At 40.6% G+C, this 144,179-nt stretch overlaps 2 protein-coding genes across 3 annotated transcripts; both read left to right on the plus strand.

Moving 5' to 3' along the window:
• Nucleotides 1-7,430: 7,430 nt before the first annotated feature.
• PLCXD3 (phosphatidylinositol specific phospholipase C X domain containing 3) lies at nucleotides 7,431-81,120 on the plus strand. Its single transcript, XM_058826996.1, has 3 exons — nucleotides 7,431-7,603; nucleotides 54,186-54,894; nucleotides 80,925-81,120. Exons 1-3 carry the CDS (start codon nucleotides 7,501-7,503, stop codon nucleotides 81,079-81,081), a joined length of 969 nt encoding a protein of 322 aa, XP_058682979.1. The 5' UTR covers nucleotides 7,431-7,500; the 3' UTR covers nucleotides 81,082-81,120.
• A 32,144-nt stretch (nucleotides 81,121-113,264) lies between these two features.
• C6 (complement C6) lies at nucleotides 113,265-138,733 on the plus strand. 2 transcript variants are annotated; one of them, XM_058827790.1, is made up of 19 exons: nucleotides 113,265-113,394; nucleotides 113,656-113,709; nucleotides 114,976-115,133; nucleotides 115,956-116,112; nucleotides 118,363-118,507; nucleotides 119,131-119,272; nucleotides 120,112-120,250; nucleotides 122,224-122,424; nucleotides 125,975-126,215; nucleotides 126,897-127,019; nucleotides 128,021-128,187; nucleotides 129,081-129,306; nucleotides 130,483-130,654; nucleotides 131,645-131,756; nucleotides 132,240-132,372; nucleotides 133,362-133,553; nucleotides 134,087-134,177; nucleotides 135,644-135,885; nucleotides 137,811-138,733. In XM_058827790.1, the coding sequence occupies exons 3-19, from the start codon at nucleotides 114,976-114,978 to the stop codon at nucleotides 137,990-137,992; spliced, it is 2,823 nt and encodes a 940-aa protein (XP_058683773.1). In that variant the 5' UTR covers nucleotides 113,265-113,394; nucleotides 113,656-113,709; the 3' UTR covers nucleotides 137,993-138,733. The 2 variants fall into 2 exon arrangements, with proteins under 2 accessions (XP_058683773.1, XP_058683774.1); XM_058827791.1 differs by having other exon boundaries at nucleotides 113,339-113,394; nucleotides 113,620-113,709.
• Nucleotides 138,734-144,179: the final 5,446 nt, after the last annotated feature.

Raw genomic sequence — 144,179 nt, forward strand, 5'->3', positions numbered from 1 at the left:
GCTGCTGAAGAAGGCTGGCCAGAGCAAGACTGTACCTTCTGTCCTTTGCATTAGTTTATGGTGCCTGTTGGTTAGCTGAGGAAAAGCCTCTGATCCTATTTAATCCCTCAGCCTATTTAATCCAAATTTTTCCCCAAGAAAATTGGGAAAATACTTTATGGCCTAGAGGCTAAAATGATCAAGTTTATATTGCAAGGAATAATGAATTTTAGTCTTAAGGGGATTGTACTCGTATTAGGAATTCCTGATATTTTTTATTCACTCTGTCATATGGATCATTACAAACTTAATTATCTTGATAATCCTGAGCTGTGCTGCATTTAATGAAACTGTTTTTAACAAGTAGCAAGCCACAATGAACAGCAATTAGGGCCCAGTCCTGAAGGTAGAAAATTCTTTCAGAAACTGATTTCTGATTTCCAATCTCTAGCTAGAAATATTTACAAAATTTCTGAATGATTCACTAGGTACAGTGCAGTCGTGAAATTAACATCTTAGGTGTGTGATTTAATTTGCCACGAAGGCCAAGGGTGAGGCAGCAATTCAAAGCAGTGAGATGTGGAGATGAGTCAAGAAAAAACAGAAGTTAGATAGCAGCAGAACCGAAACTGTCTAAAGGAAAAACAAGACCAGCTCCTCCATTCCATTGTCCTAGAGAATGGACATCCAGGAGCAGACATAAATCCCAGAACCTCATTTCTAAACTCTTGGTGATACCACCACCTTTGGACATCAACTTTCTCCGTGCTTTTGTGGGATTCCTTTTCTTTCTTTGTTACCACCCACACTTTCCATTCTCTTATTCTATCTCCTATTCTCTCACACACTATTTTCTTGTGCTAGAAGAATAAAAACCCATGGTTTCAGGTAAGAAGTTTTACGTTGTTGCACCTTGAGTAATGACCATGTAGTGTTCTATCACATCACAAAGTGGAGTGGGGAAGAGCAGACCAAGCAAAAGCTTTCTTCACACACATAATTGTCACCTCTCTTTCTCTGGTGTTTGTGCCAACAGCTTCCTGCCTGTTCCCCTAGAGTAGTCTGATGGCACCACCCTTTTGTTTGGGGTTGAGACACCTGCCTTGCACCCTGTACTACCCAACCTGCAAATGCCAGGCTGAAACAACAGCACTGCTCACCAGTCATGGGGTGCGTGTAATTAAAAAGGAACATGACCTCTCAGCTGCTCAGCAGGCACCCGTTGCAGCTTGTGAAATGTGGCTGGCATACTGATTTGAGTCATATGTTAAAATCTCACTTGTCCTGCTGACTATTTTCAACACCTTTTGGGAGTGCTTCATTACCATGCAAACAGCAAGAGCTTGTTTGGAAAGCCTCATCCGGGATGCAGACATGCATCTTTCATGAAATATGACTCCAGTTGCCAAGAGTAGAACTGACCACTGTTGGAAAGTCTTCTGTGTCATCTGTCATCTACTTAAAAACAGAAAATTATTTTCATCTCCAGTGGCTTAGGATATAACCACAGTAGGTGCATCAGCTATTAACCGCCTGATATTAGCTTTACATCCAGAGGATCCAAATTCAGTAAAGTATTTTCATCATCTCACTGATTTTGGACTATTCTCCAACAGGCACAGAAATAAAAATACTTAATTATTGCCTAATACTCATTGCTTAAGCAGTCATTGTACATTTATTTGCTCTCACTGTTTTCCCGTTTAATGCAGTTCTCATTTCTTTTAGAAAGTTTTAAAAAACACTTACTACAGATCTACTACTACTACTACTACTACAACAAACTACTGTTTGACAGATGTTTACTCTTTGAAAGTAATCATACAGCAAAGAGATGGGAACTATGTAATAGTACACATCCACTGCTAGTCAAATCCAGGATCGGTTACAAAATGCCAATTTAAATATCTTGATGGTAAAGAAACAGTTGTAAAATCTGAGTGTTGCTTTTTATAGCAATTAATTTCCATACCTCAAAAAATTAAAAAGTATTTTAATATGTATTTAGAAACACTATTTTCTTCTTTTCTCTCTTTTCTAAATACCACACACAGTAGTTCTGAACTGAATTGTAAATGGTTTACACATACAAGCAGATTGCATCTTCAGTTTTTGGTGGTCCACAGTAAAATCCTGCAAGCACTATCCATTTCTGATTATCTCGTCCATTAAATTTCTGCTACTTTCACTGATTTTTCTGTGTATAGACTTGTTTTTATTTACCACTATGTGATAACACAATATGTATTCAATGAAAATAACCTTTTTATTTTATTTGGTTTGGTCTTGCATTTTTAACAGTTTTTATCGTGCCTTGAACATTCCTAATTTGTCTGTGCTAGTTGCAACCCCAAAGGAGATCAGATATCATCCTAAAAATCTTCTGGAATGTTTTGTCTATCATTACATTTTAGTGAAGATTTTGGTTAGACTGTTCAAAATTTACTATTCATGCAAAAGCTGTGTTTTCTGCCAAAACTAAGTAGAGTCACGGGAGTATCTGACTGCCTTGAAAACTTCTCATTCCTCCTTCACAGGGCTGGAAAACATAGCAGGGAAGAGGTTGCTTTGGGTCTTTCAAGCATTTTTTTTTTAACTAAAGGTAGACATTTTCGTATTGATAAAGTCATTTGTGACCATTTGAACACTGTTGGGAGGCTACAAGGATTATGATCAGCAGTGATGCTTCCTTCTGCATTGCCTGTGGTAAGCCCACCACTATATAATCTCATTTAGCTTTTGTTTTCAATAAAGCAGCAGTTTTCTAGCTAGAGAATGAGCTCCTCACATTCAAATGCTTGAATCAAGCTTTATCTGCAAGTTCTTAACCATGTCAAATGTGGGGTGTTCAAGTCTCAGAAACATTTATTCGTGACAAAATGTTCATGAGCTTCTACAGAAACCCTTTAAACATTGTCCAGTTGGTCTAGAAATAAAAAGCAATCTCTTTCTCACCTTTCCCTGTAGCAAATTTGCAGACTTTGCTGTGATCTGATAGCACTGGCTATGAGAAAATAGGGTTTTTCATGTTCTGCTGCTCCTGTTCTGGATAATGCCATTAGAGTCTTCAAAATGCCAACAAAACCAAACCTCTTTGTTTTTAACCAGGTAGAGAACATAGCCACTCTTGTGCGTTGATGCAGCCATCCTAGGTAAGACACAGCAGGATTCTGCTTGAGAAAGTTAAAAAAGAAAAAGACAAAACAAACCTTCTTCCAGAAACTTGAAAAATACTCTTCAGAAAGTAGCTAAGGTGAAACAGATTTCCATCTGAGGACTGCATACAAATACTCTAATTTGCCTTTTATCCTTTTTATTTGAAGCTTCCAGAATTTGGTTAACTATAACAAATGGTCAGGTTAATTGATACATGCTCTTTAATGATTTCATTTTCTTCATATTTTTGTAATGTCTTTGCTTTGGTTATAAAGTATGCAAGTAAAAACATGTGTTGTACCTTTATATTAACCCATCATCTTCCCAGTCACTATAATTTACCCCAAGAGAATTGGGATAACATTAGCATCATCCTGACATTTGTCAGCTGCTCAGAACAAATACTGTTTCTTCTCAGATTCATCACTGGCACAAGTAAGGATGCTCAGGCTTTCTTAGTAGAGAATAACAAATCAGAGTACAGAATAAACCACATTTTCTTCTGTTTTGAAGAAACAGATTTATTCTTTCACATAAATTGAAGAAAATACTGTTTTCTTGTTTCTACTAGGTTTCTGACTACGGAGGAATTTTGTAATCTGTTTTGACAGGACAAATACTACTAAAAAGAGATTGCTTAATGAATGCAGGGTGAGCTTGTCAAAGTATCCAGACAAAGTATAAAATGACAACAAAATACCTGTCATGACTTCTGTTTACCCATATGGCTATTGAATAAATTATCTCATTCAGTCAATCTGAGATTTTGTGTACTTGTCCTACTTGTTATACCTGTTAGCCATGAGAAGTAGCAAAATTGAGAATATCATGGATCCACTGTGTTCCCAAATAACAAGAATATAATTAGGAACTCAGCTGCAAACAACTGGAAGGGCTTTACTGCCCAAATGTTACTGACAGAGTCACTGAAAGCCATGAGAGATGCAAACATGGGATGGCAGCCAGGATTTGTTCTGAAAAATTTCTATTAATAGAAAGAGGTAGTAAGAAGGAGGAAGAAACCAACCTCAGAAGCAGAATCTACTGAAAAAGTTCAAATATTTAAACAATACTAATTCTTCACTTCCAAGACTCATTTTGAATTAATTAACAATAAATTTAAAGTAAATAAATATTTTTTTTTTATATAATAGGATAGTCACAAAAATACAATGCCCCATTAAGTAAATATTTGGTTTACCTTTCAGAGTGGAATGTACTTTATGTGATTTACAGAAAAAGATACTTTTAGTCCTTTGTTATTTCATATGATTAAAATAGATGCCAAGGACATATGAAAAAGCAAACTATGTGATTGTTAAAATTAAAAAGTGTAACAGTGAATGTATACTGTTAAAATGCTATTTTTTTGGGGAGAATAAAAACAACAGAAAGTTTCCTTTAACAGTGTAATTCTGAATGCTGAAGCAACATTCCTATTGGCTACATTACTCTATTTTGCCATGCCATGGAAGCAGAGTGTGTCTATTCATCCACACTGAAGACTGGAGAGAACACAATACATTCTGAACAGATAGCACAATTTCAATTTTACATCTCTTCATAGCATCTTCAGTGAGCTCAGCATAGCTGTGAATAAAAGAGCAAAGATGGCATTTTTTGTATCTTGTCACTGCTTTTAATTTTCATTTTACCAGGTGTTTTTAAGATTTTTAATTATTTCATTCCTGGAATCTGCTTTCTTGAACAGGTCAGACTTGCTACGTTCAAGAATTTCAGTAATACGGCCAAAAATGTGATTTTTGTTTTTTTACTGTTTTTAAATAGGAACAAAAGTTTGTGTGGATACTCTGCCTTTGATTTACAGGCTGTCATTTTTTATAAATCAGTGAAAATTAGTAAAATGACACATTCAAACTAAACCACAATAAGTTGCTCTTTAATAACGATAAATGGTTTGCCTCTTTTTTTTATTAAACACATCCCAAGCAGATACAAAGACAAATGCTTAAGTCTCATACTACTGAAAAGAAAAAAAATACCTTTTTATTTGAAGTCAAAGCTTCCAGGTCAATGTTTCTTAGTTTGCTCTATAAATGTTTTTGACTTTCTGTCCCATAAAAGTCTCCTTTCCTATCCCACTTCCCTTCAAATCATTTAAGCCTGTGATTCCCAAGTTCATAGAGACTAAATGACAGATTCTAAGCCTGCTATCAGTTACATTGCACTAAAAACAGAAGCAGACCTGTTCAAGCATGATTAGTGTGAGACATGTTAGAGTGGGCCAGTTTTCATGAAGCAGAGTATCCATGGTTTTAAAATCCAGACTATGAAGAACCTTACTTTGGGCATTAAAAAAAAAAAAAAAGAAGATACAAAAGTCTGAATTACTTGCAGAAGCGAATGCCAGCAAGTTTCTAGTTAGCACAGAGATGGATATGTACAGTCTTCAGCAGAGTAAAAAGCACTATTGAAAGGTAGTTTTTTAGATCATTATACATATTAATACATTTTAAAGTGGTGAGTTTGCTGGTATTTGTTTTATTTTGTTCTGAGCTGTCCTCAAAGCTTCAGAGACCATAAGAGATCAACAACAGCACTAAAAAATTGTTTAATCTTTCTAAAAGATGTATACTTCAGTTTTCTCTCAGAGAAGGTAGGCCACATAATGAAACAGTTCAGCAGCAATTTTCCAGGTGACTAGTGGAATCCATGAATGACTTTGCCCCTTAAATAAAAAACTTTATTTTATTTAATCATGTTGATAGAAATATTGAGTGTTCCTTACTGGAATGCTCTTTAGAAGTCTTGAAATTTTTACTAAAATTTCTTCCTGTTCTTTGAAGATGATGCTATGTAATATCTTCCATCTTTACGTGAGTAACATCTTCCATGTTTTTAGGGGGGTTTTTGTCTTCATATCCAAAATGTGGATTTGTCTTTCTTTTCATGCTTGCTAATACCAGTGATTTTGGAAGGGCCAGATTAGCATCTTCATACACAAGATGCAATACTGCAAAAACTTAACCGGCCTTGGTGGCTGTTTGCTTTCTCCTTACCCTTTTCCACATACTGTCCAAATCAGACTCAATATATCCCCCAAGGTCAATGATATGATCACATTTCCCCAGTCAAATCCCACCTCAAGAGCTATTTCTAAAACGAAAAGTGAGTCAGAAACATTTCCTTTATTTAAATACCTCAGAAATACTCACTTTCCAAGAAATTCTGGCCGAAGGAAGTTTCTCATTCTCTTGGAAACTTTACTCAGAACGAGAAGGGAGGGCTATTATTAGTTGTTCCCTGAAGTTTTCTTTTCAAACCCAGCTGTTATAGAAGAGTTTGAGTAAGAACACGAGTTACAGGATCACAGCTGACATCATAAGAATTCAAGGTGAACTGATAAAGTGAACCTGTCTCAATCATGACTCTCTCCAGGCACTGTTTTTGACAGCCCCACCATATGAACTTCTACACATGTATAAACAACTTTCACAAAAATGAGTAATGCTGAAGGTGAAAAGACCAGGTTTGCTCTAACAGTTCAAAATGGCTCACAGAGTTTTATCAGCTTCATTCATTCATCCGTCTGGAGGTAGCCATGCAAATGCTTCCCCACTGACAATGCTAATGTTTCTGCAAAGGCTGGAGATGATAATGTTAGATACTACTTTGGATCATCCTCAAAGAAGAATAAAAAATTATTGCCAAAAAATTAAATCTCCACGGCATGTTCAACTAAGGTGCACAGGGGGTTTTTTTGTGGGTTTTTTTTTGTTTGTTTGTTTGTTTGTTTTTTTATGTGAACAACCCATTGCAAAAAGAGACATTCGTGTCAGGGGCAGATGAAGCCGCCCGGGAGCCGGCTGCGAGGGATGTCGGGTCCCGGCGCGGGGCACTGAGCCGAAGCACCGCCAAGGTCGTGGAGGTTCTGCTGAGGCCCACGACCACCAGCCGCCAGCCGGGGCCCGGAGCGCCATCCCAGGCACAGGCGCCCGGCCGGCGGCAGCCCCGCGCTCCGTGAGGGCTCAGCTGCCGGCCCCCGGCCCGGGCCGCGGCGCTGGGGCCGGGGGTGCCCGGGGCGGGGGCTGTACGGACCCGCCAGGGCCGGGCCGTGACGCCGCTCCCTCGCCAGCCCCCGCGGTACTTGGGGCGGGACCGCCCGCCGAGTGCCGAGCCCGGCGGTGCCGTCCGGTCACGCCGCGCTCGGTGCCGGCCCCGAGGGCTCTCCCGCCGCGCCGCGGGGAGGCGGCGGGGGCCCGGCGGGGCGGGGGGAGGCGGTGCCAGGCGGGCGGGGCCGGGGCTCGGCGGGGCTGTGGCAGTGGCAGCGGCGGTGGCGGTAGCCGTGGTCGGGACTGGGCGAGTTGGAGCGAGCGGCGGCGGCGGTACAGCTGCGGCGGCAGCATGGCTTCGTCACAGGGAAAGAACGAGCTGCTCTTCGCCGACTGGATGGCAGCGCTGCCCGGCAGTCTCCACAGCACCCCGCTCACCAACCTGGCCATCCCCGGTGGGTGCTCCCGGCTCCCCGCTCCGCGGCCGCCCTGCGCCGGGAAGGCGAAGCGCTCGGCGCGGTTCAGTACTCCACGCCGCTGGGGAGGCTCCGCGCACCGGCCGCGCTGCCGCGGGGCTCCGCGATAGATCCCTTACCGCGCTGCCGCGGGGCTCCGTGCCCGTCCCTTACCGCGCTGCCTTGCACTGCCGGTGGGAAGTGGGTGGGGGCGAGCGGGCCAGGTGCGGGCAGAGGCACCGGCGGGACGCGGCTCCGGCGGCCCCGCGCTGTGAGCGGCTGTGGGGCGGCGGGTGCGGAGTGCTCTGCCTGGTGTCGAGGAGGGATGGGAGCGTGTTCCTGTACCGCCGGACTGGGGTAACAGCCCGAGCAGTCAACCTCGCCTTGGACCTAAATGCCACATACTGCCCCTTTCCCCGTAAACTTGTGCGGCGAGGTCGGTCGGAGGGGGACGGACGCAGGGCTGCGGCTGCGGGAGGGGAGGCAGGCTGCGGCAGTGTGCGGCTTCATGTCATGTCGCTGTCAGAAAACGCTCGATCTCAACAAAATTTTAAATAAGATGAGATGGCAGGTGATGGTGTTCAGACTACGAACTCTTTCCGTCTTCTCAGTATGTTTTCGTTTGTAAGATATTAGCTGTGGTTGTAGACTTAGGCAAAATACGTGTTATAATGCAAACCAGTAATTGATTCAGATGATCTCTGGTTTGAGGGAGCACCTCAAAGGTTTTGCAAGACCACTTTTCCAGGATCTTTTATTTCTAGAGTGTCTAAATGGAATGAGGTTTCAGAGATGCTGAAGCTCTAATGTCTTTTAAGCAACTTAGGAGAAATGTTCACTTCTTGCAAGTTTCATGTAGTAGCCACTCATGTTACACCAGTTTTTATAGTGCTAAAGATACTTTAGGACAATGTAATAGCAGCTGATATTTGCGAGAATGTGTTTTCTATAGTTTCATTTAGACACAAGTGTGCCCTTCTAAAATTAAGTGTCTCTTAGTTTCTGACGGTTTACACAAGCTATATCTAGCATTTTACTTGGTACGCTGGGTGTTGCTGTTGGTTGAATATATCCTGTATAAGATTGTGTCCCTCCAAGGCGTAGGAACCCAGCATCAGCAATTGTTACATCAAGTTCAGTTGGAGCTGCAAACATTTTTCAGTGTAATAACTTTTCATAAACCCACAAACTGGAACGCTCTTATGGATTATTGGCATGATGAGAAATTACTCTCTTTTGGATGCATGGCGGTTTTTCATGTAAAATGTATTGTTTCAGAGACTTTTTTTCTGGCTTGAGGAGATATGATGAAACTTAACTTGCTTTCAGATGCAAAAAATTGCCTTTGTTATTCGTCACCATTAAGTGGCTTCCTCTACCAAAAGAAGCATCATGAGGCTGTTCCTGGTACATTCATCTCACCAAGATCTCTCTGCTACTTTCTCACAGCCTCTTTCTAAAAACTCCACAGTTTTTCTGCAGTGGACATTTCTCAGAGCTTTGTCAGTAATAATACAAGCTTTCACACCTTGTTAACATGTTTAAATTAAAAACAAACAAAGCAAACAAACTTACTGTGGGCTGTGCCAGTTAATCCCAGTATAGCACTTAGCAGTGGGCAAGGCTCTAAGTGCAGAGACTGATCCCTTACATTGGCAGAACAATTTTGTTCGTGTAACAGCAATGCACACAGACTGCTCTTTGTGAAATTAGCAGAAAAGCTTACATGATTTGAGTGGCATAGTGTTAAGACCCTTGAAATTTGTCCTTCTGTTAGTGTAAATTGACACAGACCTCTTATATGCCTGTCTCACTTTTGAAATGCCAGGTTTGGCAAATAGAGTCTTATGGGGAGGGTGGCAATGTAGTTCATGTGAATTTGTCAGCAAGGGAGCATGGCACACAAACTATAGGTGTCAGTGCAGTTTAAATACTGTCTTTTAATGGTAGATTTTTTATTATATTAAACATGCAATGTGGACATGCACAACATTAAGTACAAGAGCTATCATGGGATTGGTTTCATCCTTTAAGAAGAAATAACCTTTAAGACATTCATAATATTTGTATGAAAGTTTTCTCCCATATATCTACAGCTGAGCATTAATAATGTGTGCATAATAGCTATTAGCATATAACTAGTGTTGAAGTAGTTAATGCAAGGAATGTGCATAATCCAAACCTTCATGTGTCAAATCTTTATAGTTTTAACCTGTGAATTTTTCACTGTTTTTGAAGTTTGTGTTTAAGTACTAAAGTATTCATAGCATTTTATTTACATTGCCTGTTTTTTTCTCCTTACCAGAAGAAGTTAACAGTACATTTTTTATTCTTTTTTTCCAGCAGGATTTAAACTTCCCTTGCGCAGTAGGAATACTGATTTTGACCTTAATTCAGCTGGATGAAATTCAGTTCTGGAGCCAGAGTCCAACAGTCAGTCCAATGCTAATGTTGAAGAAAACAAAATATTAGCTTAAAAATGTTAGAATGAATTTTCCATTACAAAGGGTGTTCCACTGTGTTAGGGGGGAAATGTTTTAGAAATCATCAGTACATTTCTCATTGTCCAGAAGGAATGCTTGGAACTGAGGTGATACACTCTGTTGTCTCTACACAGACATGCTTGTATCATTTTAGCGGTTGCAAAGAGAAGCACAAACCCCATAATACTCTGTCATGACTGTGTTTAAACAATATGTTGAAGGAATGTTCTGTTCATAATATGTTTAAAAGCATTGCTCACACCCTTCTATTGTTCAGTTGCTAAGCTTATGCAGGTACAAGTTTGCACTATTTACGACCCCTTATACTTTTGTAAATAACAAATTTGTGCTGGGTTTTGATAGTATTTCAGTAAGTTCTTCTACTCATTTCATTCTCTACAGTTTGAGCTAGGTCCTTCTGTTTTCCCAACTGCAGGAACCCTCTAGATGAGACAGAAATCTCTAATATAGCATTATATAGCAGTTTTGCCCATCAGAAACTTTTCTATTTGAGTTTCTTCCAAGTATGAAGATGATGCATTTTCTATGAGGTTTTCTTCTTTCTTGAGCTGACTATGTCTTTGTTCTTTTATGCTGCAAGTGGCAGATTTTCCTCAAGTGATAATGGTAGCAAGCAACAGTATGCACTCTTTGGAAATAAAATAATCTGTTTGTTTCCAGAAAATGCCACACATACTTAATCTTCTATTGCTATAACTATTAGAATAATGAAAGGGTATATTATTTGGACTTTGGGGCAAGATGTACATCCGTCTTCTACTACTTGCAAACTGCTTCTTGTGTTACAGGATCTGCCTGGCTAAACTCTCAACTCTTTTGGCAAAGAGGAAGGTGGAGGACTGTGGATTTTGGTCTTTGGGGGAGGATATCTTTCATTAGTTGGAAAAATGTGGCTTTGTCAGTGTCTATGCCTCTTTGACCAGGATAAGAAATAGGTTTTTGTAGGCATTGCATGTTTGTAGGACTGAATTTTTTGTGCTCCTAAGCTGAGGCGGAAAGGTGAGGTATGGAGAACCTGTATATTCTGCTGTGTCAATGCACATTGCTTAATCTGATCATATCAATTACATGCAGTGCAGTAAATAGACATCAGTAGGCAGCATTTCCTTATGAATTGTTCCACTTACTGATCAGTAAACTTTCTTACTGACAGTCTTTAAATATATGTCTAGTTTAATATCAGAGTCTTTGAACAAATAATTTGAGTTATTATTGTTGCCTTTTCCCCTGATGCTAATATTCCAACTCTGAGAAGTCCATAAGAATAATTTATGATGGAAAAGAGTATTTTCTTCCATAAGTAACTCATCTCTCCAACAAAACTGATACTAGCCTAAGATCTGCCATATGAGCAGTCTTGATGCATGCTAGGGGCATGTCTGTATAGTGTGGGTAAAGTCTTCTGAATGAATTTAAGACCTAGAATATCTCTCGAGTGTATAACTTTCCAGAGCTGTGATTCTTCAGGCTTTTGTTTCACAGGAGAGTTTCTGATTTCCATGTGCAGATGAAACCTCTGACCTCGGCATGTGTTCTTGTTGCTCAAAGATGCAAAGTAAGCAATACAATTATCTTGAAAAATATTTGTCCATGACCTCATTGGCTTCTGTGGTTTTTCAGATGGGAATTTTTTTTTTTTTTTTGTATTTTGACTGTAGTTAAAGTTCTTTGTCCGTCAGCTGGAAAGCAGTAGCTAGACACAGCAGAGCTACCTTGTCTCACCTCAAATAAGAAGCAGTTGTCAGGTGGAATTTTTTAATACCACCCATCTTTATAAAAAGACTCAGAGACTTCAAATTTCTATTTCCCACTATCATCATACTTTGAAAAGAAAGAGCAAGACCTCATAGGGAGTTATTTTACAAAGAGGAGGATGTGTGTTAGTGTTAAATGTCAAAGATGTATTATGATATTTGAAGATGGTATGGGGAGACTTGGGAAAAGCTACTTAATGCAACTGGAATATTTTAGCCTCTTTTGTGAATGATAGCACTGCTGCGTTGACATAACAGCTCTGTTTCAAGTATTTTAACTTCCCTTGTAATAGCTTGAAAATATTCAAGTGATATTTTGTTTCTTGGATAGATGTTCCTCATTTTCAGCCCCATGGGGAAATTCTTTCATCTTAAAAAAGGCTAGAAGTTCTTCCTTGCTGGTTATGTAGACACACAGCATTTTCACTTTTTAAATGTTATTAAGAAACAGTTTAATTTTGAATAGCTGATGGTTTGGATTTGTCTTAAGAGTGAAGGGTGATTGTCTTTGGGAAGCAGGAACTGTTTCACCCTTGTTTGTCTGCTCATGGTCAGCAGAATACCTCTGCTTCACTTGCCTGGGTCCAATTCTGTACAAAATCAGCTTTGCCTAGAACTGTAAACTGATGATGCAGGTAGACTTATAAATAAAACTGTAATGCAAGTTGCCCATTAGCATTTGACACCCATATGTACCTAGGAGAATTCTTGATTTTCCTGCTGTTCTTTGCACTCCGTTTTCAGTGTTTTTTTACCAGAAATAAGTGCCTTATGCTTTCTTTTCTTATCAGAAAATGAGCAAATATCCTTATAACTTTCCTTTAGGATAGCTCTTTTCTAATTTGTTGATAGTCTTTTTGCATCAATCACTTTTATCCACAAAACAGTTTCTCACTGTCCTTGCACATGCTAATGTGTAATTTCCAGCCCTTTCAAAAATATTTCTATGTGACACAGTTTCCTGTGGCATTCACCATTAATTTCTCCTGCTGTGACATATTTCTACCACACACAAAATAAAGCTGTTTGGTTACTCACACTGCCGTAAAAATCAAACAGTTCAAACCCTTCGGTTACTTGCCCATCTGCTACCAGAGGTAATTCGAAACTGCTTTTGCTTGGTTTCCCAACAGGGGCTGTTTATTAACTCAGCAGTCTCTGTCCACTGTGTCTCCTGCAGCTCAGTTCCAGCAGAACTGGCTTCTCCAACCTGCCTCGCATCCTGCCACCGTGGCAGGTGTGGCAGAGGGAACAGCTTTGTTACCATCTGGAATTACTTCTGTCTTTCCAACTCAATGAACGGAGGGGGTTTTTTATTTCTTATCTGAAAATTTCTTGACTGTTCTTTGTATCCAAACTGCCCTTACCTTCTGACAGTCATTAACTTTGGTGTGTGTTTTATGTTTGGTAATTTCCTATGGTTCTTACTATACTGTAGCTTGAACTCCAGTCTTTTGTGCAAAATGGGTCTTGCTGTGAAGATGCTCAGCTGTGAGACACACTCAACTCTGTAAGTAGTTTAAAATGCAAGTCTTAGGTATACGAAGTTATGCAGACTGTAACTTTAAACTCCCTAAGAGTGCTGGGCAATCTCTTCTACTGTTATGTGTAGAAATAATAATTAAAATGCTCACTACTCTTTTAGAAATTAAGTGTATGTTATTTATAAATACTATTCAGATTTAGTAGACTGATTTGTGTTTAACCATTCTACTCTTCAAAGAGAAGCCAGTTCCAGGGAGAATAACTTTCTTGCTCAAAGTAGGTTCAAATTATAGGTGTTAATTTGTGAACAGATCTCCTTATGCAATCCCTACCGTATAGCCCTTGGGACACTTCCCATATAATTGGGAAGAAATGTGGTTCAAAATCTGAAGGTTTGGATTTTAATCTAAATTTTTGCAAAGTGGAATGGTTTTTCATTTGACCTACTGTAGCAAACCTTGGTTTAATCTTTTTCCATTATTTTGAACAGCTATATAGTGTCAGCTAATAACTATACATAAAGGCTGAAATATATTCTTTCATTTTAGAAAGTCCAGGTTTCTGTTTTTTTGTCTATTTTAATACCATCTCAGCTTTCACCATAATCTAATTTAAAACAAATTACTAAAACAGTTTTCAGATGCTTTACCATCTTTTAAAATGATGTCTCTGTTCATTTTAAATAAAGTTAATCTTTGGTTCATCCAGTCTCTTAACTGCTTTGCTCATATACCTCATGCTTAAATATATACTGTTTCAACTGTGAAAATAAAAGTTTGCAAAATACTGAAAGAAGATAGAGGATGGAAAGAGAAATGGATTTCCCTTGTTGTGGTTCCAGGCTTTCCTGCCTTTTGTGTATGTCACTTAGGATGTTTCAGATGATTGGAGATACATGACATGTGCTGCTGCCATCAAGGCAAAAACCCATCCATGAAGTTTACTGCATTATGAATTTTGCTCGTAATTTATAAAAGCCAGAATAAAGGACACTGAACTAATGTAGCCTTTAATAAATTCTGTAGCTATTTTTTTAAACAAAACAAACTCCAGTGAGATGAATAGTGTACTTCATGCTTTACCTCATTGTCATGCTGTCATCCATAGTGGTTTTGTGTTTGAATATAATTTTTTTTAATCCTATTAAACATTTGGCTTTTATTTATACATTGACAGCCATGCAGCTTGGTTTTATAATTATGAAAGGTTGCTAAACTGGGATTTAAGTGAGAGCAAGAAAAATGTAGAAGAGTTACATGTAGTGCTGTGCAATCAAATTAATGCTTTAGATCTTCAAAGGTTATTAGTTTGTTAGTTTTGCTAAAATCCTTCTGTTAGAGCTTGGACCTTCAAAATACATGCTTCAAAAATACATGTTTCAGGCTAGTCTGGGTATTAGCACCAAAACCAAATGGCATGTTTGTACCTCTCCTGAACCAGCATGTGACTGGAATTGTCTTCTGGTGTTTGACTCAGATGCCTGCCATTACAAGGTGGAAGAGAAATGGAAACACATTTTCATTAACATAACATTTATTGACACATTTTCATTAACTGTGAAGTTGCTGATTGGTCTTAAGACAGCTGTTAGAAATCCCAAAACTCCTGATAGAAATTTCTGCCATGTTTTCTGATTTGTAGGGTGGGTCTAGTAATCTCAGAGAGACCACTGATACTAAGGCTGGCCTTGCTCTTAGGATGAGAGCTGCGTTAGGTAGTCTGCTCAGTGGGTTGTAGAACATTTCACTGATCCCCTGTGCTTTGCAAGGAAGGGTGTTTGTTTTACACTGCAAAGCTCACAAATGTTTTTGGTGGAGTGCTGCTTTCCATCCATCGTGCATGCTACCCAGAAGTTGCTTTGTCAGTGGGGAAGTTTGAACAGGTGCTCATTCTAGGTGCCAGCACAGGAATCCCAGATTTGCTGCTTTGGGATTAGTCTTCTTTACTTCTGTTGAAACCCTCATATTTTGCAAGAATGTTCTAAATTGTGTAGATCATGTTCACAAATACTGTATCAGAAGCCATGCAAGCTGAGGTAATGGTGTCTCTTGTATTTCATGTGTGAGGATGTGTGTTCCCATCATGTGATGCAAAAATGTGAGACACTTGTATGGGTTCCCTCAGATTTGAAGTGCCTGCATCTCCAAAGGGGCTCATCTGTGGGCAGATCAGGAGATCACTTTGAAGCTGCTGCAGTAGGCACCTGCCAGTTGCTTTTTCCATTGCTGGAAAGCAGTGAAGATTGTGTTGGCACTCTGCATGGCACCATGGGAGGAGTAATTAGTTCACTGGAGTAAACAGGCTGGATGAAGCTGGTTTTGAACAGAAATTCCCCGCTTAACCTAAGCCACAAAAAAGGGGGAGGAGGATATTGATTGGAAGAGACAAAGATCTAGTTTGGACACTGAGTAGTATATGCTATCTTTGTCTGCATTAATCTGCATCCTCACTGCACTAAAAAAAGCACTTTTAGGGGGTTGCATCAGTATTTTTTTGGTATAGAAAACCTGTATGTTTACATTCAGGACACTCAGATGATATGAATCCAAACCTGGAATTATCTGTTTTGGGCCATGTTTATGTGTTAGTTTGTTCAGTTTGCTCTGTTTTTAATGGCTTAACTTTTCCCCACCTTGTATAGTTCTCTCACCATTTCCATGGTTGAGGTGAAACTGCCAGTGGTATGGAAATACTCAGTTTTGATGAACTGTGATCGGCAGCACATTGCTCAGTTGGAGTTCTGCCTTCCTCTGCTTCTGCAAAATTGACAACCATTCTTCTTTCAAGTAGGAGAGATCACCTCAAAACAGGTGCTGTCCAGGGTGGGAACGGGGAGCACATGTCTAGACATGCTTCAAGGCTTATCTAGGAGTGCAGGCTCTTGCTGTGAGAGGGAGCTGGACTCATGCCGTTAGCCAAGTGTTATTTAGTGCATGTGCTGAGTGAGTGGTTTGAGAAACATTTTATAAGTTGACAATACATAAGGAGAAAACAAGCCAGCTTCAGTAATTTTTGGATGTAGCTGTATTATAGGGGAAACAAGCCAAGGGATACTGTGAAGGATGTGAACAGCACATGTACAAATGAATGCTGTTGCTTCTGGTGTGCATGAGGTGGGTTTCCTCTAGAAATCACAGTGTGTAATATGGAGAAAACTGGAATTTCTAAGACCAGTTTTAATGAACTGGCTAGCAATGCTTCAGACTCTCCTTGCTGAAAACAGGGTATGAACCAAAAAAAAACATCATTGGCTTTGAGAGCTTAGAATGGTGTGGTGGTGGTGGTACCACAAAGAAATTGTTGGCTTTTGTGCCATTATATATTTGGCTGTCACATCCTCCTGCCGTGCAGGAGTGAGAACAAGTCACTGTAAGGTTGGATGATCTGGTCCATGTTGGGATTTCAGTTCCTAGCTGCTTATTGGTATGCTTTGTACACCACAGAATTCTTACTGTTTCCTTTGAGTCTACATCCTTCACAAAACCAAGAGTAACCTCTGCTATCAGAAAGTGACTTCAGTTTTGCAAGAGAGCCCTGTTTGTATCTGGATAAATAAACAGAATGAGGATTAAATTGAAACAGGGTTAAACTGGGTGAAGGTGAAGGTCTAGGGCCAGGGGGACAGGGGGAGAAGTGCTGTGCTGAAGGGAGATCAAAGGTGCAGTTAGTTTAGTTCCTTGACTCTGGTGTCATCTCTGATCTGTGTCATGGAAAAGGCTCAAGGACAAGGTGAGAATAAAGGAATATTCCTCCTTACACATGTTCCTTTACTCTTCTGGCCTGTGTAGTTTTCAGAACTGGATTTTACCTTTATTCAGCATGGCTCTCCCATATGTGCTAAGAGAGATAAATTTTCTTAATCTACAAGCTATCGATCCTGGGCTGTGAATTACCTTGAATTTTTCTACAGAGGATGATGATGGTGTTTTGTTGTCATTTTTAGATTTTATTAATTGGTTTCATATTTCAAAAGGTATTCCGAAGTGCTGATAAATTAAATTCCTTGAAAGCAGCTTCTCTAAGCCAAGTAAGAGATAATACCTTTTCATTTTGGAATTGCTATTGTCTACAGGAGCATGCTGTTCTTGCAACGCAGAAGACGAGAAGCAAAATGCAATCCCTTTTACATCTCAGTTTCCATCAGATGTTACTTCAGCTCTGTCTTAAGTGTGGAATACAGGCCAGAAATAGGGGATTTGTAAATCCGATAGAGATATAGAGAAGTATTCTAATAGGAAATGATATTTGAAAGTGGGGATAGGATAACATGCCAGCTTTTCTGCCTGCTAGATTAAAACAGTGCTTACAAGTTACTATGTAAGACAAAATAATGTGTTTTAAAAATTCACACCATTTTACAGGCAAACCAGGAAGGATCCAGGAGGAGAGAAGGGAACTAACTATGCTTAAAGTGAATTTTTTTTCTTAAGTTCAACTCAGTTCATGGTTTGGGTGCTTTTTTTTCTCTTTGGGTGAGTTTCCAGCAGTTTATTGGATAACAAGATTCACTCACTGAGAGGAGAAATTTTAATGTGAATATAACGGGTTTTCCACTACCTCATAACAAGTGTAAATGCAGATCTGTATGAAATGTCACTAAATCAGAGCAGTAACTGTATTTTTACTTTGTGCACTGTGTAGGGTGGAACTGAGTCTGTCTCAGTTAGCTCTTGATGAATAAATTGCTCTGTACATCTGAAGAAAGCAATGCTGACTAGATGATGAACTTAAATATGGCCCTCTAAAATACCCAATGCAATGCATTTGTCAGAAAGAAAAGTACTGGCTTAATGTTGCTTATAGTTTTAAAGTGAACCATTATTAAATAGCTACATTAAAGAAAAAAATACATATCTTCAGAGTGAAAAAAAATCACAAGATTTATGGTTCAGCTTTATCCAAAAATTCTATTGTCTTTGCTTATTGCCTAAATATAAACCAGAGAACAACAAGGGAAAAGCAGGTTTGGGGATTTTACCTACTGCATTACAAAGTCAGCTGACACATACACTGTGATGACTAATGGTGCTAGATCCGACCCTTATGTACATAAGAGAATAGAATATAGTCTAATTGATTACTTTGGGGCTGAAATACCACTAAGTAATACTTTGGATTTTATCTGTATTGTAATGGTGTTTGGGGTAGCAGGCCTTTCACAGACTTGCTCCTTTTTACTGTAGAAAATACAGTGTATTAACATTTATTTGTAATAATATCCTTTAATACTTAGACCAAAGTATTCAAAAACAAGCTAGCTCATTTTCAAAGTTTTAATGTATCTTTTAAGATGTTGATGCAATTGAAGTCAGGAGAACTCTTGGAACAAGATATGTAAAGGTTGAAATTTCTGGATTTTGTTCTCCCAATGCAGATGTAGTGATTTTTTTTCCTGGAATTACTGTGGAATTGAGATAGGTGTTGAAGCAGAAAATACTCTTCAAGGAAGAGCTTTAAAATATGGGTTATTTGAGGCTGCATACAGTTGTTTCATAATAGCAGTATTGCTCTGTCTTCTGAAGCTTGTAACACCAAGGCTCATCATACCTCTTTTGAACAGCTTCTTCCAAAAGACCAATCCTCTTCCTTTGGTCTCTGATCTAGGCTGGATTTTCATGTTGCATGACTGTGTGGTGGCTTAAAAGCAGATAGTTTAAATTATGCTGGGGAGAACAGAAGTGCAGCTGTCAAAAACACCGCATGGATTTCTGTATTGCATTGAAGGTAAGGATTTATGGAGTTTTGATACCTGGACTAGGCACTGAGAAGAGTAGTGGAGCTGGAGATCTCTGAGACATCACAGTGCAAATGATCAGACATGGTGACTTCTACATCGTTCCTGCCAAGTAGATACAGCCCTATACGAGCTTGTAAAAACACTGGTGACTGGTGGTGAAGCTGGTCTAGGACAGGACTTCTGACTTCTGGCTTTTGCTGATGCTTGAGCCAAGGACATAGGCTTAAATCTTGTCTGAAAGAAATGGCCAGAGCATGGAAAGTGTGGGCATGTTTTAACCATCTCCATAGCCTCCATATTAAACACTAATTATAAAGGATTCATTTTCTTTATTATGACAGGATGTTTTTCCACGTTTTGTTGACAGGAAAACTAAATTACTTGATTAAAATTGGGGATGCTGAGGCAGGAATAGAAAATTAACCTGTGTCTTATAGATCTTAGTTAAGTGACTTGACCTTTAAACCATGCGTTTTCCTAAGCATAGAGGAGAAAGAGGGTATGCACAGCTTCTCGTGACAGCAGACATGTCAGGTTTTTATGTCTTGTATGTGACATTTGTGTGCTTTGCACTATGTCATACCAGCAAGAGAAGGAAACATTTTACACAGGAAAGCAAAACTTGTATCAAATGTTATGGCATACAGAACACTGCATTGCATCACCCACCTCTGAAGTGATCTCTGAAAAGAAGGACCAGCCAGAGGTGAGACCAAGCTGTGAGTAGTTTGGCAGATCTCCATGGATTAGAGGGTGAGCTGCAGGAGATAAAGTTTTTGGCCTCACTTGAAAATGAAATAAAGGGTTACAGAAGCTCCAGCTAAATGGGAAGTTTGCGAGCTCTGCAGAGCAGGGGAGGCCAGTTAGCAGCTTATTCTGAATCACATTGGGGGTTGCATGTGCTGTCTTGGAGTTATATGCAAACACTGCCTCGACACTGTACTGGGTGTTCTCTAGTGGCATCTGGCAGCACTTCTCCCCCTTTCAGTCTGGGAACCACAGACAGCTGGTTTAATCTGCATCCTTCAGTCACCTGTGCAAAGAACCGAAGTGTGGGATTGATTCCTGATGTGAAGTTTATTAAGCAAGTTGCATATTGCTGTAATCTTTAATGTATTTGAGTGGGGAGAGAGGCAAGGTGTGAGCACTTGGAAGCCTCATAAACATTGCCTCAAAGCATGAAGGCACCAGTAGTTTCATCCATGCTCCCAAGATGATGCAAGAGAGAGAATAAAGTGAAAATAAATAAATAAATATTCTAGAAGCTGGAGGGATGCAGATGAGCCGTTTGGGTTACTACCCTAAATCTCTGCCTGGAGATTAGGTGTGAGCACTGCCAGATTTAGCCCAACCTCTTTGGAAAGCATTGCTTCAGAAAGCATCTAGAGCATAGCCCAGGAGTCTTTTGTTGGCTGATTTTGCTTTGAAGACTTCAGAAAAAGTTAAGGAAAATGTATGCTCAGAAAGAGGGGACACAGGTATTAATTACACTGCTGTTGGGGAAAATAAGTGAAATTTACAGTAAAAAAGCACACATTTTACTGCTAAGTAATGGGATATACCTCGGCATTTCACCAGCTGCTAAGTTTTTTATGGGCTTTGAAAAGACTATTTTACTTCTGCTGTTCTTGTGTGTGTTCTGAAAATGTGCATTGCTACAATACCCTTATCTTGTAAATTTTGTACTCAGGACCCCTGTTTGGAGAGAGCTGCCTATATACCATTGCAGCCCAGGTCTTACTTTAAAAAAATGTCAGTGTGAGAGGATTTGCTGTGAAGTTTTTGTAAAGCAAGCGATAGACCATGCAGGTAAATGGTTTCTGCAAGCTCACAGCAGAATGGAGATGTGTTCTGACAATTTGGTGCTGCGATCAAGCAATGTTGTAGTATTGAAATACTTCATGAGTTCCAAGCTTGGATGTTTAAAGTGAAAACTGTTGACAAAATTTTTTTATAGCTTTAAATTTTTTATAGCTTTAATTTCAATTGGAATATCGAATTACTGAAGCCCTAAAAGGTTGTTTGCCAGTAGGCCTATGCCTGCTGTTACACACTTCCTGCTGCTCTTGGCAGTGAATTCACGATGACTTCAGAAAAATAACTTCAAGGAATTTCTTTGGGGATGAAGAGTGAGGCTGATTAATGACTGTCAAAGCAACAGGTTAAAACTTCTTTACAGTTGTCCTGTTGTGTATGATACTTCCTAAAAATCCAAAATAAATATTGATAGCAGTGTTTGCATCCAGTCAATCTGAATGGCTTGCTGGTCAAGGCAGCACTGAACTGGTAAAACTAAGTACTGAACAGGGAGCTTCTTCATTGCTGCCATGTTTGGGTCCTATTTCATTTAATGTTTTTTCACTAACAACCTAGCTGAGAACAAGTTCATTATTGAAATATACAAGTAATACCAATGTAGAGAAGCACATGAAAACACTGGCCTGTATTGCCTCACAGAGAAATGGACTTGATTTGGATGAAAATAAACTGAAAGACAGGGTTTTTTTTTTAGAAGAGGGATTTGAAACATTAAATTCAGGAAGAGACTTGGAAGGTAGCAGAGGCTGGGATTATGAGAGGTGAGGAAGCTGGGAAGAAATCACCACTGCTGTCCTTAGCCACATGCTCAGAACCGTGATGGTTAATGAAGAGGAGGTGGGTCTGGCTGCAAATGAGATGCAATATTCACAGAATAAGTTGAGTTGGAGAGGACTCACAAGGCCCTGCACAGGACCATGCCTAAGAATCACACTCAGTGCTGGATAACGTGGATGGATTCCAGGAGCACCGGTCATCTGTCCCAGCAGATGCACCTGTCTGCTGCAGGTTGGCAGCATGTCCGTAAGGTTAATCATGAGGGAACTCTCCACAATACACTTCCAGAAACTTCAAGAGATGAAAAGTGTTCATCCATGCCTTGTTGATTTATCTTGAAGTGACATTACTTTCTGGCAGAAAGCATTTAGAAGAAGTAGTTCAGAGAGTAGCAATTAAAATGCGTTTATATTTCTCCATCAGGGACAAGTTTGGAAGCGTATTGTAAATTTAGAGAGCTTGCTGCTAATCCAGACTATGGGTGATTTACCACAACTGTTGCTGTATAAAACTTGATGCTGTGAATTCCTTGGTAAATGGTTTTCCCATGCCATATGGAAGGGGGGAGGCACTGGAATACAGAATTTTTTTACACGACTTGACTTGCTCCCTGAGCTTTTCTCTGCAGGGGGCGTCTTAAGCTCTGTCAAAATGCAGTACTCTTTCATAGTGCAGTTTTGTGATGAGTAGCTCTGTCTGGTGAAGAGCCAACATCTGTGACTTTGGAGCCTGTGTCTAGGTTGTTGTGTGTGTGGCAGAGTCTGAACCAATGAAATTACAGCCTGATGATTATGCAGAAATCACTACTTATCAAGCAGCAAATTTTGGAGTCTTTTTCTCTTACCAGTGAGGTCTTTTAAATGAACCAGCCTTCTGACAGGACTGTTTATACTATAAGAAACTTCTCCTTAACTGGAGGATGACAACCTTATTGTCATATAAGTTGGGCCTTAATTAGTCATTGGTGTAACTCAGGTGAGAAGTAAATTTACATTTTAGTTATCTGCTGGTGTCAAAGCACATTCTATCCTAGAGAAAATGTAAAGCAGGGAAGACACAAGGAAATATATTAACAATTAAAAGTAATACTACTTTTCAATATACAGTGATACTTCGAGGTTAGCTGTCCCTGACCCATGAGACAGACCTGACCACAGCTGCTAGCTATTGTCTGTAGCTCACTTACCATCAGATTTCAGCTACACTGACTCAACTATTATTTTTGGGTACTGCCTACACTGTTGTTGTTCTCTGGCAGCATTTCATCCTTAACCTCTGCAAGATCCAGAGAGAAAATCTGATCTCTCCATGTGTTGTTCTGGGGTGCTAGTCACATCTTGTGCTGTAGAAATGCTTCCATAACATGAAGACAAACGAAAGGTCTGGTGATACGGAATAAACTACTACAGTTTCTCCCTCTCTGAAACTTGTAATATGCACTGAAAAAGAATTCCTGTTACTTTCAATTTGCAGTTTCTGAATATGTATGTTAAAATGCTGGGATTTCTGCTGGGGGTCCACGTGATACCAAATTACCATGTTTTTTAGGCAGTGATGTTGACTTTCTGAGATGTCCCTGTGTCTGCAAGGGAAAGAAGGAACCAAGGCAAAACCCCACAATCACAACAACATTTGTTACTCTGTTGATTCTGTTTGAACAGCCCTTCCACCCCTAATGCAATCCTCTTTTTACCCTCATAAAGGCATTATGCCTTTCAAAGTGTGTTTGAGGTTCAGGTATGTGACAGTGTCATTCTGTATAAAAGTATGTTTTCGTCTGTGCTGTGCTCCATAATCACAGTTCTCTGGTTGCCTAGGAGGAGGCTATTGCTCTTTAGTATATCAAAGTTGAATTGCAAAGCCTCAAGAAGAGCAAATGATGAGGAATTCCTTATCCCAGCTAAAGGAAGGGGAGGAAGCTGGTGATACCAGGAGAAGACGCTGAGATCTTTTCCCTGCCTTTGCATTTCAGTCTCTGTATCCTTGGGTGTCAGCTGAAGATGATGTCCTGTAAGTTATTCCATGAACTGTCCTTTTAAAGCTTTTAATGACACATTTTATTCCAATACTAGAAATTATGAAATCCTGAAGACACCATTTGCTACATCAAGACCATGAAGAAAGTTGGTGTTAGAGACCCTGTGAGAGTCATATTTTTGATGGAGCTGTCTCTTCCTACAGGGTATGAAAATGTTTCTGAGTCTGATTAAAGAATATGAGCAATGATTTTTCAGAATGGCTTTCTGGTAGGATTATAACTGTAACAGCATACTCTGGGGGTAGTTGAGAAGTGAAATATAAATGTCATTTTTCTCCGTATATATTCAGCTTGAAATTAAACTGCATGTTTTTACTGATGAGACTGCTACAACAACTGATGGATTGAGAAGAGAAATCTGTTAAAAGTGAGATCAGAGTTCTTTCCAGAAAAAGCACTTCATCTTAGTGTGAGGTTTCAGAGTTGTTGTAGAGTCTATTGAATTGAATTATTCCATGGCTTCAACTCATTTCTTCCATGCAAGGCAACAGCTCAGCATCAATAACCACTACCTATTGTGGCCTTAGAGCTAAAGAGACCTTGATCTGAAATGCCCTTACTCTTGTTGTCCATTTTCCAATAAATGCTGTATTATGAGGAAGATAACTTGGAAAGTAACAAATGCATTTCTTCATCTGCAGTTGATGAAAGTTAGCAAAAAAGGAATACTCCATTTGGAATGGACTGTAGGGATCCTCTCATTCAAAAATGAAAAATTTTACTTCAGTCATTGAAAGTGTATTATTTCAGTGATTGGAAACTGTATCAAACCCAAAGTATTTACTTCAAACCGAGATGCTGTGTTTAAAGTAAGATGTAAATAGCAGTACTGCTACCTCTGCATTGTCTTGTTCTCAAGAAGTGACCTTATGCAGATTTACAGGGAAGAGCAAGAGCAAGAACAGATCTGGTAGCTACTTTGTATGCTCTTGCAGTTACATCAGCTACTAAAACTCACATAAACTTTGCTTTTGTTTCACTGAAACACTTCTAAGTCTTTTTGTGCTGCTGAATGGAGAGATGCATGCTTTTTCAAGGCCGTGAGAAATGTTCATCTAGTTCTGCTCAGAAAGTCTCTCAGGTCAGCCTCTTTAATCTGTGAGTTTTTCAATATCTTGAGGGTTTTCTAACTTGGCTCTGGGTCATATTATGAATAGTGGATTTCTTGTAAAGGATTAATTTGCAGGTGGCTGAATGCCCCTGTACAGAATGCCTTACTTTACTCAAACTACACATATTAATGAAAGCTTCCCTTTCTGTGATGTCTGAAATACAGATTTTTATTTTTTTTTAAATTTCTTTTTTTAACTACTTATGTTACATATTTCAGTTTTTAGTGATATGATCAGAAACAGAAATTGTGGGATGGAAACTCCTGGCAAAGAGCCAAGACGAGCTGGAAATAATCAAGAATTAAAGTAAATTTCAGCCTCCAGTGTTTTAAAGCCACTTCTCTTGCGGAGCTAGCTGTTGCAATCTATGTTTGTGGAACAGCCTATTCTAATATAACTTTGTAGTGAATCTATAGATATTGTCTGTTAATCCCCTTGGGTTTTTCTGTTCTGTAAACCAACCATGTAAAATTACTTTCTTCTAAAATACTACCTTTCAGGCAGTCTTGAACAATAGAATGTGTAAGTGTAGATTGACAGTTCAACACACATAAAAAATTAATGTTATTTCTTAGAGACTTAAATAATATAGGAAATATTTTATGAAATGGACTACCTGTTAATTTAGGTCTAACAAAAATAAGAGTTTTTCGGTTACCTGCATGACCTGGAAAGTATGGTAGTCTCACCACTTTGCAAAGACTCTGTCAGAAACCAAACCATTACCACTACATTTTATTAAATAAATAAAATTTTAAGAAATTCTTCAAGAGACAGAGGCTACTTCTGACAAGGTTATGAAAGGATATTTCACTGCAATGCCAATTTTGCTGTCTGCTTCAGGAAGAGTATCACCTGGATGACTAAATGATTACTTCACCTGTACATGCTTGAAGCACTGAGTCATTCTTTGGTTTTTAGGAGCAGAAGTTTGCGTTTTGGGAGTCAGAAGCAGGCGGTGATATCTGAAAATATTCACTTAGACATTATATAGAGAATATGTGAGCTGGGACAGTATTGCTCTTCAGACTGAACAAGGAAGAGTAGTTGTGGCACAGTTAATCAAGGACATTTAATCATGGCTTCCACAATTTCTTATAACTAGGGTTTTTTTTTCTTACTTTATTTCTTCCTTTTATAGTTATTTGACTTATTTGCTTTGCATAACAGATAGTGTAATCACATTAACTTGCAAAATTTTTGTTTTCCTAACTCTTAACTGTCTTTTCACATTAGTTGTGATATTTTTCACCTTCAGTATTTCAAAAATCAAACTTTTAATTTACAGCATTGGAATTAAGTATTTTATCTTCTAATCCTTTTTTGGAAGAAAAAGTTATGTCTGGAAATGGTTTTTCTTGGATTTTTCCATTGCTGCATTCCCTGCAGTAGAGTAAGATGTCAAATATGGACTGTTTAGAATGAATTTATAAACATAGACTGCAGCGGGTTAGACAGAACAAGGTATAGCAATAAGAAAACACATTGTTTTCAGCAGAAATACTTTGTACTCAGTTTTTTTTTGTCTGAAATATAATCCTTTCATCATCAGAATTGCTTAGGTAGACTTTGTTCTTAAGATGATAGAAGTTTAAATTCTAAATGCTTGCTCATATGCTCAAAACAGGAAAAGTCAGAATGTGAATAGGGTGCAGTGTGGCTGTGACCCTGGTTCAGTAGCTTACAAACATTTGTGAGATGGTAAATTAAAATTACAAAAAGGTCCTTCTTGAATGCATGACCAAGTGAACTTCCCTGAACACTTGCATAACCTTTCTTACATAAAGCAATTATGTGTGGGAAAACAGTTTGTGGGAGTTTACTCACCACTACTCATAAGAGAATAAATTGATGAATCTGACTGATAAATAGGCTGCAAAGTTCAGACAGTACTATTAGTCCCAGCCAAATTCACTGTTTGAAAGCGAACTGTTGACTAAGATACACAGTATGAATACTGAATCTTATGCTTGGAGCGTGAACAGCTGAGCTTTAACATAATGAATATAAACATACAAGCCATATAAAGACAGGGAATCTTTTTGGTAAGCGATCAGCAGAAGAGTAAAATTAATGAAAACGTTTTTAATTCCTTATGACTGGCACTGACCTCAGAAGAAAGAAAAGCTGTGTGTATTTGCGGGCTTTCACATACTTAATATCAAGTGAAGGTTAATAGAATGCAGATATTTTGCTGTGATACTTGACATATCTAACAAGTGCTCTTTGGGATTTTGGTTGGCTTGCTCAGACATGGACATATGATTTTACTTTCATGGGAATTGGTAAAAGTTCAAATTTTAATTTCTAAATGCATCTGGAATTCATGAAACCATGCTCTCAAGAAGTCAGAATTACATCACTGCTGAGGTCCATGTACATGTTGCCCTCAGCTGACCCATTTGAACCTTAAGTAAATACCCCTGTGGACAAGAAGTTTTTTGTTTTCAAGACAATTTAGAACTGACCCCATTCAGTGACCATGCTCAGGGTGCTTCCCTCTTCCCTAATGCAGGGCAGATTACTGTCTGTCTCAGTCTGGATCTCTTGCTGATTTTACCATGTGTTCTTTAATTCTTGGAAAGGAGAGTAAGTGGGATTAGGATGTAACAAATGATTGCAAGGATCCATCCTAGCCTTTTGAAGGTGTCTGTACATGTTGCAGAGGTGCTCTTTAGGCTCACATTCAAAGGAGTCTTGCAAACTTTCTAATTCATATATATATATATACATGTATGTAGGAAGATTTTTTTTAATTTGTGTGTGTGTATACATATATATATATATATTTACATACATATGTGTGTGGTGTATATGTCATTCATTCATTCATGGCTTTATCCAACTGTTTAGTTAGGCTTTCACCTCTAGTGATCTGCTCAGTTAATTATCCTCTCTGTACAGCTGTTCAAGGTAAAGAGGTTAAAACACAGTACTCCTTTTCTTCTCAGGGTTCATCACTATTTAATTGATACATTGGAGCTGGAAATATTCAGTGTTCTTACCCTTGTGTCAGACACTAGCTGTGCCACTGATCTGAGAGGTGGTTATTGAAAGTACCAGAAAGATTAACCTTTTCTTTATCAATTACTGTAACCAGTTGAACATGGAGCTTTGTAGCTAACTTATCTCCTTGAATCTCAGTGAAAGGACTAATATCAGTCATACCTGGGCTTCAAGATGACTCACTCACTTTTACTACAAAGAGATGCTTCAGCCACTGGGGTTTCTTTATTGAATTATAGAAGTTAGATCTTTGAAACACATTGTTAAAAATGGATTCACAGGACCAACCTGCCCCTCTGCCCTCTGTGCAAACTTGAGTGTTCTACTTGAGGGGTTGAAAATCAAAGATCTGCACTAGACTTGGGCATTCCTTTCACGTGCTGAAAGGAATAGTTATGCATTGTTTCAAATCTTGTTGAACTGCTTAGAACTGTAGAGACACGGAATAGTTTCATTTGGAAGGGGCCTTGGAAGTTGATATCATCCAAACCCCCTGCAAGAAGCAGGGCTGTCTTCATAAGCAAACACTTGTCAGAGATGAGCATGGTCTTACTTCGAGTCAGGTTAGACCATCACTCAGTGTAGGAGAGTTGAGGAGGGTTACTCTTCCTGTGCAGGGTACAGCAGGCCGAACTAATATTAACATGAACAGGGATTTGAAATTTCTCTCAATTTTAGGCTGCCACCAGTAGTTTTCTTTCTCTTCCTTTGCAGTTTTTTGTCTGTTCATCACTTCTCCTTGTAGAATGTAAGATGTCTAGGGCAGACACTGCCTGTGGCTTAGCAAATTAAGTTCTACACACGGGTAATTTTAGTAAAATTTTAAATTCTTTATATAACCCAAATAAACAACAAAACAAATCAAAACCACAAAACCCCCACATAACAAACTGAAAAACCCCACTCCAAAACCAAACAGGATAACAAAGCCACACTTGGTGTTGGACTGGCTGCTGGGCTTTTTTGCATTGGGTGAGAGAGTGGAGATCACAAGAACTGAAAAACTATTCCTGGGCAAAATTCTGATTATTTTGAAATCTACCTTTTTGAAGACAAGAGAAACTTTTCCTCCCCAGGAAAGCAGATTTCCCCTTTAACTTATAAAGAGCAAGATTTCACATGATGTAAAGTAATCTTTTGGTTAGTAGGTATAATAGTTTGGATGTATGTTAATCATTGCATTGAGTCCAATACGAATGTGTGTATTTGCATCTGTGCACATATATTTTTCTCTAGTTTTTTTCCTTCAAGTGACAACTCCCTGGTGAAAGTTCATAAGGAATGAACTTGCAAACTTTATTTTGCAAGATGCACAAAGAATATGGAACAAATCAAGTGACAGATGAACAAGTTAGAAAAGGAGGACCTGTTTAGAAAGCTTTTATGTCTTTGTAGGAAATCCTGAAAAGCTCAACTGTCCTTTTTCAGGGTAAACATTGTCACCGTATTCTGCAGTTCTCTATTCCTCTGTTTTCTGTGTGTGTGGCATTTGGACACATGGGTGCCGTTCACCAGGTAGGGAAGGAGCAGTTGAGCAGCAAGAACTCATGTGGAACCTCTCAGAGAACCTGTGTAAGTTGTGTCTGCTCAGGTACGTTTTAGTGATTCCTTTACTGTTTGCCAGAGAAAACCAGCATATTTGTCGAGGCAAATTATTTACTAAGTATTGCATATCTTGACCTCTTTACCACTTGTAAATGCTAGAGAAGTTAATTTAAATTGCCAGATCACATAGTATCTGGAGAAGATTCATTTAAAAGGTACCTGATAGTTATTTCCTTTCTCTCAGTTTATTTTTTCTCCCCCAACACCTGTACATGAACTGTCTGATTTGGCTGGAGAAATCTGGTAGGGGTAAAAATCTAGATACGGGAATTGTATTTTTATGGAGGGTGGGGGTGGGGTGGGCTTTAATTCCCCAGAAGTCCTTTGTGTGAGAGGTACACCCATTTTCCTGCAGCAGGTGGGTACCAGACACTTACAGCACGCCATGCTTTGAATTTACATGTTTGCAAGATTACGCTTCAGGTCAGTAACCCTGTCAGAGACATGTTCCTTGTGAGTGACTTGGAGTTCGTGCTTTATCTCTTGTGATGTAAGATTTAGGGCCACAGATCAATTTAGGGCTGTTTCTCTGCCCTTCAAGTAGCTAAAGCCTCCTTAGTAGAGAAAATGTAGCCTGGGAAGGTACTATCTGTGTGGTCAGCAGGACAGGGTGAGCTCCTTCAGGACCTCTGACCAACATCAGAAGGAACCTTTTATGGAATGCACAGATTTTATCTGTAGAGTAACTTGTGTCATCTGAAGCAACATAACTTTTAGCTATGAAACAGGCCATATCTCTGGAGGCTTTAGGCAAATTCTATGCCCTTCTAATTTCTTCAGTTAAATGCTTGTTATCCTCTCCAGCTTTGCTGTGATTATTTTGTAAGGACGCGTGCTAAGGACATTCTCTACTGAATGGAACCTAATAGGGCATTGAAATATTGATGAGTAAAAGGTTAATATTTAATTCCCCATCAATCTGAACTGCTAGAAATTCAGTATGCTTCTGTCCAAGAGACTTGCTGACATTATATGGTTTAATGCATCTGCAAGTTAAATGAGCATGGAGCTACAGGATTTTATTTTGCCAAAGGCCAAGGTGCTTTGTGTAATAGAAGAAAATCATAGAATCATTTCAATTTGAAAAGACATCTATAATTATCAAGTCAACCATTAACCTAAAACTACCAGATTCACCACTAAGCCATGTCCCTTAATGCCATGTCTGCCCATCTTTAAAATACCTCCAGGGATGGTGACTCCACTACTTCCCTGAGTAACTGGTTCCAATGCTTGCAATCCCTTCAGTGAAGAAATCCTTCCTAATATCCTATCTAAACCTACCCTGGCACAATTTGAGGCCATTTCTCCTTTTTGTTTGATTTGTTACTTGGAAGAAGAGGCTGACCCCCACTTGGCTACACCCTCCTTTCAGGGAGTTGTAGAGAGCAATGAAATCCTCCCTGAGCCTTCTCCACGCTAAACCACTTCACTACCTAAGCCACATCTAACAAGACCTATGCTCCACAGCCTTTACTTTTTTGCCCTTCTCTGGGCATGCTCCAGGACCTCAAAGTCTTTCTTACCATGTGCTACTATTTGTAGTTGTGCCAATGTCCCAAATTCTGCTCTTGCATACTCTGATTTACCACACAGTATTGCACCCATTGAGCTAAGCCAGCCACAAGGTCTTCAAGAGCTCGTACCAGAGATCATATATTGATATATTATTATTGAGAACATCTGAAAAATAATATAATGTAAGGACAGATATAAATGTGTTGTAGTTGCCTATTTCTTCTTTGTGCTGGATCAATGGCTTCCAGTCTTGAATACTTGCATTTCTGGTAGTTTCTTGGGAGACCTGAGCCAGCTAAAGTGATGGTTGTCTCACTTCTGTCCTCATTTGTGATTTGGTTGTTTGATGGTTTTGCTTCATTAAAATGCATTAATTTTTATTATGTTTGTATTTTGAAATACATGAAGATGGTCACAAATCCTGATTTTTATTAGTGAGATAGAACTTAAGAAAATATAGTGGAAAAGAAATGCTAATTCCTGCTTTTCATGGTCAGGTGTTGTCTCATTGAAATGGATGAAACACAGCTAGCATATTGGAGCCTCTTCATGCTCCAAGATAAAGTAACACTACAAGAAAAAAGGATAAAGAACTTCAGAAGGTAAGGAAAGGTTTCCTACTGCCCCAGGAAAATATATTATTCAGTGACCTCCTGTGTGCCTGACTGAGCCAAAATCCATCAGTCAGTGCTCAGGTTGCATTTCTGTTTGAGAGTGCTTGGATTGCATTTGCTTTGACCACACACTCTCAGTAGGTTTGGCCACAAGGAGAAGTTGCTAATGGTAGATCACCAAAATATCTGCTTCACTGGTGCCTGTCCAAAAGATCAGTTCCATTTATGCATTTGCCATCAAAGCATTTATGTGAGGCATCTCTGGCATTATAAGTTTACCTTATAAACCTTCACTGCCAGAAGACACAAACTTGGACAGTTTCAGTTTTGCCTCCTTAATGGTTTTTTTGTGTGTTTTTTTTTTTTCCTGGGAAACTGGGGAGATGATTGCTGGTATATGCACAGTAATAAAGCTTGTCAGACACAGACAGTCAGAATTCTTCTGAATTCACATTTAATTTATTCACAGCACAGCACGCAGCAGAGCTGATGGCAAGTCAATGTGCTGCACTTTAATGAGATAACTGTTTGCCTCCCAGGTTTTGAGGTTTATGGTAGTTTTATTTGTCAACCTGGCCAAAGCCATAAGGAATCACAGCTCTATACTAAAATATTTTATTTGCTTAGCTGATGCTTTTGCCAGAGGAGAAATCAGTGCAGTAATTAAATAGCACTGCTTTTATTTTAGAACAGGAATGGGTTGTTTTTTGGGTTTTTTTGAGTTTACAATATGTCCTTGTCAGAGTTCTGGCTCACAAATACTACCTAGATAAAAATATTCTCTTCAAAATTTTCCAGTTTTGGTGGAATTAAATTTCCACCTGTCTTTGAATTGATCCCCTCGTTTCATTTCCTTTAGAGGTATCTATTTCTGGGGAGGAGGAGCAGGATGGGAAGTGTATCTGTAGTATCAAATGCAAATGCAGAAACTTCAGTCTGACAGAGAGCTGCAAAGTCTGCCATTAAACAACAGATGATATGGCTACACTCAGGTTTTAAAATATAGTTCATTCCAGTTGGGTTCCTGTGTTACACCTCAGTCTTTTAGCGGTGTCAGATCCTCTTGTTAACTAATTATTGCATATGTGATGAAAAGAGGATGAATCCTAGTCAAAAAAACTGAGGTTATGATGTATCATTAATGAAACCATTTCTGTGGCACAGAGGGAATAAGCAGGGGTTGGGAGGCACCTGGGTGCATCAGCCTGCAGGTGGCTGTGGGCTGCCAGTCCCTCGTGGAGTGGATGGGGAAGAGCGCAGTGTGTGGACAGTGTCCTGCAGTCTGAGCTGCATCCATCAGTGTCAGTGCCCTCTGGCAGGCTTGCATTAATTTATCTAAAGCCAGTTAAAATGTCATTTTAAGTTTTGCTTGTACTTGTACTCTTTGGTGGGCTCAGAGTACAACAGTGTTGACAACAATGTTGTTGGATTTAATGATCTTAGAAGCCTTTTCCAACATAAATGATCCTGTGATTCTATATAGGAACATTGTTTCTGTACACAAAAGAGTGCTAGGAAAAGGGTCTTTGAGACAGAGCTAGCATCTTCTGGGTGTATTAACCTTTAATGTCTAAAACCTGTCAAAGTGAAGGTCAGATTGACCTTTCAATTCATCGTTGTACCTTTGCATTATGTTTTCTGCAAAGCTAAAGCTACCTTTTGCAGGAGGAATGCAGACAGATTAAGGAACAGAATAATCATCTGTTCATTTTGTGCACCCTTTGTGATACAAACCATTGTCTCTTTGGCTTTAAACACATAAATAAATAATTATTGGGAAATAACTGGTTTATGGAAAAATGCTGTTACAGGCTTCGCTTGAATGAATGTGCCTGATGTTGGTTATAATTTCCTCTTGTTTCTTTGCTGGTAACAGAAGGTTGAGAAAATTGAGAGGGATATGGAGGGAATGTATAGGAGTGGATATGCCATCAAGCATAATCAGTTTTGGGAAAAAGGAAAATCAAATTTTGTCCAGCCCTTTACTGAGACACTTCAGAAAAATACATGCAAGGTCTATATTTGGAAATACCAAACTGTGTTTGGCATTCAAGTCAGGTAATATAATCTATAGAAATCACAAGATCGAGCCGACCTTCTGTGTGTTTCTTCAAGCAAATTAAGAAAATGTTAATTTCCAGTGCTGTGCAGGTGGGAAGATGCACATAGACAGAATATCAGCACATTTGCCAATGTGTAATGCTTTTTATTTATAGATGTATTTCTTTTCTGTTGGACCATGAGCTGCCTGTTAGGCTGTGTCTCTCCTCAGATGTCGATAGCATATCAGAGCAAGAAGTCAGTCATGTGAACAGGGAGGGCTGGTGAAGGTGACTGGGAGAGAGGGGCTCTACCTCCCAAAAAGTGCCACCTCCGTACCTTGACAGTTCACACATCTTCTATCATTTCTTTCCCATTGGGAAAATTGAGCCTTTGATATCAGATCAGTCTTAGTTCAGAGGTTATGTACTTGGTAGAGGGAAAATTTAAACTTCCAGCACACACTGCTGGATGTTGTTACCTGTATTGTTCAGAGCTGGCTGTTGATTTTATTGACCAGGCATTAAAGAGATCAGCTTAATGAAGATCTTACGGTTAACAAAAAATATTAAAGGTTTATGAGGTATGGGTTTTTATTACTCTCCTTCTATTAAAGAGTTTTTTTAAGGACTTAACTTTAAGTTTGTGTCCAAGGATGTTGATTCTGACATTGTTATTTCTTGACACATTCATAAGGTTTCCAGGTTAATTTTTTGCTGGCAGTGGGTGTTTTCATCTTAAGGAGATTTTTTTCCCTTCTTTTGTCTGTTACCAGATTATTTTGGCAGTGTAATAGGGTTTGCTGTGTAGTGCTTGGTTTTGTTGCATGAATGTTTAAGTGTTTGGGGGCACTTCTCTTGTTTCTGTTATTTCCTGTGGAGTTGAGTTGGCTGAGTAAAACAGATGATTTCTCAGTGCTTGAAGTTCTCTGCTTAGTTGTATACAGTAGTTAAAATGAGTAATACTTAGAGTTTTAGGGGTATAGGTCTTCTGGGCATGGTGTGGAAATTCGAGAACTAAGTGGTAATGTGACTTCATTTTTCTTCATTTTGGACAATCTCTATTCAGACACCAAATTCAGTATCTTCCCATATTGCAGTAGTTTCCTTATGACTGTGATGGTCCCAGGCACATAGGAAAGATAATAACTTTTGACGACCAGCAGCTATAATTGGAAAAAAATGGATAAACTTTTAGATATAGAAAGCTTTCTCCAGGCCTGAAATGGAAGCAGCAGACTTCAAGCTATATACGAAAATTCAACCTGACACTAATACTAGTGCTGTTTAAGAATATAAGCAGTCTGAATAGCTCTGTCTGTGAAACCTGAAAGTATTACTGTCTGCATATCGAGTGTATTCCAGCCTGGGTTGTGCTGACTGTATTCCAAAAAAATGCTTTCCCTCAGTACACCAAGGACTGACCGGCTGGGCATTGTTCTCATGTCATGGTGGGAGAAATGCCAAGTTGGCTTGTGTAATTTTAGTTTGTCAGACAGAAAGTATTATGGGTGGTATGCTGTTTCTCCCAATAGGATTCTCCCTGTCTTTCTCGTAGCTTACAGAGAACACTTGGGGGTCGTGATAAGTGTATCTGGGCTATGTGAAGCCATGTGTATTTGTCCCAACACCACTCACGTACAGCAAACATGCAGAAGAAGGGCGTGTTTCCCTACAGGTGTTTCTGCAGGACCTGTGGCAGCAACTCTGGTCTTGTAGGCTCTTCCTCCTTTTGTCCTTGTGCACACCTCTCTGCCCACAACACCAAACACAGGGTGCTCACGCCTGATTTCAGAGCCCAGCTTGCCTCTGCCCATCTGGTGAGTCCTGGTACTGTGGAGAGTTGGTTCTTGCCTGCATCCCTTCAGTAATGGCCTCTACTCTTGAATCTGAGTTAGCATTTCCCACAAAACACCATTATCTTTTATGCTTCTGTGTATTACTGTGGTGGAGAAACACTGTTTCAGACTGGGAGTCTTATTCCAGTCTGTCATGGTCTAACCCCAAGCAGCCACTCAGTACCACTCAGCTGCTTTCTCATTGCCCCACTAGTAGAATCAGGGAGAAAACCAAAGAGTAAAAGCTGGAAAACTCAGAGATAAAGACAGTTTATAAGAGGAAGAAAAATCCATATATACAAACAAAGCAACACAGAGAATACATCTACCACTTCCCATGGACAGTCAGGTGTTCAGGCAACTCCAGTAAAGCAGGGCTCTATCACATGGAATGGTTACTTGGGAAGACAAATGCCATCACTTCAAATATCCCCCCCCCGACTTCTTCTTTCCCACTACCATATATCCTGAGCATGATGTCATATGGTCTGGAATATCTCTTTAGTCAGGTGGGGTCACCTGTCCTGGCTGTGTCTCCCCCCCAGCCTCTCATGATGGGTCCTTGCTAGTGTGGCACTATGAAAAGTGGAAAAGCAGAAAAGACCTTGGGTCTGCGTAAACCCTGTTCAGCAATAACAAAAACATCCCTGTATTATGTCTCTGTAGAAGTTTCTCCAACTCCTACCTAAACCAAAGCAGACAGGGTCCTTGTTGAGGACTTCTTCAAGCTGCCTTGTACAGATGTAACTGCTATAATTGGACCTCTGTGAGACAGAAAAGAGGTAAGACTTTCTATTCATTACCTGTCTGCCACAGAAGGTTTTTCAGGGTTACAGTTTTAGATTTTAAACTTCTACATTCAATGTAGATGGACTTTAAATTCTTTGAAAGTACAACTCAGAGCCTTTCAGGACCCTAATTTGCCCATTAGTAACAAAGGGATAGTATTTCCCTCCCCTTAGAGACTAATTCATTAATAGCAGAGATATGTATGCTGGGATACATCTTACCTAATTATAACTGACTGAACTGAATTGTTTTTTCCTCATTTGAAGAGGGAGAAAAAGAATCACCTTCACTAATGAAGTATTCTAACTTACATTAGTCACAGATATGGGAACAAGGTAAATAGACACCAGAGGTCTTCCTCTTTCACCTCAGAAGGAATTTAGATAACCAGTACCAGTTTAGACAAGAGGCTTCATTTTTAAGTGGTTGCAACTTGATGAGATAGTTGGTGTGATAAGCATGGGCCAGCTAAGTGAATGTGCTTCTGTGTGATGAAATACCCAATGAATTGCTGCTCCTGCACACAGAACTTCTTCAGCTGGGGGCAGTTTTAGTGCTATAATTTTGTAGCAATTTCCCAGTTTCTAATTTTTAATGGTGAGGATTCAAATCCACTCTGAAAGTCTCTAGATCTAAATATCACCATACCATTGCAGGGGCAAAGTCATAAAAGCATATCTTTCCTTTGGCTTGGTTTCAAACAGGGTGACATAATTTTTATCAAACTGCCTCTATTATTGCTTTAATTCAGCAAATAGAGATTGCTAAGTAAGGTGCCTTTTCTAGCCAAAATGTCAATCAGAACTGTATGCTCCACAGAGTACTGTACAAATTAACATTTAAACATCGCTAGCGTAGTAATTATTTTGAGCATCTTTTTTTATGACACTCAGAAGAAAAGGGATGACTTTTTGGTAGGTTTCCAGACTCTAATTTTCTCCCTATATAAGTATGCTCTACCAACATGTCTTTCCCCTCTGGCTGTGCAGTGTTTCTCTGCTGTTGATACCCAGCTGGGAGCTCCCTGTCTTAGTTATTGAGCTGCCACAATAGAGGCAGGAAGGATCCAAATAGCCTTTGTATATGTGGTTTGAATGTTCAGGGGATTTGATGAATAGACAAACATATGATCTGAATGCTAGGGAGATGATTTGATGGCAAACAAAAGGTCACATACCAGCAAAACTGTTAAATGGTGCCATGAGGGTGGGAACTGCTGTTCTGCTCACTGTTCATTTTCCTCCTACACTGAGGGCCAGATTCTGCCTCCATTGCAGCTGCCCTTGCTGCACAGGATGGGGGAGTCTTTTGGATGATGTGCCTGTGTGCAGCCACTAAAAGGAGCATGCAGCAGGCGTGGATTTCAGCACAGGTTGCCTCCTGTCCCTCCTTATGGGCTGTTGATGTGCAGCATCATACACAAACCCATGTCTGGCATTCATACTTGGCTTGTCATCCTTGAATATGTCATTAACTGTCCAGAGTTTGTGTCTCTCCTCTTGGTTGGTGAAAATCAGTCAGTGCCATGAAATTTGGCTTTTTGTATGCAAATAATTGAACTGTTGTTTCTGGAGTTCTTCAAAGGACGCAGACTTGTGGAAGAAGGAATCAAATAGTGTTTAATGTGGATTTGTACCTTGTCACAGATGGATATGCAAGATGAAATAAGGCAGAAGGTGGAATGTATCTTCTGCTTTTCTGGGTAGCTAAGCACATGGAGCAAGAAGTTCCTGTGCTTCAAGTGCACTTCAGCAAATATAGAAGGCATTGTATTGTCAGTCTCTTCTCAGACAATTGAGTTTGCAATTTGAAAGCCTTTCTTCTCAAGGTTTTGTGCTGATTATTCTTTTGGCTTGCACTTACCTGCACCATGTTTGTTTTTTGTTATTAGTGCTTCAGGAAGATTACATTTCACCTAGCAGATCCAGCAGATGAATAGAACTCTGCATTTGAAAACCAAGCTCAAACAAATCTGCCTGGAACAATACTTGGAAATCAACTGTGAATGTTGAAGAACTATATGAGACCTGAAACTCAGTAAAACCAACAGCTATGTCACTGTTATAAAGGGTTGAAATCTTTATTTTCAATTTTTAAAATTGCGTTTCCTCAGTGGCAGTATTATTGCATGTTGTTAAACACCACCAGGCTTAAAACAGTCTCATTTGGTAGAGCCTAGATATCACTGACTTACAGCAATAGACAGAATCCCACAAGTCAGGGTCTCAAAGGTCCTTGGGAGCAGAAAGATAGAATGATACACTCAAGAGTTGTTTTCAAAAGAACTCATGATTAGTTTCTCTGGAAATCTATTTGAGAAAATTGCTTGTCCCTATAGCAAAGGAGTGATTTTTTTTTATTTTTTTTTTTTTCATTTTTTCTTGACTGTTTCCAGGGAACAGAGATTTTAATGCCTTTAGCTAGTAGTATGTACATGATTTTCAGAAAACCAGAGTACTTACGTGGAAGACAGGTATGTCATAATTCATGATGGGAAAAGATACCTTTTTTTGCATTAGTGAATGCTCTAAGAATAAGGTGACTGCATGTTGATAAAGATGCACAACTTCATAAAAAACTTGTCAGAATTTTTCTATATTGTAATTTGTGAATTAGAGCTAATTAAAGTATGTCAGTAACCTAACATAAAAAAAATGGCTGATTGCCAATTGTAGGAAAGGTTTTGTACCTTCCTACAAATTTTATTTCTGATTAATATATTTAGATTTAGAAACATGCACTCTGGTAAGAGATGTTTCTTTTTTGTTTACATATCAGTGATAATGTTAATAACAAAAGATTTACAGACTAGATGTTTTCATAGGTGAGAAACAATTTGCCATGCAATTATTTTTTTACTTCCTTTTCAAAACACTAAACATTTTAACTGTATGCAAGGGTGAATGGTTTACTGTCATGAGCACAACACAAAACTGAACTTCTGCAAAAAGGCCTCCTCTGTTGTATATGGGATCTCTCTGATAGCTCACGATGCTTCCACACAGAAGGGGTAGACAATGTTCTTGCAACACCATCTAGAGCACCGGATGCCTGTAAGGGCAGAGCACAAGCTCAGCAGCTCCGTGGTGGCTGGTTTTGGCTGGATGAACTGGCTGAGGGGTCCTGGATGCCCGTGGTGTGCAGGTTTTCAGGGTGAAGAGTGGCAGTGCAGCTGCGCTGTTGTGGACAACGCAGATATTCTTATGGTCCGTGATTGGCATTAATGCGAATGTTGTGAAGACATTGACTGTCTATTTGCACCACTAAACACTGCCCCAACCAAAAAGTCCAGCAATATCTGGTTCCTGTGTCACACTTCTTATTAGGACACCTTTAATGGGGGACAGTGTATTATTAGCTCAGTGTTGTGGAACTGACTATTGAGTGATGAAGAGTTTTTCACCAAAGCTATGTCCTGAATTTGTCTTTCACACCTCCCTCTGGATCACAGCTGTGGGTTGGAGGGATGGAGGGTCCTGGGAAATTTGGTTTCACATGCCCCACAGCTTCAGTGATGTCCTAGGAGGAGGACTGTCCTGTATCCAACAGAGAGGTTAAAGTTGTGGAAAAACTTTTTAAACAGGCTTACATGAAGATCTATGTCTCTTGCCAGTTGGTCCTCTTTAAGGTAACTGCAAGTGGCTTGCTGTATTGTTATCTTACCCAGTAGAGCTGAACTTAAAATGAGTAAACAGGACTTTATTTTTCAAAATATCTCAGTTACTCAATATTTTTCAAACTGCTGAATTAATGTTTATAACTGGAGGAAAGGTAGAGAAGAAAAAAAAAGCCACCAATCATGGTGGAAGTTCAACTGTCTCCTTGTAAAACAGCACTAGCAGCATTGTGGAACAGCTGCCATCATTTTTGGCTATCAGGTGCAACTGTTGAACACAGAGGCTATCTGTCAGTGTCATTTTACTGAAGAATTACTTACTGATTTAAAGAAAAGGGTCTCCTTCCATGCAGACCACTCACATCCTCATGAAACACATGGGTCAGAAATTAGCAAGTCCTTGCAAGTACCTTGAAAATATTCAGGGTGTCATCGACCTAAAAAGTGGAGAGGAAGAGGATATTAAGGCAGTTTGATCTGTGATATTCCTGACCAAGTAAGAAAGGGAATCTCTATCCAGAAAAAAAGGGTGACACATAGGTTGTATGAGAATTCATAGGAAGCATGGAAGAATATATGCTGGCATCATCACCATACTGTAAAAATCAGCTTTACTAATACCTTCAGCTTTACCAGTAGCAGCTGTGGAATTACTGCAGATAACAATACTTTGACTTCTATGCTGTGTGTCACACTGAAGCCAAACCACTGTCAGTCTAGGTCTCTGCAGTCATTGCCATTATATCCAGGGAAGACATGACTTCTTTTTCTGAGCATATGCAAGACTGAAAACATTTAATTTTCTGATTATTTGAAATGTTCTTCCAATACATTTACTAATTTTAAGTTTTACTGAATTAAAGTTAGCTTTTGAAGCCTTGAAAACAATTGAAATTAGTTGGAGGATAACAATAGTATGCAATTACACATTAGAAAAATACTATGAAATGATGGATTTTACTTAGTGTTAGTATGAAACAGCTAAACTAATAATTGCTTTTGAAGACACAAGCATATCCAGTGTAAATTAGATGTATCCTGAGTCTGGAAAAAGGACAGATCATCTGTCTGTTTTTCAGTTAATCAATAGTACCACCTGTGCTTTTTCATTGACTTCTTAATACTGAAGTCTAACACTAACAGCCAGATCTGCACCAGTCTAAATTGGCCTAATGGGTCATTAGAGCTATACTGATAAATGCCAATTGGGGATCTGGTGTGGACTGTAGGCTGGAAACCTAGGAAATGAAATAGCATCAATACTGTTTTATAACTGGTTTCATTAATTTCTTGCAGCCGTCTGTATTGTGTAGTGTCTTATTTGATTGCTGTGTTGAATCAAGCAGGGATAATGTTAGCAGCAAATAATGCAGGAAGAACTGATTGAAATTGGATTGCTAGGCCTTAGAAGGTGTTTGACAGGAATCTAGGCTGATTGATCATGTGAACCTTTAAACTGCCTCTTTAGTGATGGTAGAAGAGATGTGTAGAAGACAGTTATTGAGAGTTCGAGGTCTCTCTATTCTGTGTGTCTTTACTTGTCTTCATCGTGTTTGCAAAATGAAATTAAAAGTGTCTTTATGTTACTGGGCTGGTGAGGATATAGACTGGGCGATGAGGCAGATAGATATTTTGCAATCCTAGCTAAGACTCTTCTGACAGTTGCACTTGTAATTCTTTCCTGTATCACTGTGTGGTGGTTTGTTTAATTTGCTTGGTTGGGCTTTATTTCATCTACAGGCTAAAAAGCATCTAGGTACGTCCTGTTTCCTGTCTGTTGATTGAGACTGATTGATACCTCTGGTGTTTTGCTGTGTTTTCTGTTCTTTTTGATATATTTTCATGGCTAAAAACACAGCTCACTTTTGCTTATATTTCCATTTGGCAACGACAAATAAATAGTTTTATTTGAAGTTTTTCTCTGGGTTCTTCTTTTCCAGCTGGGTGCACCTCTCTGCTGCTTCTCTTTATAAAGCCTCTTGGCTCATTGTCTTCCAGTTTTGGTGCCACCTCACAGCAGGAGGCTGTTTTTCTGGCATTGATCCTGTGTTTTACAGTTTTTGCAGTTGCTTTTCTTCATTTGGTGTGTAGAAAGTCACATTTTTATCATGCTCCTGGAAAGGACAGCCTACAGTGGCTAAACATGACTGGAGAGTCTTCTGTGATAATCTGAGCAGAAAAGCAAGACCGGGCTGAAAGGTGTGAGGGCAGCACTGTGTGAGGAGGATGTGCTGTGGACTCTGGGTGCCAGCAAGCTCAGAATGCATCATTGCTGATGGCTCATAGGCCTTGCAGCTGATATCTTAGGAAAACCATGACTTGAATGCTCAAAAATCTTTGAATGAGACTATTTTCCTTGTTATGCAGTTGGATGTAAAAGATAAATACCAATTGTGTGGGGGAGGCCTCCTAGAAAGGTTTTTTCTCTGTTGTTCCTTTCTGAGGCAGTCATATTGTAAAGCAGTGGTGTACATAAGGAAGCAGAAGCTGTGCTGTTATTTGCAGGCCTCTGGGCTTAAGAAGGCCAGTGACACCATGGTGTGGTAACTTGGCAGAGGGGTTATACTTATGGCCACCTGAAAGAGCCCATGTGCTTCCTTGTGCTGGTACTGCTCCACTTTCCCATTCCTTTGCCCAGTCCTGAGTTACAGCAAAGTAAACTGACTCCATGGGAACCCTTAGGCTGGAGGGGTGCTCCATTTGAGCATGTGTTACTGGTGAATTCCAAAAAGTTCAGCCTTCAACTACTAAGGGATGTTTTTCTAGAGTTTGGCAGGAAAAAAAATGCTTTGGCAGAAATGACATAGTGTTTTCCATTTGTATCACAGGGTCCTAGGGAAATTGCTTCAGTGTTTTCCTCTAGAGCCCATGAAGTTGAACATTACAATGTCTTTGCTTATAGTTGAGGAGACCTTGGATGAGAGACTTCTTGTAGAGCACCTGGTCTCAGAGATCGAGCCTTGCATTCAGCAGATTGGCTGAGGGAGTTATTTTGTTTCTAGCTCTTTGTCAAATCTGCCAAGCAGTGCACAAAAGTAGAAAAATGTGAACATTTGAGGCAACCAAATGATAAAGAAGGGTGCCTAGCAAGGGCAGTGGTCAAAAGATAAAAAATCTAACAAGCTTCCCTGTTACTCCTCTCACTTTGCAATATTTTTTGTCCTGTGGTTATCTCTCAGGCATGGTGTGGTCAGCTAAGTCTACATGCACAGCTTTTTAAAGTGATATTTTAAAAGTGTTTCTTTGTGAAAGCCTTTGCAAACTGACTCAGGAAAGGGTATAATATTTTGCAGCTTTTCCCCCAAGCATTACATGAACTGCTCAGATTTGCATCAGTTTTTCAAACTCAGTGACCGAGAAAAAGAAAACAAAGCTAGCCTGGATTTCTTGTGTGCTAATATAAAACTTTATCCATATTATTTTTAGACTGTCCCATTCCAGAGTCCTGGTAAACTGACTGCCAGTGCTCTCATACAGTTCAGGAAGAGTCCTTTTTCTCTGCATTGCAGGTGTTCTTGCAGCACAGTTTGATATTGGTAAAACTGAAGAATCTTGCCTTGAAATTTCTTGTGATGATCCATCTCAGATGGCAGTGGTTGTCTTGTAGAGATCTTAAAAGGAATAGGAAGCCTGATTTAAGGGATCATTCTTCCCACTGGCTTTACAATGCAGTTTCATTTTATCCAGACACATACCTCTTGGATGTCCTTTTCTTTGCCTCAAAATTATGGGTAAAGATGCAGAAGCTATATATGCTGTGCAAGTAGTTTCTGTCAGCTTCAAGATCTCTAGAACTGTTTAGAAGGGATGCTTAGATTTAGTAGAAAATACTGCACCTTTTTCATTTTGTTGGGTTTTTTTAAATTACTATTACTGGTTTTTAAATGGAAAGGAGAGCTCAAATAAGAACTATACTGAGGCTAGTAGATGTGTCAATGCAGTCATGAGTTAGGAAAAAGCTGTACTGTGTATATCAGAGAAAAAAAAAAATCCAAGAAGTGGGTATAGGCAAGAGGTGAGGGAAAGGAAAAATCAAGTATCCAGAATCTTCTGTGTTGCCAAAAAGATACAATAGGTGGCAATAGACATACCAGTGTAATCAGAGGCAATTATTTTAAGGGAAATTTCTCATGCTTAAGAGTATCAGAGAATGTTTTTTCATGAAAGTAAGCCAAATAAAAGCTCAAGAAGGAGAAGTTGTCTAATTTGATGCTATTTTAGAGTGTGAACATTGAATTACCTGTGCTCTCTTTGTGCATGGAGAGGAAGAAATATGAGCACTCTCTTTTTTAGGAGCCTTCTCTGGTGTATGCTGTCCTTCAAGGCTTTTATGTCAATGATAGCATTTGGATTATGAACCAGAATTATGGTTGGAAGGTGCTCACTGTTGCCAGATGCCTTTTCGCAGGCTCAGCAAAGCTGCCTGGGATCATCACAATCTCTCACTAGTCCCAAAGCTATTGGCTCACAATTTTAGTGCTTCTGATCGCCCCAGGAGGTATGACTTGGATGCTAATGACACACTGAGACAGATTGAGCTGGTGCTGGAACAAAATACGCCCCAAACTATTCCTGGCACAATAATCTTATGCTTAGAATCAGATATACCTCTTGCTATTTTTTTCTCCCTTTTTCCTTCCTTCACATTCTTGTCTGCTAGTCCCTAAATTAAGATGAAAAAGAGCTATTACGGTACTTCTGAGAGTAGTATTTAACTAAAATGCAAGATCTGATAGAGATCTCTCATGCATCTGAACACAGAGCAGTGAGCTTGCAGAGCAAAAAGATGCAATACTAGATTTGTTTGCAATATTCAGAGAAAAGCAAAGACTTGAAAGATTTTTCATTTGTGCAGTTTGGGTAATAGACAGTAGATGCAGCTCTGCCCCAGTGAATTTACTTCCAAGTGATTTGGTAGGTAATTTGTCCTCAAATTTTACTTGGGCATAAAATACAAGGTTATATGTAATGCTAATTTATGTGATCTAGAATATTCTATACAATCTTCATATATGCAAACACATAAACAAGAAGACCATGGCAGTCTGCATATTACAGCACTTGACCCGCACCATGCCAGCTGTGGCGGTGTGTCTAGTCTGCTGCTGAACTTACAAATTCTGATGAACTTAAACCATATGCTTTAGGTGCTTGGTCAGTCCTGATGAAATGATTGTTTTTAAAAAGTGTTAGAATTTTTTTTTTACTCTTGCTCTGCCAAAAATTAGAAGCTGATTTACTGATTTTTGTAAGTTTGGGTTGAAGTTCTTCCATGAATCCCGCTGGTTTTTAGCCTGATAGGTGAAGGGACCCTTCTTCTATTACAGAATTTGTGTTATGTGTTATGTGTCTGCTCACAAAATACTGTGAAATCATGTTTTCAGTTTCACTTGACTGAACAAATAAAAATAACTTTTTTAGTGGCTTGTTGTGGGCAGGTTTTTAAAGTTTCAAACCTTTTACACTGCTTTAAATTGTCAGTGCAGTGCACAAATGTTGAACAGGGTTTTTTATTAATGTGGTATATGCACAGGCAGTACCACTGCCTTCCTTCTTCACCTTTTCTACTGTGTAGAGATGAGAGGTTTAGACCACGTTTGGAAAAAAACAGTGGAGAAGACAGACCAGCTGAATCTCTCAGTCCTCAGCATGATCCTTTCCACTTTTACATCTATAATGCAAAAATGTTTTGCACAATTCTGTTTGCCTTTGAGTGCCTGCAGGAGTTCTGGTGGCCTGGCTCGCTCTGGAGGAGCAGTGAGGAATGGCTCTGGGCATGGAGAGCAGTGCTGCTGCCCTGAGCCTGCCCTGCTGCTCCTGCAGCACTGGGCAAGGGCTCTGTTGCGCTGGACAAACAGGAGAAGGAGCCTTCTCCACCCTGTGCTGTGACCTGGCCCTGCTGCCCTTTTGCTGGTTTCCAGCAGTGTTAATCTTACATTTTCCTGGGTAAAATCTGCCTTGTTTAGAGCCTGCATTTGATTAACTTGTTATTCACTTTAAAAAAGGTGAGCTTTTAGAATATGTAATCCAGGATTCTTAGAAAACCCCTGCCGTCCATGTACTGCTACACCATGCTGCCTTCTGAGCGCTGGCTGCATGAAGCTTCCAAGGAAATCTGTCAGGAGGTGGCTTGCCTGGGAAGAAGTGGGAGGCCAGCTGCACTTGACAGTGTCTCAGAAAAAGTTACTTCACCTCATCCTACACAAACAATTACAGGATAGTAAAGAAGTTGCTAAGTAAGAGGGAAAAGTCTCAGGAGGGCAGCATGTGTTAAACTTCTGTTAAAGAACAGTTTCTTTAACAAAACTGAGCTTGTGATGGCCATGGTTGTGAATGTGCTCTGTTGCACTGTTTGGAGAGCTAGAAATATAATCACAGCTTGTTTTTTCTTATTTCTTTACTTTTCAACACAGTATTGAGAATTTGAAAAGTGGAATTAACTGATAACAGTGCTCTAAAAGGAACAGGAGCTGGTCTTCGTGTTGGCAGGAGAGAACTTCGAGAAACTGCATGTGGGTACTTTTCTGTACACCAAAAGTATTAGTAGGAATTGAATAATAAGTAACCTAATTAGATTTGTAGCCAAGCTTGCCTATCATACTGTGATTATTACTACCTACCCAGGGCCTTAGTACCAAGCAGATCCTTCCCCACCTCCCAACCTGTTTTATTCTTCAGGAGTTCTTTATGGGATAGAAGCAGTGCTTAGGCAAGGCACTATCTTAGCTCAATCCAGCGACCAGAAACACTTCCCAGTGCAGGCACTGCCATATTCCATAAGCTGTTTCTTAACAGCTTCGAGAAGTACCGTCTTTGGCTGAGTCAGGAGCACTTCCTCGTGGTCATGGAGTACTGGCAGTATCAGCACTGGTGGGTTCCCTGTGGAAACAATTATAGCCATGTTCAAAAGTACAAACCAAAATGATTCTCAAGATATTTCACAGGTAATCAGGACACATAAGAGGAACAAGAGCAAGTAATTGTTTAAAGTCCTCTGGTGTTGCATGAAAATTTTATTTTTTTTATAGGGAAGACAAAGCAAAGTCATCTAGGTCTGAAAGTTGGTCCTTAGATATGGAATGCCATTTCTGGACTGACGGCCTACCAGTTCTGCTTTCTTCCTGGCTAAGAAGCTGCTTCAGCAAGGTGTTTTGGAGAAGTCTTCAATGATGTGTTGTAAACTCTGCATCATTTTTTTTCTACTTCACTCAGGAGAAGGGAGGATTGGACCAGATGATCTCCAGAGGTCTCTTCCAAACTCAGCCATTCTGTGAACCTCTGAAAAGAAACTCTCTGTTCTGTATTTCACTGAACAAGAAGCAGATGCTTTGTGCTGGGTTTTGAATGTTTTGCACATGCAGTTCTAGGCTGTGTCCTAGATTGGTCCAGTAGCTGGTGAGTCTGTTGAAGTTGTGCTCGGACATTTGATGTGGACTGAGGGGCTCCAGCTGAGATGTTTTGGCTGAGAAATGCTGAGTTCCACCTGTGGCAGAAGTAGCATTAGAAACCTAGGCAGAGGTTGGAAGAAAGTGGTTCTGCTCACCCTTGCAAGCAAACCATGTTAAAATGTTTGCTTAGTGGTTACTGTGTTCCTGTCTATTTTCTCAGATTGTCCCTTTTGTCTGCAGGATAGTCCCAATCAAGCAGTAGAGTGCAGACTCCCAGTGCTGTATTCCCAGGCATAGGACTGGAGTCCGAGTTACCTTTATGTGCAATTCCAGTGGCTGGTCCAGAACTTACCTGGTTGTGGGAAGATGTGGGGGTGGAGGGGGGGGTGGCTATCACTTCTCGGAAATTATAGGGCAAGAAGGAAACAAATGTTTCCTTTCCTTGTTGTTTCACACATTGTAACCAATGTCTTCAAGGCAGAATGAGATACAAGAATGCAATTTCTTGTAGCATATCAGCATATATATGTGTATATATATATATGTATTGTTGTATACATGTATGTCAGTTTTCAATGTCATCCAAGTATTCCTGCTCTCTGGACTTGTTCAGTATCTGGATTTTTGCTTTACCTGAGGTAGTGTGTACCTCTCTTCCCATGCCTTTAGATTGTGGAGTCCAAGTGTGAATATGTGACTAAGCCCTGTGACATTCAGTTGGGGTCAGGGACACAACCTGGTGATACACACTGGAAGAACAACTGGAAATTGAGGCAGTTACATGTGGGGACACTTGGACACTGGGCAGGCTATAATCTGTTTCTCCCAGCTTTGGTTTTGTTTTCCTATGCACTGCTGATATCACCCAAGCAGTTTGCATGCTAAAGCGAAATGTAGTTAAGTCCGAATTAGATTTCTCTTGGCAGCAACTTTTGACTTCCTGAGATGTGCTGTGACTTTGATGAAGAGAACAACATTCAGCCATCTCAAAAAGAAGGCAAAACACAATATTGAGGTGCATTAATTCTAGTGTTCATGACTAGGCTTTGCTGTTCCTTGAAGCGGCAGTGCAACTAGCTGACAATTCATAGGGCTTCTCCCTTGAATGATTGATTTTTTAAGGTCAAAAAAGACAAGGAGAACAGACCAAATGAGATTGCAAGAACATCTGCATTGAATTCCTGTGTACCAAAGGTCATGGACTTTGTCCTAGCTGTTCTCTACATCATCCAAGAAACATGTTACCTGTCAGTCACTATAGAGCATTCATTGATACGGATGTCTTTAATGAAATCATGTGGCACTGCATGTGACATTTCAGCAATAGTCAAAAAAAGGTATGACATCTCCTAAATACAGAAAGACAAGGGGTAAAGCTTTTAATGACACCCAAAGCACTAGTAAAACATTCCACTTCTAACAGCTATCGGATAACTACTGGCACAGAGACAAGAGATCCATGGATGGAGAGGAAGACAGCGAAGCATGCTAAAACCTGTGAACTATTGCTTCTATTTTTTTGTGGTTTTTTCTGATACTTACAGATCTTCAGGGCGTGATTGGTGCTGTTGGAAGCATATTGGTCAGTGCTGTTCAATTATAGGTGCTGTTTACAAGGCTGTATTTTCCAAGGGATGGCCAGAGCTGACAGGGAAGCAAGGGAAGGCACAGCAAAGTTCAGCTACACTTGTTGGCTTTGTGAATGATATATTTAAGCTTAGCCACCAAAAGTAGTAGATTTAACATGTCTCTATGTAAATCTCCAAGAGATTGAAGGAACAATTCTGAGCTAAAATGCATTCTCCCTTAGGGACTTCTTTCAGCACCAAGCCCAAATATTTTTTAAATGGGGGAGTTAGCCCTCCAGGGAAGGCATAAGTATGGGCATAAATATGTCCACAGTGAGCTGTAGTGTGTTAAATATTCCCAACTGTCCTATTACAAGAATCCAGTAAAGAAAACAGTAGACTGTTCTCCCTAGTAAAAGTACTAGCAGGTGTTTTCTAGCAATCTAAGTGTTACTGCACAATTTATTCTTTGATATCTAGTTTATGAAAATTTAGTGTCTTGGTAGTTGAAACTGGCAACTTCTGTTCTTTGGGTCATGGCTGGTGTAGGCATTTTAAGTGTCTCTTGATAATTTCTTACAGAATAATGGAATAGTTTGAGTTGGAAAGGATCTTAAAGATAATTTGTTCCAACCCCTTTGCCAAGGTCAGGTACATGTTTCACTAGACCAGATTAAAAATGCTACCCAGCACTTGGTCTTGAACACTTTCATGGATGGGGTATTCACAACTTTCTTGGGCAAACTGATCCAGTGCCTCATTGCCTTCTGAGTAACACTGCTCACTTCTTGACACCTAATCTGAATTTCCCCTCTTTTAGTTTAAAACTGTTCCTTTGTGTCCTATGGCTGTCTGTGTGAAAATTTGTTCTCCCTCTTCTAACACCCCTTTAGCTACTGGAATGCTGCTACTCAGCAGCTTTCTCTTCTCCAAGCTCAACAACCACAGCTTTTTCAGCCTGTCCTCAGAGAAGTGCTCCAGCCCTTTCATCATCTTCATGATCAAAGGCACTCCTCTGGACTGGCTCCAGCAGGTCCCTGTCCCTCCTGTGCTGGGACCCCAGCTCTGGATGCAGTGCTGCAGGTGGGTCTCAGCAGAGCAGAGCAGAGGGGCAGAATCCCCTCCCTCCCCTGCTGCCCACGGGGCTCTGGATGCAGCCCAGGACACGTTTGGCTCTCTGGGCTGTGAGTGCCATGGCCGGGGCATGTCCAGCCTCTCACCCACAGCACCCCCAGGTCCTTCTGGGCAGGGCTGCTCTGGGTCTGTTCATGCCCAGCCTGTGCTGACACCAGGGGTGTCCCAAGGTGCAGCACCAGCACTTGGCCTTGTCAAACCTCATCAGGTTCTAATGAACCCACTTCTCCAGCTTGTCCAGGTCCCTCTGGATGGCATCCCATCCTTCAGGAGGTCTGTCCTGTTCTGTAGTGGACCAGCTTTCTCCGTGCTTTCTTTTGCTGCTGATATATCAGCAGAAGCTGTCTGTTGCCTTCCCCATCCCTTTCAGGCTTCCCTGTCCAGCTGTGTCCTTCCTAACTCCCTCTGTGCCTTTGTCCTCTGTTCCTCCCTGGCAACCTGTCCTTGCTAAAACCTTCTGTAGTGCCTTTTTAAGTTTAATGCCACTCAGAAGTCACCCCTTCAGCCAAACCTGCCTCCTGTCTTGCCTCCTTGTTTCTTTGCACTCTGTTAATATGCTTTAGAGAAGATGCTTTTCAAGTTCAGCCCTTTCTCCTGAGTTTCTTGGCATTTAAGGTAATTGAGTTCTTCCAGGCTACCTTTTACCAATTTCCTGAACAAGCCAAGACAGTTGCTCTGAAATCCAGGATCTTTATTCTGCGTTTTGCCTTCATTGCTTTCCTGAGTATTTCAAATTCTTATTTCTCTGCATAGTCACTCGGTCTAAGGCTGTCATCAGCCTTTATGTCCCTATCCATTTCTTCCTTAATTCATACAACATCCAGCAGTGCAGCTTCACAACTTAAAGGAGAACCTGCAGAAAAAAATATCTCTGATGCTTTCCAAAGTTCCTGCAATCTGCTCTTCTCTTCTGACAGTGAATGTCTCAAAATTACCCCATGGAAACATGTAATTATGAAGTTTCTTCCAGTTGTTTAAAGGTTTCATCCACTTTCTTGTCTTGACTGGGCAGTCTATAGTATGCGCACACCATGTTAACTTCTTGTTTGCTACCCCCATTATGCTGATCCATGAGCCTTCGTCCTTGATTTCTTCAAATAATGATGTGTTGTGTTGTTGAAATAGTAGGAAAAGAGTATGCAATATTTTAAGAAAATTTTAGACACTAAATAAACCGGTGAGAGAATATGTTTGCACATAAATGGAATATCATCTTTTGCTCCCTGAATGACTTGGAATGAGTAATTTCCCCTCTTTGCTTCTCCGGGTCTCAGACTGTGAAGTCTCTGTGGTACAAACCTACCATAACAGAGATAGATGATGTGCAAGCACTGCCACCTTCCAAATATTGCAGGCATCATTGCATTTCTATTACTAAATGTAACTTGCATCCTCTCTTCATAGAGGCTGAAGTTTGGTGGTACAGAGAACCTCCAAGAACATTTTCCTTAGGTAATGTAGGAGGGGAATGTCCTCATGCACAAAAGAAAGATTTGGAATTAAACATGGTTGCCAAAAGCATGTTTGTACATGATTCTCTTATTACCAGGAATACAGTGATTTTGGGCATGATATTGGAAAATATCATACCCTAGTTTGCTCTGGTAAGTGTAAGGGTTTTGAATTTCTGTGAGTTACACAAATAAGCTGTCTAGGACAAAAGTGCAGAATTAAGTCAACAGGAAATGTAGATGAGTGCATGATGGAAATAAATACTTAATTGATCTGTTTGAATTACTTATACATGTGGAAAGGCAAAATATTTGCTGTATTTTTTGTTCAGGAGGAATCTTTATATACTTTTGAACAGCTGATATCTGTTTCATTTTGTGTCAACCAAGTTAAGCCTTATTTCCCTTTTGCATTATGCTATACAGTTTCCTTGTTTGGGTTACAAAACATGGAAATTCTCAGAGCACTGTGCAGTTTTCTCATTACCATCCACATAGGAATACCTCTTTTTAGGCTCAAATATGTGCATGAAGACTTGAATGAGGAAAAATATTTTAATGACTGATCCTACTTGCGGCGTTCAGGTGTTTCTAACTGTGGTATTCACACACACACACACACACACACACACACGCACGCACACAATTCTCTGTTTTTCTTTACCAGTAGCTAAACCTGTCGACAGGTTGCTCACCTTAGTTTTCTGCTGTGAGAATTGTGCTGCCTTTCTTGACTAAAGTAGTTTTAAGAGGTAGTTTAAACCGATATGTACCTACTGGCGGTGCTGGGGTCAACTTTAGCTGCTACCTTTTCAACACCTTCAGCTTGCCTTTGTCTGCAGATCAGAAGATAAAAGACAAATGATTTAATTAGTCTTAATACCATTTTGAGCCTACTGCTCTAATCAGTTGATCACATTTACACAGGTACTTAATCTGGCATAAAACTTTACAAAAATAAAATGGACTACAATGGACAACGGGGGGTTTGCAAAATCCATCCCTTCCTAATATCAGTATCTGTGCTTTGTTTTAAACAAGACTGGATTTACTTTGATTTCTAGATTAGTACAGGTTACACTGAGCAGAACATTTAATGCATCTCATTGATTTTCCCTGTAATACTGTTGATACACAGGTCACTGCTCTAATAATTTGTTTTACCATTAGAATTCTGTATGCAGATCTAGTCCCCAAGGATATCAATGTGTAACCAGATCTGCATGATCTAATCAGGTTCTGCAAGAAATATATTATCACTTCAACACTTAGCAGTAGAAAGCTTCATCAAAATGGAGAAGTTGTCTAATATTTAAAGCAAAACGCAGTTCAAAGAGTCAACCACGAGAAGCAGGTGTGTACAAAATTTAAATACATTTCTCAGATTAAACAAAGCTAAATCTAAGCCAGAGTCTAAGGTGATTTGTCATGACTCCATTTATTGTTAAAAAAGAAAATGTTACAGCTGCTGCTTCAGTTTATAGGGTTTATTCCAGTTCAGGTAAAGTAGCATTGCACTCAGAAATGACTGACTAGCAGAATTTCATTAATGTGATATTACTTGGTACAGCATGCATTCTTTGGAAAGTAATTTTGAAAAGCACCTGCAAAAGCATTGGTGACAGGCAAGACTAGTGCTCTGAGCTCATTTTGGTGTAGGATTTGTATCTCTGAGCACCTAGAACTGCAGTCCATTTCCAGAATACAAGTCCTACTGACCTTGAAGAAGTTTTGCAAGCAGTGTATCTCAGGCTCAGCAGCAGACCTTGCTGCTGCGAGTCTGACCAGAAGCACCTATGGAACAGCAGGAGTGTGGCTCTGCCAGCAGCTGGACAGTGTTTCTGTGTAAACTGCCAGGTGCAAACACCAGGTGTTCAGCAGGGTAATGGTTGACAAAGGTGATAAGCAGCTCTTAGGGTCAGCTCATCTCTCCATAAGACTGCTTTAATGTCACTATCGGAATGCTGAGCATTGTTAATTGCGGCTTTTGTTTTGAGATTGCAGGGTGGACATATACCTTGACACAGAGAATTTTGTATGGCAAAATGCCCTATATATTTGTATTCAACTTTATGTTGTAGAAAAGGGTAACTCCTGTGCATAAGCATGCTAAATTTTGCGTCCCATTCCTGTGAAGAGCATGCAGAGTTTCTGAATTTTATCAGTGGAATGTGATGCTATTCTTGACTCTATCTGTTGTACTTTTTTAGCAAAGGAAAGTAAAGAGTCTTAGCAATAAATTTAAGAAGGAAAATAGCATTCAGGAACCTTGTGGATGACCAGATGAGACTTGAAATAAAGATCAGAAAGGTTATATTCCTTGATATTTTTCCAACTCCTATTTTATCTGGCCATAAAGGTGTATGTGGAAAGATTTTGGTTTGTTTGGATTTTTCCTTTGCTTCTACAAACTAGACAGTGCATGATTCAGTGTGCAGGGCCAAATCTTCTCCTTGGCTCAAGGGATTTATTGTGTGACTAGCTTTGCTACCAGAATTGCTTTGATGTTCAGAGACCACTGGGTTCATTGAGCCTAAAGGCATAAGTAAGAGCTGGAAGAGAGTGACTGAGCATCCAGACAAGCAGTGAAACAGACTTTTTTTCAAGTTCCTACAAGGTGTTCTTGGGGAAAATGCTGCCATACAAATGTACTGTTGTTGAGGGAAATGGCAGGGGAGGTGGTTGGTGGGTGTCGGTACGGGTAAGAAAATTATTTTCATTGAGAAAAACCCACTAAAGGCTTTTAACAGATGAGTACAATACTGAAAATTTTTCTTTCTTGTGTTTTTAGGGTCTCATGACTCTTTCAGCTTCTACATTGATGAAGCCTCTCCAGTTGGGCCTGAACAGCCGGAGACAGTCCAGAATTTTGTGTCAGTTTTTGGCACTGTGGCTAAAAAGCTGATGAGGAAGTGGTTGGCTACACAGACCATGAACTTCACCAGCCAGCTGGGGGCAGGTATCCGATATTTTGATCTCAGAATTTCCACCAAGCCCAGAGACCCAGACAATGAACTCTACTTCGCTCATGGTTTATTCAGTGCCAAAGTCAAAGAAGGTCTGGAGGAGATCAACGCATTCCTCACTGAGCACCCAAAAGAAGTGGTCTTCTTGGACTTCAATCATTTCTACGGGATGCAGAAGTGCCATCATGAAAAGCTTGTCCAGATGCTCAAGGACACATATGGAAACAAAATGTGTCCCGCTATATTTGCCCATGAAGTCAGTCTCCAGTACCTGTGGGAAAAGGAGCACCAAGTGCTAGTGTTCTACCACAGCCCAGTGGCTGTTGAGGTGGCCTTTCTGTGGCCAGGCCAGATGATGCCAGCTCCCTGGGCAAATACAACAGATACGGAAAAGCTGATTCAGTTCCTGCAGGCATCAATCACTGAAAGAAGAAAGAAAGGCTCCTTTTTCATATCTCAAGTAGTGCTGACGCCAAAGGCTAGTACGGTGGTGAAAGGGGTTGCAAGTGGTCTCAGAGAAACAATCACAGAAAGGTGAGTTTGTGGCTGGTAAGGTGTGCTGACTGTGCTGACTGCATGTTGGTAGTGCTGTTTTTCCAGTTCCCTTTAAAGACACTCTGGCTGATGCATTTCTTCCATGCTACTGTGGGCTAGTCAGAAATTAGCATAATCCTAAAATATCTGAAGAGAAACACATTGAAGGACAAGCTTTTGCATCTTGAAAGAAAATCTGCAACTGAAGCATAATGAGATATTATGGGATTGACTTAACCTTCTGTTTTTTCTGGATGCACGTTTTGCTGATTGGTTTTGTTTTCCAAATGTGGAAAACATACCATAAAGCACTGAATATTGTGTCTAGGATTTCCTTACTGGAAAATCTTATCTGTGTGATCTAGACAAATCTATCTGTATGATCTAGATAATTTAAGCTTTTATTTGTGCATCAAGCTTCAGATATTGGATTAAAAAAAAATTTGTCGTCGCTCATCAACAAAGCCTGATGCTGCAGAATTTGCCTTTACACACCTCAAAGGTGTGTATGGTTTCTCTGTCTCTATACCATCACACGTTGTATCAAAGACAGCAGGACACCATCAGAGAGAATTTCACTCCTTAAAGGCTTTCTTCATTTATCATACAGGAAAGACGGCAGACTATTGTATAGGTTCTGTACATGGAATAGTTTGTTGACAGGCCACTAGTTGTTATATTACAAAAAAAAGCCACCTGTGCAAGACATGCATTATTTACATTGTTCTGACTTAGATAAATCACAGCCAATTTTAAGCTTAAAGGCATGTGACTATATTCTTGACAAATTGGTATGAAAACTGAAATTTAATGCTGAAACACAAGAGCTATTTTCTTTCTCTCCTTAAAAATAAAGAACAGTTGCAGAGTGTAAAAAAAATTCACAGTGGGGGTCAGTGGCCTGCTAATGTTTTGCTCTCTGCAGGATGTGCCTGTGACAGGAAGGTCTGTTGGGAGCATATCCCCTTCTGTGAGATGAAAGATGCAGTGTCTGCAAAGAAAACAGGCCTCATATTTGTGAAAGGTTGAGCTGTTTTTATGGCAGCTTTCCAAAACAGCTGTTAACTTGAAAAAATAGGTAAAAACTTTACCTGACATAGTAAAACACTAACATGGAAGGTTTTATGAGCAGTGAAATATGATTTAGAAGTCCTTTTAGAAGTCCTTGTGTGAGTGCACTTGGTGTATTCTTTGTCTGTGTTTTATGGGCTCCATGGGACTGGGTAGGCTCCCTCTCTTGTGAGTATGAAGAGCACTTCTCCATACTAAAACACTGCTTTGTTGATGGATTTTACCAATAATACCTTGTTGTTAAGGGATTTTTTTCCTCTGGTAAATATCTTCCTGAGTGTTCTTTAGAACATGAAGTAGCACAATCTGGAAACGAGCAGGTTGTTCTTAAAGCTTCTTGTATGAATAAAATAGCCATCAAACCCCATTTTCTTCATCTTTGGCTTACAATGTGCTTTTTAGAAGCTGTTTGTAAAACAAAGACTTGAAATAGATGCTGAATATGTTTGACTGGGCTTTGAATCCAGGGCCGTTGAACTCTTAGTATGACTTTCCAGCAGCAAATCTTGAAATTGTAACTACCTTCAAAAGTCAATAAATAATTGAATAAAAACCTGGAAATGTTGTTTTGCCAGATTTCAACTGAGATTTTTCACATGATCCCCAAGTGTGTAGTCACGTCTGCCACATGAAAAGGTTTTTTTCCTTTTTTGCATAATTCTTTTAGCCATTATGAAAGAAATAGACCCTCAAAATAATCTCCAAGGCTAATATTTAGTCTTCCCAGTGTGGCATCTCATTTTGCATTTTTCTTTTTAATACAAAAATACACTATAGGAAGAAACAGGCTTTGAATTTATGATAATGTAGACAGAGACTGAGCCTTTATTTTGGGTTAACTGCTCTAAAAGTAAACATCAAATATATTTTATGATTATTCTGTTAAAAAATAAATAGGCAAGCAATTAAAAGATGAAGGACAATTTTAACAATAGAATTTGCACAGTTGTCTTCAATCTCATTGCCTTAATATTTCAGTAGCTTAAAAATATGGAATCCATACAAAAGGTACTAAGATGTACATTCCAGCTGTGCTGTTTTTGTGACTTTGAACCATCATGCAGTAAAAATATTATTTTGTCCTTTTCAGAATAAATACCTGATCAAATCCCATCTTTATGTCCAGGTAGATAACATATGTGCTTTTGCTACCATTTACTGCATAGACTTATATATTATACTGTTTACCTTATTGAGAAATGCTGGGGATGTAAGGCTAATGTAGAGCCTTACATTAAGAATGCAGTTATCTTGCTAATTGAAGCAGTTTTGTAACCATGATTGGACAGGGTTCTTCCCTCCCATTGAATTTTAAAAGATCTGAATGCAAAGGAATAAGGTTGAATTTTTCAAATAATTTTGGTGCGGGGGTTTGTTGTTTGGTTTGGGTTTGGTTGGTGTGATAGATTGGCATTAAAAAAAAAAAAAAAGTAAGAAACACCTAAGGAAGTTAAGGCTGCTGGAGGCTGATGTGAGTTTTTCTCCTGGCCAATAACTGGCCATTTCTGAGAACTGACAGTAGTTTTGACCATTGAAAAGTGAGATCAAATGGTGAACACCACCCTTTAAAATGTAAGCCTGGGAATTTCTTTTTTCCTCTTTGGTTTCCAGCTGTAAGAGGTAACAGAGCTCCGGTTCAGCCTCTCCCCAGGCCAGACAAGGCCACGTGGGGAGAGTGGGGCTGGCCGGAATTCTGCGGGTCCCAGGAAACTGGTGAATCTAAACTACTACAGTTGGGTTATTTGGTTTTTTTCCTAAATTAAGGATTATATTTAAGAAATGTTCCTTTGTCGTGGTCGAGTAAAAGCTGTAGTAATTTCTTTTGTTTTGTTCCTCCACCTGTACAGTGGCCTTTTACATACTGACTTAGTTTTGAAAATAGGGCAAAGCTTAGATCCTCTCAGATGCAACAAAACATACCAGGTTTTGGTCCCTAAAGTCAATCGTTAGTCATGAAATTGTTTATGATTTGAAGAGCAGTGGCTACCTTAGAGGGAGAGCATAGTTTTCCTCAGTCACAGCATCCATTGGACTAGGAAATCTGTGAGCAGACTCCATGCAGCAATTCTATCCAGAATCCAATCTGCTATTTTGCAGATGTTGGGAAAGAGCACAGTGAAATATTCCTCTGTCACCAAGATGGTTGGTTTAATGGCTTTTCCATGACTGCCTGTGGTGGTGGAGGTTCACATGCACACTGCTGTAAAGCAGCCTTCCAAGGCAATGTATTTCAGGAGAAGGGATGCTATTCTTTAACCTGTTTCCTAGAGCACAGGTATGCAAGCTGTGAGGCCCAAAATAACCTCAATTAAAAAAACCAACCAACCAATAAACAAACAAAACAAAAAACCCAAAAAAATTTTCATGATCCTAAGACTCAATTCAGTGAATATAAACCAGGAGTTTTCTACTGATAATGTTTGCTTACAGGCTTTGCTGCCATCACAGGTAGTGTTCTGTGGTACAATAATTAGAAAGAAGGAGAAATTAAAAGTTGTGAAGCTTTCTGTCCTGCACAAATACAAGAAGGCAAAGCCATTTCTTGTAAAGTCTTCCTAGGCCCACAGTTCAGTATAACAAAACAGTAACACAGACTTTACCTTCTTTACTTGAATGAGGAGAATAGCTTGCATCTGTGCCCATTATGTTTCTTGGATTTAAAACTTTGAGGACTATCAGTGTGTTTCCAGGCTTAACATTCTATCACACACACAGTTTAGATGCCAAGAAATTCTCCTTAGAAACAGTATATGCCAAATGAATTGCATTTTCTGTGTTCATTGAATTAACTTCACAGTGAGGCAGCTGCCTTCAGCATATCTGAAAGGTGGTTGTGAGACACCCTTTTGATTAGTGTAGAGCTGTTCCTAATAATCTAGTTTGCTTTCTGATTTGCAGTGATATTACTAATTTTATCTATGACACTTGAGACAAGCATGATACTCTCTTTGTTGTCTCTGCCATTTATTAATATAGCAGAAGAATAGATCTCCTTCAGAAGATGCAGAAATCCTGTGGTACTTGTAAAGCTTTCAAAAAATAGAAAGTAAACACATACCCTGCCAATTGTCACTTGATTTCCAAATTAATCTCTAAGGATAATGTTCTCTGTGGCTCACATATGACTAAAGCCTTGCCTACCATGCTAAAGCTTCCTCCTTAGCAACAAAACCAAATTTGAAAAAAAAATATCCTGCAGATGAGAATGAACCTTTTGAAGTGGAGGCAAAGCATCCAATCCACACTATTAGCAGAAGGGGTGGTAAGTAGGCCACAGAAACTGTCAGGAGAAAATCCGTCTCTGGGTATAGTCATGAACTAAGCACAGTCAGATTTAGCTAGGGAATAGATGGATATTTTATGAAAAATGATCCCTGAGGTTGCAAGAAGTGGGATTTTTTGAGTCAGTTACTGATGGTGCCACACCTCCGTCAGCTGAATTTTTGAGTTTCTATGTGGCAGGAAGAGTGGGAATTGATCATCCTTTAATCCACACTTCATACTGACTGGTGCCATTCTTAAACTATTTTATATGAAAAAGAAAAACAACAGAAATGGCAACTGTGGCAACTGAATTTTTCTGATTTTCTGCATCCTTCCTGATTGTAACCTTAGTGTCTGTCTCTGTTATGGGCTGCAGGAGAGCACCAAGCTCCAGTGAGCTGGTTCTGATTTTAGGACTTGAAAAGCTGATGTGTCAGCTCTTTAGCTGCTGAGAGGTGAGGGGAGACTCAGTCCCTCACAAATGTGTGTGGTACAAGCACGCCTACCACACTGTGTTTGCCTTGGGACATGGCTATCTTTTCCTTCCTTTTTGGTTTTTTTTTTATTATTATTATTATTTCCTGACCACAGGAGGCACAGAATGGCATTCTGGTATATTAGTAGGCTATTCAAATGAACTCTGGGCAATCCAGAAAAATCTTTAATATTTCTGTTCTTCCTCAAACTATCCTTAATTACTTTTCCAGTCCTTCTACAGAGGAGGCAGTCTGTGTTTGCACACAGAACAGCACAGGGAGATTTCATTGGAAGAATCTACCTACCACGTTAACAGGCCTGCACAATGACAACTGTGCAATGACAGCCCAGTGGGCTGTGTGTGTGTAGTGGCATTTCATCATCTGACCATCTGTCTGCATGAGAATTTCAGTATAGCATTCCCACAGGAAGGCCTGTGTGGTTGTGTCTGATGGCTTTGCTCATGAACTTGGAACAGTATTAAATTGTCACAAAATACAGATTTTTAATAACTTTGTTAAAGTATTTACGTACCCACTAGTAGCCTGTGGGATTTGGTGAAGGAGGAAGATTGGTGGTGATCACCATGGTGATTTCCATGATCAGTGGCTTGGCTTTTGGGTGTTTGTTTGGGATAGTTGTCTTGATGTTTTCTTGTGGTAGGTATAGGTGTCTCACTATTTTTCTGTTTGTGTGGTGTGCTTGTGAGTTTTATTATGTTGGGCATCAAAATATCTGCTTACAGTTACTGTGTGTGCTGTGTGACTACTTGTAAATATACTTTATGTTTTCCTGTCATAGGGAACACTCTGGGCACAGTGTGACCCTGCACACAGAGACAGCAGCAAGTGTTTTTCATCACAAAAAAGGGAATGTTCATTCTCTCAGCTCCACTGCTCTAAGCTGTCTCTAACATCTACTTGTCTCAAAGATTTCACACTTCAGTCTTTACGGTTGCTGTAGTGAAATTGCAAATGTCTCATTAAGTTGCTTGGGTTTTCTTTGATCTTTCTGCATTACTCAGATCACTAAGGAAACTCAAAAGCTAATAGATGCTAACAAGTTCTGACCCCAGGGAAAATAAATTTCCTAATGTTGGGCCTGAGTCTGTGTAGCTGCTTTTACCTCATTGTGAAGGAAATGGTTCCTTGATGGGTTGATCCTTCTGCTCTTCATTTATAAGGTACAAAATGAGCACAGAGATTGACACAAACAAGCTTTTCCAGGTGTATTCACAAGGTGGTGTTCAAGCTGGTAATAATTCTATGTAAAGCGAAGATGTTTAACACAAACACAAGCAAATACAAACTCAGTAGATATGGCAACATCCATGTCTCTGTGTTGAGTTAGCTCTTGTGTGCTGCAAACCATTGCTTTCAGGACTATATAAGTAGCTCTATATGCACATCCTTGTCAAAGTTTAAGTAGAGAGCTGGACAGCTCTGCATGAACTAACATGCTCATTATATGTTTGGAAGTTTGAATTTTTAATCTTCTGTAGCTGCTCCATGGTTCTAGAGGGGTAGGATGTGAATAGAAATGTCAAAACAAAATCCTGTCAGCTCTTAAAACCATGTTGAACATGCTGAAATCTATAATTTCTGATGGATTTGAGCAATTCTCAGTAGCCTCTAAAACCTCAGAAGGCTTTCAAATGCAATATGGAGAGAATGCATCCACACTGTTTCTGGAGAAGTCACCTGCATATCCCCAGCTTCTGCAGCGGGTACCTCCACTTGGCTGGTAGGAAAGCTTTAAGGCAGGAAGGGGTGTTAAAGGAGCCCTAGAGACAGAAACCCCTTAAATCCATTCTCAGAAGATAGACCAAGCCTGCAATTAACTTAGTTAAATGCTTCCCTGTGCTTACAAACCAGTAGCCTTTGTGGGCTCAATGAGCAGTTGGCCATGGAGGCTTCAGCCAGAGATGTGTTGGATAAAGCATGCAGAGGAGGCAGTAGGGATTCTGGCACACTGCTGCCACAATTGTACAGAAGAGATCACTATGACAGGGGGCTGGAAATAGTGAAAGCAGCCAGACCAAAGGTCTTGTTGATGTACCACCTTCTGTATGATGCAGAATTTGCATAAACTATAAAAATGCCCATGCTTTTCTACTGTTAAAACAGAGGTGATACAGTTTTTTCCTTAGGAATCTGTGGGTTGCAATGCAATTTTTTTCTTAAGGAGTCACTGTCACTATGAAAGATGCTTATTTCATGAATACAAATCCTGCAAATATCTAGCCTTATTTTACTCATCTTTTCTTTACAACTTTACTTTTAGGCAAATTCTTAATAATTATATTTTTCTCCAGGATTTTTTTTTTCTTTTTTTTTTTGTGGAAGGGGAAGGGAGGGCTAAGTCTAATATACAAACTTGATGTTGTCAAAGATTATAATAAGAAATTGACTGTAATTATAATGATATAATTGCATGTATTGTCCTGGATTGTACAGTTGCCCTAGAGAGCATAGCCTTTTATATTAAAATGTCTTTCAGTATTTATTTCAGACACTAAGGAAAATAATAAAAGACATATCTATAAGATGCTGAATGATCATACAGTGGGATTTGACCTTTGGCAATATTTTAATACTGTAGCTGTTGATCTGAGGGTTTTTGTAGCTAAGCAACTGTCATCCACAATGTATTATATCATAAAAGAGTATTAAGATATGAAGGAGACTAAGTAGTTAGAGTGAAATAGGAGCCATGGTGAGATGCAGGCACTTTCCTATTGAACAGTCTTGTTTTCAGAGCTATAGCACAAAGGATGAACCTTACCATGATTTGTTTCATGGTGGGGTATTGAAACCTGCACCCTGCACTCTCAGTTCTGTGAGCAGGCACTGTTGTGTAGTAAATCAAATATGAAATTAGATCTTATGTAACAGACACATTAATTTTACTGTTAGCAGCAAAGAGGGACTGCCATGGATCTTTATTCCCTTCTTACTTTGATTTAGAATCAAAGATTCAATAAGCTTAGGAAGAGTTCTCCAAGATCATTGAGTCCAGTCTTTGACCAAATACCATCATGCCAAGTAAACTCTACCACAAAGTGCCATGTCCAATAGTTTCCCGAACACTTCCAGGGATGGTGATGCCAACATTTCCTTGAGCAGCCAATTTCCAATCCCTAACCACCTTTCCAGTGAAGAAATTATTCCTGATGTCCAACCTGAGCCTCCTGTAGTGCACCTTGCAGCCATTTCCTCATGTCCTGTTGCAGGCTGCCTGGTCAACCCCACCATGTTACAACCCGTGCAGCCTTGTACAGGGCAAAAAGTTGACTGCTGAGCCTCTTTTTCTGCAGGCAAAACAACCCCACTCCCTCAGCCATTTCTCATTTGACTTACTCTCTAGACCCTTTCTCAGCTCTGATGCCCTTCTCTGGACTCACTCCAGCACCTCCATGTCTTTTTTGGAATGAGGGGCCCAAAGCTAGGCACAGGATTCAAGGTGTGGCCTCACCAGTGCCCAGGACAGGGGGACAATCCCTGCCCTGCTCCTGCTGGCCACACTATTGCTGAGCCAGGCCAGGATGCCATTGGCCTTCTTGGCCACCTGGGCACAGCCTGGCTCATGTTCAGCTGCTGCCACCAGCACCCCCAGCTCCTTTCCAGCCACTCTGCCCCAGCCTGTGGAGCTGCCTGGGGTTGTTGTGACCCAAGGGCAGGAGCCAGCACTGGGCCTTGTTGAACCTCACACCATTGGCCTCAGCCCATGATCCAGCCTGTCCTGATCCCTCTGCAGAGCCTTCCTGCCCTCCAGCAGATCAACACTCCCACCCAAGTTATTTACATACTCTGATGTCTGAAACTGGCTTCTTTGCTTTCCCAGTAAGACCTGTTCAAATTACAGCTCTGAGGCAAGGCTATGATCCCAAATGATTCCTGCAGGTATGGTAGTAGACAATGTTGCTTGAATAATGGGGAAAGGTCATTTTGTCCAGTGTGTTCGCTGCTGAAAAGAAACTTGTCTCCTTGTGAACAGGCATTTTTCTCAGAGCTAAGTTCATTACAATTTGTCTTGGATTTGCATGTCCTACCAGAGAAAAGCAACCACAGGACCACTTCTCTGTTCCCTGGATGGCTGAAGAAATTTTGGCTGAAAAAATCACTGAAATTGTGAGGACTGGCTCCTCACAACTTTTCATACTCTCTCAACTGGCCAGCTGTGTAGGTCTTGTGCCAACCACCCTGTGTCAGGAGGAGGATCTACCTCTGCTAAAGGAACACTGTTGTCACTTCCTTTCCTTACCCATCTTTCTTCACCTCTCTCCTCCCACAGGCTATTTTTACTTAGATTTGGGGTTTTTTTTGTTCTAAGCTACTGCAAGTAGTCAGCCCAGCAAGTTTCATTTCTACTTTAGCCACATGTGAGGTGCTGGTTAGGGTTTGGGTAATTAGGGTGAAAATATAAATCTGATGCCAGAGTGTTACCAGCCTTTAAAGATGGTAAATATTTAAGAAAGGATGTTTTGTACCCAGGGATGCTGTTTCAGGCTGTTGTCAGGTGCCAGGTGGGTGGTCCTGAACCTCATTTCTGGAATGTCATCAAGGTCCTTATGTGTTGTCCAAGACTGGTGCTGTTTCTGTGAAGAGCAGGAGCACATGGCATGGGGAGTGTCTGTGCTCAGTTTGGTCCATCTATTAAGCATCCTTATGCTAAAGGTAAAGGATAGGACTCAGATAAGAGAGGTGAGCAAGGTCACTGCTGTGGCATTGCAAACAAGAGCCATGCTGTTGCCCTGTTCTCACACCAGGCACAGCAAGTTCTTCTGAGCCTGTTGCTAATTGCAGCTCAGAACATTTGGCTGATAATGATCTGTCTCGCCTAGCAGCATTTGCTGCTGGCTTCCTCTCTCCATCAGACAGTGTTTCACTGCTGTTAGTGTCTGGCTGTGCTAGAACAAGAGAGACATAAATCCAGCTGAATGGTTTTCTCTTGGTGGAAAGCACCCTCATTTGAGCTCTGCAATCTGAGGAACATTTGTGGAGGTATTAATCCATACGATGAACACCTGGTTTGTTTTGTTTTTTCCTTCTAAGATGTTTCTTATAAGAAATACAGGTGGACTGTTTGAAGAATACTTTTCAGCTCTGGAATGATATTGCATTGTCCTTTAATAACTGGAAGTATAGGTATCCAAAAGAGGGCTACAAAGATGCTGAAGGGTCGAGAGGAGACACCATATGAAGACTGTCTGAATTCACTTGGCTTGTTCAGACTGGAGGAGTTGCAGAGGAGACCTCGTAGCAGACTGGAGTTTTGTCACAAGGGGAAATGGAGATGCAGGCACTGATCTTTTCTCTGTTCACCAGTGACAGGACCATGGGAATGGCATGAAGCTGTGTCAGGAGAGGTTTAGGTTGGATATCAGGACAAGGTTCTTTATCTGGAGTGTGGTCAGGGGACAGCTCCCCAGGGAAGTGGTTACAGCACCAAATGTGACGGAGTCCAAGAAGAGTTTGGACAATGCTCTCAGGCCTTGTCACATGGTCACACATTGTCACATACATGGTGTGACTCTTGGGGCTGTCTTGTGTGGGCCAGGAGCTGGATTTTGATGATCCTTGTGGGTTCCTTCCAAGTCAAGATATTCTACGATTCTATGAAATAATGCATTGGATGGACTGACAACCAGGATTAGTTACTGTAATTCCCTCTCGGTAACTTTCTGGATTCCTATCCTGCTGACAGCCAGCACTGACGTGTGCTGGTATGAAAGCAAACCAGGGGGAGATCATAAGTCAGAACTACAATTTAATAGGAAAATTAAAATAAAATGCAATAGTACAAAAACACAGACGGAGTCAGAATACAACCTGACACCCTGTTGGTCAGGGTGTTGATAGCACCATGGTGGCTGCAGTCCTTCTGGAATGACAGATGTGGTTCTGTTGAAGCAATGATCCTGTAGAAATGCTGTAGTTTTCCTCTGAAGATCCAGTGGTGGTGTAGATGGTGTTTCCTCTGGGAAGCCAGTGGAGAAAGACTGCCTGTGTTGTTCCAGGTTTCAGATTACATCCAGGTAGGAATGCTTGGCTCCTCCCCCTGGGTGGAGCATCTGACAATGGGATGATGGAATTTTATCAGTCGTGCAGTGAGACCCAATGGCCCATTAAGAGAAGCTATCTCCCTGGAGGGAGGATGGAAGAGATAAAGAACACTGCCCCACCTGGTTTTAACAGATGGTAATAGAACACATACTTTTGGTTACATCTTGCATTGCAGCCTAAGACATGACTGTACCAGCTGCCCAGCTCTTCTGAGAAGAGAGGGTGAATCTCTGGAGATATGGACTCATGTCTGTTACTTGAAGTGGTGTGTGTTTTTCTCCACTCTTTGTGAACTTGTGTAGTCTCTTAAATAATGTCTCTTGCCAGTGCGCTGGGTCACACTGATAGAGGTTGTTCTAACAGATCTACCCATGTCTGTGCTGAGGCAGGGGTGTGCAAGGTCTGTCTGTCTGGTCTTTTGGTGCAAGACAGGTGCTTAGCTGAGACTGACCACCATCAGCATCTGGTGAGAGAGGTTTGTTGGAGGAAGAGGACTGTAGCAGCTCTGTGATGAATGTACAGCTTGGTCTGAATTCCACAAGAGGAGTGTGATCCACTGCAGGGCCTCTCAGGCACCATGTACAACTGAGGTGGCAGGTCTGCTTTTCCTTGTGCTGATGAAGCAGCATTACTCAATGCCATGATGATGGAGAAGGGAATGACTTCTTTTGACAGCCTTTCTTCCCAGATATCTCAAGTGAATTGGTATCAAAGCAGGGGAGGAAAACCAGTATAAGAGGGAGATCAGATTCATGTTCTTTTTAGGAACTTGGTGGTATGAAAGTGTGTGGGACCTTATGAGATGCGTCTTAAAGTCCTGAGGGAATTGGCTGTTGGAGTTGCCAAGCTGCTCCATGGTGTTTGAAAATTCATGGCTGTCAGGTGGAGTCCCAGGTGACTGGAAAAAGGGAAATGTACCCACTTTTAAGAAGGGTAGAAGGGAGGACCTTGGGAACTCTGACCTGTCAGCCTCCCATCTGTGCCAGGGAAGATGATGAAAGAGTTCCTCATGGCAGTTACATTAAGTCACAGGAAGGACAGAGAGGTGGTTCAAGACAGCCATCATAGCTTTACTGATGGTAATTATTGCCTGGCCAACCTAGTAGTCTACTATGATGGAGTGACCGCATCAGTGGACAAGGGATGTCATCTATGTGGGCTTGTGTAAAGCCTTTGACGTGGTCCCTCACAACATCCTTCTCTCCTAATCAGAGAGATGAATTTGATCAGTAGACTTTGTGAATAAGGACTGACTTGGATAGATATCCAGAGCTCAGAGTTCTGGTGGACATTAGTAACAAGTTGTGTCCTTCAGATGACTTTCAAATATCCATTTCAACCCAAAGAGTTCAGTTATTCCATGACCTCTTTGCTAAAGTGTTTCTCAACCAAGTACCTCTCTCATCTTCTCTCCATGGGGATTTTACTTTATTGCTGATGAATCCTCTGTAGTCCCCTGGTAAATTTTTACAAGATATATAATGTGTTTTTTAGTCTACCTTTTCCCTGATGGTTGGCAACCACAGTTCATTGCTGTAGAGTTCTCTTTTAATAAAATATGAGATCAATTCAAAAGTTATCAGTATTACTGGAAACATAAGACTTCTTACAATGTCTGCCTATTTTTGGTGCTGATCAGAACCAGTAAGAGTGCTCTAAGTCACCAAATAAATTTTTGTTTTTAAAGCTAATTTGAGATCACATTAGTAGTATATTATTTAATATTTTATATCCTTTTTTAAGAATTTGATCCACAGTTGTTAGTTTTTGAGATGTGACATGAGGTGCATATTTCTGTAATTTTTTTCAACCCAGAGATTACAAAGCCATTTGTTCTTTTTCCCATCAATGCTGCTCCTTATTGAAAACTGCAGGTATTTTAAAGTCTACTTTTTTTTTTTTGTTTTTTTTGTTTTTTCTCCCCCAGGACTGTTCCTTTCAGTGTTTTTCCCCAGGGAAAAGTCTATTTTAGCAAAATACTTTATGTCAAAACATTTTGATTTCACTCCTATTAATTCTGGCTTGTCTTTAGATTTATGTTACACTCTTAATTGCAATATTTAAAGCTGTTTCTATATTCACAGCTTTTCATTTTTTTATTCAGAAATTGGTCTTGCACTGTATTTCGTGGAAAGGCCAACATTTTTGTTTTGCTTTCTCATATGAAACAAAATCACATTTTGAAATGCTGGAGTTTAAAGGAACAGCAGTTCTTGGTTTCAGAATCTTGGTTTCCCAACTGTTTAGTATCACAGTGGATGTCTAGCACTGAAGCACCCAGCCTTCGCCTGCCCCTTGGTATCACAGCTGATCAAGTGACAGAGATTTTTTCTCTCATTCTCAAAATACATTTTAACTTTCTCATGACTATTAGAACCTACAGTTTTATCTGCTGTCTCTAAGGTGAATACCACCAGCCAGGCAAAGCCGCAATATTATTAACAGTATTAATTAACATGGTGTGCACAATAAAAAACACTGTAGAAGGATCGAGTTCTTCAGGGAGACTCTAAGTAATACTTTGGCACATTTCAGGGTCCTCTACTTTTATGCACGAGAAATAAATCAGAATCTGTTCTTGATTTTTCTGTGAGAAAGTTCAACTGCTTTATTTTGGCTAGAAGTTAAATGACCAAACCTCCTTCTCTAAAATCTAAAATAATTTGAGCTCAAGGCAGACAGCATATTGGCAGATGTAGTCTAGAGGTAGTGATTCAGGACTATACAATGTGGAAGAGTCTGACACAGCTTTTTGACTGTCCATCATGTTATGCTGCCACTGATGGCATCATCTTGACAGTTCAAAAGTCTTGGCTATAAGGCTAAGTTAAAAGAAAGGATGAGTATTATTGTTTGATTACAAAATGTGCCAGTGATGAATGTTTAAAAGGGTGGCTCAGAGGTCAGCAGAACTATCTAACAGAATGTAAGAAGCAGGTATTATTTCCTCCTGAGCCTCCCCAAAGCCTTCTTTTCTCTGGGCAGAATACCCCCAGCTCTCTCATACTGTATTCATCAAGGTGCTTTAGTTCTCTGATAATCTTTGTGGCCTGCTCTGGATCCACTCCAACAGGTACATGTCTTTCCTGTGCTGAGGACCTGAGAGCTGGACACAGTGCTCCAGGTGGGGTCTCATGAGGGCAGAGGGGCATAATTACCTCCCTTGACCTGTTTGTCACACTTGGTATGGCCCGGTGCAGCTGGTAGATAATGTATAATGCAGTTGGTAGAGTTTAGTGTAGTGTATTATTGACTGAAATGGAGTTTGGAGATCAGAAATGAAGTTGGACTTGTTAGAAGTACCAGACTATAGAATGTGGTAGCTTTCCTCAAAGACCCCGGTCATCTCCACTTTTGCCTCTAAGGACTTTGAATTCTGCTATAAAGGATAAGTTTTCTGATAACTCAAAGTAAGAGTCTGTCATTGTAACTGAGAAAAGCTGAGGGGTAACATATAGCAAGACCTGGATGCCTGCAGAAGTGAGATGAAATTCAGTGGTACAAAATGTAAGGTCATAATGATGTTAGCATGCTCTCATAAGGCAGGATCTCATCAGCTGGGATTGCCAGGCAAGGTAGCTGCTGTAGTGTTGCCCATGGTTGACTAAATCTTAGCCCTTGGTGGAAACTGTAGAAGAAAGGGTGGTAGCCTTGTGTTATGAACCTAGACATTTACAGCATGCACAGAAAGATGCTGATACTACCATCTGAGGTATGGTACGATATCTTTTTGGATGTTCAATGCAGTTTTGGTAATCCATGTTCCGAGTAGATAAAACTTGCACAGCGGCAGAGAGGGACTACTAACAAGGATAACCAGGGAGTGAATTGCTGAAGACACTGAGAAATCTTGTCTTATTTATCCTGGCACAGTGAAGCCTAAGAGATTCTGTGATTACCTACTCTCTGTAAATATCACGGGAATAAATACCAGTGAGGAGAAACAGTTTAGGCTGAGGGCAAGCATTCTTACAAAAGCAGCAGGTATACACTGACTAAATAAATTTAAGCTGGAAGTGAGAGAAGGGCTCCCTACAGTGAAGTTTTCCAGCTGTAAAAGTGGGACTGAGAAAAATGACTGCTTTTAAGATGAGCTTCATCCTCTTGAAAGAGGAACAGAGATCACTAGCTAGCAAGTTCCTCCTTCAACAGGAGAATGCCATGGCTGCTAACTTGCCTTACCAAAGTCAGCTATGCATAGTCTTGTCCATGGCACTTGCTTTGTCACTGGAGATGGGAGGACAGGACCTCACTGTGTTCTTCTTCCTGCTGCTCTACTTGTGGGAGCCCTAGGAGAACTCTGGTCTTGAGATGGGAACTCCCATTTGCAGGTGGGGAAAAAGGTGCTCTTGCAGTATTCACTCATGACCCCACTGGTTATTGAGAAGTCAGAGAAGTTTGTGTTAGGGGCACGGTTCCCCTGACATGGGACTACCTTGGCAGAAAGCTAATCTGGTGAGCCTGTCTCCACCAGCTCTATCCAGGACAAACATTTCTCACTGTAAAAAAGCAGTGACTATTTTGTAATATCTCCTGGGTACTGTATTTTGGATAATTATAATTGGCATAGTAAAGGGTTTATCATATGAATGCTTTGGGCTTGTTAATTCTAGGTTGTGAGGAAAGTTAAGTAGAAGGAATGAGGAATAGCTCTGGGAAGGCTGCTCCTGGTAAATGATTCACAGCAATGCCCAGGATGCTATTTAGGAGGATAGTGCCTCTGGGATCCAGCTGATTAACTAAGATGGTTTAGCTGTGGGAGTCCAGAGTTTGAAGCCAGAAGATGTATAAATTATAATAAGCAGCTTGAACCTCCTCTGTGGTGAGATGAAGCAGCTTTTGTGGAGGAGTTAATAAGTGTGTGCCTGTGGTCCAGGCACCAGGCTGGGGTTGTGGGGCACCACAGCTTTAGAGGTGGCTGTGACAGCAGTGAAATAAGCATCCTTATTGTATGTGCTGTGAATCCATTTGGTACATGCCCTGCAAGGGAAATGATAAAACCAGCCTTGCAGATGAAGTCTTGGTGAAGAAGAAAAAAGAGACATCAGGAAGAAGAAGATGTGATGCCTCAGATGTAGAGAGGTACAGCAGAGGAGTTTGTGTGCTAAATGAAATGTACTGGGAAAACAGAATTGTGAATGTTGTTGATTCTATTTGTGAAATGGGGACAAACTTGAAGACTAGTTGTATATGAGAAAAATATGTAAGAAAACATTTACATGTGATATTTTCCACCTTAGTGTTTTAGAAATATTGAAGTGTTTTGACAGTTTTAAGAGACGAAAGAGTGAGAAAAGAATGTTTAATTGGCTATGCTGAAAATGAGCTACACATTTAATATATTTTTAATTAACTGAAAAATGTGTGTTCCTATGTAATTTTGTTTCCACCATCTAATTTTCTGACTTGTTTTAATCACAACATCATTCAAATCAGAGCTGTAATTATGCCAAATTTCTGTTACTTGGATGTGCTGCCTGAAACCCTTACTATATTCTTTGCTTCTTGCTGTCCAAGTAGCAGTAGGGATGAAAAACTACTATTTCCCTTCTTCAGAAGTAATTCTTTCTTTTATAATTTTCCATTTAAACTTTGTTAGGTGAACTGCTTCATCACAATCTGTTTGTTGAATGTTTCATGAACAAAGTACATTTTCACCTTTATTCTAAACAGTAAGAAAGTATTAAGATCCTGAGAATAGCATAAGATGCATCTCTTTACTGCAACTTTCTCTTACTTGAATATGGTTATTTTCCTTGCATTTTTCAACTTTGCCTTCCATATGAATTATTCTGCATATGTCTGTCTGAATAACATGTGGAATATACTGAATAAGGTACTCCAGCAAACAGTCACCTGCATCACCTGCAGATTTATACTTTTTAGGTGTCTCTATATTCAATAGCAAAGAATTCAAATATTAGTGAGATTCACTTTCATTTCAAGGTATCTGCAGGAAGAAACAGTTTTGCAGGCTACATAAAATTAATATTTTTTCTATTTACTTACGTAATTTAGATTTGTTGTAGTAACGATTTTAGCGGAAACTGTGCAATGATGTGTGAAATTCTGTTACAAGTTGTACAGCAGAGAAATAGTGCTGGCAGTCAGAAGTTTCTTAAATAAACCTTGCCCTTCACCTAGCTGCTCTGCTTTCTCTGCTAATGTTACATACCATTTTACTAACTTTTCCTTTTACTCAAAAGTTGGATTTTCATAATCACTCTGCTAATTCATCTGTGTTACAAGGTTCTGGGCAGGGCTAAATGCTTGTAAAAATCACCTTCTTTGATGTGGTAAATTCTCTTTCATTGTTCTCTACATTAAATTTCAGAGTATTTCCTCCATGCACTACCTTCTTTTTTTTTTTCCCCTCTAAATCTGTCTTCTTTCTTGAATCAATCAAATTTTACTTATTCAAGAATATGAGTTTTGTAACAAGAAGATGAGCCAGCAGCAGCAAGTAAAACTCCAAAATGGGGGGCAGCTGAACAATTCTATACCTTGACTACTCAAATAAGTTCCTCAGCAGGACAACTCTTTGTAAAGTTCCAGGTAACACATGGTGGCAACTCTTGGAGAAAACAAAGCCCTTAGCTGAGTCTGGTGGAGGAAACCTTGGCTGTGAATGGTCTGGTACTGGCTACAACACATGTCTGTGACAAAGGAGTTCCAGCTCTGTTGTCAGATTCTAACACCTGATTTGAATGCTTTAATACAGAGATTCAAGTGTAATGGGTGTATGAATAAATAATAACTCTTTTTTTTTAAGAATTAGAAGATGGGGGAGGAAAAAAAAACCCAAACCTGTAGCTGTTCCTTTGATTGGCAACAGATATTTTCATCTTTAAAGCAGAGGTTTTCTGTTTCACAGTGCAATAAGTTTCAGTTCCAGTTTCCATATTCCATGCATATTGTCATTTATGGGAATTTTTTAATATTTCTTGAACACTCAGATTTCTGTGTGGAACTGGGAGCAGGACCAATTGTCTCATGCAGATAAAATATGCCTCGTCGAGGTACCTGTGTTAATGAGTGTTCAAGTTTTGTGTTTGTGCTACAAGAGGTTGAAAGGGGTGATGACTGAATCACTCTGACCTCCCTGACCAGCACTCTGTGATCTCCAAGAGATAACTGATTAACATAGAATCATAGAATGGTTTGTGTTGTAGGAGATCTTTTAAAGGTCATCCTATGCCAGCCCCCTGCCATGGGCAGGGACACCTTCCACTAGATGAGATTGCTCAAAGGCCCGTTCAAGTGGGCTTGAACACTTCCAGGTATGGGGCACCTGTGACTTCTTTGTTTCAGTGCCTCACCACTCCTATGGTAAAGAATTGCTTCCTCATATCTAATCTAAACCTGCTCTTTTTAATTTTGAAGCCATTCCTCATGTCCTGTCACTCCATGTCACTTCACTTTGTGAAGAATTCCTCTTCAGCTTTCCTGTAGACCTCATTTTGGTACTGAAATGTGCTCTGTGTTCTTCCTACAGCCATCTCTTTATGCTGAGCAATCCCAGTTCTCTCAGACTTCTCAGAGGTACTCCAGCCTTCTTCTTCAGCCCATCATCTTCATGGCCTCCTCTAGACATACTCCAAAGTCTATTTCCTTCTTATTTTGGGAGCTCCAGACCTGGATGCAGCAGTCCAGTTGGGGCTTCACCCCAGGGGAGCTGAGGGGCAGAATCCCCTCCTTCAGCCTCCTGGCCACACTGCTGGATGCAGCCCAGGCTGGCTTTATGGGCTGCAAGTGCACATTGCTAGGTCATGTTGATCTTCTCACCCATCAACACCTCCAAGTGCATCCCTGCAGGACTTTTCTCAATCCCATCAGCCCCCAGCCTGGGGGTTGCCCTGACTCATGTGCAGAACCTTGCATTTGACCTTGAACTTCACGAGGTTTGCACAGACCTGCCTCTCAAGTCTGTAAGGTCCCCCTGGATACCACCCATTCCCTCCAGTGTGTTGACTGCCCCACCCAGCTCAGTGTCATCAACAAACTTGCTGAGGGAACCCTCAATCCCACTGTCCATGTGACCAACAAAGATGTTAAACAGCACTAGTCCCAATACCAACCCTTGGGGAATACCACTTAACACAGATTTCCACCTGGACATTAAGCCATTGACCATAGCTAAAGATAGTGTGACTATCCTGCCAATTCCTTATCCACCAAGTGATCCATCCACCAAATCTATGTCTCCACTTTAGAGACAAGGATATCATGACCATATCAAATGCTTTGCACAACTCCAGGTTAGAGAAGCAGTTGATGGGCTTGTCTAATTTGAACTGCTGAATCACTGAGAAAAAACAGCCTTTGAGCAGAGACATCCTCATAGCAAGTAGTACTTTTCCTTTAAATCCTCTGGCTATCGTGTATTTTCCATACTAGGGTAACTACATGTTTTACAAGCCTTTTTCAGGCTTAATATAAAAGCTAACTACCATGGTTTGTATGGCAGCAGCTCAAACTTCTAGCTCTGTCTTTGCCACTTCAGTTCCCTACTGCATTAACCAAGAGAGTAGCCAAAATACTAGAGTTGTCTCCTTAATGAGATCTTTCATACTACAGAGTCCACTGAGTCCTTCTCCTGCTGGCTGAATTTCTAATGCTGTTAGTTAATGCTCTAGATGCAATGGCTAAAAACAGGGAATAAGGGAAAAATGGGATGTTGAACATTATTTACTTCCAGAGACCACTCTTTGCTGCTATTAAATCTCCCATTGCATTTTTGTACAAGATGTAAGTTTTACAAATTCAGCTGAAATATTTTCTGAAGGGAAGACAGAAATATTCCTTTTGAGCTCATTTCTGCCTCCCTTTATAAAAGAAACCCAGAAAGCCAACAGCAGTTCAATGCCAGAAGGAAGACATCTTTCCCCTAGTGACTCTGCAGAGTATGCTGCTAAGATAATTACGTTAAAAGATGCATCTGACCCCAGCATGCTTGTCTGTCATTTGAATAGATGCATTTCCAAATAGTATAAAGAAATTGAGGATTACAGACAGGTTTTTCAGAAGAATAAATTCAAGGCTATTAGATATTAATGTAGGTAGTCCTTGCAAACATGGCAGCTCATGTGCAGTAATGTTCAGTTATATCCAGGGAAAGAAATTCCTACTCAGTGTTGCCCAAATTTTCTGGTTTGAGTCAGTCTGACCTTGGTGGTGCCAATTTTATGACAATGCTACAGTTGCCTAAAGAGGATCCAAGGGGTGGAAGTGCATTCAAGGGGTTCCTTTACAGCCTTTTTGTGCCAAGCTTGTGTAAACCTCTGCTTCAGTTCATTTGTTCCTTGTTTGTCACATTTCAATAGTTAGCAAGGACCTGTTACAAAGCAAAACTTGTCGATGAATCAGGGACAGAGGGAGAGAAAAAACACTTGTTTTCTTTCTGTTAATTCAGACCATTTCCATGTGTTGTATTAATTTTATCTCTACACATTTAGGACATTAGGTCTATTAGCACAACTGAGAGAATTGTAAATTTTGATCAGGGAGTGAAAACAAATGGCTGGCATATAAAAGAGGAGGACCTTTTAACATAGTTTTGCCACAGAGAAAATTATGGTAGAATGATGCAATGTGGAATGGTACCTAAGGCTCGACCTTTGCAGGGAAACTTATTTACAGATGCAGAGTAAATCTTTAGCAGGAACAAAGTGAGGGCATGGTGAACAGTCTTGAGCAGCATGCCACAATGCCATTACTTCTGGGTACTCCAGTTGAAGGTAATGAGGATGTACAGGGATATCTGTATAGGGGTGCTCTGAATACACAGAAAAGTGACATCTCCCTCTCTGGGGTCTTGTAAATAGATTAAACTGAACCAGAAGTGTTTTTTATCACTGATCTGCATCACTGATCTTTGTGTAGTTGATCCTGTTCAAGGTGGGCTGGATGAACTTGGATGACTTTTCAAAGTTCTTTCCAGACATGATTTTCATGCTTCAGTGACACATGGGAAATGCACTGCTCCCACTGGAGCGATGAATTCTCTTCGTCCTTGAAAAGCCAAAGTGAGCATATGCTGCTTTATGGCTCTGGAATTCAGTGTTGTTGCAGACAGTGGTAAAATTGAACAGAGAGGGGGGAAATTAAGGAATATAGGGACTCTATGAGTCAGGCTTGTGTAAGCATAGCCTCCTGCAGAGGGGTGCTGATTTTGTTCAGCAGTAACACCTTTTTGCAAAAGGCTGCAGGGAGCAAGGTGTGTGCTCCACTGGAGAGGGAAGAAATGCCACATGTCACTTTGCCCCGAGCATAGAGACCTGCTGCAGTTCTCACTGGTGTTACTGGGAATGAGCACTTAATGCTTGGCAGCATCACACCCTGTGAATGGGACCAATTTCTCACTGTGGATTAGGTTGTACTGACTCCCTGCACTCCAGAAGAAAACCTGTTCTCTGCCTATAGTGATCAAACTCTCGTTAAATAGTGAATAGACATTCTGTTTTGTGTTCGTGAAGTTGCTTTTCCCTCTCCTCTCCTGTGAAAGCTCTGCAGAGAGGAACGGCTGTTCCGCCACGGGAGGTCCTGTCTTACAGCACTGCTGTCATTAGTCTTCTGTCACATTGTCAGGCTTTCATGACTCAGACATTAAAAAAACCAAATAACCAACCCTCTTTCTGAACTAAAATAGCCTAAGAATGGTTTTTTAAAAGCAAATTTTAATACAACTAATTAGATCATATTTTCTTTCTGAAAGCTTTTAATGGGACTCACGACTTTACTGCTTAAACTGATGCAACTTGAATGCTTAATTATTATTTTTTAAACAAAATTCAATGCCACTGAAGTCACTTGAGAGCTTTGATAGATTAAAAAAAAAAAAAGAAGAAAGGTCTTGAATATTCAGTAACTTTAAAAAGGGCTATGCCTGTTTTGTAGTTGAGGTCAGTATTTCTCAGCAGATCTCCTTTAATGCATCAGAAAATGGTTCCTGAAGGAAGAGAAAAACTTAAAAATAAATATGTGCACATTTTTGCTTATATAAGCAGGTAAGCAGAACAGGGAAAAATAGAGGTAATAAAATAAGTGTCAAAGCTGAATCTAGATTTTACTGTGTTGTAAATGAAAATTGCTGTAGCAATGCTATATGAGGAAGTACATGGCTCCTCAAAAAAAAAAAAGGGGGGGGCTGAAAATGGTGGTGTAGAGCATGCTTGCAGTCATGGTGTAAACGATCCTCATACTGATAAATTATGAGTAGCTCTGACTGACCTTGTGAGGTGCCACCTGAGATAAAAGCTGCATGACTTTGTGTTGTCCAGCATAGGTAGATCCCTACCACCCAGATCTCCTCTGTTCTCCCCATTCTCATGCAGTCTTTGGCAGATGGAAATGCTGCTCCAGAAGACTGCTGGGCATCATGGATGGTAGACCTGTGTTCTTATGTGGAGGTGCAGTGGTGGTGTCTGGGGCTGGACCACAGTTCTTCCCATGAAGTCCTTCCACATCAAGCAGTCACATGGCTTTACTCCTACCATCCTGGCAATGAGGGGCAGCTGTCTGGGACCTCCTACTTTTCAGTTAGTGAAAAAAAGGTACATATTCCTTCAGGCCAGAAAATTTATCACCAGGATTACTGATCTCAATCCACGGTCAAACCGAGGTAACTTGCCATTTGTCTCCTTCCCTGCCAGTACCCAAGCTCCCCACCCTTATGTCTTTATCCTCCCTACACTACTGGTGCCATTAAGCCCTCTGCTTCCACTAGGGATGTGGAAAAACGAATTGACTTCAGATATTGGTTTCTGGGGAAGTGCTGCACTAGCCTGGCAGGGTCAGATCTGGCCAACTCCAACCCAGGTCAGAGGAGCTGCAGCAGGATGAAAACAGTGCCCCAGGAAGTGAGGTAAGAGGAGAGGACTCCTCTCTTTCTCCTGGCGCAGGTCTTGTGGAGGAGCACACCTACTCTCCTCCTTGGCTCTATGCAAAGACAAGCAGCACCTTCTGCGCATGTGTTTCTGGGTTACATGGTGGCTTTGGAACCCATAGGGGTTAGAAATGATTCCTTGTGTGAAATGGGATAGTAGCCATAAGAGCTGGGCTGTACCAGCTGTGGGAGGCACCCTAAAGCAGAGATTCCTGCATAGGAGAGCCAGGACCTGTCTAACACAGAGGCAGTGATGCTCTTAGGGTTTGCAGGCTGAGAGGCTTCTGTGTATATGCTTGTGCATAAAATCATTTCTTACCAATCCAGCAAGATGAATTGGGTTTGCGTGGCATGGTTTCAGTAGTGGGGGTTGCTACAGGGATGGCTTCTGTGAGAAGTTTCTAGAAGTTTCCCCCATGTCTGACAGAGAACCTCATAAGGACACCCATAAAAACCATGGTACATACTGGGCTCAGTCTTGTAGGTGGTTTGTTTGCCTGACTAAAACCCTTGGTGAGAACAATCACTAGTTTGAGGCACAATTTGGAAATTACAAGGCAGGGTGAACAAGGTTTGTACTGCTACCAGAAAAGCATCCTGAGGAATATTAAAGCAGGCTAATTCTAATAATTATTGTGAGCGTTTGAGATACATGCTGAACCTGAGCAATGTGTGGTTCCTTAGAGTCATTGGTGTAGTCCACTCTCAAGATGGCACGTGGGGAAGAGATGGTCTGTATGGTTTTTGTATTGACTTCGGTCATAAACAGAGCTACAGATCCTGCATCAAATCTTTAAGGTCAGTGGAATCTTTACTTCAGCTATCTTTTTTTTAATTGGATTGTGTCATTTGGCTTTGCTATGCAAATAAGCTTTTTGTTTCCTAATGTGATTAATTTCTGACTTATCTTTAAATGCTCTCTAGTCCGACAAACAAAAGATTTCTGTGACTTTATCTAGCAATTCGTGTGTGAGCAGAGGGTCACGCAACTGTGTCCTGTGTGAAATATTAGTAAAACAAAGATGACCCATTCAACTAACCAAGCCAACTGTGGATGAAATGGCAAGGCAGGCTAACTTTAGGATAAAGCACTAATTAAAAGAAGGTATGACTGCTTGGTGGAGTCTGACTTACTGAGAACACATTAGGAAAAGGACAATAGTATTTTAGTCAATATGGGTAAGTGTATGGACAGCAAACTGTATGGTGTGAAGAAAGAATTACATCAGAACTATCTTCAGAACACGTAAAAGAGAACAAAAAGAAGTTAATTATGCCTCGGGAGGGAGGGAGGGAGGGAGGGAGGGAGGGAGGGAGGGAGGGAGGGAGGGAGGGAGGGAGGGAGGGAGGGAGGGAGGGAGGGAGGGAGGGAGGGAGGGAGGGACTACAATGAATCAGTTCACCTTTAGACCTGTAACTCTTTGGGCTTAAATAGGATGGTATTAAATACAAAAGCAGTGTACTGCCATCTCATAAATTCTACCTTGATGAGTTCTGCACAGAGTTCTGCAGTAACTTTCACATGTGAAGATGCAGTGGAGTTTACAGCTGCTCTGAGCTGCCTTTTGTTACCTTGGTGGTCTATGCTATTCTGCTGAGATCTGTCCTGGTTCTGGTTGCTTGCAGATCTTTTCAAGCAGTCCAGGCATTGCCAGGTATTTAACACCTGATCTGTGCCCTGTTACACTGCTATGGAGTGCAGCTTTTCAGGATTACATAAACTTGTATCTAAAGGTGCTGGCTGGGTTCATAAACAGCAGATCGCTTGAATTTGGTTTTATGAGCTGGTGTGCATACATGTAAGTGCTTCAGTCATACTGAATCAATGACTGAAATAAAATGTATTGCTGATATGTGGATCTCATGGTAGATTCAAGTACATTTTGGTGAAATAAAACCTTGGTATTCTGTGAAATCATAGAGAGAAATAATTTTAGCTGCTTGGGTTTTATTCTGTATTAAATTATTTTTAAAATGGACTGATTCTAGTAGCCACTAACAGGTACAATCTCTGTCTGCTAATAGTTTTCTTTTCTTTAGATCTGTTTTCTAAAGCTTTTGAGAGAAGATATAGGTTCAACATGTTCACCATTATTTAAATAACTGTCAGACAAAAATTTTCCATGTACCTTGTGTCTGTGAAAAAGGCTGCACAACGTGCTGGTTTAGGGGAAATCACAGATTTATAGATCTTTGAGCAAAGAGAGAACACAATGTTCATCTAAACCGACTGCAGCCCTGCCTAGACCTTAGATTATTTTATTTAACTCAGCATCTTGAGGTAGACCAAGAGTATAATTTTGGAACGATACCCAAGCTAGATTTAAAGACTCCAAGTGCTGCAGATATTGTCACAGTCATTGGGATTTTATACCAATGGTCAATTACCCTTTCTCAGATAAATGCCCTTTCTCTGAAGAATGTACCTTATTTTTCTGTAGCTCTGTTAACTTCTTTCTTCTGAAAACTGGATTTTGCTGCTTGACAGCCTCAGCAGGACTAAGGAGCCTTTTATTTTTCTTACAGATGTTTCTTGTGATTGCTAGTTTGTATTTTCACAGAAAAATGTCAGAAAAATTTCTTTATACTCAGAAACACAATAAGGCAGATATCCTTTAGACGCCAGTATTCCTGTGCTAAGGATCTGACATAATTAAAGTCTGCCATCTTAGAAAAGAGTTGATATGATTTTGCTGCTTTCTATTTCTGTTATCAACCATTAGTTTATGATTAAGTCTAATTAATTCATGGCTTGAGTATCAGTACTGGTGAAGAAAGGGGTTTTGGTGTACGCTGTACTTATACTTGTAGGAATCATGGTTGTTTCTGTGTTCCTCAAAATACTATTTTTAGCATTTCCGTGAGTGTATCAAACACACTTTGCAAATGGCATGAGTTCTCTGTTACTTGTTTTTCCATGAGCAATTCCCTTGGAGTCATATGGCCAGATGATATCAAAAAGTATCTGCTCCATGGTCCAATTTTGCCTTGTGCATAGGCAAAATCAATAATTACTCTAAGCCTGCATGATCTTCCTTCCATTCTTTCCTACTGAGAAGTTGAAGTGCAATCAACATATTATTTCCCCAGAGAATGAAAATTAAAAAGGGTTTTAAAAAAGCTTAAGCAGTAACCTGTGTCCTGTCTCACTTGGTTTCTTTCCCTTAGGAACCAAGTAAGATCAATGGGAGACACTGTTGGTAAATCCTGCCTCGATACCTTTGTCTCACTGATTTTTTGAGTAATTATTGTTCCTCTTTTCTCCTTAGGGCTCTTCCTGCAATGATGGAGTGGGTCCGAACTCAGAAAGCTGGAGAAAGTGGTGTGAATATTATCACTGCAGATTTTGTAGAACTTGGTGACTTTATCAGCACAGTCATAAAGCTCAACTATTCTCTGGATGAAGGTGAAGATGACACTACTTGATAGTACTGTGATATGTATGTTGTTGCATTATTCAGAATTTGAAAAAAAAAAAGAAAGATTGTATTCTAAAAGGATTATATTGTAAAACACTCATCTTCTTGTAACACACTGAGGTGTTTAGGGCTTTAGTGGGTGGGCATAAGGGAAATGTTTTCATCATTTATGATCATTTTTTCATGTTTGTGTTTAATGTGAAGAGCAAAACTAAACATGTTTACAGTGTTTGACAAAAGAAGGCCATTTACAGGTTCTCCATGAGGTACCAAATGTGATTCATGTGTCTTCTGTGGTTATGAACAGTGCCAAGAAATTTGTTGTTTTCAGAGCAAGGGGATGTATATATTGTCCTCTTCCTGCTCACAGCAGGATTCCCAACGGTGTGAGCATTACACCAGGAGACTGAGGACAGTATATCTGGCACGAAAAGTTCAAGCTGCTATATTTCATCTGTTAGGTGGTTTAACTGATCATATTTATCAATGAGCTGCAGGTTTAAATGCCTTTGTGATGTAAATCCAAAGTCATGCTTCTAACACATGCATAATCAGTGGACAGTAAACATGATATGTTATGTACCATAATCAGTGGACAGTAAACATGATGTGTTATGTACCATAATCAGTGGGCAGTAAACATGATGTGTTATGTTACCATAATCAGTGGGCAGTAAACATGATGTACTGTGTAGCTTGCACAAAGCACAGACAAAAGCCTGCTTGCTTTTCATTCTCAAAATGGGGTTTTCCAGTGTCTCTGCCTCAGGTCAAGCCAGCAGATATGTGATACTGGCCTAACTCTGTAATCACAGAGTATTTCAACGCCCTGGCCATTGGCAGGACACTTTTCACTAAACCAGGTTGCTCAGAGCTCCATCCAGCCTGGTTTTTCACACTTCCAGGCATGGGGGCATCCACAACTTTTCTTGGCAACATGTTCTAGTGCCTCATCACTCTTACAGCATTTTTTCCTAATATCTAATCTAAACCTACTCTCAAGTCTGAACCATTCCTGCTTGTCTGTCACTGTATGTCTTTGTAAAAAGTCTCTCTCCATTTTTCTTGTAGACTCCCATCAGGTACTGGATGGCCAAAATTAGGTCACCCCAAAGCCTTCTCTTCTCCAAACTGAACAATCCCAATTCTCCCTCAGCCTTTCCTCATAGGAGAGGTGCTCCATCCTTCTGATCAACTTCATGGACTCCTCTGGACTGGCTCCAATAGTTCCATTTTTATTTTCCTTTTTATGCAGGGACCCCAGTTCTGGATGCAGTGCTCCATGTGGGTCTCAGGAGAGCAGAGGGGCAGAATCCCCTCCCTCCCCTGCTCCCCACGGGGCTCTGGATGCAGCCCAGGACACATTTGGCTCTCTGGGCTGTGAGTGCCATGGCCAGGGCATGTCCAGTCTCTCACCCACAGCACCCCCAGGTCCTTCTGGGCAGGGCTGCTCTGGGTCTGTTCATGCCCAGCCTGTGCTGACACCAGGGGCTGCCTGTGCACTTCGTATTGTTAAACCATATGAAATTCCCATGGATCCACTTCTCCAGCTTGTCCAGGTCCCTCTGGATGGCATCCCCTCCTTCAGGTGTGTCAACAGCACCATTCAGCTTGGTGTTACCTGCAAATTTGCTGAAGGTGCACTTGATTTCTTCATCTGTGTCATTAATCAAGATATTAAATAACACTGGTCACAATATGAACCTCTAAGGAACAGCTGCTGGTGCATATTTTCCCTGGTTCCAGCAGGAATACAGTTAGGGAAGTTTTGAGCACCACTTCTTCCCAGGATTAATCTTATGGAAGAGCCTGATCCTATATCCATTGAATTGAGTAGGAAAACATCTGTGTTTAGTGTGGATTGTGCATAAGGTAAGTGAATTGGGTGTACTCTTAAGATGTGCAGTATTTTGTCCCATGGTAGAAATCTGATTTCTGCAAAACTGAAACTGCATTTAAAAATAGGTGCAGTCTAAGCTTCTCTTTAAGAAGCTTATAAACAGAACACTTTCCCACTGATTACAAAGAATCAGTACCAGTTTCATCAGTGAAAAGTTCCTGTACTAAAGAGTGTAGTGGTTCAATTCTAGGTAATAGCAGTACTCTATTGTCCTTAAATTGTCTGTGGGATATAATACTGCATAGCATAAGATTGAAAATCTGTTGAATGCCACTGTTCCAGCAACAAAATCACTGATCATCGTAGTTTTAAAGAAATATATATAAAAAGTAAATGGAAAACTTAGTGATTTATAAAATGAGAGCATTGCAACTGTATGACACCTAACTGGATAAAATACAGGCAGTCCTATCTCCTGGACACATCAATACACAGGTACCCAACTTTGGAAAGTAAAACATCTCATCTGTACAAAACAATAGATGGCATAACATCTTACAAGGAAATGCTCTCTGAAATATTGCAGGGATTTATGGGATGGAATTAAAGTCAATTCTCTGTTGATATTACTAGAACTTTTAGTTGAGCGAGAAGAGAGAATTGCATCGTACAGTCCATTGCTATTTTCTGTCAGATGATAATGACTACTGTCTCCCATCAAAGTTTAGAAATTCAGAAATGGTCATATTGAACAGATGGATAACAAGCATTATGGGGGGTTTGTTCGCTTTAGTTTAGGGAGTGGAATAAAAAGAACACTTCCTACTATTTTGTACTGAGAGGTTGTCTTGGAAAAAGTGTATGCACATGTGAATGTAGAATAAAGAATAATTTAAGTGTATGTGTAGTATATTGACACATTTAATGTATGTGTATAACACAGACATCCTTGTACACTTGCATAATGATCTTTGGGGCTCTGGACAGGACTACTATAAATTTGTTTGAAAAAAACCCATGCAGCTGTTACAAAGTCATGATGGCTCTTTCAGTAGCATTCTCTTCTGTATAGGTTAGGACTGTACGAGTCATCCCCAGTGAAATCTGTGATCTAAGCTAGTAAGGTTTTTTGTGGCATTTAGACTTCATCCAGACTGCATCAAAAATTTACTTTGAGTCACAAGTCATGGTTTTGTTGAACCAGGGGTATGACTTTAATGCTTTCATCCACAACTAAGCAAGTTATAGAGTGGCTTGATAGACTTTGTTTCTGGTTTCCACAGGCTCTCCAAGTAAAATTTATGTAACAGATATATAAAATGAAACATGAAAATAAATTTTTGAACCCACACCTATGTGGGTGTCCTACCTAGAAATGTAAAAATGTTTGCTTATTTATTGGCAGTGTGGTGTGAAATGCTCTTTTTTCCATTTAGCTGGAGTTGGTTGTTTCCAGACTCCTTCTGTGATTCTTCAGCTGCTTAAATATAGTCAAAAGAGTTAATCTAGCCTTCTAATACAGTAAAGGAATCTGAATCCTTGGGTAGAGTGAAAATTAGGCTTCTTTCTTTTTGTATTCTGGCTGAAATTCTGTTGCATCTGAGAGCATCAACACCAGATTTCTGCTGGTACCCCTGCTCACACACACAGACACACCAGGCTTTTTGCTTGCTCAGAGGTGTACTCAAGGCAAATGCTTTGCTGTATTTTAAAAAGTGTATGTGTGTGTGCCTGTATATATGAATAAGTATACAGCTATCTAGAGTTCGTTAGCATTGTTATAAAATGTTTGCTTAGTGTTAGTTTTATTCTAATTCTCAATTGGAAATAAATAGAAAATAAAAGCAAAGCAAAAAAAAGTCCTCTGACAAGAAACAAGAATAGACAAATTGTATCATTTGTCCATTAGTGGGGAAGAATACTAGCAAAATGTTAAATTCTGGTCAGGAAAAATATGTTTTCATTTAGCTGTTGATCTTTCTATTGGAGAAGCACAGCACTTTATGGTAGGAACAGGTAAACAACCTTGCCTTAATTACTAAAAGAAAAAAGTGCATGTGGGGATATACTATCCATGCTCTTCTGAAGATTTCATCTGTGAGGGCCTAAAACTGTAAGTCCTGATAGAGATGCACTCCCTGTTGATGTTGTTTGGGGATCTTGCCAAAAAAGAACAAGCCAGAAAGTACTATGCAGCACAACTGGACCATTCCAGAGCCCAGTTCTGCCACCCATATGCAGCTAAAATTGTCTTTTATTTCAACCAGAAATGTGCTTGCAGGGTTGGGTCAGATGTGTTATTCTGATCCTATTAACTTGGAAGGTTTCTTCACATGTATTACAAGGAATCTTGCATGGGAAATTAGTTGACTGTAATCAGCCCATCAAGAAAAAATACCTGTCTACACTATTGATCTGTATAAGCATCTACTTACTCAAACTGTCATGTCATTCACTGCCAAAACATTTTTTTGCTTCTTCTGCTTATTTTCCCCCTCAGTATGTTCATCATGTATACATTGAGTACTGTTGTTTTCTGGCAGTTTCATGTGATTACTTGATTGTTCCTTTTCACCCATAATTGAAAGATGGCGACTGTGCTGCACACATGGAGTGTCTCAGCTGTGTAAACCCACCTGGCTCCATTTTTCAGTTTACACATACTGAGACATCTTCGTTCTGTACTGATTTAACCTGCAGAAATCCAGTCCAAACAGGAGGTGGTTCCTGGAGTGCAATTCCTGCCTTGTATGGTGAGGGGTAAATTGGAATCAGACCACAGGAGCGTAGTTTTAGAATTAGTGGGTTCTTTGCATTCTTTTGCTGTTGGATACATTACTGGTGTTGTAGGTCTTGCCATTTCAAAACATTATTTTAAATGTACACATGTATGTATATATAAATATATATGCATGCATGGCTGAGAGGGAATGTATGATCCTGTATGCTGGGCTTAATCTTTTTGTCATACTGATACAAATCTAGACAGTTTCTACTAACTTCAAAGGAGTTACTAAGCCTTTACCCTGAGATAAGAGTGAGCAGATAGTCACTGTGTAGTAATTATAGGCTGTGTTGCAAATGAAATTTAAAATTGTGGAGCTTAATTTCACAAAATAAAAAAAAAAATAAATAAAGCAAGAAAACAAAGTGCCCTGAAAACCACAGTTCCAGTGCTTTTTATCCTCAATGTAATATAAGAAACACCAGGTATTAGCAACTGATTAGGCCATTTGGTGATTTCAAGAGTTTGGGTAACACCATTTCAAAGTTCTAAATTCCTTTTCAGTGAAGTAAAAGCTAATAGTGTAAGATGTATTTGTCATATCTCAGTAGTAGCTTCTGTGTTACATACAGTCAATGTTGTTCTGAATTGTATGTGTTTACCCAATGATGAGGCTAAAATATGCTGTATAGTATGTGTAATGTATTGATTACAAGTATTTGGAGTTCAGTGGTCTATTTAGTTTTTACTGTGCTACTGTTTTGTAGGTATGTGTGTAAATGGATTATGGATTGTCTACAGTGTACAAGGAAATAGTAATTAATCCTAAAGGAAAGGGGCAGTTATGTGACCTGCCTTAATGCATTAGGATAATATTGTTAAATCTCATAATTATCGGTTCCGTTTCAGATGTTAGCAAGGGTTGTCCATAGAGCTGACTCCCTCACTTTCTGGCACGAAGGAGTTAAACTTGAAGTTACGTGGAGCTCACTTACAGATTTGTAGATAAAGAATAGGATGTTTGCCTGATTAACTGCCTTGACTGTACAAGGTGGCAAAGACATGGTTTCCAGTGTGTTACAGATCCAATCACTTCTGCGCACACACAGCTCCTGCTGATGTCAGCAGGAATTGTGATCATGTAATTGAGTGGCCTAAAATTCATCTTCTGGAATATAGTCATGACAGGAGGATGGGGATATCCTGGCTTTAAGGAAGTGCCTGGATGCTATGCAATACTGCTCATGTCCTGTGTTGGAATATAGCTTTAAATCTGCAGGAAGAGCTTTGAACTTTGCTCCAGTGTAGGTTGGACCTATCAAAAAAAAAAAAAAATCCTTATGTAAAAATTGTGAATACCATAGGCTAATCAGCATGGCCTGGCCTGCCCATGTACAGCATTCTGCTTTCAGGGATTGTGGCAGCTTCAAATAAAAAAAACCTATAATTCCTTGTTCCTGCAGGATCTACATAGGAATCTCTACATTGCCTACAGGTAGGACTCCTGTACTATTCCCACAGCCAGGTCTAGAACTCCCTTCATGGCTTATTTTAAGATGCCTGATGCCAAGAGTAATTAGGAAAGAGGTACTAACTAAGCACATAGTGTCCACCTTGTGCCTGGCTGGTTGGAGTAGGGTGTCTGCCCTCCAGCAGCACATCTGGTATGAGGTCAGCTTCAGTCAGATCCACCTGAACAGTGACTGAGGGAAGGCACAAGTCTGATTTCAGAGCCTATTCAGTTGCCCAGTTAAAATGCAGCATCTTCTCACTTCTGTCCTTTGCCTCTGCTGAGTGCTGCTTATCTGGACTTCTGCGTACACATCCCGTTACCTGCCAGATGTGCATATTCATAGCACATCATAGCAGTCCATATGGTCGTATAAGATGTTAAGTGTGTGGGGCTAAAAGCTGGTAGAGGGCCTCATCTGATGTCCCAGGATGGTTTATCTCCACAATCCAAATTATGAACACTCATCCTCTTAAAGAGGCGTCACCTTGGCCACTGAGTATCTCCTCAGAGGGAGGTGGACTTAGGGGTTTTTGTTTCCGCAGTAAGATGGCATGTATTCATCTCTTCCTTCAGCCTTTGGTCATACAAAGGTCAGTTTGATTGGAAGAAATTCCTCAAGTAGCTGCAACTAGTTTTGCTATGAAGTGGGCATCCTTAAAGCAGAATCCTGGACTTGTATAATTACTGTTACTGAAAATAAAAATGTATGGTTAAAACCACAATTTTAAAAAGAAAAATTTCATGGGCTTGCCAGGACAGTTAAGTTTTTGACTGCCTCAGTCATCAGTAGTTTAGTATCATCTAGGTGATGATTATTAGCATGTTATTGCCACACTGCCTCCTGACACTGTTCAGGATCTCTGTACAGAAGCCTTATTATTCCCAGTGAGCATTAATGCATTTGAATGGCTTGTCTCCGTTTTGGTGGGAAGGATGATTGTGTAACACTGAGAACATGGAGCTCCCTGTGTGTTGTGCCCACAAAGGTTCACAGAGCTGCACCTTCTCGTTTTAGGATCTGTTTAATGGTACTTTAATAAATGTTGTGTTAAAAATGCCTACAGTTCTGTATAGCAAATGTGAATTTTTATGACAAGAATGTGTATTTAGAGTAAAAAAAGTAATATAAAATCCAGTTTCTTTGTATCCAGTGAAACATCAAATAAAGCTCTGGTACCTGTATTCTTGTTTTATGGTTTCGTTGCTTCATTTAAGGCTTTTCACGTAAGAGGTTTTTTAAGCACAGTTTGAGGTTATGGGTTGGAGCCATATATTAGACACAGGCTGTGCTGTTTTGTTAGGGATGTACATGGACTGCCCCATGAAGGCACTGCACTGGGAGTGTCCTTTCCACTTGGTTATTATAGGGACACTTCAATACCAGAGGATGCTGTGATGTGTCCATGCTGCCAGGGACACAGTGAGCTCTCAGCTACCTCTTTTCCCAGCGGGGTTCTCCAGCCCCGGTTTGCCTGAAGCAGCAAAGCACAAGGCCCTGCGGTGCGGCCTGCTGGCTCACGCCGCCGGCGGTCTCTGGAAGGCGGGGGATGGCACTTCTGAAGTGCCAGTCTGTCTCCCTGGGCCCTCACACACTGAGCACTGCCCACCATCGAGGCAAACCAGACCCCACTTGCCTGCAGGTCCAATGGAGCAGACTGTCTGCTGCCCCATGTCTGGTTCCAGGACATGCCAGCGAGGAGGTGAGTCCCTCCAACTTCTCTCCCTGGTGTCTCCTATGCAATGCGGGGATACCCCTCGGAAGGGGGCACAGGCAACTTCCTGGCAAGAGTGCTCTGTACACTTGAGCAGGGCAAGCAACTCAGCCTCCTGCAGGAGCTGGGTGTGGCGTGTTAAAGCCTTTCTGCATGGTAGAAGCTTGACGTTTAAGGTTTGGGTTACGTAATCTTCCTAGCAAGGCCAGAAATTTTGTTTTTCAGGACAGTTTTCTGTTGCTCACTTTTCCTGCTGTGTCACAGGCAAACCCAGCTTAAGTGCAGTGCCCTCTTACCCTTTGTGACCTCTCACTTGGCCCGGGTGGAGTCAGGTGCAAGCTGCAGGGCTGCAGTAGAAGAGACCATGAAAGATGAGCAAGTGTCTCAGTGACTCCCTGCAGAAACCCAAAGTACTGTCTTACCAACAGGAGCATGTTAATTGGTCAGTACACAGAATAAATTTTTGCCATTGCTGAAGTGGTTACTAAACAGTAAATGTAGCCTTTAGTTTGAATCAATCAACAAAGCTTCTGTCTCTTCTTTAAAATGTTGTAAGTGATACCAAATTTTCATATGGTTATTAAAAGCTAGCCAACCTGCATACACAGAGGAGTAAAAATCTGCAGCTCTTGTTAGTGTAGTGCTGCTGGACTAGAGCATGTGGGGGGTGGCACAAATTGCAGCAGCAGCAGCTGGTCAGCTGGAAGGAACATTAAACCTGGGGTTGAGTTTAGCATGATGGCTCTTAGTGCTTTTACTCACACATCCTATAGCAAAAGTTCAGGCTGGATGTTCTCTATACACATCCCTGCTGGGAAGGGGCAGGGGGCTGTGGAGGTGGGGTTAGCAGAGGAATATGCCCATAGAAGCTGTCTGAAATCTTGGAAGACCCAGTTGTTCCAGTCTCCAGCAGCATTTCTTACCCTTGATGCCTGAGAGATAGGCTGGAAATAAATCCCCATAGACTGGTGTCTATAGAGAAGGTATTTGTATACGGCAGCACTGGTGGTGAAGGGGATATCTCCACCTAACTCACCCACCTTTTTCAAGTGCTGCGGTTTATTCATACAGTAAGCATTGTTCAGTGTTATCATCACATACATCCTAGAACCAATTTAAATTGTAAGATCTCTCTCATGTTTATTAGATAGTTCTTTTGCACTGCACTTGTGCCTCCCCAGTTCAGGGGTCTTGGGGGTCTTTGATGAAGGCTTCCAAGGTCTCCTTCACATCTGCACTTTTCAACTGTGTCTTAGAAGCATGTGCAATTACAATGTTCCTTGATTTGTCTGGTCCTAACTAGCCTAAATTCTTTATTTTATGGCTAATTGGCTTTGCACTTCCCAATTTTTGTTTAGTACTATACTTACATATCTCTAAAGTTATACACCTGGTGATCTTTTTTTCCTTTTTTTTTTTGTCTATTCAGTTAACCATATGCTAGCCATTACATTGTCTAAAAAGTTATTTATATCAGGTTATATAGGTATAAAAGTTATGATTCAGGTAATATAGGTATAAAAAACTATGATAACCTGGTATCAGGTTATACAGATATATAAAAGGTTGTGATTTAGTTTATATTGATATCAGGTTATATAGATATATCAGGTTATATTGATATCTTAAAGCTCAAGCCATATAAGCACCTTGTAACTGTGATCAAAGTTATATAGGCATCACTATATTGACTTTAGCAGGTCAATGTGCAAAGTCAATGCAAACATCTCAGCTCCCCCATCTCTGGTATGTTTTGCTTGTGCAGTCACACAGACAATTCCTCCTGTAATACCCACCTGGTGTTCCTGTCTTAGACAAACTACACTGAGTATCAGAGACCTTGGAAAGTGAGAGGGGATTTATTGGAGAGGGGGAGGATGCACTTGAAGACCCAACCCTCTTTTGTTTCTATCACTATCACACAGATTCAGCCCAATACCTGAGCACCTTCATCTTCAAACAAAAATACTTGAGCCCAATGAAGCCAGGAAAATAAAGAAACTTAAAAGACTAAATAATAATCTGCAGGCAAGGTAGGATTTTGCAGTGCTTCTTGCTAGCCATTTCTTCCTCACAGCATTCTGATTAAAAGGAAGAGAGTTTTCAAAAACTCCTGCTTGATTTACAGGATATACATGCTCCTTTCTCATTAATGTCATGCCATCTATGCAGATACATTCTGTTTCCTTGTTCCTGTACAGTTTCCAGGATTGCAAGCACCACCCTTGTTAGCAAAACTATTGTCTGAACAAACCACTTCCATTCCCTAGGTAGCCGTCACATTTCTTCACATTTCTGAAGCTTGTAAAGCTTTCAAGGAAGAATTAGAGGGCATGAGCTGGGGTGTGTTTTGGATATGTCAGGTACCACACTGATGAAACAACCAGGATAGATCCTACCTAAGAGTGCAAAAAAAAGCATGTTGTTAGACAGTGGACTAAGTCCTCTGGCTTTGCTTTTCTAGAAACTCAGAAATGTGGAACCCATCTCTCAGTTTGCATTCCAATCCCGGAGGAGAGGGAGTTATGTTGCTGGGGGATACCTGAATGAATTCCTTGTTGCTAAGTTTCCAAGCCCTGCCTGCCCCAGTGCAGATGTGATCTGCCATCGCCAAGAACACTGACACCAGCCAGGGTTTGCCACTTTCACCTTTCTCTAGGGCTGTACTAATCAACCCGGCAGTCATCTGACTCAAGTCATCAGAGACCTTGTAAAAGGTTTTAGAGGATTGGTTGCTTAATAAAAAACCACCACATTATTTTCCTGCAGTAATGGGAAGATTTGCTAATGTTCATTAAACACTTGACCCAAAATCTGAACAAACATCTTTTCCACTGTGTTATGTATCTGCAACCCTATAAAATACATTTCTGCTTTTCCTTTAATTACACCATTGAGAAACAGAAAGTGTGAAAGCTGACAGAAAGAAAATATTCTGGGTGCCCTTTTACCTTCTTTAGACCTTGTTGCTCATATAGATTCACTGCATGCTCCCAAAGTGGCCAGTACATTTTTATAATCCCATTGGGATTACTTCAAGAGTAAGTGTCTGGTTTTATATTTTAACTGAAATGAAGTATGCAATTAACTGTGAATACAAACAACAAATGTCTGCAGTCTATTTTCCAGGCTATTGAGAAATGTGGATTTCTCATCTGTCTGCCTTTCAATCCTCTATCGACTGTTACCATCAGCACTGAAACAAACTTTAAGTAATGAAGCAATGAAATTCATTTGCTTTGGCAGTCAAAAAAGCAAATCACAGTAGGGATCATGGGGAAAGATATAGGAACAAGGTAGAGCACATCATTATGTGTTCATCTAGGTACCATCAATATTAGTGCAGTTTGGTTAGCCAGTATTAAGAAACATGTGGCAGGCTTGAAAAGACTCAGTCAGGGCAACAAGGATGACCAAAGTTACAGCAAACTTCCAGCTCAGGAAAGATGAAGTCAGGACTCCTTGGACAGGAAAAGAGGAGGAAGTATGATAGCTGGCTATCAAACCATGAGTGGCATGGCTGCAAGTGGTGGCTCACAAGCAACAGGATGAGACACCACCTGAATCTTTCCAGAGGCATATTCAGAGCAGACATAAGGAGAGCATTTCACATGCTGGATAGTTACACCACAACACTTCTTACCATGATGAGTGTTGAATGTTTTCATCAGCCCAAAGGAAGATTAGGCAGTTTCATGAAAAATGAATTTGCTGAAGGCTGCTAATATAGTCACAGTGGATTCATCTCACGGAATTCCAATGCTGTGAATAGTTTGGTGCTGGGGGAGTGCTTAGGACCAGTTGTTTCTTAACAGAAACAAATATTACTTTTGATAGTAAATAAGGTAATCTTTCACACAAATCACAATCTCATAGCACTTGTCTAGTGATGAATAGAAAAGAAGTTGATTCATATTATATGCATGTGAAGATAAGCTCTGCTTGGATAGCGCCCCCTTGAGCACCCTTCTGATTTGTTATCACAGGGTCACAGAATACTTCAGTTTAATTTATTTCCATATTTAATCCGTCCTAATACCCTTACCTAGAGAGGATTATCAGGTGCTGGAAACACTTTCTGGGAGGAAAAGAATCTGTTGTATCTTTGTTCTTCTGTTTGATATACTGATTTTCATAAGATTGCGCGGATATTTACCCGGTCCACATTTGGGTAACAGTAGTTTTATGGGCTAAGTATTTGTGCATATAATGTAGAGCAGAGTGGAGAGCCAGGAGTACTTTATTAGCTGGAGTCACAACTTGTCACAGGGTCTGGTACCAAACCGATCCACATGCCTTGTCTCCACAGTCTAATCTAACAAGCTATTGTGTCTTCCTGCTCCATGTTCAAGTAAACAAGGACTATGATAGCCTTTTCCAGATCAAAAGCAAGCTTCCACATTGACTACTTTGGGGTGATTAACTACATAGCTATACAAACAGGTAGTCATATCCACAATTCATGGACTTGTGCAAAATAGCAATTAATCAAATATTTTAGAGTTTGTCATCTACTTGAATTACTGAATCACTTAAAGCTCTGATATGGTCAGATTGTAATATGAGGATTATTACTCCGTACATCTGTTTGTGCAGACAACACAGTCTGCAAGAAAATCAGGTAATCTATATTCTCCTTACTGCAACAGTTAAATGAACAAGCTAAACTTGGCTGAAACTTTTTGTACATCTGTATAATTGGTCTGTATGTAGTGGGGAAGATGGGAGGAAGCTTTTTCAAAAAGCCTCTTGCAAAGTACCTGACAGTACCACTGTAAGAATTGTAAGAACTGACCACATAGTCTGAACATTGTGTTTTTAGGCTGCAAGCTCAAAGCTGAGCAGGATGTACAGGGCAGGGCCGTTAGCTGCCCCCTCTTTGGAAAGCAGCAAGGCCAAGCTTGTGTATGTCAAGGCTACTGAAAGCTAATGGGGGCTGTTATACCACATGTTGCTAGCACGTGCTGAGGTACACTTGATGTCTCAACAAGGACTAAGGCTAGTTACATTTAGTGCAGAAGAGGAGCAGGAAAAACCCAGGCAGCCATTACAGAGTACTTAAGATGCAAGAAATTTAGTCTTTTGGCTTTTATTTGCAATAATTTATTAAGAGCTGGTGCCCTGGGCTACCCATCCACTCTGTCCAGAGGAACACACATGAAGTAGGATCTTAAGTTTCTACAGGTTCAGATAAATGGTTCTGACTTCATAAAATATGGCCTGACTAGGAGGAATTGATGATTTTAAACCAGAAACAGGAGCAGATAAAAGCAAATGCAAATGCATACTTCCTGGGCTGTTTGCTGGTGAGGGGGGAAACAGGGCTGCTGCTGCCGCTCTCAAATGTCTGTAATTTTCACTCTGCTTTATTTTTAATTAAACCTTGAGTCCTCAATTAGGGCTAAAAGGACTTGACAAAGAGAAATGTAAATCAACAATTTATGATGAAGCTGCTTTTCAGCTTTCAGGGCTGTTCTTTCTGTACGTTGAAAGCATCAGTTGTGCAAAGGCTGCAGTTAACAAATATGTATGTGTAAAGTGCTTTAATTTGCCTGTAATCATAATGTTTATCAAAGGAGAGCTCTGAGGAGATTTCCTCTGATGTTCTCTTTGTGCAATGAAGATAAGATTTTTGGATTAAATAAATACAACTCTTAGAGTAAAAAAGAAGCTTAATTTGAAAGACCAAGTTCCTGAGAACTTACATACACTTTGCTAAATTATTCAGTGAACCTCCTGCTACTTTTTTTTATTTGGTCCTTTTCCCAGAAATTCAGAAGAAGTCTCTTGACCTTCAAGAAAAATTAAATAAATAGCTTGGAGAATTGCGCTCACAATTTTTGTAATAACTTTTTGTTCCATAGCACTGAGTAGAATAATAGAGGATTGGACTGGAATGTCTCTCTTTTCATATCAAACAAAGTGCTTGGACCTGCTACTGCTGCAAGACACTCTTTTCTTCTCTTTCTCATGCATGATGGACATAAATGGGAGAAAACCTTATGCTGTTAACCAGTGGTGTGTCATGGAAATTTTTGGCAGCTCCTGTTATAGGGTTTTAGCATTGCTTAGATCAGGTGAGTGGAAGAAAGGATTTTAGTGGAATTCCATGGGGGCAGAATATCAATCAATATTAACTTTCAGTCTGTTTTATATGGTGGGACCCAGTGTATATTCAGAAATAGTTTATTAATAAACATAAATGGGATTTATTCACAGGTTTGTAGAAGTTCTCTCTTACCTAAAGAGATGTAGCATTACTGATCTGAGTGCCATTTTGATGCATTTGGAATTTGTCCTACTGAGTTGCAAGAACTTTGTCAATTTTTTTGAAAAGCCATGTAAAAGAGCTGAACCAAACTATATTTACAAAGATTTGTCAGTAAGTCTGTGTATTTTTAATATATATTATTGTCTCAGAAAAAAAGAAGCAGTGATGCTGCCCTGTAAGCATCGTGTGCATAAGTGTGAGCACTTTCATGCACTTAAAGGAGACAGAGGACCTCCTTCAAAGATGAATGGTCCTATGTTTTTATAATTTACAAGATTATGTATTAATTTGGGGTTGGGTTTTATTCCATTTTGAAGCTTGTTTCCAGAAACACATGCTTTCTCAACATAAAGTTGTTAACAGGTCTTATGTTAGACAAATACCTTTGCTATGCAAGATCACTGGGCTGTTCCAGGCAACTCCCCATGGACAGGCTGATGTGCCAACTGGTCTGAAGTTCTTCCATTATCTCCTTCTGTGGCTTTTCTATGTTGCATAGAGCACTTAAATACTGATAGATGTAGAAAATAGAGTATCTTCATTCTAGTCCATACTTTCCTAAAAATTGGACAAGTTGGAAGGGAAAAAATTATTTGGGAACCTTCATGTTGTTATTTTGTGATTAAGAGGGGATGAGTAGCTTCAGATGAGTAAAGGAGAAGAGATGACAAAACATGCTGGTCTACTGTTTTTTTCTCATATATCTTACCTTGAATTGCTGTACAAAACCTCTGGGGCAGATGATTCAGAGCACATTGTCCTTCCAAACAGAAAACCCTCTGCAAGCAGATGTTGATTCTGATATGTATTTGCATAGCCTGTTGGGGAGTCATGTGCGATCTTTTAACTGGTAATGGTCTTGTGCTTGCCTCTCACAGCATTTCTGAAGTAGGGTTTTGCCCTGGTTATGCCCTTTTGCCTTGGAGCTTGCCTCATAGGCATTTATACCTCTGCAAAATGCATAGATAATATGGGTGCTTTAATTTGCAAACACTTTGTATTCACTTGGAAAAAAGCATAAAGCCTAGGGGATGGGAACTTCTCTGTGGATTTTTCAAACAGCTGGGGACAGCAGTGGTGAAGGCTTGGGGTTCTGCACATGCCCAGCTCCCCAAGGGTGAGAAGAAACAGCTTTCCCATCTGCTGGGGAAGGCTTTGAATCATTTTGCAAAAGATATTATGTGTTACAATGCAACATGACAGTCAGTTTCTATGCCTTCAAGCTGTCTTTAAAATCAGCATTTTCTTTGACTGACTGTTGTATCTAAGCTGTGTTATTTGAGATCCTGTTAACTGCTTATGTTTGATGGAGATGGCTCTTCTATTTCCTCACTGTATCTCAAAGTTTGTCTTCAAGGGTGCAGCTGGCTCTCCTGTCTGGGTAACACCTTCCTGATACGATCCAGTCATGTCAGGATATAGGCATGGCTCCACAGCAAGCCCAGGTGCCCCTGTGTTGCTGCTGTGTGTTCACATGGCAGGAAGCATACTTCCTTTGAAACACTGTCTCCATGCTACGCTGATCTTTTTGCTTTGAAGGTGATGAACTGTGCAAGTCTGAGGATATTCGTGCATCACTGAAAGAATTTTCAGGAAATTCAGGAGAGATGTCTGACTCTATAATGAGCTCATTGTTCAGACTAAACTGGGGCTTGTGCAAATCTCATCCTTTAAGAACCCACTTCTTAGTTATTATAAAATCCATGTGGTGCTGTTGCTGTTACTGAAGCAGCGCATGTATTAGCTTATTGTCTGGGACTCATCTGTGTTTATGTCTCGCATTTAATCAAACTGAATCCTTCCCCCTGGGAATCATCAGTGGTTCACAATACTCCCTGTCAGACTGACCCGCATTTCCCAGGAAAATATTGTTTCACTGGTCTTGATAGTTTTACAGGAATTTTGCAGTGGCTAATTATGAACTGAGCTATCCTCAGGCATCTCTACTGCTTCTTCTATTTTCAAACTGTAAGTCTAGCATGGAGATTTTTCTTTGTGGGAAAAGTACAAGAGAACATCTACTTTTGGGACAGTGTCCCCTCCTTCTCCATCCTCTCCCTACCCAAATCTTGTGAAACCAAAACACATTGAATTCTGATAGCATTTAGAAGATTGCATCACTCTGTGATAATTCCTTTCCCAGTGTTGCTCAAGGATCAAATCAGGTGAAAAAGGGTTTTTGACAAACAAAGGATGTGTGATGTGAGCAGCTGTGAGGCTGGGGGCACGATTTACCTCAGTGCCACCAGCCAGACATTGAAACCTGTTTGTGTGATACTTAGAACAAATCAAGACTTAAATCAAGATGAGTTGCTGCTTTACAGCAGTCAGCAACCCTCAAAATCCTACATTAAAGAGCCAAACACAAGATATGCTTGTCTTGTCCTGAAGTCCATATGAGCTCTGCAAGTGCTCATTGCATTATTTCCAGTGCCAGCCACTGTTAAGCATGGTATGACTTGTTTTCTAAGTGTCTGGTGCTTAAATCAGCAGTGTTGTGACCTAAAAGTGATATTGCCATGATCTACAAAACACAGTAATTTTTACATTGATCCATACAGTCTACCATATGTTAACCCTGGACATAGCACTGAATATAGAGGCACTAAATAGCAGTGTTTGCCTCCCCTTACAGGGAGTAATCGTGGGTCTGCAAATCACACTACCTTGTGCAGATAAGAAGGTTCTGCTGTGAATTCTTACCAATCTGGCTTTCATGGTTATCCCAAACAACTTGAAAAAAGATTGGTTATTCCTCATATTTATAAATTCTTAAGTGAATAGTGCATTGAGACTTCAAGTGACATTTAAGAAACTAAATCAATATTATAGTAGCACCTCTTCAGCATTCTTGTCTTGTGTTAGGCAGAAAACAGTAAGCCTGCCTATAATAAACATGCACGCATGCTCAAGGTTATATTTGTACTGAGTAAGTTGTGATTCCTCTAGGGAGAATATTCAGCACAAGCTCCCTCTTGTACAGCACTGTGCTGAATGTGTCTTTACAAATCCACCATATATAGTTTTGGTGATATCCTGCTTTATTTAATCTAGTGGTCCTAAAACTCCTTCTGGATCACATAATCTTTCATTTTAGTCAGACTGTGAGGATTCTAGAAAGGGCAGTGTATATGCACTGCTACTGTGAGATATCAATGGTTCATGTTTAAATAGATTGCTCATATTTTTGGTAATTTTTTTATTTTCAGCCATGGATCCTTCTTTTCCTCAACTGTTCTAATTCTCCCACCAGGATTTTATGAATCTTAGCTGGTTCATTCACAAGGAGACTGGTTCATTCATAAGGAAAAATGAAGCTAAGTTAATTGAGTTAATATAGTGATACAAAACCTTTTTATTTACATATCTTGTTCAAAAATAAATAAAATTCCTTCATGAGCTTGTTCATACAGAATGTGGTCTTCTTTGCTGTCATAAGCTTCTCCAAACTTCCAGCTCCTATTTGCTCTACTAATCCCTCCTCTTCATAGACATGTTTTGTTACACTCCTTGAGTGTGTCTGACGGAAACAGAGAAGCTTCTCATTTGATTTGCTCTTACTTTTTTAATAAGAAAATAAATTCAGCCAGTATGATCACAAAATACCAAAATAATTTTAAATGAAGTATAAGAGATGCTTCGGGGTGTGGACGGTCCGGGACACGACAGAGACCTCTATAGTCGAGTTAGATGTTAGTAGTTTATTTCAGGCTGTGGGAGAGAGAGCCTTGCTAGGAGCCAGCAGATGAAGCTCAAAGCATGCTCAGAGGGCACAGTACAAAAGGGGGTAAAATATGAATACATGAGCTCAAGACTTAAGATTTCTAAGAAAGAGAGTAACAGAACAGAAGTGAGAGAGCCGGGAAAAAAGGCAGAAGAAGAGTAGCAAGAGGGAATCAAGAGAAACAAGAGTGAAGCAAGAGCGTAGAAAGAGCAAGGCAAGAGAAGGCAAGAGTGTAGAAAGAGCGAGGCAAGAGAGCGAGCTCTCCTTTACAATTACTTATATAATCTATACATTTGAATATTCTATTCCTTTACTAACCAATCTTCATAAGTATACTAATACAGTAACATTTGTGTGCAACCTATAGAAATCGCTGCTTTTGCATATTTTTAGTTATCTCAGGGTCCTTCAGACCTTTCTTTATAAGGCTGGGGAGAGGGGTCTCAGCTTAGTTTTATTGGGGGAAAGAATGTGTTATGGCATACCAGACCAGTTTCTTTGAATTATTCAAACCATGCTTTCATTTGTATTTCTTCCTTTGCCTTTCTGGCTAAAGAGTCATATTTATAATTTCTTCCTAATTCTACCTTCCCAACAATGAAGGGTCCTTTATTCTTCCCAATGTCTGTTCATGATCTTTCTTGTAAGCATGTGCAGCGGGTTGATGCTGGTTGGCTGCCACGTGCCCACTCAGTCACTCTATCACTCCCTTTCCCACTGGGACAGGGAAGAGAATAAGATGGAGAATGACCAACAGAGTGAGATAAGACAGTTTTATTACAGTAAAAAGAAAGAAACAAGCAGAGATCTGCGCACACAAGAGCTAATGGGGACAAAGATCAGTCTCTACTTCCCATCAGCAGCAATGTTCCAACACTTCCTGGGAAGCAGGGCTTCAGCATGCATAATGGCTCCTCCAGAAGGCAAACATTGAAAACTCATGAATGTTTCCCCACCCTTTCCTCCTCTCTCCCTTAACTTTATATTTGAGTTCATATCCTATGGTATAGAATATCTTTCTGGCTAATTTGGGTCAGCTGGTGTGGTTGTGTGGTTGTGTCCATGCCCCAGGGTGGGGGAAAGAATGTCAGAGGGACAGCACTGCTCTGCAGTAGCCAAAACACTGGTCTGTTATCAACACCTCTTCAGCTACCCATGCAAAGCACAGCACTGTAAGGGCTGTGAACTTTACCTCACTCAGACCCAATACAGCATGACCTTTCTAACCCTCCTCTGAAGAAACAGCCTGTTTATACCCAGAGATGGAATTGATCTTGGCTGCATCATTGCAATTACTCTGTGTCTATGCAAAATTCAGGTCACTGGCCATTTTCTTACCTCTGCAGAGCAGAATTAACACTACAGTGTCAGCTTGATGTTAATGACTCAAATTGCCTGTAATGACATGAAAGATATTTTGCGTGACCTTGTTGGCCAGGGTGAAGAGGAGGAGAAAGAAGGCAAATCTGTGATGTATGTTGCCTCGTTTGTTTTTCCAGGTTCCCTTGGGCTAAATTGCTGCAGTAATGCAGTCAGCTTTCTTCACCATCATTAGCAGTGCTGAAAACCCTCTCAATTATGACTGTCTTTATGGGGCAAAAGTGGTGTTGAGCAAGTGTTCATATAATGTTCTGTGTGGCTGGCAATTGCCATATGTTGATGCTGCAGTAAGTATTCAGCTTGTTTCAGGTTCTATCATGAAGACTGATTTCAAACATTGAAATGGGAACCTGTATAGCCAAACCCACCATCTTGGAATATCCTTTCATAGCCACCATTTATGCCTTAAGTTTTAGCCTCTATATTTTTCAGATCATGTACTGCGTTAGTGCATAACTCTGAACTTCATATAGACTGTTAGTAAGTTCTCTCCACAGTTTGGTCAGACAAAACTATACTTTCTCAGATGGGAACCAAGGTCATCATCTCAGCCTCAGACCCAAAAAGCATAAACAAAAATGAATTGTGGGGAGCAAACTGAGGGAATGTGACTTCATTACTTGAAGCTGTAATTGAACAGTTAACCCCTGATATGCTAACAGACCAAACTTATACCCATCTGACAAAACTCATGACTATCATCCTTCTTGGGTGTGGTCTCTGCGAGGCTTCTGCACTGCCCAAGGTGTACCCTTTGAAGGCTTTTCAATAAATACCTATTGTGTTTTCTAACTCTGTCTAGACTCTGTTCTAGGTAGCTTCTCCATGGCATCACCATGAGGCCTACATGCCGCTTGTGGTGCCAAGTTTGTGGTGCCATGATGGCAGTGTGAATTTCTCCTGTGAAGGAGAAACCATAGTCAGGGCAGCCTAGAGTGGAGCCAAACCTCTGTGCAAACAGGACTGAGAGAGTGCATGTAGGGCTGGCTGGCTGGAGAAAAAGGGATCCATGGAGGACAGTGACAGCCAGTCATTGCTGCATTATTATCTGGGCAAGGAAAGATGAGTGTTACAGCTGTGCTGGTTATATACTGTGAATGTATAAAGAATCTGGGAGCAGGGCTGTCCATGCCCAGACACTGGAAATAGGTGGGTTTAGAGGAGGAGGTATGGGTAGGAAAGAAAGCCTCAAAATGCCTGTAGTTAGCATTGATGATGCACCAGGGGCCCAAGTATGCTGTGTTAGTCATGACACCTTCCTCCTGTGGGGTTAAATCCTGGAGGGCACTGTAGGCTTGAATCTTCACCAGCTTCCTCCATCAGCAGTCTTATTGCATCCTGTCCCTGTGGTTCACAAGCACAGAACAAAAGCCTTCGTGGTATATTTCCTTTTCCTGCACAGCACTGTCTTCTCTTGTCTCTTGTGTGAGTTCATACAGTTGCAGGCAGTGAAAAGGGAAGTCCAGGCTGTTCCAAAATGTGTGATGAGTAGTAGACCTGGATGTCAGTGATGTCTTTATCACAGAAAATTAATAGCTTGAAGATCATGTAGGGGATACACAGATGAACAGATCTTTTTTGAAGTAGGTGAATAAACCCCTGAGCCTAAAAATAGATGAAGAAAAAGTCAAGAAAAGTGAGTGATTTGGCATAATCATAGAAAAGGAGGTATGGGACTAAGTGTTGTAATTTGTAGCTCCTAACCCAGTGTTTGGTTGTCTGGACTACGCTTCCCTCTGCTGCCCTATCTTGAATTTCATTAATTTAATTACTTCAATGACAATAGGAACAAGGCCTTAGATTAGGGTTTTCAGGGACAGTTGAGGGAGTCAGAGACTTGCTGCTTGTTTCCAGCATGATTTTGTTGGTTTTGAAACCAGTTAGAATAGTCAAGATTTCAGTTACTTGTAAATGGTAGCTATGGGGATTTGAAGTTCCTTTATTTGCCTCCTGCTTCTGGAGTAGGAGGTAAGAAGAATTATGTGGACCCTGGTCAAGCTGTCAGTTGATTGTTATGTTTGCTGGCACTTGCATATAGCCACTGAGTCCCTTTATAAATCTGTACATATGCCTCCTGCAATACATTTTTAAGACAACTAAAAATAAATGGGTGAATCATGTGATGGATAGACTTACAATAAAATCACAGAATGACCTACTGGATCCATGTTTTGAACACCTCAAAATATGTCAGTACAGATAAGGCTGAAAATCAGAAACTCAAAAAGAACACACTCAGGATCTACTGACACCTTGGGCAGGAGAAAGGACAGCCTGTGACTGCATGAACATTCACAATGAGGGGTGAGACAGAAGTTGGTTTTCCCTCTTCGTCAGTTAAACTGTAAGGGTTTCCACCTATGTCTGCTACAGAGGAAAGAGCAGCATGGGTAGATCATGCAGGCATAATATAAATCCCCCTTTATTTTCCTGGGTATGGAAGGCTTTACAGTGCAGCTTAGAAGCAGCCAAGGTGGGAGCTGGGTCAGCCTGGGGGTCTCACCACTCTGAAGGAGCTCAATGGGAAGAGTGAGAAAGAGACTGCCTTAACCATAAGACATAGTGTATAATTTTTCACCCCCCTCTTCACAGATGTTCAAGGAGTCATGCATGCAGTTACCCTTGCATACTGAGCACATGCACAAATTTACACTGCCAGCTGCACTCTGCATGCAGGTCACATGCAGATAAGTGCACATGCAGCAGGTTCAGAATGCCACTCTCCTTCAAACATGCAATTTCAGTGTAAAGCATGAGAATTAGGGACTCACAGCTGAAATCTTTGCCATTAGCATGCAAAGGAGTTCCAGTATCATCAGAGTGTGATGTCTTACCATAAATGGATCATGAATAAAACATTCTGAGTCATGGAGAAGAGCACCTCTCCCATAATTTCAGGTGGGTGATGTAAAGGTGGCATGGCAGCACCAGCAGCTCCATCCTGCTGTAGGACATGAGAGTGACAGAGAAACAGTAATGCTGGCTCCACCAGCAGACCATCTCAAAAGCCTCTCTGCCTGCACTGAGGCACGTGTGCACCTGCAAACATCCCAGTTTTGGGAGTTTAGGTCCATCCCAAGACTTGGCTGAAGAGCTTAGAGAATGCCTTCCTAATTCAATTCCTCCACTGACATTTGTCTTGCATCAGGAAGTTCTGTCCAGCATTGAACAGATTTGCCTCAATGCAAAAATTCATACATGTAAACATTTATTCATGTTTGCAGAACTGCAAATAAAAAGGTGACAAAGTTGACCTTGAGAAAAAGAATCCTTTCAGGATTTGTGGAAAGCTGTGGTCCTTTACCACTTGCACGGTGCCCATGGCAAAGATGTTACTATTCAGCAGGAACTGTGGTGAAACTCACCGTCTTTAAAGATTTTCTATAGGGATAGTGACGCTAACGGCAGAAGAAAGATGTCACACTTAGGAAAAGGAAAGCAATGCATCATTTACAGGTTTGCCCTTTGTACAGGGTTCACTCTATGAAGAAAAATCTTCTGCTTCCTCCTCTACTTGTGTTATGAGTGACATGTAAAACAGGTACACAAATATAGCAAGCACACACATGTTATTCCAGCTGCAGCTCTCATTAGAAACATCTAACCACATACTTGTTCAAGTTACTTTCTAAACCCATTGTGATTAGTATTGTGTCATGTTTCTTGGAAGCAGCCTGCTTCAGGTCACAGAGTGTAATTAAAGGCAATTAATGCAATTACTCACAACTGTGCTACTGATAATGCTCCAGATGCCATTACAGCACTGTGCCTCCTGCTGCTGGTCCTCACAGGCTGTGCCTTTATGTTCTCCTAGTGTTGTCATTGTGGTTAAACCAGGGGGCTGAAAATGGGAGTACAGTTTATTGCTCCTAACTCCCTTCTCTCTGAAAATTTCAAGTGTGCTAGGCAGAGCCTAAACTCATTAGTTTATTCACTAACTGATGAAGAGTAAGAAAGAGAGAAGAGTGTAGATTGCCATAGAAAAGGATCATAGTTGAAAGGTTATAAAGAAAATATATTTTAAAAAGTGTGTTTTACAGTAGTCTGTTCTACAACTAAACATATACTAAATGTGCTGATTTCCTCTAATGAGTTTTATAATTATGGAGTAAATTTTCAAAGGAACTATAACTTTAGGCAGTAAAATCTGAAATGCTTGAATTAGCTGTGCAATTCAAACTTTTCCTTTGCTATCCAGCCCTGCCTTTCCCTTTTGTCTTAGCCACTGCCAAGTAATTTACAGTTCAAGAAAGGTTAATGGAGCTATAAACAAAGCACAGATGCCTCTCACATTTCCTTTATTGGGCTGAGGTATGAAAATAGCCACTGCTTCCAGAGAAGGGCACACATGTAATTATAGAAATACCTCAAGTCTCTTGCTTATCTGTAGAACAGGTACACCATAAACTTCATCTTCAGTGGGGCCTTCTTAGGGGCTGAAACCAACCTGAATTCACTCCCTACCCTCTGAGTGTATTTTTGTAAAGTGAGTGTTGGTTTACTGGGATGATTGTTAAACTCATTAAGTCTCTAAAGAAGGATTGACTACTGTAAACTCGATTTTAAAAGCTGTCTCACATAGATAGTGAGATATCTTTGGATCCCCTTGTGAGCCTGTCAATCACTGCAAGCACATTAGAGTTCAACATTTCCCACTTGCACCAGCGTGAAACAAAAATATCTCATCTAAGCTGAATGGTGTTGAAACAGTTCTATAGCAATGCAGTTGTGACTGAGTTCCTTAGCAGCAGGTCAGGGCTGCCTCCTGGTTTCCTGGGCCTTTCTCAAAATGCAGGTTCAGCAGTGCTGGAGCCAAGGCAAACAGCACTGTCCTGCAGCAGCTGATATCTAGAAACACAGCCTGTCTCCAGCATCAGATCCTGCTGCTGCTGGGACCCGGCCTTGGGGGGGGTCCAGGAAAGCCAAAAGCTTTGGCAAAGATAGCTTAGTCCATTTCCCTTCTTTCCATGGGGGTGATTGCAGTAAAGGGGAGTCCGTATCCTTGGAAAAATGCAGTAGGATCTGTATAATGCTTTGTTTGAAGAAGGCTAACTATGAACAGATGCTGGTAGCTGATGGTCCAAATGATGCAAGCAGGGTGTGTTAGTGCACGCAGGGGTATTTCAGTACATGTGTGTAAATGAGCAGAGGTCACCAGCCTGCATGTGCACCTGGCAGTTCACCCTCTTCCTGTTTGCTGAAGCTGTGTTTGCTGGCTCTGGGACCTTGCAGGACAGGCAGTCCTGTCAGACACAGGCTCTGTGCAAAGCTGAGGTTGAGGTTGAGGTTATTAAAAAATAATTAAAATAATTATAGTCTACCAACATAGGTCATTGTTTAATTTCTGCTTTCTACAGTGCATACAATGCCCAGAAACCCTCAAGACTTTCACCCTCTGTATGGTTTTTCCTATCCAGCTTTGTAGAGTGCATCAAATATAATCAGGTATGCAACTACTGTTCTCAGTTTAACTTCCCCTCAGCTACCCCACTTCATCTTCTTCCACTCCCATTTCCCTCAAACCCACAGTGCCTGGGTGGACTAAGGCATCCTGAGCTGGCAATTGGCACCCCTGGCCAGTCCAGCAGCACCACAGCACAGAAGCTGTCCCTCTATATGTGATCGTGAATGTCACCCTAAGTGCCATTGCAATGTACAAGTGAGCGGGAGCTTTCCTACTGAATTCAATTACACCTTCTTGTGATATTTAGAGCACATTCACTACAGTGATGTGACTGTTGGGAAGAACAAGGTAAGAAATAACATGCCACTGATGAAGGTGAGAGCCTTAATCCAACTGAAAATGGGCTACCATGGCAGGCTTGATGAATGCAGGTTAGTTTCCATGAAATAACCAGTACAGATTTCACAAGAGTGCTCAGTTTGCCATCATCCGCTGCATCAGGTCTGTAGAACTTTGCATCACCATCTTTTCACAGCTATGGCACAAGCATGATTGTTTGGAGAACGTCCTCGTGGCCATGCCTCCAAACACAGAGGAGGTCCCCTCTGAGCAGTGGCTATAGAATAGCCTTCATTTGAACCTCCTCTGTTTTGTGGGAATTGGTGTGAGGTATGCCAGGGCGGTATTTCAAATGGTGCACATCCTGGTTGTTGGGGAAAATGAAGACTAGGAATACCAGCAGTCTGAGTCCCTGAATTATCAAGTCTAATTCCATTTTCTAGTGTCAGAAACAGAAGATAAAATTTGAAATATTCTCTTAATGATCAGTTTATTTATGCTTTGATCTCTATCCACAAAGCTATTTAGTAGTCAAAGTTCTGTTGACTTGAGCCTTTGTCTTCATTTCATTGTTTCAAGGCCCCTGAACACCCTGATGCAACCTGGCTGATGGAGCACACAGATAAAACCAGAACAGCCAGTCTGACACATCCTTAATGTCATCCCACTCTGCACAGGTGTTTATAGCAATGCTGATGTTTTGTGACCAACTCAGAGAGAAAGAGAGGATAAGGAGGACTTGTTCCAGCAAGAGGAAGAGGAGCTGAAGGCGTACAGGGTGAGCTGTCAGCCACCATCTCTGGTCAGGCAGTTAGTTCTGCTGAACTGTGATTTGAGCTACAGCTCTGAATTTTCTTTGTCTGTCTCTGAGTCACTGCCAAACAGTGACAGGCACCTCTGATCTTGATTTGCTACAGAAAAAACCAAGCTGTTTGTTCTCTTGGCTCTATAATGTACTTTGGATTTGACCTCGAAAGTTCATCTCTGGTAGAGAAGGACTCCTTCATTGCCTGGTATTTGTGGTTTTTTATGATGATTAAGTTACCAATCATACAGAAACTTCAAAAAAATTATCCATGAATTGCAGAGATGAATCAGCAGGGCTCTTAGTAGGTGTCCATTTACAGGACTTGCCTAGTGATCAAGTAAACTAAAATCTCTTGCCCCATTACTTCTGATTCATCTAGTTTCTCAGTGGGTAGTTATAAAAAAGTGCAATTTAAAGTATTTATTGTAACATTGTTAAATGCATTTTGTAGTTTATATTTGTAGTTTGATTTCAACACAGAAAAGCTCTAAAAAACTTTGTCTACTGGTGCTCCCTAGTGGTGAAGTTTTCTTTCAGTAGAGCTGGAGGAATTTCACTAGTTATTGTGCAATTCCATAGCTTAATTGATTCAAGTCACCTCTATGGAGATGTAAGGTCATTCACACATTGCCGATTTGCAGGACTGAGTTTTCATGTGGTACTGGGCCTCTATGATGTGAAAAATGTACATTGCAGCAAGGAAAATCCTTTTTACCTCCTAGGCTTTGTTCATTCCTGTCCTTAGTATTAATATGCTACATGAACTGTCCTAAATAAGATGACATATGCCATTCTTATTCTGTTTCTCACTCTGTGTCTGACAGAAAGCCAGGCACCAATGCAGTGTGCCTGCCTGCCTTCCCATAAGTGTGCCAGGCTGGGGACAAAGCATTTGTGGAAAGGATAAACTTGCCTCACTTGTGGGCTGAACTTCATGAATTTGAGACATATCTAAGAGAAGAGGAAACCCCACAGCATATGTTAACTCTTGCCCGTGAAAAAGCTGTACACAGCCACAAACCACAGCTCCATGCCTCATGGAAACTATTAGTAATCCTAGGCAAGGCTGACTGGTTCAGATGCTGCAGAGAAAGGAAATTTGTCCCAGGATAGGCCCTGGAGAAAACAGAAGAGCCAGAGAATCACAACTTTCTGCACAGAGGCATAGTCTGAGCTGGGAATGGATACACTGGTAAAGGAACACACTTTAGGGTGCACCCACTTCCCTTCATCTTTTCCCAGTGAGGTGGCTTTCAGATCCTGTTCTAATCAAACAAGGTGACTTATTTTGATTGATATATCAGACTTGTTTGATAGTAGTTATCATTGTTTGTCAAGGATCCTTATTGCTTTGCACTGTTCTTTCTGAAGTTTTTCATTCCTTTTGTTTTTCCATCAGGCAGGATCTTATCTTCTGATCTTCTGTGTTTTCAACAACATATTACCTCTTTCAGGAAGCTGAGATCTACCAGCAAACTGTCTGGAAGTAAATTGAACTAAGTCTGTGGAACCTGTAAAACAAAATTTCAGTGTCTAGTAGTTGCCTTATGTACACACATTGCTAGACCTTCTGTCCCCATGAAAGAAAGGCCAGCACAGCAGATAGCTCCTGCAGTTGCAAGGTATATTTCCCGTGGGCTGAAGAGAGCCTTTTCCCCATGCACTTTCCATAACTTGGGTCAGCTTCTCAGAGGTGGTTCCCAGGGAGCATCCAAAGCCTGTAGGCAGGCAACACACATCCTGTATGCAGCTTTCCTTGCTGACAGATGTTGCAGATAACACTGGGGAAATCAGCTGTGGCATAACCTGCTGCCTCCTAGGTATGCTTGCAGGTACTCATGATACCACCATCTGAATTGAGCTGAGTTAGTTGTGTGAAATGATGGTATTTTATCATGTCTTTTATCTAAGATATTTGTTAAGCTATGGGGTACAATTGCCTCACAGCTCTGTTTTCCCTCCTGTTTGATAGCACTCCAGAAGTACCATTTCTCATAGATGAACTAAGCACAGATGCAGTATCCAGCATGCCTTGCTGGGTGATGTTTCAGGGATTCCAAATCTGATCTCATTCACTGTCTCAAACCTCAGCATCCATATCCCACTCCAGTGCCTATGGGTACCAAGAGAGAGTTAATTTGCTGAATGACTTAAACAGTGATGGGAAGTAATTGAACCAGCAACTGCAAATGGGAGACTGTAGTGTCACACTGCCACATGACAGACACTTTTGGATAAAGTGGTGGTGCCAGCTCATGTGCAGTGATGCTCATGGTCCAGCCATGAGCCATGGGCCAGGCTGATGCAGCAGAACAAGTGCATGTGGCCAAAACACTGCTATCCCTCCCCTGCATTCATCCCTCTGTGGCCTTGCAGTAGTGGCTGCAAGGCTCCCACTATGGTGCAGGAAATGCTCTCTATTACAGACAGTATCATGGAGGATAGTGACTCTCTTCTGGGACAGACCAGATCAGACTCTTACTCAGATGGTGCTTCCTTCTCCCTTGAAGGCCGGTTTGGGAAGCAGGGCACTGTGCAAAGGGTGGCTGCCTTTCCACCCTTCTTTTATGATGAGGTGAGGTGGCTGAGTACTGAGGGATGAATGCCTGCATGCAGCATTTCTGGTTGGTTCCAGTCCCTTCTTCTGATGGTAAGGAGCTTTACAGGCATGGAACCTGGGATGTAGTTTCTCCATAATTTTGGTTCTTCACTCTGTGATAGGTGAAACCCCCTTTCTAAGGATTTCAGGCCCTGGAAGAAGGGCTGTTTTTTTGGTTCAGGGGAATGTGTTTATGCTGTAATTGTGCTGGGGTAGGCCTGTAGTCATGTTCTGTCTGTCTGAGCCATTGCTGGACTCTCAATGGGGTTAAAATCCAATGTGGCTTCTAAAAGTGGGAAGCTTTAAGTTAATTTCCAGGTAATCTGTGGCCTAAAGAAGTGATGAGACAGACTCCTGAAAACAAAGGAAGGTGCTGAGCTGGGGTTTCCCTCCTTGGCTCCAGCCCAACCATTACCATGAGGTACATAAAGAGGGTGGAAACTCAGCAAAAAATGTTTGGGCTGCGTTCTCTCAGTGATGCAAGCAGTGAATGAGCATTTCCGAGCTACATATGCTGAACTGGGCCTAATTCAGAGCAAAACATCCTGAACATATTTTCAGAAGTGGTAGCTAGTTCTGCTTCCTGCTGTCCTGAAATTACCTTGATCAGACTCACACCCACACCCACACTTACACTCACACCCACACTCCCCAATACAATGAAGTCCTTAGTCCTACTACTGATGCTCCAAATACTTCCAGATTATTAATTAAACTCAAGGAGGCAGAAAATTCTGCATAATAGAAAGAATGGCCGACTTTATTTATTCAACAAAGCAGCTGAAGAGGGAAATTGATTCCAAACTCTGCCTCATAAACCTGAATTTGCTTGTCCAATCCTTGGACATGAACAGTTTTTCTTCACAGGTGCTGCTGGTCCACAGAATCCTCCACGCTGATAAAATCCCTTTTATCAAAGCCTTGACTCTCCTCTTCAATCCCATACCTCCTTTAGCACTGCAGCGGCAACCAGGGAGAAGGCAGAGGCATGGGATCCCTGGTGAAGAAGAACACAAGTGACAGATGCCTGGGTGCATGCAGGGCTGCCTGCCACTGCTGTGCCATGCCACTGGCACTGCCACCCCTGTCCTCAGACAGCCCAGTGAGGGGCAGAGCATATAGGATGTTCTATGGTTCACTTTTCTTATTGCCACAGGATGTGTCAGAACAGCTCAGTATTGAAGCCATTCAGATAGCCTTTGTGCTTAAAGGTGTCTTTTTTTTTTTATCCCTTCTCATGAGGGGTATATATGGAAGAAAAACAACTCTCTGAGTTATTAAATTAAGTGCAAGATGTATTATTCTTCCACTCCATCATGATAGTAATTTTTCATCTGCTTTATAGGGGTGAAAGATTTCTCTTGTGCTGTTTTCAGGAAGATTTTGAGGGGAAAAAATGTCTAGTGAATAGTAACACTTTATGCTCTTAAAACTCCAGACTTTGTCAGAACACATACAGCTAAAGCTATGTCTGTAAAATGAGTGTAAGATGAGGGATGTAGTGCAGTAAACTCTTGCTATTCATTATCTGAAGAACTGAAGGTTCTAGACTTTCTCCCTTGAGCAGACGTTTGTGGTGAGAACATGTGCTGCTCTAAGAGGGGAGTTAGAGGTTGACTTGAGATAATAAAATAGTTTTTCTAAGTGCGAGGAATAGATATAGATATAGGATGAATTAGATGAGACGTGACCTTGTGAAAACCAGCTAGAAATGCTGCAGTGTCAGACAGAATACTCACTGAATTTGAGGTAATATTTCCACATTCTTTGAAAAATGAACTTTTATACAGACATTGCAGCAGAGATGAAGATATGTTCATCTCTTTTTGTTTTTTTTTTCCTGGATAAATATTTCTTGTAGAAGTAATGAAACTGAGGCCATGAATATATACATGGACATTACCAAAGTCTGGGGGTAATAAAATGGCACCTACACACTGACCTCTTTGTGCTGCTCCCAGTTTCATTCCCGCGTTAGTGCTTTGGTCTTTAGGGAATACTGCACCAGAATTTGAGACCAGAGACTCAGATTGTTTTGAGGATATCCTGTAGACAAAACCTTTAAGAAACAGCTGTAATATGGAGACTAGTCCTTCAGTGACTGGCAGTGAGCCAGCACACTTGTGAAAAACTCCTTTTTTTAGTCACCTTGGTGACAAAATGAGTGCCTACTGTGTTGTTCTTGTCCAGAGCTTTCATTTATCTCATTACCTTGCCATGCTTGCTGATGAGCTGACAGACTCCTGGGGCACATCAGCAGCTGTATGCAGCTTTGCCAAAAAGTGAGCTAGCCTAGGCAGCGCTCTTTGCTGCTGTGGCCCATAACTTTTAGACAACTGATTTAAGTTCACATGACCTCTCATCTAAGCATTCAATACAGATGCAGTTGTGCTTTTCTCAAACCCTGCTTTGGTGTGAGGTCTACCAGTGCCCATCTCCACCTAACATTTCTGTTAATGCTAAATGTGGTGCTTGTCTGTGAGCAAATGTTGGGGTTTTTTTGTAAGACTGCTTTTGTAAAAGACTTACTTTTTTTGTAAAAGCTTTTACACTAAGTGAAGTGTCTTTCCCTTGAAATCTTTTAAAATTGAAAAACTCTCTTTAGTAATGCCTTATTTTCCTGATATGAAGAAGTAAAAAAAATAGTTTCTCAGCTAGAAGGTTTTAGCCATCTGCGTTATGTACCGTGAACACTGACTTGCAGCTCACAGCTGTGGTTTGTTCCTGCAGGGCTGGGAGAAACCTGGCATCTGCTCTTTGGGCTCCCACTGGGGCTGGGGGTGCTGCCCTCAGTGAGCTGTGCGTGCTAAGGTTTAGAAGATGTTCTCTGGAGGGTAGAAGACAATATTTTTCACACAACTTTAAAAATCCCACCTAGCAGCAGTGATAGAGCTAGTGATGACTATTTTGATTTCCTATAACAAGTTTACACAATGTAATAAGGATCTGACAGAATATCACTTTGCTAATTTTGTTCTCAAGTTCTCAAGTTGTATAACAACACTTCTTGGCCAAGCTCAGAATTAAAAAAAATCTGCAAAGGCCACTGGAAAATGAAGCTATGCAGGAAGCTCTGAGTTTTTTTTCCAAGGATATAGATGACCTTGGATCCCAACTAATTGGGAAATATGTTTTGAGGGCTCTGATATCTTGACATGTTTCTGCCAGTCCAATGGAGTCAAGGGGGTTCAACGCAGGATTGCCCTCTGCATGGAATCCTTAATGGATATTTGGGAGGTCAGGGATTCTACTTCATACTGTCATTATTTTTTTAGGGCAAATCACTTCCTTGTTTTGTACTTGCCATTGCTGTTTCTGTTCTGCATGTGTGCATTCTCTTATTTACCATTTTAACCCCTGCCTTGGCACCTTAGTCATGAGGTGGTGCCCATGCTTGCAGGACAGAGGCTCTCAGTCCTTGTCTGCTGGCAGCACTTCCTCAGGGTCAATGCACAGATCGCACCATCGAGGGCAAAAGGCAAACAGCTGTAAATGACCTCAAATGCTTTTGGACTTTTACTTTCTCTGGGAGCCTCCCTTTTGTGGAGATGGTGCAGTAGCAGACAGGTATTTTGCCTTAGCCTGGACTCTGTCTCCTGTTTCCTTGTGAAAGCTGTAATGAGCTACAAGCATGAGCCTTCTTACTAATTTCTCACTCTGCTGTCAGACTGAAGGCAGAGAGGTTGTGCAGCTCTCTCAGGCAGCACAAGGAGACCTGTGGTGCATTGAGCCACTCTAGCCTAATGCAAATGTACTTTGAATCCTTTTGGCTCATCTTGGGCAGCTGCATTTGTACAAAGAGGTGGTTCTCCACACTTCTGTAGAACACATCTCCCTGGGGGAGCAGGTGCAGGGGCCATTTAGTTCTGAGCACTCCTGCCACCAGATCAATTTGCCTTCATTAAAGGATAACCAAATCAAACAAAGCCTCTAGCCTTTCATTTGAAGGACTGCAGCAAACCACACCAGAGTCACATGAGTCTGCAATATACACTGAGTTTTCAGGTAACAATCTTACAGTAAGTTAAAAAGAAGGATTTTTGTTTTGGTTGGCTTCAAAGCACACAGGTTACAAGACCTATGGAGAAGTGTTCTGTGGGGTTTGTTTTGTTCTATTTCTTTAAAATGTTGAATTACTTTCTCATGTGCTAATATTTATATGGCTTCTGATGCACTGATGGGTTGCTTTTTGCTCACTGATGAGAATAAAGACTGTTTTTCTATGTACAGCACAGTGATGGAATGAAGTAAGTAATTGTTTTGTAGGGCTTCATCTCTTTTCCAAGCCAGCATCATTGATGCAAGAAGCCAGGCAGTCAGGTAAGGAAAAATAAAATATCTGTTCTCTTCTTCATCCACTGGCAAGACTACTACTTCCTCTGTCTTACCATATGTTGTATTTGATTGTGCTTAAATCTCTCTGAAAGGCTTGTTCATTGATGAGCTTTCCATGTAAAAAGTGCTCAAGTTCTCACTGCACAGCAGTGTGAAGACCTACTGCCTTTTTTTGCTAAGGGAGGAAGCAATGGTCAGATTTGATGCAATTTCATTTTTTTTCAGCAAAATATAAAAACCATAATAGCATATGTGGCTAAAACCCTAAGAGAAAAAAACAGTTTCACAATTCATTTCAAACTTTTTGAAACTAAGTATTTTGGAGTATTGTTTGAAATAAATACTTTGGTTTTTAAATGTCCTTTTGATTTGGGGGAGGTTTTGAGGTAAATCAAATTTATAATGCTCTACTGTAACAGCCTATCAGATTTAGCATTGATTCAACCTCATGATGAGGTTTGCATTTTTTAATTAATACATATTTTTTCTGGAAAATGTGGGTGGGGTTTTTTTGTGGTTTTTTTTGTTTGGTTTTTTTTTTTTTTTAATCTACCAAGTATTATTACTTCCTAAAGACTGCCTATAACCTTTTGTTTCAAAAAATAAAGTTTGATTGACCACTGGAGTAAGAAATAGGCTAGATGTTCTGTTTCTACTACTAATGGAAAATTCAGATGAGCTTTGAATAGTGATGGTTTGCAGTTTCAACAGGCTAGTCAAAACTTTGAGAGGGGAGAATTCACTGCAATAAAATGCTTATGCAAAGGGGGTTTATAGGCATGTGAAAATTAATTGGTACAGGCTAATAGATGGAGTTGCCTACTCATAAGGTCTTGTTTGTTGTTTTATATACTGTATAGGAAGAACTCTCATATTTTTATACTTATTTCTAGAAAATATTTTTGAGGATATTTCTAAGCAATGAAGAACAGTAACAGATCTTTATTTGTCACGTTCAAAATAATTTACAAGCAACTTCTGAAACAGAAATAATGCGTAATTGTTTTAGTTCTCCTGATAAATAAGTGGCCAAAAACCCCATTGTGACTTCTGGTCCTTGAAGTGTTGACTGAATTACTGCTATGTCTATCATGCATGATTGCCCAGCTTTCTAGACTCTGCAAGCAGTGAATGTGCATTTCAGAGCTGAATATGCTAAACTGGGCCTAATTGAAGTGACATCTCTGTAAGAGCCCTGGCATAACCAAGTGTTAGTTTCTTAAGCTTAAGTTGCTTGTCTCCATGATGTAGATGGACACCTTTGCCATGGGTGTGACTGTGCCAATGCACCTGGTCCTGCTGAGCCTGATGACTGGGAGCAGCCAGGGGTGCTACTGTGAACATTACCCATGGGGGTCATGGTCTGCCTGCTCACAGACCTGCAATTTCGGCACACAGACCAGGCACAGGTAGGGCTAAGCCATCTCACTACTTCTTTTCTGTGAAAAATAGCACTTACAGAGAGGGGCACCCATGTCTGAAGCTCCACCTCCCACAATATATTGAGAAAAACTGTCATGCTCAAGTGTTTATCAGATAAATAGATCATCATTTAATTGCAATGCTTTAAAATTACAGAATTCTGTATACGTAACATTACTGCCCATGAGGCAGGGAAGGAAGGGGAGGGCTGGAATTAAATGACCCCTGAGATCTCTTCCAACTCAGCCCATTCTAATCCTATGAGACAGTGCCTCCAAACAAACCAATAGCTGCCAATAGAGGTAATGAGGGGAGGACAACCCAGTCCTACAGTGGCCTTGCTGGCAGCGTGCTTTGGGTGTTCAGCTGCTGTGGACACACAAGGCTGCTGTTCAGTGCCCTGTTCTGGGAGCCCTGCACTGGGCACAAGCCGCAGGAGGGGTGAGCTCCAAATTTCCTCCCTGCACCATTAGTTTTATGACAAAAAATGATGTCAAATGAAGATTCAGCAGTATCTAATTTGATTCAGCTCTGTGGAATAATCTAAACTTGTGAGAAATCCCCTCTTTTCCTCCTGACTCTGTCTGTAGCTATCCTCTGGGACATCTGAAGTGCCATGAACCAAAAAAAATTGCTCTTTAAACTTAAGGCATATTTGGATTTTTCTTGTAATCAACATTCTGCAACTGCATATTATCTCTCAGTATTTCTTAGTTGGGTTCAAATCATTTTGTCAGCCTTCACCCACGGGTAGAGAACACCTACAATCTGTCTATTGTTTCCTAGCATAATTTTTTACATTTTTTTAGGCAAATAAGAATGGATGAATATTACAGCCAAAACTTCTGTGACCAGCTGTGCACAAAGCAAGAATCTCGTACATGTAACCAGCAAACATGTCCTATCAACTGTCAGCTTGGAGGCTTTGGCCCTTGGTCAGAATGTGACCCATGTGTTAAAAAACAAGTAGGTAGAAAATGTATTATATGGGTTAAATGCAAGAAATTATGCTAAAGAGATCTCCTTGTTTCAACTTTACATCAATTGATCTGGAAAATGACAGTTTAAGTTAACAAGGGAAATTGGTTATGAATTATACAATAGGAGCTGAAAAGAACAAGTTAAAATAAGCAGATCAGACAAGAAAAGGGTGATTTAGTAGAGTAAATCCATTTATGAGACTGCTTGTGATGCTTATGATAAACTTGCTTCAAAATTTCCACTGCCATAATTAATGGTGAATTTTTCACATAATGAATCAACTAAACCATAAAGTGTTTATGTCTGCTTAAACAGCAGAAAGTCACAGAATCTTAGCTTAGCCATAACATTCTGTATGTTCTAAAGACAAGAAAAATAGAAACAAATAATCTCTCAAAAAGAGTCAACAAATCCTAAGTGTCACTGGCTAGAAATTCTCAGTCTGTATCTTATATTGATAGTCAGGATCAGTTTGAGATTGCTGTTAAGAAATACAGAGCAACATTCCCTGAACCTTCACAGCATGCACAAACCCCCCCTCTGCCACAGGCAGATGTGCAGTATCTGTGGGACAAACACCCAGGATGGTGGTTTTTCCTCTTGGGCTTTTCTCTGTTGACAATGGTACACTTAGAGGTGAGACAGTAGAGAGGGAAGAAATGAAAAATCAGGTTAAAGTGAATTTGACCTAAACATACCAAGCCCTGTCAAATGTAAGGCTGTAGAGGATTGAGGGAAGTGACAGTGGATTGTGTGGGGTAGTTGTATGGCTGGTGGGTATGAGCCTTGAAGCTGACCATGAGAGCAGCTCTGAGGTTCTGTGCAGACACAGCCTATGTTCCACTGCATGTGGGACATCTTGTTTTCAGAAATCCATGCCTGAAAAGCAACTCTGAAAACCTATCAAGCATCATAATTATATCTTTACATATATAACTTTCTGATGCCCAAATAGTGTGAGAAAGACATACTAAAGCTGTTCTCTATGTGAGAGGTGAACCAGCCTGTGGGGTTGCAACTAGGATGAGCAGTGCAGGAGCAGAGCAAGGAGAATCAGTAAGAGACTGGGAGACAGAAAACTTCAAGAGGTGAAAGGAGTGTTCCTCTAAACTGGACTGATTTCAATACCCTCTTACGTGTCTGAATTTCTCACCTTACATCCCTATACAAATGTATTAATTTTGTAAGTATTGATGCAACATATATGCTTCTTCATATGAAAAGGTGCTTTTGTGGACTGTGGTGCATTTTCTCCTAGAAAATATAAAGATCATTGCGTGTGACCTCTAAAAATAGGAACAACCAACAGAATAGAGGACCTGGCTTACAGTGTAAGAGTGAAGACTAGTATAAGCAAGTTCCCATTGATGGGAAGGAATAAAGAACCGGAAGCTCTGACAAATAGTACAGTGAGAGTTATGGAACTGAAATGGAGTGTAAGGAATGGTTCTCATGAGCTTGAAGATTTTCTGGTGTTCTTCGCACTCTCCCTCCAGAGTCACTTGGTTGTTTTTTACTAGAAACTTCCTAAACTGTTTGTCTCCAGGGTCTATCTACAGGGAGGAAAGTCTGCAATGAACCATACTTTGCAGTAGGAAAAATTCTTAGAGGAGAAACTACTCAGGCACATGCAGACAGGTCTCACCAGCAGTCCTGTGGAGTGGAAAACATATCTGAAGTACTTTATCTAACACTTTCGACTTTTTTGTTCTGTGTGGAGGGTGCTGTCTCAGGGAAAGAAAACTCAATGAGCTCCCAGAAACTTTCAGGAAAAGCATTTTTGTCCTCTCAAGTCATCCAGTTCTCCTCAGACAAGAGATCCCACATATGGGAGTCAAGCCAGCTGGGTTGTCACTGTCAGGGTATTTCTAATTCAACAGAGATGGTAAAGAACAGAAAAAATCTCTGTATGCCTGTTCTCACATAATTTCCTACTGTGTATACTGAAGATACAAGGATGGAATTTCTAATTTGTTTGGTGATGTAGACCAGGTAGTCTGCAGTTTAATCATTTATATTCCATCAGGGCTAATGAGGCTCTTGGATACCTGCCTGCCTCACCCAGGGTGATGGCATAGTAGAGTAGAAGGACAAGAATGACTGATTATTTCCTTCAGGGCTCTAGTTCTGATAAAGCTTCAGCAGCACTGAGATGTGTGTCTCTGCCTAGGGTGGAACTTAGCTACAAACACAGCTCATAAAAGCAACCCTGGTTTTATTTCTTCTGCCTTTCAGTTCCGTACCCGGACACTCCTGCGACCATCCCAATTTGGGGGCCAGGCCTGTACTGAGCCACTGGTGGATTCCCGCCCATGTTTCCCAGCTAAATTCTGCAACATAGTGGAAGTTGACTGCAAGAATAAATTTCGGTGTGAAAGCGGTAATGATTATCCTCACTGTGTAACTGCAGTATTACCAGTTAGTCAAAAGACTAAATAATGAGACAAAAGATGTCCATACATTCCATGTATCAATTCCAGGGAAAAGGGACCAGGGAGAAAAGTTTATGTGAGAATTTTACATGTATTAGTAACAGCTTATCTTTTCAGTTTCTTCTATAAGTAATTAAAATGCCGTTCTTAGCCTGGGATATTACTATGATCGTGATAGCTGGACAGTAGCACTATTCCAATTACATTTCTTTGCACACATTTTTCAAATACAGCCATAACTGAAGAGTTTGTCTAAGCATAAATTCTCACTACTTTTATTAGGCTTTTGTCTATTTCTTGTTTGCTTCAATTTAAATATACCTGATCAGGATAAATAATTTTATCCACATATCCTTTTGCCAAACTTAAAATTAAGCCTTTGCAGCTTTGAAATGAGGCAAAACTCACAGAATTGAAACTATCATTTCTTAATTGGGATAATCCTGGCCTTACAATAACTCAGTGTTAACATCTATAGCAAGCTCACACTTTTGCAAAGGAAAAAGACAAGACTGCCCTTTTCTGCATTTAGACATGATGAACTTTTGCTGCTGCTGTTTCTCTGGTGCAGGTCGCTGTATTTCAAAAACATTGGAATGTAATGGAGAAAATGACTGTGGGGACAACTCTGATGAAAGAAACTGTGGAAGGAAAAAGACGGTGTGTAACCGAAAGTATGAGAGCATCCCAGGTGTGCAATTAATAGGCAGTGGGTAAGCCAACTCTGCTAATTTTTTCGTAAGCTTTAGTTGTTACCTCACTAATGTACATGAACAAAATAATTTCCAGTTACCATGTGAGAGCATTCGTTAAAGCATATAATCTCTCAAATTAAAACTGGCAAGAAATTATAAAAATACAATAAAACAATCAGGCTAGGACTTGCCCGCTGCATCCTCCAGTCCAGCACTGCTGGTAGATGAAGAGGTGTCAAGGAACACTGTCCCTGACACCTGGTTCTGTGGCACAGCAACCAGAGCATGTATGGGCAACTTACAGCTCATGGAATTACTTGCCTGTACATCATACCAAGTGCTTCAAAAATTTTGAGGATGTTCCTCTACAGATGTTGTTTGTCTGTGTGACATTTCACAGGATAACAACTACTTCCATGCTATTAATTAAAACAATATAAAGCCTAAACATGGGATGCCTGTCCCAAGCAGACTGGTATTTTTTAATTAAATTTTGATCTCAGTGTTGTCCAGTAACATCATTTATGGTAGAAATAGAGAACCAGTAGCTCATTTTCCTTGAACCAGTTTTAGGTTCTCCACTTAAGACTGACTGCCTTATGCAGACTTTGGGGTTATCAGTAAGGTTAGGCACTTCTGGAAAGCAGGAATAGCAGTACTGATGCTACTGCATTTTTCTAGTGAATTCAGTGTGAATGAGAAGTGGTTGTAATTCCTTTCAAACCAGTAACATGACCCAGATGCTCATGCTCTCAATCAAATCTTCAATACCTCAATGCAGCTGTATACCCTGAAATGTTTCAAGTTCATACATCTTTCTGGAGTTGTTTAATCTCTGGAAATAAATTTTTTGTTAGATTTCACATTCTGGCAGGAGAGAGACGAGGGGAAGTTCTTGGCAACTCATTCAATGGAGGACAATGCACAACAGTGAAGCGCAATGAGACAAGGAAATTGTATCGTGTTCCTGCAAATCTGGAGGCTGTCAGCTTTCAGGTACTCTCAAGCAGCAGCTCCTAGCTATAAAACCCTTGGTGTAATCAAAATCCAAGTTAAGTGCTCAAGTGTTAAGTAGTATTGTATGTTTTAGAACACAGATTTCTCAACCTGATGAGGCTTGAAGATGCTTCAGTTGATGTGTGAAAAGGGGATAAATTTTCTTGCTCCACTCATGTCTTTCAGATCTGTGTTAACTCAATGCACCATTTACCAGAGTCAATATGATTGATTTGAGCTTCTTCTACTTCCTTGTGACTGTAGCCTTATTTTGTTCTGACTTGGAACCAAGGGCCTTCTCCTAGCCAGACACCATCTAGGCAGAGGTTGTCCAACTCCAAAGCTTATTCCAGCATCACTTCTGTATACTTGAAGTGCCAATGGCTGCAGCTACTGAGTCCAGCTTCCTTCCTGTCACCTGCAGCCTTGGGACCCAGCTCCTCCCCGAGCCATTTCAACCCCTCAGTCCTGCCTGCTCCCTGCTCAGCCCCTCCGCAATGCAGCAAAGAAAGGAGGCAGGCACTGAGCCAAGGAAGCGGGAAGACAAAATATACACAGCCTAGAGAGGAGGCTTACAGGACAGGCTGGGGAATGACCAAAATGAACCTGGACTGTATCATAAAAAAATCTAGGAACCACTAATATCTTTTTCATTGACACTAGCATTCAGAAAATGCTTTGAATACCATGATTGGGACACAATATCTGGCTGTGCACATATAAGCAGGCCCTGTTTGAGGCCAGTAGATGCTGCACTGGGAAGAAAATACTACAGTATGTGAAGAAAACTCAACTAATAGATGACAACAATTTTTGCAAGAGGTGTTGTGAGATTTTAGAATTACTTTAATAGAGGAAACTGAAAAAAGGACACCCTGCTGCATTCCACAGAATCTGCAATTGAATTGGCTTTGACATTTCGGATTTGTCAACAATAGTGAAAATTACTGAGTGCAGAAATATTTCAGAGGAAAACCAATGTTTGGTTTGCCCAGGTCTCTTTATAGCCAGTAAGGTTCAGTAAGTTACTAATACCCATTTGCAGAACTGTTAAGGGTTTGTAAAACTCACCTTTGAGAGTGCATCTTTATCTTTTAACATGTAGAGCAGCTTCTCATGTAGAAGGGCCACTGGACTGGGCCTTCCTGGAACTCTAGTGTGTTTTCCTGTAAAAGGATATGACTTCTTGTAAAATGGAAGTGGAGCAGGAGAATGCACCGCCTCATATCCCAAAATCCTTAGCAGCCCTATTAAGCAAACAGGCCTAGAGGAGGGGAAAAAAAAAATCTCATTTTTCAAAACCACAGGTATTTTCCCAAATTTTGGGAAATAAATAATTTCTGATATGATGCTGAGGTTGTCTTTATTTCTTGCTCAACACCACCACTGGAGGTTTACCAACTAGATCAGCAGGTTTGTTCATAATTCCTCTTCATATGCCTTGAATCCATCATGCAGTATAGGTGCTAACAGTCCAAGTATATTCTGAGACTCTCCTGTGCAGACCTGTTCATTCTTCTAGCTGGAAATTGGGAAGAAAGGCCAGGAGGCACCAAACCCTGTCTTGTACAATTTAGAAGCCATGGGGTTGGGAAGTAGTCGTGATGTGGACACAACATGTATGTCTGGAATTCTTTTAAAATTATGTTGAAACTTGTTGAAAAATATCCCTAAGGTTTAGGGCACAGGGGTGAGAAGCTTTAGAAGAAAGTGTTACAGCTTTTTTGTGGTTGTTGTTGTATAAACAGCTATTAGTAAGACTGCTGCTTAACTTGTATTCATTTTGCCTCTTAGCCTTTCTCAGTCTCATCTTTTGTGTTATGAACAGTTTTATAGCTTACTTTCATATCTCAAATAATCAGGCATGTTTTTTCCATTAAAAAATAAGCAAGAAATCAAGAATTCTTTGCTTAATAGTTTTCTGTTTCATATTACCATTTATGCAAATGCATTTCGCTTTACTGAATTGCCAGGTAACAGATGAAGAGGATGATGTAACATCAGATTTCTACAAAGATTTAACTCCCCTGAGTGATAGTGCTTCTGACAGTAGTTCATCCACTCGTAGTGGTAAAAGTTCTTCTGGTATCCCATTTTTATTCTCAAGAAAGACACGGGTCCAGGTTACTTCACTTTCCTCCTTCAAGAAAGCTATTAAAGCCTCATATGAAAAGGTAATTGAATGTTGCCTTCAGTTTCTTTCTTTCTATTGATTTCTGTCTGCTCATTTCAGAACTGAGCTGCCAAAGGCTACTTTCCCTATCAAGACATTGGCCTACTAGAATTAGGTATTTAAAAAATCCTCTTCTGATACTACAATATATTCCTGGTTGTAGCATACCTTTTGTAATGCATCATGGGTTTTGTTTAGTACAGAAAACATAGGCTTATTCCACTTTTAAAAAGCATAGATTTGACATTATCATATTGCGTAAGCCACTCCTTCCTCACTCCTAATTATAGATTAAGAGGGCATAATACCTAACAGTAGCAAACAACTCAAAAAATAAAGGAAGTGCACTCAAGAATGTTATACATATGCATGTACTGGGTATTAATCTATATGATTTTTTTTTTATTTGGTAACTAACTTGTATTTTGGGGTCTCATGTCTGCCAAGATACATTTGGTCATAGTCTCAGAAATAACACGCCCACAGAAAAGTTTCTCAGAGGAGATAACATTTTTCCCATAAGATTCTGTGCTTTTAAAGCAAATAAATACTGGTAGGGTAAAATATCATGCATCTTTATTGCTTAATGGCAGTAAATGGCCGGCTATTGTTTGCACTTCTGCATGGGAAAGGCTGTAGGACTGAACGAAGCTAAGGCCTGTTGAAACTCAGGAGTTCTAATGCAATTACAGTGAAACTTTTGCAAAAATATTAGCCTTAACTTTAAGATTTCCTATGATGGAAGTTTGCTGCAGGCCTTTCTTGCTTGTCTTAATAGTTAAGCAGCTTGATTGCTTGAACAGTACATTACTCCTAGTTTGAATGCAACTATCCTGAAGTTCCACCTGCTGGAAATCAGTTCACCTTCATGCCTGTGTAGATATCTGTACACAGATCAGGCTTCTCTCCTGTACAAATGGCAAGTTCATTTTGGAGGAACAGTGGCTTCTTAATAGCTTAAACACAGACCAGAGCTAGTTATGAAAATGTTAGTTTAGGTTAAACTCGCAACAGAAAAGTTCTTTTGCATCTACATTGGTTTTCAGCATTGCTGTCATGGAAGGTGGTGAGGTACAGAAACAGCTTGCCCAGACAAGCTGTGAATGCCCCATCCCTGGCAGTGTTCAAGCAAGGTTTCTGCCCAAGCAGAGGGGTTGAACCTAGATAGTCTTTAAGGCCCCTTCCAACCCAAACTATTCCATGATTCTGTGAAACCACAGAAACCCACTAATAACTTAGTCCGGTGTTGGGTAAAGATGATACAGTTTAAAATCCTTTCTTAATGAATATACAGAAGGACTATTACCTTGGGTCTTCCTCATGTTATCTACTGTATCAGACAGTATGCCTCTATTTTCATCTCTATCTCCATAAACTGTATAGTGAATAAACACAATTACTATAGTATACATAGGTAGATGTGTACTTGTGTACATATGAAAGACCTACAGGTAAATTTGCAAGACTTCCTTATACAGTGAAAAAAGAAGACTATATTGATCACTTAAAAGGAGGGAAGAACTTTCCTGTGCTTTGGGATGTCTCATTGAGACCTATATGTTAAAACATGTATAAATAAGATAGTAATATTTATATTAAAATATATGTGATATGCATATATATTGCATATATGCATATAAATGAACATATTGTATATAAATATTTGCATAAAAATTTTACGTGACTATCCCAGGCTCTCTAGAGGACCTTAGCCACTTGAAGTGCCATGCATTTCTTCGTATTGGCATGGAAGAAATATGAAGACTTGCTGTTTTTTAAATTTAACTATATTTACCAGAAATTTTTTAGCTAAGCAGACTGGTCTGTAGTATGTGTTCATGAGTTCTGATCCTTTAATCATAGAATCATAAAATAATAGAATGGTTTGTGTTGAAAGCAACATTTAAAGGCAATCTAGTCTGATCTGCAGTCAGCTAGGACATCTTCAAATAGATCCTGTTGCTCAGAGCCCTGTCCAACCCAGCCTTGAATGTTTCCAGGGAGGGGACATCCACCATCTCTCTAGGCAACTGGCTCTAGTGTTTCATCCTCATCATAAAAATTTTCTTCCTTATATGTAGCCTGAATTTGCCCCCTTAAAACCATTACCTCTTCCCCTACTGCTACAGGCCCTACTAAAAGGTCTGTCCCCAGCTTTCTTATGAATCTTCTTGAAGTATTACAATGCCACAATGAGGTCTCCCTGGAGACTTCCAGACTGAATAGCTTTTCCAGTGTGTGCTCATATCAGAGTTGCTGCAGCCCTTTAGTCATTATTCTGGCCTTCCTCTGGACTGGCTCCAACAATTCATGTCCTTTCTATGCAGGGACCCCAGTTCTGGATGCAGTGCTCCAGATGGGTCTCAGGAGAGCAGAGCAGAGGGGCAGAATCCCCTCCCTCCCCTGCTGCCCACGGGGCTCTGGATGCAGCCCAGGACACGTTTGGCTCTCTGGGCTGTGAGTGCCATGGCCGGGGCATGTCCAGCCTCTCACCCACAGCACCCCTAGATCCTTCTCTCAGGGCTGGTCTCAGTGAGTTCTTCCCCCTCTGGGATTTCCCAGATTGCATGCAAGCACATATGGAAACCAACTCAAGTTTTAGAATCAATATTTGCCAAAGTGGCCCAGAATTTTGTGTCATGATTGAAACATTAGCTGGCACCATTGAAAATTGAGAAAGTGGAGTGGAGCTGAGCAGTAAAATCCAGTAGAAGAACCTGTGTATAAAACACAGGTGTTTTATAATGAATCTTTCCTATCTGCCAGTTGGTTATTTGCTCCTGTTTCCTGTCCCTCCTTTTTCTCTTGATCTCTTTGCTTTGGCTTGTGCCATTAGTTCTCCTTGTCACTCTACAAGTCCCTTCTTTCAGTATTTTCTATTTGTTTGCTTTCTACTTAGTACAACGTTAACATAAACAGACTCCAGCATTGCAAAAATATGTGAATAAGCTCTTGCAAAAATATATATTTTTTCTATGTGTTAAAGATGTCCTTTCTACCTCAGGATATCCTATGATTCTATGTTTCCAGTGTTTGAACATTCTCTTTTTTTTATCTCTCACATTAACAGCCTGACACTTGAACTCAAGGAGGTCTTTATCCCTAGGTTTAGTTTTAGTTTTAACAGACTGCTAAATGGTGGAACTTCATAAAACAGTTAGTGTTAAAAATACCTACTCACTAGATTAGCTGCAAACAAGCCACAATTAAAAGGTTAAGCCTTCCTCAGAATCTTTTGGTCATCTTATCAATTGCTGGTGTATTTTTTCATGACAGGAATCCTTTTGGATTGGTATGGGCTTGGTGAGCCCTGTTTTTTACTGGAATACAAATACTGGAATATTTGCTATATACTCCCACAATGCAAGAGAACCCTCAAGAACCTCACAGAGCTCTTGGAAAATCCAGAGCTGCTTTGTTCATGGGTAAAACATCATGATAGCAGGATTATTTTGTTCTTTCAGTATATCTCAGGATATACTCTTGGCTCCTCTAGTTTCTGCACTTACTGCCCTCTGAAGGTCCTAACACTCCCCTTTTCTTATTTCTAGAATTCCAACTTTATTAGAGTCCATAAAGTAATTTCTGTTGCAAACTTCACAATGAAACAGTCAGATCTGCAGCTATCAGACATCTTTCTAAAAGCACTTAACCACCTTCCCCTGGAGTACAACTATGCTTTATACAGCAGAATATTTGATGACTTTGGCACTCATTACTACACCTCTGGGAAGATGGGTGGTTCCTATGATATTCTTTACCAGTACAGCTCTGAGGAACTGCAGAACTCGGGTATGTAATCTTTAACAAAAAAATATAATTATTTGTTTAACAGCTTTTCTTATCCCTGTTTTTAGGTCTTAGACCACAAAGTTCTCCAACAGCCAAAAATTCTTTCACAGACTCACTAATTACTCACATTGCTTACATATAGAGCAAGGAGAAATTTTTGCTCTACACTGTATTTGAAAAGTTCAGGAGATTCCTTATTTGGTAAATGTCACAGTGTTCAGGGAAACCACTTAACACCTTCAGACCAAGACCAGGTGCCACGAGAAAAAGATGTTCCAGCATCCTGTAGCATGTCTCCTCCCCAGCTGGTACATGGGACTGAGGTCTGAGAGGTATAATGGGTACTTTTTCACATGTAGTTAATAAAGTTGATGGTTTGGAAATTACTTAAAAATTTTCCCATAACTGCTAGACTGTCAAAACAAAAATACATTACCGCAAATATGGAAATCTATGATCTTTAATGCCACTGCTGTAACTTGCATGGGCATGGGAGGGTATCTGAAGCATGCCTTCGTGCAACACTACAAGAGGAAGCACATGCCTGCTGTAGTGAAGTCTCCAGGGGCAGGGGAGGAGCATGGGAAGCTGCTGGCTCCCCTCAGTGTGGGAGCCTGGGGCACGGTGCCTGCCATGTATCCTGGTTATGGTGATGAAGATGCTGCTCTGTGGTATTTCTAGGCCTGTCAGTTGAGGAATCAACAGAGTGTGTCCGAACAGAAACAACCAGGCGTGTGTTCTTCAGGAAGAAAAAGAAAGTCAGTACCAGATGCACCACAAACAGGATGACTGTGACACATGAAGGTGACCATGATGAGAACAGGAACCATGTCCTGTTACCTACCCTGAGAGATACCATTTCCCTCAGCTGCCCCAAGTGACTTCTCAGCTTTGTTGAACTACAGATGCTTTTTAACCACTTGTCAGAGGAACCAGTGTTTCATTGTCTGCCTCTGATACAAGCACTGAAATCATACTTTGATTTGCAAAAGAAATTATGATGTAGGTGTGCTGTTTCTCTGCTCTGGAGCACCATAACCGGGGATCTAGTGGCACTGGCTCTCAGCTGGTCACAGATCTGTCAAACGTTACCCCTGGCCTTGGATCCAGAGCCAGGAATGCTGAGCTGAAAAGTGAGCAATGCTAGAAATTTGTGTCCATGACTGAGTCCCTGATCTTTTTAAAGGGTTGCTCAGAGCTCATTGAGAGAGTTGTGCAACAATAACATTCTCCCTGACTTTCCCTTCCCACCTTCCTCATGCCAAGCAGACATTTAGGTACTGCAGCACCAGAAATGTGTCTCAGAAGCTGCAGAAAGCTTGCACATTTTCCATAAGAACGGCAGGAATCATGTTCTGCATCACTAAGGACAGGAATTTCATCACTTCCACCATATTTTTGTCCTCAGTAGTTGATTAATATCTGTTATTTAGATATTTACAGCCAGGACTAAACCTGCCATGCTGTGCATTCTAGAGATACCTTTCTGCCATACTTTGTGTTTTAGAAGAGGCTCCTGCATGCTCTGCACTTTCTGTAAGTGTCTTACACTCTGAATATCCCCAGGACTCAGGTCTCAAACACTTTCATTTGGAATATTATCACAAGCTGCTGTCATAGCAGGCAGGGATTGTTCTTCTGAGCTTTGACTTGAATGATCCTCCATTTTTCCAAGGATAGTTCCAAAAAATTCATCTTAGTATATTCTTTAATATCCTCTTATACTTTTTCTTATAGTTCTGTTGTCACACCCACTGTCTTTGGAAGCCTTTGTCTGAAAATACTGTGATGAAATCGTCTTTCAGGTTCTATTTTGGAGTCAGCTGAACGATCAGTTTCCCTGGTAAAAGGTGGCAGGTCAGAGTATGCAGCAGCTCTGGCCTGGGAGAAAAAGGGGGCTTTTCCAGGACATAGAGTCTTCACAGACTGGCTGGAATCAACAAAGGACAATCCTGTGGTGATTGACTTTGAGGTAGGAGAAGAACAAGAAAAACACTGACATAGCAAAGACTAACTGGTTAGCAGCTCTTCATAGAGCTGTGCAAATATATTTTCTTGTAAACAGGGATGATGTTGTATGCAATATGAATTTATGTAAGTATGGGCACAACATACGCATACAGAACTTTTATTAGGACAACTTCTTGTGCATGTTGGTTTATAAGGCACACCGGTTTTGCATTGTCCATGGACAGTGGGATTAAGGGTGAGGAATGTGAATTAATTGCTCTGGCACCAGCAGGAGCTCAGGGTTAGTTACTGTGCAGGAAAAACAGTACATGGGATCATTCCCTTTTCAGGCCTGTGTTGCAAAGTATGTCACGTAGCTAAACTGAAATAAAACAGCAACACCCTGTATCTCTGTCCTGCTCCTTTAATGCAGTGTGCTGGTGCTGCTGTGAGTGCACCGAGCTGTCTCCCTCCTCAGCTGGTACAGCAGCTGCTCAGCAGCACTTGAGGCAAATAGCAAAACCAGCATGAATGCAGCATCCACTGAGGTCTCTACTGCTGCAGCTGCTGAACTCCTGAAGGCAACATAGGGATGTCTGACAAGACAGGGATGGGATGTAATGTGATGTAATGTAATAGTGATGTGATGTGTGGTAGAGAGTGTTCTGAATTTTAGGACATAGTATCCCACTTGGTTGATTCTCCCCTGTCTCACAGAGTCCTAAACTGGGGAGATAAAAGCACTGTGAACAGGATAACATATATGTATAGCACTGCTGTGCTCCTTTCAAAAATCCATAATTCCTCTGTGATACAGCTTCATATGTAGGCTCTAGCTCCTTTAAAGTGCCCTGGCTACCCCCGTGAGGACCCTGCTGTGTTGTGGTTCCTGCTGACTGTGCAGCTCTCTGCCAGGTGTCACCCATCGTGGACCTTGTCAGGAACGTGCCATGCGCTGTGACCAAGCGCCACCATCTGAGGAGAGCCCTGAGGGAACACGCGGGCCGATTTGACCCCTGCCAGTGTGCCCCGTGCCCCAACAATGGCAGGCCTGTGCTCTCCGGGACAGAGTGCCTCTGCCTGTGCCCGGCTGGCACCTACGGCACCAACTGTGAGACACGGGCTCCGGGTTACACAGCAGGTATTCGGGGTGATGGAGGTGGTGGGCAAATGTGGTCCTTCTGGTATCTCTTTGTCTGGGGTTAATCTGCCATAAACTGCCCTTGCTAAATCCACAGCACTTCCTACCACATGGTGATGTCCAAAAAGCATGAGAATAAATGTAGGGATTACAAATAAAAAAATCAAATTGAATAGCCATGACTCAAAAGACAGTGTAAGACATGGTAAAATATTCCTTAGCTACATAATTAAAGTAATATGAAATGAGCTATTCAGCAATAAGGGGGAAGCTGAGATCAAAGATAATTGATGCAAAAAGTTAAGAAAACCATTGCTTAGTTTTCCCTATAGCCTATTATGCTTAAGACTAAATGGCTAATGAACATAAAAATTTTTGATTATGGTTTAGAAGGAAAACTCAGTTGTCATAAGGAGAGACAACATAATCACCATTCTGGCAAATTTAAAGAGCAACTTAATGCAAAAACGTTTTTAAATTAAATTGGCACTAGTGCCATACCTAGGGGAAACAAAAGAGACTTTATATATGTTTATATTCCACAAAAAGGAAATAAGGTAAAGTCATTTAGGCAGATACAGGTCTCATTATCTGACCCTGATAGAGAAATATTTTGAAATTAATAAACAACTGAAGACAGAGATGGATACAGAAAGTCTGTTGCATGCAGAAAAGAAAACGTGTGTTAGGAAAAAACTTACGCATGTTTCATGGTGGTACAGGTAATAGATGCCAGGGGTTAAGAGAAGACAGTAATAGTAATGTTTTAATTTAACTGGCATGGGATGTACATTTGGGCTTTAGACGTGGTGTTAGAACTCAGATTTATTTGAAAACTCATTAAATAATTACCTAAGAAACTTGTCAGTACCGTGAAAACACATGCATCTGTGTGTACAATGAAAGTATAAAATATGCTGCTTCTGAGTTTTAATGTTACTTTCAATCAAAACTAGAAAGGTAAATGTATTTTAGTGTTTTATGAAGCAGCTGGAATTTGGCTGGACATCTTTTGGAAAACTTTATGTTCTAGGTGCAATGTTAACATTGACAATTTTAAATCTTCTGAAAATTACTATTATGAGTTTACCATTATCTCATATGTGGCCATAAAAGAAATATTTTGTGTGGTACTGGTCTGCCAATAAACAATGGTGTCTCTTTTATTCCTTGCAGTTGCTGTTGATGGCCGATGGGGTTGCTGGTCTGAATGGAGCCCATGTGATGCTTCCTTCAAAAAAAGAAGGACTCGGGAATGCAATAACCCCTCCCCAATGAATGGTGGGAAGCCGTGTGAAGGGCACTGGGAAGAAGAGGAGGACTGTTATGTCTCTGTGTTCACAGACAGGTAAGAAGTTTGTAAGATCTCCATAGTAATGGGATAGTTAAGGAGCCCTCCAGAGCGACTCTGTGACTACCAAGGAGAAATAGCAGACAACTTTCCCCTCTGAACTTCTTTGATGGAGAAGAGAAAAGGGAAACTCTGAAAATCTCTGCAATTTGCTTCACATTTTGATTTATTAATTTTCTATTCCTAGAAAATTGCTGAAGAACTGCATACTAAAGATAGATCTTGCATTCTGCTTTGCATATCTACTTTTCCAAAGCCAAGGAGAAGTATTTTCCTTCTCTTCATTGGAGTTTTTTTTACTATCCCCTTCTTAGGGGATATCTAAACTTCATAGAGGTTTAGATCTGAACTTAGATCTAAACAGAGTGAGTTCGGATGAAGCTACCAAGTTGTCTCATATTTTCACTTCAAGTGTACCTGATGTACCTTTTTAGCATGGTTCCAACTTCAAAAAACTGGCTTAGTACTTTTCATCTTCAAGCTCAAGGCTTCAGTTTTTCCACTGGGACCAAGAGCTGAAACAGGATTTTCACTATCCCTGCTGTAATGACTGCAGAGGGCATTCTGGAGTGAATAGGAGAGGATTACAAGCAGCGGGCTCCACAGCTCTTTTTTACTGAGTTAAGCACCATGGGCTGTACAGCTCCATGCCCACAGAGACCAGCCACCTTTAACCACTCCCTGGTAGCAACAGAATTACATGGATTATTTAGAGACTTCCTGTTTTGTTAGTCTTTAATGACTCTTTTCCTTGCTGCATAAAAATATTTATTTAATTATATTGATAGATGCATTTAGCACTTTTTTACTGCTCTCGTGCTCTCCCCCCATCAGCCTGCAGTTTTCTGCACCATCTTTTATTTAACAGAATAAAATTATAGGGGCAGGATGACAAGACATGCTTGCAGCTCTCCTGACATTCTGGCATTATTACTTGGTAACCTGAATGCTTAAGATACAGCCTTACAGCAAATTTTCACTTTTCAGAGGTGCTCCTTGTATAAATGATGATGAAGCCAAGAGAGAAGAGAATGTCTTGATTGATGAACCTGACTCTGGATGTTCTAGGCCAGACCCACCAGAGCATGGCTTCATCAGGGTGAGCATGAAAACTGATACAGAAGCAAAGTGTAGTAGTTGCAGAGACTGGAAATTTGATAACTTCTCTGCTGTATGTGCCTGATATCCAATGTACCTACTGTGCTAGTGAGAGTGCTGTGTTCAAGGAATGCTGCAGGACTCTAGCCCACCACACTGCATCAGCAACTGAAGAAAAATCAAGGTAAAATTCATTTCAAGTGGTCCTTGAATCTTTGTTTTGTAACCATGACATCAGTTACTGCAACTGGACAGAGTTATCATTATATTGGTGAGTGGATGACTCATATTTCAGAGTAGGAATTGCATGCATTCATTACATCTTATCAGGATTTTGCTATTGTTTCCTTTGACAATGCCCACCCTCGTTACCATAGATCCTTGCAGAGCTTTTTGGTGTGTGTTTTTTTAATTTTGTTTTTTTTTTAATTTTTGGTTTGTTTTTGTTTTTGTTGTTGTTTGGTGGTTGTTTTTTTTTTGTTAGAATGAAAAGAACCAGTATGCTGTGGGGGAGGAAGCTGAAGTTGCTTGCATGAGTGGTCATAGCCTCATTGGCTATCAATACCTTCGGTGTCTGCCAGATCAAACCTGGACAGAGCAACATGTTGAGTGCCAACGTAAGAAAGAGAAAATGAACAAAATGCACAGCAATAAAATAGAAGGGGAAGAAAATAATACAAAAAAGATTTTAATAAAAGTTTTTTTTTAAAAGAATCTCTAACGTATCTGAAAAGATAGCATTTTAAGAAGGTATTTCATGTAGACATGGCAAAAACATCATGAGTCATTACATCACTCATCTTTCAATTCAGCAGTGTTGCTATTATGTGCTTTGTAAGGAAATTGTAATATCCAGTGTATTAGAAAATCCTCAGATGGATGCTGCAAGATCCTCCTCTTTCATAGTTTTACATACTTGTAACAAAAGTACTCATCTTTTGTTTTCAGACTTATACAGATACCTTTAGGTTGATACAGTTATGAAGAAGAAATTATTCTTATAGAAATTTGTCTACTATCTTTTATATTAAATGGATGATATGTTTCTAACAACAACTTCCCAGGCTGCCTTGAAAATCTCTACCGTAAATCAATGCCTTGAAGGATTTATAGCTCAGTTAATAATTAAGGATCAGAATTGGTCTGTGTTTGCTAACAGGAGAGATTCAGTACTTTTCTAAAACTTGGTGTGATTGCATTGACTTAGTCTTAATTCTTTTAAAAAAGAAGTATCTGAATATACTTATGAGCTTTCTATTGTCATTGACTTTCTTCCATTTACCAAAGAAAAATTAAAATGTGCTATTAAATGCCATTCTTACTATTTTTAAACAGCAAAATTAAATTACTTATATTGGCATACATAAGAAACATATTTTCATTATTTTGTTATTACTTGAGAAATATTTTAAAGACTATGACAATGCACTAAAAATCTCTATACTTAATTATGTTACATTTTTATTAGTTTTGAATGTCAGACAAATGTTCAGCGTTACTGAGTATCCTTATATAGTTCTTCAGATAAAGAATTATGACTTTCTGTAAATATCCACAAAGCATTAAACCAACAAGAATTATGGTGTTTTTTTATTGTTTGTTACAGCCTCAGTATGCCTCAGGCCACTAATATCTGACAGTGTCACAATTTCCCCATTTAAGCAACAGTACAACATTGGTGAAACAATGAAGCTGAGTTGCCAACCTGGGTTTGTAGTCACTGGTCACACAAAGTATACCTGTGGGAAAGACCTGTCCTGGATGCCTCCTATTTTGAGTTCTATTATATGTGAAAATGGTTAGTACGCCTGCAGATACCGTTTCCATATTGCTGGTATTAACAGTACTACTTATTTCAGCTAGCTAGAACTATAAGGCTGATGACTGGATTTAAGACATATAGCAGCTGTTCATTAATTTCGGTTTTACTTTGTGTCTCCCACAGAATTTCAGCTCTAAACTTCTGCATTATGTTAAGAATTTTTGGATGCAATGTACTGTAAACTTTAATAATGAAATTAAGACACTGCAACTGTTTGCTTAAATCCGAAACCAAACCAAAGCCCAACTGCATTAACAGGGCTTTATGAAAGCAAAGTAGGAAAATGCATTCTATAGAATTCTATTCTATTCAGCTTCTTTTATTAAACAATGTTTTCCAATGATTTTTCCAAAGACTGATGAAGATATTTGTAGCATGCCAACCTGAGAGCTTTTGAAAATAGAAACTTAGAACAAATAGAAATAAATCCATTTTAGCTTTTATGGTAGAAGCATAAGATATTTCTGTCCACTTGTTAGTAGTTACAGTAGTTCTCACTGTTGTTTCAGATGTGCAAACTAAAATTAGAGGTACTTGCAATCCAGGACAAAAGCAGGTTGGATCTCAGTGTGTTTGCATGTCTCCAGAAGAAGATTGTGGGTAAGTACTGTAATTAGAAATCAAAGTTTCTCTAATGATAGACCAAGAGGCCATTGTGACACTGAACAGGAAGAGCAGGAAAAGACAACTGCAAATCAAGACTACTTGACACTACAGATATTAGCTAGTTATTCCTCTGTATTCATATTACAGCACTGTTTGTAGCCTAGGAAACAAATGAACAATCACAGAATCACAGAATGGGTCAGGTTGGAGGGGTCCCCAGTGGTGTCCTGGCCCACACTGCCTACTGAAGCAGGGCCATCCCAGAGCACATGGCACAGGATTGTGTCCAGGTGGTTCTTAGGTATCTCCAGTGAGGGAGACTCCATGACCTCTCTGTGCAAACTCTTCCTACTCACAGTAATCCACTTCCTCATATTCAGGTAGAATTTCCTACCTGAAATTGCATCAGTTTCTGCCCCTTGCCTCTTGTCCTATTGCTCAGCACCACCGAGCAGAGCCTGGTCCCTCCTCTGGCCCCTCCCTGCAGGCACTGACAGACACTGCTGAGGTCCCCTCTCAGCTGCCTCCAGGCTGAACAGGCCCAGCTTCCACAGCCTTTTCTCAAAACAGAGATACTCCAGTCCCTTGATCATCTTTGTACCCCTCCACTGGACCCAGTGGAGGCTCCAGGAGTTCTGTGTCTCTGTTGTACTGAGGAGCCCAGAACTGGACAGAGCACCCCATGTGTGCCTCACTAGGGCTGACTAGATATGCAGGGTCACCTCCCATAATTGACTGGCAATGCTCTCCCGAATGCACCCAATGACATTACTGTAAAGAGACACGACAGAACATCATTTTAATCTACGCTGCTCTTTGCTACTGGAGACCCCAAATCTTCCTTTTCTTCTCTTTATTTCTCCAATGTCATCACCGTGCACAAGGAGCATGCAGGAACTATGATCTTTAAGATTTCTTCCAATCCAAACCATTCTATGATTTTATGATGCTCTTTTTGGAAAATTACTAAGCTCCACAAAATGATGCTGCTTGGAAATGCATGCACCTTCTAGGAATGGATTCACTCAGTAACCAAGAACAATACAGAAAAAAGGAAACTACAAACCGCATGACTGCTTTTGCCTGCCCTTGGTCCCAAGACAACTGTGCGTCAGAGATAGATTTGCACACACAGCTGCAGGGATGCATTAACTCAGAAAAGCCACACAGGCCCTGTGGAAATTCCACATCCTTGTGGAGATAACAGCCTCTCTTGTTTCCTTTACAGACACATGTCCTTCACCTCCCAACACCTGAACAGGACCAAAGCTTCTCCATCTCACAGGATTTGTTTTATCAGGTCCAGGTCCTGCAGTAGTTAGGGCAGCCTTAGGTCTTTAGATGGATCTCCAGCCTGGCCATGGCTTTGCTGTGTTTCATCCAATGCTGCTAGACTGTTTAATAGCATGAATTTGTTCTGCAGCTTGCTAAAATAATTTTCCTTTTCTTCCTTTGGGCAGCCACTACTCAGAAGACATCTGTGTACTACATCTTGTTTCTGAACAGAATGTGACCAAGCCCAGCTGTCAGTACTCAGCCGAAATGTGCCTTGGAGTGAAGTCATTCCATTTCTTGCATGCTGGCCCTTGCCATGGTAATTCCAGCCTAGACTGGGCTATTGAGAGGGCAAAGCTCTCTACAAATAGCTTGAAGAAAGTGCCTTGTGGCTATGACACCTGCTACGACTGGGAGGATTGTCAAGGTATGACTTCTGAATGGTGAGGTTTAGCCATCCCTTTGGATGTAAAAGTGAAATGTGCTGACTTTTGCTGCTCCAGGAACAGGATTTACAGCATTGTGGTCCCTCTGGGGACAGAGTGTGAAAGTGTAGTCAGTCCTGTGTCCCTGCTACTTAGGGTCACACTTAAATATGTGCCTTTTCCCTTTACTCACAACTAGTGTAGTGTTGTTACTTCCCATTAGAAAGGCACAAGAGGAGCTTTGAGATTAAGAGAACTTTATCAGGAGAATTACCATTTGAATCTTTAATCAGAAAAAGGTAATTGGTAATATTTTCACCCATGCCTTGTAAGGCTACTAGATTCTAGTTTTTAATTCAGGAATTAATTTGGCCCACACGGTATATAGCATATAATTAAATTGTGAAATTAAATCATGATACTACTTCAAAAGCGAGACTGGGGCCACCAGGCTTAATGGGATTTTAATGGTAAAATTTGCAAATACACATATGTGAAAACTGTATTTATCAAGAGTTTTAATGAACTAGCTAAGCTGGTAAAATCCCTAAGAGGATTATTTCCTAGACAATATTGTGCAACTTGGCTATTTACTGTGTAACCAGGTGATAAGAGCAGTAGGTTTTTCTGTAAATAGACGTCTGAGGTTCTGACTGGCTCCTCGCACATCAAGTGCTTGCCAGGTAAAGGCTGAGTGACAGACACACTCACTCCATCCCTTGCTGCCAGAGACAAATCCGATTCTTATCACATCTGGTCTACTTAATGATAAATAAAGCAACAGCAGTGTGCAGCAATCCTAAGCCCCTGTTTTGAAGAGACAAGATTTCTGTGGCAGAGAATTTGAAGTAAATATGGCTGTAAAATTACTGCATGACCTCTTGTTCCTTGTGGGCTCAAGCAGAGGCATGACCAGGTGTGTCCATCGATGGACGTGCTCTGGTGGAACCTCTAGGCACCTTGTGCTCCTGGGAAAAAGGTGATTTTTTTTTTTTTATTACTTATTCCAGAGCCTCTAAGAAGCCTAGCTCTGCCTCCACTGTGCAAATGTCTTCAAGCTGGATCTTGTGCCAGCATGTCAGTGTTTTTATCTCAAAAGCCTACAGAGGAGCCCTGTTCAGAAAAATAAGAGAGAGGGGAGAAAAATACATTAAATAAGATTAGTTGTCAGTGTGGTGCTCAAGAGATTAGAACTGGACTTTTCACCATCTCTGCAGAAGTCCACTTTTCATGAGTGTGCACAAACATTTAGGAAATGAATGTTTTGTTTTTCCTGAGAGTAGGTAGCCGGTATCAACACAGGGACAGAACATACTGCAGAGAAGATACTGCAGTACCATGAAAGAAACTAAATGGAAGAAAGCACACATTTTTCATGTTTTTTTAAAAAAATGAAGGCAGAAACTCTGCCTAGGGAATTTCTGGGAAAGAGTATAAAGAGTCAGAACTTGATTAGATCAGAAATAGGTAATGAAATAACCAGCAGGACTGAGCTTTACCATAGGCCAACAGTAGGTAGCTTAGCATTCATGAAGAAAGCGTTAATGAAATAGGAGCTGACACAATATGGACGTTATGACTCCATTTCATACGAAGATTGTGTTCAAGGATAATTGGTAAAAGAAAGTCAACTTAATATATCTTTGTTTAGAAAAAAAGTCAGGGAAAGCCAATGGATAAAAATAGTTAAATAGTTAAAAATAGTCTTTTGTATGGGCCATTGCTGCAAAAACTGTTATTTAAAGTTGATTATGTCTCTATTCCTAATATCCAACCATCCAGTGAATGCATTACAGGCTTTTTGTAACTAATATATCACAAAAATCCAAGAGTGCTTTTCCCTGTTGGACTTTGAAATGTTATCAAAGTATAAAATTTGGTTTTAGCTATCACACTTGCTGCTATATTTCCACACATTCATTCCCAGAGACGCAGACCCAGTGCTTCTGCCTGATGCCTTACCAGTGCCCCAAAGAAGAGATCCGCCCTCACTGCATCCAAATGGAGACAACAGGGAGGCGGAGGACAGTCAGTCATTGCATGCTGGCAGCCATGAAATGTGCTGGCATCAAACTGCAGGTGCTGGAGCAGGGGAGCTGCCTGCCATAACCCATTTGCTCTCTGCAGACACCATGATCATTGCATCAAATGCAGACTGAGCCACCCACAGAAAAACTTGATCGGTTATGAAAGGATAAGTTGATCAAAACAAAAGGATGATAAAAAAAAGTAGAGCTTGATTAACAGCTTTTTGGGAGAAGGGTGGCAGTGGGTTTTTTTTTCTGTCTGAAAATGATCTGGGCTTGGGAATATAGGGACAGCTTGTCATTGCTGGCACCACTGGCGATGTGCAGAGGAAGGGAGGGGAACAAATGGAAGGGGAGAAAAAGAAATATTGCCTTTGGTCTCCCCAAGATCTAGATGAGACTATTTCTTTCCTCATCCACTTGCTGCTTTATCCTTGTGCTTGTGACTGCTGTGCATTCTTGTCTCACTGGATGAATACCTGCTGTATCATGCAGGCAGACAGAGCAGGCACTTCAACACCACTTCTGAAGTCAAATGGGGAAGGGGTAGCAAGAGGCTACCTGCAGTCACAGTACAAATGGAAGGAGCAATACCAAACACTGAAATCCACAATTATGCAATGATTGAGTGAAGCTTTCAAAACAATGTGATCTCTAATTGGAGTAGCTGAAGGGAGGAGGTATTTGCTTTCTGTGTTTGTTTGCTGGGTTTGAGCTTTAGGCAGAAAGCCTGAAGCCTCAGGCTTGGAGAATTTTCATGGTACCCCTCAAGATGAATTAAGAATGTTTGTACTTTAAATATAAAATAAACATTTAATGAACAATGCACTGGGCAGAGTCCTACTGCAATATGTGGTTCTACTTGGAGTGGTTCTACTTGGAGTCTGCAGAAAAATATGACAATCAGGTTCCTTGCATACACCTGCATCAGCACCAAACCTGACAGCAATTGCATAGGGCACCTCAGCCCAGCCATGGTCCATGCCCCCAGTATTTCTTGGTCACAAATCATTGCTCCTGAGCAGTTGCAACTAGAATTTCCCCTTCAGCACTCGGAATTTCATGAACTGGAGTATGAACCTGCATTTTAGGAAGGGGAAAATTGAAAGTCAATTCTTTCTTTACCAACAGACATCAGAACAATGACAATCAGGAAAATAAAACCTCACAGAAACATAGAAAAGAAACAAGAACTTACTGAGTTGGAGAGGACCCACATGGATCATCAAAGTCCAACTCCTGGTTCTGCACAGGACACCCCAAGAATCACACCATGTGCCTGAGAGCATTGTCAAAATGTTTCTTGGACTCTGTCAGGCTTGGTGCTGTGACAACTTCCCTGGGGAGCTGTTTCAGTGCCCATCCACCCTCTGGGTGAAAAACCTTCTTCTAATATCCAATCTAAACCTCCCCTGACAGAACTCCAGGCCATTCCCTTGGGTCCTGTCACTGGTCGCCAGAGAGAAGAGATCAGTGCCTGTCCCTCCTCTTTTCCTCACAAGGAAAATCTAACTGCAGTGAGGCCTCCCCTCAGTCTCTTCCAGGCTGAACAGACCAGGTGACCTCAGCCACTCCTTGCACAGCTTCCCCTTCAGACCCTTCACCATCCTCATGGCCCTCTTTTTTTGGACACTCTCAAATAGTTTCATGTCTTTTTTATGTTGTGGCACTGAGAACTGCTCCAGCACTTGAGCTGAGGCCGCCCCAGTGCAGAGCGGAGCAGGACAATCCCCTCTCTTGCCCAATTGGTGATGCTGTCCCTGATGCCCCCAGGACAGGGTTGGCCCTCCTGGCTGCCAGGGCACTGCTGGCTCATGTTCAACTTGCCATAAACCAAGAGCCCCAGGTCCCTTTCCATGGCACTGCTTTCTAGCGTCTCATTTCCCAGTCTGTCCATGCATACAGGATTGTCCTGTCTCAGGTGCAGGATCCAGCATTTTTCCTGGTTTAATTTCATAATGTTGGTGATTGATCAGCCTGGTCACCAAGGGTCTCTCTGCAGGTTCTCTTTGCCTTGGAGGGAGTCAACAGCTCCTCCCAAATTACTATCATCTGCAGATGTAGTATCCTTTCCAGCCCTGCATTCAAAGTTGTTTCTGAATAGGACCCATGATGGATCCCTGAAGAACTCCATATGTGACCAGTTGCCAGTCTGATGTTACTCCATTCACTACAGTCCTTTACGTCTGACACATCTGCCAGTTGCTCACCCACCACACGATGCATGAGAAATATCCATTATTGAACAACCTGTCCTATGTGTAAGTGTTAAACCATGCCAGAGGCTGGACAGAGTCACCTGGGAGCTGGGAGTGGTCTGGATGTATGTTCTCTTTCCCTGCAAAGAAACATATTTAGGATGTCAAACTCCCTAGAGCATCATCTAGTTTCAACTTGATGGAGCTCAAGAAAAAGAAGAAATCATCCTGCTGGTAAATACAATAAATGTATGCTTTCTTACTTAAAATATATAGTAAAAATACTATAAAAGCTTGGGATAGGCTTTCCTTTGTAGTTCTATAGCTCTTTCCTCCAACTGAAGATCTACAGTAATATGCTAGTGGTGACCTAGGAGTGAGCTGCAAATTCTATTATGTTTAGATTGGTTTTTAGTGCCCTTGTTTCTTCCTGCTTGTTGCATTCTGTGGGGCAAGAACCAGTCAGAATGGTTGTGTATGTTCTCTGCACCACCAACAAATAATGATGATTTCTTTCTCCTGATCCTCTAAGCTTAATACCAGCTTTTCATTACAGGCCTCTGATTCCTGTTTGGCTGTATAGCAAAGTTTCTGATAAAAGGGAATTTTTTATCCCTGACATTTTTCATCATGATTAATTGCTAGATGAAGTTATTTCCTGGTAACCAGAAGGCAGCCAGGTGCTCTCTGACTGCCCCTACTTTTCCAGCACTTCTGGTCTCAGAGTGGTTATGTGCAGTGCAAGCGCTCACAGTAAGATTTGCTTTGCTCTTTCTTGCTGATGGGGATAGAATCACAGAATCACAGAATCACAGAATTATTAGGTTGGAAGAGACCTTCAAGACCATTGAGTCCAACCCAGCCCTAACACCTCAACTAAACCATGGCACCAAGTGCCACATCCAGTCTTTTTTTAAACACATCTAAGGATGGTGAGTCCACCACCTCCCCAGGCAGACTGTTCTAGTACTTTATCACCCTTTCCATAAAAAACTCTTTCCTAATATCCGACCTGTATTTTCCTTGGCACAGCTTGAGACTGTGTCCTCTTGTTCTGTTGGCTGTGCCTGGAGAAAGAGACCAACGCCCTCCTGCCTACACCCACCTTTCAGGAGTTGTAGAGAGTGATAAGGTCATCTCTGAGTCTCCTTTTCTCCAGGCTAAACACCCCCAGCTCCCTCAGTTGTTCCTCACAGGGTTTGTGTTCCCAGCCCCTCACCAGCCTTGTTTCCTCCTCTGGACCCACTCAAGCGTCTCAACATTCTTCTGAACTGAGGGGCCAGAACTGGGCACAGCACTCAAGGTGCAGCCTCACCAGTGCTAAGTACAGAAGAAGAATGACCTCCCTGCTCCTGCTGACCACACTATTCCTGATACAGACCAGGATGCCTTTGGCCTTCTTGGCCACCAGGGCACACTGCTGGCTCATGTCCAGTTGGCTGTTGACCAGCACCTCCAGGTCCCTTTCTACCTGGGCCCTGTCCAGCCACACCATCCCCAGCCTGTAGCGCTGCAGGGGGTTATTGTGGCCAAAATGCAGGACTCAGCACTTGGACCTGTTAAACTTCATCCCATTGGACTCTGCCCATCCATCCAACCATTCTAGGTCTCTCTGCAGAGCCATCCTACCTTCCAATAGATCGACACACACTCCCAGCTTAGTGTCATCTGCAAATTTACTAATGAAAGACTCAATACCCTCATCCATGTCATCAATAAAAATATTGAACAGAACTGGCCCCAGCACAGACCCCTGAGGGACACCACTATGACTGGCTGCCAGCTATAATTCCCACTATTTCTGTTTTGCAGTTGAGCATTACAGCACAGAAAGGAGACATCATCTGCCACTCTTTAATAAGGGGATGATTCTGCCATACACTGAATCCAGAGAAAATCTTCAACATGCTAAAATAAGTGGGATTTTTACTGCTGACTTCAGTAGGGTCTGGATTTCACTTTGCAAGGACTTTGGGTTTGTTCCTGTGCTCTGTCACAGGGTCCTCAACCCTTAGATCAAGGACTGAAGTTCTTTAATATTTCCTTCAACATCTATTTTTTTTTGGATGTGATGACTTATATTAGATAATGATAGTTTTCTTGTTCACTGTGGGCAGAAAATGCCATCCCTATGCCATTGTAAGCTCCAAGTAACCTACCTGGCTTGATGGATCACTGCCTTGGGCCATAACTTATAATTGGAGAAGATACAGCAAACCTGAAGTGAATCTGTCAGGGTAACCTAGGTCACAGAGACCTTACCAATTCACAAAGGACATCTTTCTTGATAATGCAGCATGTCTACTGCACAGGAAAAAAGCCCTATCTATTTGGTCTTAAGATTAGAGAGGAAGCATCATTCAAAATAAATATAATAAGCCTTTCCACACAAACTTCCATACAAATTCCAACATATCTAATTTTTCAGTAGCACAAGCGTGTAATGTATATAGAGTACACTTACCAGGGTCTGAGACAGCTGAAGCATGATTCAATGACTGGACAATTAGCACTGATGTTGTAGGCATCTCACCCTGACTTCTGTATAAATGTAGATATGTAGATATGATATAGGTATGTAATGTAGAATACAAAATTTGAGAAAATGTAGAAGAAAACTGAAGAGTGTCTGTTGTAATGTTTATCCTTATGCAACCTCAGAAAGGGGTAATCCAGAGTATTCTTCAAGGATTTGAAGGTGAATCAAATATATAAGTTTAAATATCAACTGTCAAACTTTTTCTGATGAGCCACAGTTAGTTATAGCAATTATTGCTCCTTGTTGCAAATATGAAAACATCTGGTATTAAATGTTTGAGTCCTGGTGTCTTTACACTTCAGATGCTGTGAGAGTGGTAATTATCTCTTGATTTAAGATTTTTGTGCAAAATAAGACTATTAAATGCAAAATTGCTAGATGTAGTAAACACAGCAGAAAATAGGCACCAGTGGTTTTGCTAGTAACACTTTCCCAGTGAGTGATAAAACAGAGACCATCTTAGCCAGTGTTTTTCCAGTAAGTTCTGTCAGAGTCCACTGCTGTCCACTGCATTCTCAGGTTTGCACTCTAGAAAAGGCAGGGATACATCTCCAGCAGCAGTATAAATTGTGGCATTCATGATAGCTCCAGCTCAATATACTCAGTTGGGTATTCAGAGGGAGAAGTCCATCACATTTCTTCTCAGATGTCCTTGAGCAGTATGCTTTGACTATTTATTTTTTTTTCAAAAAAGGGAAGCTTCAACTGTCTGTAACAGAAACAATTCCGTTTCACCGATGAAGAGTTACAGAATAAAGATGACACAAATAATATGTTTTTAAAGCCAACACTTAACTAAATTAATGAAACTTGTACTCACAGATGTCAGTTTTTCTATGAGCTGTCTTTCAATAGCTCCCAAGGTTGTGTGTTTATATATGGGTTAGGGTGAAGATTTCCAATGCAGATAGATCTGAGCAAGCTGATCTTTGTTCCTTTATTACTGCAAATGAGATGCCCCTAAAAGGTGTGTGGCTGCATCCAAGATAATCATTGTTGGCTGTCCTTTTAGTCAACTGAGGAGAGAAACAGACCCTTAGAAGACAGAATTTCTGTCTTAGATAGATATCACAAAATGAGCTGTGTGAGTCATGTCCTAATAGTGCCTGACTTCCTATGCTGACTTTTAAGGAAGGTGGGCGGTGACTAGGACAAATACAAATATTTACACTATAGATTTCTAAAACTGGATTAAACTTTCCAACTTCTGTTTTTTAAAAAGAATATGTTTAAGATATGTAAGTTTAATTTATACTTAATTTCCAGCACCAAATGATTTGTCTTCCAGATCAGCACAATTTGTATTACCACTTCTTTTCAGGAATAACTGGCTCCATCCACAAAAGACCAAAGTTGTGGGGTTCAGCACTGTGATAGCTTAAGGCTGGCTCCTTAAAGGTTGCTGAGCACCAAATGACGTGCCTGTGCATCCTTCTCATTGCATGTTCTGTCAACCAGAAAACAGCCAGAATTATTTACACGTAGGTGGAAGATATGAAGGTGTCTGTATGAGACACAGCCAGGCACCAGCA

This window comes from Poecile atricapillus, chromosome Z, assembly GCF_030490865.1.
Source record: "Poecile atricapillus isolate bPoeAtr1 chromosome Z, bPoeAtr1.hap1, whole genome shotgun sequence".
NCBI lineage: Eukaryota > Metazoa > Chordata > Aves > Passeriformes > Paridae > Poecile > Poecile atricapillus.

Bases quoted from the DNA above. Each gene is read 5' to 3' on its own strand.
- C6 (XM_058827790.1), top strand. From the start codon at position 114,976: ATGGACACCTTTGCCATGGGTGTGACTGTGCCAATGCACCTGGTCCTG. The intron at 120,251-122,223 runs GTACTCTCAAGC...CTGAATTGCCAG, and splicing joins TGGAGGCTGTCAGCTTTCAG to GTAACAGATGAAGAGGATGA. The intron at 126,216-126,896 runs GTATGTAATCTT...TGGTATTTCTAG, and splicing joins TGAGGAACTGCAGAACTCGG to GCCTGTCAGTTGAGGAATCA.
- PLCXD3 (XM_058826996.1), top strand. From the start codon at position 7,501: ATGGCTTCGTCACAGGGAAAGAACGAGCTGCTCTTCGCCGACTGGATG. The intron at 7,604-54,185 runs GTGGGTGCTCCC...TTGTGTTTTTAG, and splicing joins CACCAACCTGGCCATCCCCG to GGTCTCATGACTCTTTCAGC. The intron at 54,895-80,924 runs GTGAGTTTGTGG...TTTTCTCCTTAG, and splicing joins AGAGAAACAATCACAGAAAG to GGCTCTTCCTGCAATGATGG.